This window comes from Squalius cephalus (assembly GCF_949319135.1).
Source record: "Squalius cephalus genome assembly, chromosome: 1".
In the NCBI taxonomy this organism is placed as follows: Eukaryota; Metazoa; Chordata; class Actinopteri; order Cypriniformes; family Leuciscidae; genus Squalius; species Squalius cephalus.
This window is the reverse complement of record NC_137122.1, coordinates 41,072,401-41,216,579: the sequence shown is the minus strand read 5'-3', so window position 1 is coordinate 41,216,579 and position 144,179 is coordinate 41,072,401. Positions and strand designations below refer to the sequence as shown.

General features: G+C 38.3%; 5 protein-coding genes across 6 annotated transcripts; 4 read left to right on the top strand and 1 right to left on the bottom strand.

Annotated features, from left to right (window-relative positions):
- Positions 1–31,440: 31,440 nt before the first annotated feature.
- On the top strand, positions 31,441–41,740 carry grap2a (GRB2 related adaptor protein 2a). Its single transcript, XM_079889669.1, has 9 exons — positions 31,441–31,588; positions 35,965–36,043; positions 36,412–36,528; positions 37,996–38,087; positions 38,199–38,318; positions 38,950–39,133; positions 39,486–39,590; positions 39,840–39,938; positions 41,338–41,740. Exons 3-9 carry the CDS (start codon positions 36,451–36,453, stop codon positions 41,512–41,514), a joined length of 855 nt encoding a protein of 284 aa, XP_079745795.1. The 5' UTR covers positions 31,441–31,588; positions 35,965–36,043; positions 36,412–36,450; the 3' UTR covers positions 41,515–41,740.
- A 559-nt stretch (positions 41,741–42,299) lies between these two features.
- On the top strand, positions 42,300–53,297 carry fam83fa (family with sequence similarity 83 member Fa). The gene is made up of 5 exons (XM_079847411.1): positions 42,300–43,054; positions 46,517–46,684; positions 50,076–50,197; positions 50,288–51,150; positions 51,804–53,297. Exons 1-5 carry the CDS (start codon positions 42,593–42,595, stop codon positions 51,851–51,853), a joined length of 1,665 nt encoding a protein of 554 aa, XP_079703537.1. The 5' UTR covers positions 42,300–42,592; the 3' UTR covers positions 51,854–53,297.
- Positions 53,298–54,661: 1,364 nt separating this feature from the next.
- cyth4a (cytohesin 4a) lies at positions 54,662–63,375 on the bottom strand. Of its 2 annotated transcripts, none has more exons than XM_079847669.1 (14): positions 63,296–63,375; positions 62,170–62,230; positions 61,481–61,554; positions 61,219–61,283; positions 60,362–60,428; positions 59,510–59,628; positions 59,345–59,425; positions 59,128–59,240; positions 58,640–58,788; positions 57,373–57,484; positions 57,047–57,123; positions 56,844–56,915; positions 56,377–56,531; positions 54,662–54,762 (listed from the first exon to the last, which is right to left on the bottom strand). In XM_079847669.1, exons 2-14 carry the CDS (start codon positions 62,207–62,209, stop codon positions 54,678–54,680), a joined length of 1,209 nt encoding a protein of 402 aa, XP_079703795.1. In that variant the 5' UTR covers positions 62,210–62,230; positions 63,296–63,375; the 3' UTR covers positions 54,662–54,677. The 2 variants fall into 2 exon arrangements, with proteins under 2 accessions (XP_079703795.1, XP_079703794.1); XM_079847668.1 differs by lacking the exon at positions 63,296–63,375 and adding an exon at positions 62,662–62,855.
- A 199-nt stretch (positions 63,376–63,574) lies between these two features.
- Positions 63,575–81,957, top strand: rac2 (Rac family small GTPase 2). The gene is made up of 7 exons (XM_079847874.1): positions 63,575–63,697; positions 70,226–70,297; positions 70,407–70,524; positions 71,311–71,373; positions 78,072–78,231; positions 81,101–81,240; positions 81,512–81,957. Exons 1-6 carry the CDS (start codon positions 63,663–63,665, stop codon positions 81,229–81,231), a joined length of 579 nt encoding a protein of 192 aa, XP_079704000.1. The 5' UTR covers positions 63,575–63,662; the 3' UTR covers positions 81,232–81,240; positions 81,512–81,957.
- Positions 81,958–102,562: 20,605 nt separating this feature from the next.
- LOC307144876 (somatostatin receptor 3) lies at positions 102,563–122,071 on the top strand. Its single transcript, XM_079847547.1, has 2 exons — positions 102,563–102,742; positions 119,997–122,071. The coding sequence occupies exon 2, from the start codon at positions 120,040–120,042 to the stop codon at positions 121,483–121,485; it is 1,446 nt and encodes a 481-aa protein (XP_079703673.1). The 5' UTR covers positions 102,563–102,742; positions 119,997–120,039; the 3' UTR covers positions 121,486–122,071.
- The last annotated feature ends 22,108 nt before the right edge of the window (positions 122,072–144,179 follow it).

Genomic DNA, 144,179 nt, shown 5'->3' with positions numbered 1-144,179 from the left:
GCTTGAAGCCTGGCGTTTACTTTGATTAGATATTTGTAAGGGTGAACTGATTCACTTTTTATACGCATATAGTATGTAGTTTCATACAAAAACGCATGTGTATATGCATGTGACCTTGTGGATTTCACACAGATCTAAAGAGGCAGAAACATGTGCACATGGTCTTAATGCTCTAATGCACCACAGGACTTTCCCAAGCAAATAGTAAGTAAATGTAAGTCAATTGCTTTGCACCTTTACATCAGTCGGCATCAGTACACAATGAAATGTCAAAGCAATGACTAGTGACGCTAGCAACACCAAAGTCAGAGTTCGACTCAGGACAGAAATACCGCTTAAGTTTATACCTCGAATGCACTTCAAGTCACTTTTGATAAAAGCATCTGCTAAATGAAAAAATGTAAATAAAAAATCTGCTTCGTCCACAGAAGTTGAAATTATCTAAACAAGGCTTCAAATGTCATCTCTATCATGTAATCATGTATTATACACATTTAGCATCCAGAATGAAGCTAAGGAGCAAATAAACAAACGCTAACTTGCATATTCTACCCATGTCATGTTTCGTATTTCTGCCTCGTTTTAACAGCTAATGATTGTTCCCTCAGGGCAAATGCTTCAAAGATTTCATGGAGCTTTTTGTAAATGTACACCATATAACCACACAGTTGAGGAACGCCGGGATGACAACAATGTTATTTTACATGCCATTTGAGATTTCATAACTGAATGTCTCTACATTTTTCAGTACGTGTGGTGATGGACAACATGCCAAGGTTGTACAAGAGAGATTGTCAATAAACAAACGATGGAAGTTTTGTACATCCAAAAGAAGACTATTTTTGAACCATCTTCTTGCTGATTCTTTAGCTGGAGATTTGCGGGTGTGTCATGCAGGTAATTGAATGTCTTTGTAATGGATACTGCCAGCTGCATTGGTGTGAAACAAGACTTTAAAAAGACATTTAGTTTGGGGAGAGAGACTGCAGGGTTGTGTAACTAGAGTTTTGATTCTGGCATTTTCCTGCTCCTTTCATTCCCCTTTCTTACCGTTATAGTTGTTTTCCATTTTATTTGTTCCCTGGCACACATCTTACGTGTAATATGTTTGTTTGAGCTGTAGCTCTGTTGTGGGTCTCTCACCAGGAAGAAATAAGTAATTTATAGTTTATTTTATTTTCAGTTTTTGTTCCTTTTGTTGTGGCTGGCCAGAAAAACTTTTCATTCAAAGGTTCATTCAAAGGTTCTCATCTGGTTTTGCTTCAAGTGGCGACCAAACAGAGTACTAAAATTGTGCAAAATGTCCAAAAGTCAAATGTTGATTTTTTTTTTTTTTTATGTTCAGAAATGTATTAGCATAAATATTTTTTTTTTTTTATAAATAAAAAATTTAGTAATATTTACATTAAAATATATTTGTTATTGTATTAACATGAACTAACAATGAAAATAGCCTACTTTATTAATCTTAGTTAATGTTAATTTCTACATTTACTAATACATTTTTTAAATAAAAAATTTGCATCTGTTGCATTACTGTAACAGGTGTGCAAGGATGAGGCCAGGGCGAATCCATATGCTCACACAGACTTAACCCTTGTATGTTGTTCGGGACTGTAGGGCCCGTTTTCATTTTTTATCAAAAGAAAAATGATACGATTAATTATTTTTTCAAACTCAGACTCATTGGCCTTGGCTCAATTTCTGTGAAGAATTATTCAGAACACATTTTCAATGAACTTACACTGTACACCCCCCCCTACACATTTATATTACACACAGGATGTTCGGGTGACATGGTTTATGAGGACGTGTCCTCATTAACCAAACGGCTTAAAAAAACATACTAAATGGTGTTTTTTGAAATTCCAAAAATGCCAAAAGTTTTCTGTGATTGGTAGGTTTAGGGGTAGGGTTAGTGTAACCCTAACATAGGGTTAGTGTAGGGGGATAAATTATACAGTTTGTACATTAGAAAAACCATTACGCCCATGGAGAGTCCCCGTAAACCACATATCCGAGTGAGAGTGTGTGAGTGTGTGTGTGCACGTGCGTGTGATATTTTGTGTAAGTGTGAGAGAGTGTGAGTGCAAGAGTGAGTTTTGTGTTTCTACCCCTGCCGTTCCTGCACAAGGTTGCAATTCTTAAATGTGATCTAACAAAAGTAAAGAGAAAATTAACCATATAAGCTGTTTATATTGCTTGTAATTGGGATGAAGTAAACATCTGTTGAGTATTTTAACATAAAATTGTTTGATTGTGTTGAATTAAAAAACCCAAAATGCGGGCGGGTCCACCAGACCCACTAACACTGGCTGAATAACAAAAATATGAACACCACACAAGGGTTAATAATAAAAGGCAAAACATAAACAATCCAGACCAGAGATCAAGGCAATAATCCAATTAACACAGAAGGGAAACCAGGAACATAAAAAAAAACCCAGGTAAACCACACACTACATCAACAACAACTTATAAAACGGAAAAGCATGAGCTTAAATACACAAAGCAATGAGTGGATAATTAACAACAGCTGGAACTAATGAAGGTGACCATGGTGACTAATATGACAACACAGAAGAATGGAAATCAAACCCAGGAAAGGAACACAGACACAATGGAAACTCAGAATACATTTCAACATAAAAGTCCTTTAACAAGACAAAACAAAAGACCCCAATCATGACAGTTGCAACAGTTAATGCAATTAAAGGAGAACTCCGGTCAATTTTAACATTGAGCTCATTTTTTTGTAAATTTGGAGTGCTGTCAGTACAGAGAACAACGACAAAAATCGGTGTTGCCTACACCGTGTTATCCTCTTTTTAAAATTTGCACCCTGTTGACTTCAATGGGGCAAGTTTTAAACCTGCTTTTAGCCTCTTAACATCATTGATGTGTCATTACAAGTGGCCAGCCATGTGAGTGATTCCTTCAGAGTGAACAACGGTGAATCTGACTGCAGTAGATGTGAAAGATATGAATAAAAGTGATGTTAATTCAGCCAGCGCACATACCTGTATTTATTTACTGTTTTCGGTCGAAGTCCACAGTAATCGATTGTCGAGTTCACGCGCATTGGTTTAGTTACCTATGATCACGAGCGTGAACTCGACAATCGACTACTGTGGACTTCGACCGAAAACAGGAAGTAAATACAGGTATGTGCGCTGGCTGAATTAACATCATAACTGACATGAACCAGCAATGGAAAATTCTATTTTTACTAACTAACATTAACAAGGTTATTACATTCTATATTAACAAATGAGACCTTATTGTAAAGTGTTACCTAATATTTTAACATCAATTTTAATAATGTTACAGAACTTTATAGGTCCAACAATATGTAAAATTAATAACAGGAGATTTGACAATTTTGTAAATGCACAAACAACAGCAGATGTATGCTTGATCAGCCTAACACATCAAGTAAGCACTAGACCAGATATTGTATTAGCATTATCTGTATTTCCGAGTCACAAGTGAATTTGCACCAAAATGTTTTGATGCATCCTTTGATGGCAACAGTTAATAAGCGTATTCATTTTTCTATCCTCACCATACATGGGTGCATGGTTAGTTGGAGTTTATTAATTGCTTTTGCTGAGAATCCCTGCTTTACTTTGATTCAAATATTCTTCACTTAAAGTGGTAAGAAAGATAAAAAAAAATGTTTTGCATTCTGATCCTGACTGAATGGAAATATGCATAATTCTGAAGGGCAAAATCCTTTCTTCACGCATCCAAACACAATATGATGTCAGTGTTGTCTGGGCTGCAGGTGTGTGTTTCCTGTGCAATGTCACAGTGTTAAATTCATGAGCCCTGATCCGTGTGAAGTCTTTGAGTCAGTGCCGCAGTGCTCCATTTTGCCCCAAACAGCAACATCTGATCCCTCTTGATTGGAATGGTGCACATACCTGCTGCCAAATCATCAGTCTGTCAGTGTGCATAAGATCCTTTCCAGCTGAACTTTATTCTTTTTTATTTAAATTTGAGATCTGCACTTGTATGCTTGATTGTGCACCATTAGTTTTCTCCCCAGCCTTCATCATCTGCTTCACTCTGGCTTCCACGATGCTCTGCCCCCCCAAGGTGTTGTGTGTTGACTGGAGGATCTCCAGTTAATTGAAATGTGATTGGTGTTGTGAAGTAAGATGAGAACGACCTGCTGCCTAGTGCAAATGGGTGTCATTACAGCTGTATGCTTAGAGACAAGCACACATGCACACATTCTCTATGCTCTATGTTCAGATGTCCAACTATATTCCTTCATATTTCCGTCTGACTCCACAGGACATAATCCTTCTGTATCGGTTTATCTCACTCTAGCTTACTCTTTACCAGCACCACATTCGGCCAGATCCCGCTGAGAAACCAGGAAAGACATGAAGAATTACAGACTGGATACTTGAAAATGAGAGAAGAAGCCTTGTAACTGCTCTGCTGCCTGCCGATAGGCCCGGAGAGCAGGTCTACATGTCAGGGATTAGGATTACATACTGCATAGCCTGTCCAAGGAAAGTATTTTCATCTAAAATACCAAGTCTTGTATAAATTAAAATTATAATAATTAAATGTAGATGATATAGAGAGACAAATACAATACTTGCATATGGTAAGACACAGTGGGCCCTAAAGTCCGATAGTGAAGATGCTTCTGTTTTGCATTTCGTTTTGCTTTCTAATTTAATACAAATTTGATTATTTACAAACTATATTGTCTGCATATATCTGAGTAAAATGTAGAATTGAATAATTTGCAAGAATCACAAAATGTCTTAAAGGGGTCATATGATTTCTTGTTTTCCTTTTTCTTTATTATGTTGTGTAGCTGTTAGTGCAAGTTCCAGAACCTGGGAGAGTAGCTACTAGCTACTGTGCACAAAGACTGATTCTAAAGAGTGGAGAAATTCCATCCTTGCATGTTCATTCCGGTGCTTTTGACTCTGAGTTTTTGTATTTTAAGAACTTGCTACTGACTATTCAAACGCGAGTTTTGAGCAGTATAGGGTAGCGCTTGCTTGTCGTTTCTATGATCACAAATGCAGACATAGTTTTATGTTTACATAGTGTTCTCACACCTGTAGCGCAACACGTAAAAAGACAGTGTAATTCATTATAATCAGTAATTATGTCCCCAATGAAATAAAAACTTACCAATCTGATACGTTCTAGTCCAGTCCCGCTGGTCATCTGCATTTCCCAGATCAGATTCGGGCTCGAATTGATAAGGTAGTATCGACATTATCACCTGTCATTAATGCTTTGGGAGCAGATGTTCCAAATATGGTAAAGGCGTGACCTTTCCATCACACGCTTAAAGTTTTTTGGCCAATCACAATGCACTTGATCGCTGGCCAATCAGAGCACACAGCTCTTTTCAGAATGTTGAGCTTTGTAAAAATCTGAGTGTTTCAGAAAGGCGGGGCAAAGAGGAGCAACAATAATGTACAGTATGTGTAAAATAATGACTTTTTTTAACCTAAAACCACATAAACACATTGTGTTAAACCAAATACACAGAATAATGTTCTTTTTAGAACCATCATATGACCCCTTTAATTTTAGGTGTGTCCATGTTTTCCTATTTCAATTTAGTGTGCTTCATTTCCTCAACAGAAACCGCAAATTTGTATTGCTCAAGCAGTGCAAAATAAATGTAAATAATTGTGCATAAAATATGGCTTGCTATGAGAAAAAGGCCCAGATTCCCCTTATTTGATAAGTGACTATGTAACTTTTGGCCCTCTAGCGGTTAAAAAACAATAACAAAACTGCATGCATTTTGTGGAAGAACATTGTTTGTGCTTTGGCTCTGCAAGACTCTGTGGATGAATATGGTTATCCTGCTCATAAAACATTCACTACTAGGCTTAAGAGATTTAACCAGTTTAGATGGAAATGATTTCAATTGACTAGCTGAAGACATTACTGTAGCTATTACCATGATTAATAGACACAGTACTTCCTTAAATTCCAGCAAAGCTACAACAACCATAATGAAATTACTCTTCATAATAGATAATGCTTTACAATGAATTCTGTTAGAGAACTACATATAGCAATTATTGTTCAATAAAACACCTTGGGGGCCATTCACATATGTGACCCTGGATCACAAAACCAGTCACAAGTCGCACGGGTATATTTGTGGCAATAGCCAACAATACATTGTATGGGTCAAAATTATCGATTTTTCTTTTATGCCAAAAATCATTAGGATATTAAGTAAAGATCATGTTCCATGAAGATATTTAGTAGATTTTCATACTGTAAATATATGTAATGTTATATCCTAACAAACCATATATCAATGGAATGTTGATTTATTCAGCTTTTATATGATGTATAAATCTCAGTATTAAAAATTGACCCATGTGACTGGTTTTGTGATCCAGGGTCACATATCGCATCTAAAAACGAGTGGAAAGCACGGCCGCGTCGCTTTCTCCTCCTTTCCACAAGCGCTTGCGCTCCCATGGCGTCTGTCGTTGCAATGCAACCATGAACTGTGCTCTCCATGATGATGAGGAAGTATCAGTAAAGGATTAATTGATTTCAAGCCCTTGCATTAGCTTTACTACTAGATATTTTTATGGAGACGAGAAATAAAAACCTGCCCTGTACAGCTAGGATCAGCTGTTCGGCCGAGCTTTCGATGTTGTTACGGAAACTGCTCCATGTCAACCTTTCAACTCGTTGTGACAACTAACCTATGCCGCTCCCACACCATACATGCGTCAAAGTAGCTGGAGCAACTTTTCTCTATTTATGGACATGACGAGACACGCACGGTCGAGTGACGTATGTACACAATTTCCCACGAAAACCATCCCAACCAGTCTAAAATATAGACACTTATAATAGGCAAGTTATTTAGTGTACCTTTAAATATATCCTATTTATTTTCAGGTTTAAACAGAAAAAAAAATCCCAGGATTACAATGTGGTCGCTTGAACCCCACTGTATGAGGTAACCAGAAGGTTGCTGGTTCAACCCTCTATAAAGAGCGAGACATGAGCCATCACCATCTTGCCCTTGAGCATGACACTTAACCCCAGTCTTTTTTTTTAAGGGACTGTCTCTGCAATAAAAATGAATGTCGCTCTGTAGTGATTTTATGTGAAAGTCCAGCAGATTCTCTTCCATATAGAAATAAAAAGAGCTTGAATGATGAGAATATAGTGGAACTGAGTGAGTTTTAACAGAGAATAGAGGAGAACCTGGTGGAATCGGCAGGGCCCATTAGTCTTCCTGGCATCTCAATTACCAAATCTCCTCAAAGGTCATGGTGATGCCTCCTGCCCTCATGACAGTTAATGCGCTTGACCCTAGGTCAGATCTCAGAGACTTGTGATGGACTGCACACCTCACTTGCTTTCATTCATTACCTTCCTCCCTCTTCTGTTCCCTTTTTTCTATCCCTTTGTTTCCCTCCCCAGAAGGTTCATGTTAGTTTGGAGTTTGATTGAGAGGCTGGTCACATATTGATTCAAATGTGAATACGTCTTGCATACTTAAGACAATGAAACTATCATTTTACCCTTATGTCTTGTTGAGATTGAATTTGCTCTTTTTATGTTTGGGTTCTAAAAGACCACAATATGAAAATATTTTTTTTATAAATTATAAAATTATCATATTTATTTGTTAGGATCATGCATTTTTCGGAAATGTGACAGGAATCTCTTCTCGCGATGCTGTATCTGTTTGGAGTCGATTTAAGCAAAGCATACATTTTTTTTAATTATAAGACATAAGTGTATCTCTAGAGTAGAGTGTGTACGCATGTTTGAGATTATCAGCATTCAAAAATTCATTGCATTATTTCATATTATGGAACCATGGTTACAGTCATAACCTGAGACATTCCCTTTCGAACGGGAACTCAACACTGCATCTGGTTCGACGCTATGGGGAACAAATACTCACTCCGCCATGCTGAAGGAATGCCTGCCTCATTAGCTGTGCCTATGCACAACCACAATGGGCATAGCATTATTGACTCTATGGACTTGTTAAGCCGGAGTCAGAAGGGTCAGTAATACACAGCACATCCTAAGACTCATAGACCGTCCAGTGGTAATATTCACTCGACCATTACCTGGGACCATTGCCCTGTGTTAAGGAAAAGTCCCGGCCTTTTTCAAACTTCCTCCCTTCATTGTGGGCCCAGTCTTAGCCACCTACAGCACAGGAAAAGAGCTCTAAGGTTTAGCTATGTCAACCTCTTTAGCTTGACACAGCAATTGGGGAATACTGGCCCAGGGAGAGCATTTTAATACGCTACTCTGGCCTACAACTACCACTAGAGGGAGCAAACACTGGGGTTTTCATTTAATTAATTTATTAATTATTAATTATTACATGTATATAGCGCTTTTCTCGGCACTCAAAGCGCTTTACATAGAAGGGGGGAATCTCCTCAACCACCACCAATGTGCAGCATCCACCTGCATGATGTGACGGCAGCCATATTTCGCCAGAACGCCCACCATACACCAGCTTATTAGTAGAGAGGAGACAGAGTGATGACGCCAATCATTATATTGGGATGATTAGGAGGCCATTTTGATGGATAGAGGCCAGTGGCCTTAAACTCAAATGTAAGTACTCCTGTTAGTACTTTGTTTGTATATATGATGTTAGGTAATGTTTATATAAATGAGATGGGTCAATTTGTTAATGGTGTCACTAAGTTTATTTGTTTGTTTGATGCAGAGGGTTCAACGTGCAGGCATATGGAGGCAGCTCAGCTATAGCTAGGACCTCAAGCAAAAAGGGATTAATTGTCTTCGTTTTGCCAACAACAACTTTGTCATCTATTGTTCATTTCACAAGCTACAGTTCGTTTACATTACCGACAGCCACTTGGAAACTTGGCTTCAGGCAGATGTGGCCTCATCAACATTGCACTTAAGTATTGTTTCATCTTGCTCCTACTACTCTTAAGACTGAGCTCTTGGTAGCGAAAGACGCCACTATAAAAGTCTGAACTATTCGATGTTTCCCTTGCAACTGAATGACTATGCACGTTGTATGTTTACTGACTGTATGGTGACTTGTGGTGTAATACACATGGCTCATTGAAAAGTGAAAGTCTCTGTTCCCTTAATTCTATATGTAGCATCAAAAGCGTTTTTAAAAGCAGGTGTTACAATGTTACTTCTCTGCGATTCGGTCTTGTTTTCAAATCGCTTCCTTCAATTACTTCCTCCTAGCATCCCGCCTCCTCTGCACTCTACTCCTTGCCGGAGGAGGAGCACAAGTAGCCACCCTCAGCCTCTGGCACTGCCTCCAGGCCTAAGACTGTGACAGACCAGGTCCCCCAGAGGTATCTTCAGCCTGGATCCGCCTTATACGCTTGCAACACCGTCATCATTTGCAAGAAACCACTGGCCTGATCTGCTGAAACAAAGGCAGTGTGGTGGTGGACTGATGGGAATTCCTCATCAAAAGTGCCATGAGCAACTTTCTGTCTCTCACGCCCCCAAACCAGATCTAGTCTAGTCGTGGTGCATGCCATTACCTCCAGCAACTCCCTGTAAGCGGAGCTGGCAGGCTGAGAGGGCTCACTAGAAGCAGTATGCTCACCCTCATCAACCACATTCGCCTCATCTAGGACCAGCAACAGTTGCTATTTGCTTGTGAACAGCAGAGGGGATGGGTTTATTAAATGGGTTGTCCACCTCAATTCTCTCTGCATCTAATCTCTAAGAATTAGACATTCCATATTAATATGTTTCTTTTCTTCTCTCTTTTTTTAAGATTATAAACTGACATACAAGCATTAGAGCTAGCAGCAGGAGTTCTCATCAGACTCCTCCTACGCATTGCCTACAATCCCCGTGATCAATCCCTCCTTGCTGCTACGGCGGACACGGGACCCGAACCGCTGGGTGTAAGTGCTCATCTCTCATCCCTCAAGAGAGAGTCAAGCATAGGTGGAGCTTCTCACCATGATTGCATCACAAAAGCATGCATTCAACTCCCTCAAGAGCCGAACGCACTCCCTTCAAAGTAAGATTATTATCACTCAATCGGGAATGAAGGATGAACAGCCACCACAAATGCATCCCTCGAGAGCCGAACACACTCGTGCAAACGCTGACTACTATCCCTCGGGTGAGAATCAAGGAAGAACAAAGCTTCTTTCAGTCAGTCTCGTGAATGCATAATAATGAGTCAAATGCTCTCCACTCATAGTGCTTGTTTTATATGTGCATACAAACAAGCATCTCCTGAAAACAAAAAAAAAGTTGATGTCTATGCCTCTTTTATACTCACAAGTACTCTGGTAGAGACACCATGGACTGACGTTGGGCCAAAGAAATTGTTGTGTGTATTGTGACAGAACGGCTGCCTCCCCCCTATTATCAGCACCACCCCGTCCCTTAAATCACCTCCCTTTGCCAGGTTCCCGACTGGAGTGGGTGTGAGAGAGAGGAGGTGCGCTGTAGCAATGAGGACTGGCGGCATGTGATGAGGCACACCTGAAGATAATGAAGCCTTGTCACCGCCACTGTTAAATGCTGAGCCCGCCTCTCCTCGAGAGACTGGTCTCTGTACTCATGCTTGCACGCTGGTGTCCTCGTGGGTCCAGGAAGGGAGCGTGGAGGGACTCCAATGTCGCCAGAGACGTGAGTCGTCAGACATGCTGTCCAGAATGGAGATGCATATGTGACACCACTGACAGGCAAGGATGCCGGGCCACTATTCCCCTCAGTTGCCATGGCCTTGAGAGGATGAGCCGCTGTACTAAAGCCGCCGCCCCTCGCGCCCTGGACCAGACAGAGAGAGAAGCGCATACAAACGCCGGACCCTACCCCTTACCTGCACCCATTCAAACTGATCACTGTCCCTCCTTCACGATTCCCTTGCACGATGAGGACACCAGATCCCCTATTTATTTGGACACTATATTTCCCTTTTTTGACATTTTGTTTTATTTCTGTTAAATAAACGCCTCTCTGTCGTTTGCTCCTCCCGCCACAGTATACACATACTTCAGACACCAGTCACACTGATGTAGTTCCCGATAGCGTTGATCTAGATGCATTGTTGAGGTCCACTTCGAAAGGGAACTACAGGTCATGCTTCTACATTTTTGTATCCACGGTCACATACAGTTGGATTGGGCCCAATGCATTATGGGTGTTTACGTTTTCTTATATCGTTTGACAAAAGGGAGCGGGACAGCCCACACCGGCACAGTTTTCTTTAGTCATGTAGCACCGATTGAAAATAATTGCCTTTCTACAGCATAGACACCCAAGTGTATTTCAGACCCAAACAGAACATAATACTTTTAATCTAGCTGTTACATGTTACTTATGCTTTATTATAATTGGTTTTTAAAAAGGATTCCCGAAATAAAGATATAATTTCAAAAAATGTAAGATAAAGTTGCCTTTACCTTCTTAAGGGTGCTTTTACATAAGCACTTTTGTTGCACACCCAGGTTTGTTTGAGTTGTTCGGATGATGTGAACACTATTTTCCGAACTCGGATGCAAAGGGTGGTCTGGGTTACAGTTCATGTGAAGTCAGTTACGGTTTGCTGCTAATATGAATGCAGTCAAACTAAATCACATAAGTGAACCTCTATTGATGACATATGATTCAATAAAACTTGTGCGTTTGTGTGTGTTCTCACTTACTTTTCTGACAAACGTGACTGTTGCACTGCAAGCAGAGAATGTATATCCCGTTTCTGCTGGACACCTGCGTTCTTTAAGAACATTTGCAGTACGTCCACGGCAGATAGACGCCGCTATGTGCTGATGCTTTGAAAACAAAACCAAAGGTTCAAAAACCAAAATATAAAAGTGAGGTGAGCAATGCTATGCATTTTGCCGCCTTCTCCTGCGACATCATTACAATGAAGCGGGTAAACAGCTGCTGCTTTGATGACACAAGTGTACCACACTTCAGACCCAAATAATAGGCTATAATGTAAACACAATCCAGCGGGGGCAGGGGAAGGAGGGAGCAGTTGAACTCGGTTCAGATCAGGCATTTGAACCAAGTTTGGAAGCACCCTCAGTTTCATCTTTTCTTTTTGAACTAGTTCAAGTTTTAAAATTAAATTTTAAATTTGAGTTGAGGAAACAGACAAGCTGTTATGGGCAGTGTTGTCTTTGAGCAGGGATTGCCTATCAATATCTGTATTGCATACTATCTATGCTCTTTACATTTTGGAGCTTCCTTTTTGACAGCAAGTGATGTGATGTATAGACCTCTTCAATGTTTGTAAACATCAAAAGCCTAGGTTGGGTAGGCGCGCAGCATGATGTCAGAAAAATAGCACGGCTAATAGACCAGCATACTGTGTCAAGGTATGCACTGTCTTTGCCACCACAGGAACGGGAACAATACCATAATAAACTTGTTTTAGCTAATGGCGATTGTCTGCCTGATACCGAGCTCCTAACAGAATGGGTAGGAAACGTTAGCAACTATTAACCTATAGCTTAACATTTTAGTCTAGTGTACAGAAAACTGTTCATAGTTTTTTTTTAAAGGGACACTTCACCCATTTGCATTAAGCTTTGCATTGTTAGAAACCCAGTCATACTATTGAATGGTCATGCAACATTTTTTCATTTTCCCCCGAGACGAGAGAAATCTGTATTTACCTCTTTACACAGGAAGTGTAAGAGGGGGGGATTTCTGTTAAGACTACAAGCACTAGATCCACCCTTTCAAACCCGCCCATAGGGGGTTGGACCTAATGCGCTAACAGACCTATCACAGATCAGTGCGAGTGCGTTTGATTTCAACGGCAGAAACCTGCAGAAAACAGGGACGAAGAAAGCTGAGTAGTAGGGGTTACCATACTCTATTTCCCGGACATGTCCGGCCGTCGAGATCGACAAAAATGTCCGGGATTCAGCTTTTGCTTTCTGCGGTCGCCATCCATTGTTTACATGCTCACCTTTTGTTTCAATCTAACTGAATTCACCCCGATTGGTGAATCTGAATGTAATGTTTACATGAATGCTAAACAAGTGATCGGTTGATTTGCGTTTTAACATTGCTAAGAAAATACCCGCACCTCCGTGAGAGATAGCCCATGAGACCGGTGCATCTCACAGGCGCGCTCATCAGTAATCACAGTAATACAGGGAGCAGGACGAGGCTAGCGCCGCGGGAGAAAGACGCGAGGCCGGTGGCGTGATCGGTTGAAAGACGCGAGGCCGGTGGCGTGATCGGTTGATGTGTGAAAATACCTGCTCCTCCGTGCGAGATACGAGAACAGTGCCTCACAGGTGTCGGTCGTCAGTAATCACGCCACCGGCCTCGCGCCGTTCTCCCGCGCCCCTCAGCCTCGTCCTGCTCGCCACAGTAAACATGATGAATGGCGACTGTAGAACGCAAAAGCCGAATCCCGGACATTATGGGCAAACTCGTCACAGAGACTCACTCGTAGCCTAGCCTTGCCTTGATGTTTTTGTTTTCAACTGCGCTGTTTTTCCGGTAGGCGTGGCTTGGGAGTGGCCTTGTAGGGCAGCGAAGCAAGTGCATTCTGGGAGTTGTTGTCTTTCATCCACATAAGCCAAAAATACATTTTCTGGCTTTTCTCAGTCTAGAAAGCTCCAAATTCAAAAATAATTTCACATTTCTTCTACATAAATGACCCACTTTCAATACACATTCATGTCTCCACGGGTGAAATGACCCTTTAAATAAAGGGGCAGACTGGGACAATGCTATTGTCAAAGAGGCTCGTGTTTGTAGTGCTCACTTCATATCAGGTAAAGTCATCCTTTGTCATCCCTTTCTGTTAGATTAAACTCGAAAGCCTGGATTGCATGAACAGTTTTCTGTACACTAGCCTATAACGTTAAGCTATGCAGGTTAATAGTTTAGTAAATGTCATGGACCTGTGTCATGCTACAGACGTAGCCAGCTGCTAGTAGTTAGCCGCAGGCTAGGGCCAACATTGTGACAACAACGGTAGAGTTAAGCCATGGTAAGTAAACAAATGTTTACTTACCATGGTTGTGACCTTAATTGTGACCTGTGTCATGCTACAGACTTAGCAGTATCTATCTGAAAAGATGTCGTCAATTTTTTTTTCAAACGGATGAGATCCTGCAGGAATCCTGAAAAACTTGACTCCACAACTGGTGCGATTTTCACAGTCCACAACGCAACAAGTAGGCATTTTTTTCTTGATGAGAAATTCTCTGGTTAACACCCAATTCAATGGGATGGAATGAACTTTCTGACCCCGACCTGCGCACTGTGAACTGCGAATTTTCCTTTGACGTCAATCGTGAAGGGGTCTGTTAAGAGTCTACCTTTTTTTTTGTTTTTTTGTTTTTTATTAAATGCCAGTCACATTACAAATAATAAACATGACAAGTCCAACATATAGTAGACAAATATTGAACAAATATAGACTACAACAAAAATCAAACAAAGATTAACAATAAATGCCACATTTGGTGGTAATCTTTGTCTATTAAAATAAAAAAAAATACATCTTTTTCAGAAAAGTAAACTTTCATGCCTACAAAGATTTTTACAAAGAAAACATTTACAAAGAAAACATTCCAAATCTACCCAAAACATTTAGCTATAAAGGCAATTACAAAATTAAGAATTTACCTGTGCAGACTGACCTTTAACCCTAAAATGACGAGGTCAAAGATCAGCATGAGTCTGTGAGGCTGTCATATACCAAGCAGTTAGAAGGACAGTGACACATTCACACTGCATTCTACCATAATTTATCATAAGAATATTTCCAATTTGTTAACAATGCCTACAACTTTGTCAAATTCTGTTGCAGAGTAAATGTGCTTTGTCAACAGCTGAATGTGGCATTTTCAAAATAATCAGCTCTTATTTATTTATATTTTTGCTTCCATCTCTCTCTCTCTCTCTCTCTCTCTCTCTCTCTCTCTCTCTCTCTCTCTCTCTCTTTCTGTTGCTGTTTCTGTGCTGTCTGTCACAATTAGAATTAATGGCTGAGTTTTAGATGTTGATTCAGTTTCAGAATATTAGACTCAGAGCCACTCTCACCTCCTCCCTGTCACCTCCTGCGCCAAATCCACTGCTCTGATGAGCAACTTATTTACATTATTACAGCTGCACAGGCTTTATTTCTCTCTCTCTCTCTCTCTCTCTCACACACACACACACACACACATACACACACACGCACACACATCCTTGCACATTATTTCCACGTGTCTGACAGTAACCTATTGTGTGTGACCTTGCAGACCTGAGACAGCGGCTGGAAGCACAATCAGCACACATACACACCACCACACAACAGAAGGCTACGACCTCAACTCACAATCCACCATCTTTCTATTACACCCCTCTCGCTGTTATCCATCCCTCCCCTCCACTGCTCTTTTTGTCCAGAACAATCTTGCACTCCATTATGACACCAATGCTCTGTTTTTCTTTCACAGTTTTAGTTTCGATTTCAATTTAGTGTTATTATGTGTTACACAGCACGTTTGAGCTTCCGCATGAACCAATAAGGTTAATTCTCGTGTTACGCAGCACGTTTGAGCTTCAGCAAGAACCAATGAGGTTCATTCTCGTGTTACGCAGCACGTTTGAGCTTCCGCATGAACCAATAAGGTTAATTCTCGTGTTATGCAGCACGTTTGAGCTTCCGCATGAACCAATAAGGTTCATCCTCATGTTACGCAGCACGTTTGATCTTCAGCAAGAACCAATGAGGTTCATCCTCGTGTTACGCAGCACGTTTGATCTTCAGCAAGAACCAATGAGGTTCATCCTCATGTTACGCAGCACGTTTGAGCTTCAGCAAGAACCAATGAGGTTCATTCTCATGTTGCGCAGCACGTTTGAGCTTCCGCATGAACCAATAAGGTTAATTCTCGTGTTACGCAGCACGTTTGAGCTTCAGCAAGAACCAATGAGGTTCATTCACGTGTTACGCAGCACGTTTGAGCTTCCGCATGAACCAATAAGGTTAATTCTCGTGTTATGCAGCACGTTTGAGCTTCCGCATGAACCAATAAGGTTCATCCTCATGTTACGCAGCACGTTTGATCTTCAGCAAGAACCAATGAGGTTCATCCTCGTGTTACGCAGCACGTTTGATCTTCAGCAAGAACCAATGAGGTTCATCCTCATGTTACGCAGCACGTTTGAGCTTCAGCAAGAACCAATGAGGTTCATTCTCATGTTGCGCAGCACGTTTGAGCTTCCGCATGAACCAATAAGGTTAATTCTCGTGTTACGCAGCACGTTTGAGCTTCAGCAAGAACCAATGAGGTTCATTCTCGTGTTACGCAGCACGTTTGAGCTTCCGCATGAACCAATAAGGTTAATTCTCGTGTTATGCAGCACGTTTGAGCTTCCGCATGAACCAATAAGGTTCATCCTCATGTTACGCAGCACGTTTGAGGCTCAGCGAGAACCAATGATGTTAATTCTCATGTTACGCAGCACATTTGAGCTTCAGCAAGAACCAATGAGGTTCATTCTCATGTGTTACACAGCACGTTTGAGGCTCAGCAAGAACCAATGAAGTTCATTCTCGTGTTACGCAGCACGTTTGAGCTTCCGCATGAACCAATGAGGCTCGTATTTATAAAGAAAATTGCATAGAAAATGTAAAATTGGAGTGGTGGAGGGATGCTGGAAGGGCAGTTGCAGTTATTGCTTATCTTATACTCTTTTATTCCATTAATTAATTGGAAAGCTAAAGATGAAAAATAGGGCTAGATGTGTCAGTAATAAACATAAACCTCTCTCTGGTGTGGATGGAGACTGTCTTGTTCTCAGCTTGTCGCCTTCAGGCGTGTCGCAGTCTGGTAACTGTAGAAAGGACTTCATCAGGTGTGTGGACACAAAAGGAAAAACATTGCCTGTTTCAGTTCAGGAAACAATGCTGCATTGCCATAAGCATTAGCTCTATCTAAGCTTCTGTGCTCCAGAGCATCATGCTGTTTTCCGCTGTACAGTCATTTTCAGCCTCTCTGCGGATATTGTTAGACGAAACAATAACATGCCAGAATGTGTTATACATCACATGCTGGTCTTTGGGCTTCATTGTACAACAGGAGCCAGTGGTGTATTTTTCCTCTAAAGAAGACTCATGAAAATGAAATACCATAAAGAGGAATACAGAGAAGCTTTAAAAATGTGCATTTTAGCCCTGGCAAGGCTATTGCTATCTATCTATTGTCATGTAGGATAGGTTATTGAGGCTCTTTCCACCTGTTTCCACAGAGATCCAGATATCAAAGTTAGTGTTAGTAAAGCAGGTGTATGTGTGTTTTCTGGTGTAAGAGACACACAAGTGCAGAAACATCGACACAGAGTGAAAGATCTTATCCTCTCCACCCAGGGGGTCTTGTTAGAGGCTAGTCGCGGTGACACAGCAGACTGTGTTACTGTAAAAGTCATCAGTCATAGCACTGTGTGGGTGCAGTAAAAATCTGTCGCTCCATGCAGAAAGCTTGTGCAAAAATACCATGAATCTCCCCCAGTCATTTTCTACATTATCATTTGCGCCTCTCCTCCTATTTCCTGCTGCTAATATTTCCCCTTGCCGTTCTTCGCCGTTGCTTCTCTGCTTTTTATCCTCTCCTACATCTGACTTGGATTTGTGTGATTGTGTGTGAATGTGTGTGTGTTTGTGTGTGTGTGTTGCATGTGGCGAGCAGCCTGCAATCATCATTATGATGATCAAAATAATTAGCATGTTCAGTAATGCATGTGTTGTGCGTGTGCAATGAGTCAGATGATAAACCGTCTGTTTGCCCCGAGCTGGAGGCAATTTAAGCACATATTCCTGAGAAACTCTTAAGCTCTGAAATTGGACAGCATTGCACTTTTGACCAGCCATGGATATTCATTACCCAAAAGTGAAAACAAATAAACATAAACCTTAAATGCATATACAGATATTTCTTTACATGGCATGACTCCATGACGTACTGTAGTTAACCACTACGGGTCAGTCCTCAAATCTGATTATACCAAGTATGGTCCTGAATGATTGGTACCACTTTCTTTTCCTTTTTTTTTTTTTTTTTTTTTTTTTTTTGGGAGTGAACTGGTCGCCTTTACTCATTATCTGTCAGCCATGGTAATGAAGATTAAGTAAAACAACAGCCCCATAAGTTCTGCAAAGCCTACATTTTGACCATTTTGTTGCCTATTTGGTAAGGAATAACATTTTTTTTGTTTGTTTGTTTGTTTTTACCTTAAAGGGTTCTGTCAGGTGCTTGTGTGACTGTGCTATATGTATGCAAACCTCTTAACTAATTTGATAGATATTAAAACCTCAACATGGGAGGAACAGAATCTGATGGCAAACAATTAAGCCCCACAATGGTGAGAGATGTTGATAGTGGCTTAAAAGATGCTGATTCTGTCCCGTATGAGCATGGATTTAACCAGTATATTTGTACACTAAGAGAAAGGAGAAATCAAGTCCAATTTTCATTTTCAGTTTGTTAAACTAAATGAAATAATAAGCCACCTTTTCCTTTCTTGTTATTCCTTTCCAGATAGGAAATTATTTGTTTAAAACATATATTGACCCAGAACCTCTGTGAATCCATATGATCAATATTAAGTACTGAGGAAGTAACTATGTGTCTCACCTGACCTGGCAACATGTTTGTTTATTACTTTTCCATCCATCCATCCATCCATCCGGTTAATAACTAAATAGTAAACATTAAACATTTCTTTAATGTTGAAGAAATGTATCTATTTATTGGAGTGTTGTTATTTATTATGTTATTGTTCTTTTTGATATGGTTGACATTAATTTTCTAGCTGTGATACTCTTTGAATTGTGGTGAAGACCCAAAAGAAGGATTCAAGAAGGATGTAGTTCAGTGCTGGTTTCTGAAAGCGTGGGTTATATCAGACAGTCTTTTAAAACAGATGTGACTTATGAAATGTTAGCATTGCATAGAAAAGTCATTCTAAAGCATGATCAAACATAGTGCCTTGTCACAGTACATCATGGCCTGTCTTCTAAAGGTCACTAAACAATAAAGGGACAAAAATGAGAGTCACCCTCAAATCCTTTGTTTTGTTTGTGTGTAAGCGCAACGGTGCTTTGAGAGTTTTTCTTTTTCTTTTTATGCAGTGGTTATTACAATGTAGATTATAGGAGGTCAGGTTTGATGCGTTGCCATGGAGAGGGAAGTGAGTAATTTCACGTCTCCTCTGGTTTAGTTCACCTGCTTGCCTCCGCTCTGCTGAAGTCAGATTGATTGTGAATCACATTACCAGTGATTTAACCAGAAATGCAGAGCGGTGAGCACTCACTGTCTGGACTGCATCCATATCTCCATCCACTTCCAGAGAGAGAGAGAGCGAGCAAGAGAGAGGCAAGAACCAAGAATGCAAGCACAGCACAAAGCAGTGTAATCCTTAAAGGGAATTCAAATGAAAGATACTGGATGGAGTAACAACAAATATGAATAAATGTAGAACAAGATGAGATGTCAGCGTGAGGGACACACACCCCTACGGATGGGCCATCTGCTCTATGAGAGAGAAATAGAAATGGATGGAGTTTTGGTTACAGCTGATTGTGGCCATTTTAAAATAAAAGGAAATGATCTCTTTCAGTATTTAACACCACTAACCGGGTCTCTTCCCTCATAGCTCAAGCTGTGTCACTGTTTTCTGGTGGGCATCTCTCTCATATGTTTATAAAAATAAATAAATAATGGCCTTTTACTGCCCAATTCTCTTTTTTCTCAAGATTTTAAAGTACACACACATAGAAACAAAGACAGGGCAAAATAAGTCAGGTTTTTGTTGTTTCTGATGTTGGGGGGTTTTTTGTCATTGAGATTTTGATAAAAGCTAAACACTGCCCCCTGTTGATGATTTAGAGTTGTTATAACATGCTGCCAACAGGCTTGCAATATTTACATTTCAAAATAGAAATGACTTAAGAAAAGGTTCTAAACCTTAAAGGGCGCTACCTTTTAAATACCTTTTCCCATTTTATCAATTTGGTTGTAATTCATTTTGTTGAATTTTGTCATTTTGTAAAATTTAATGAATCAAACGGCTTGCCACCATATTTTGTCACTAGAACAATTTAAATAACCCATTAAACATGAAAATGTTATGCAATCATTTAAGACATTTCTTCATCTATAGAACCTTTAAAATTTGGTTCTATATTTAACCTCATTGAGCCTTTTTATATATATAAGAGTGCAGCGTATTCTATAACCTTGCTGTTGTTATTATCATAATCCACCAGTTCAGCAACGAACAAAGATAGTGACTGAAATAGTCTATGTTTGAATTTGGACTAGCATACTACCATATGGCAGAAATAGTAAACTGTATGCTAATTCTAATTAAGCCTAGCTGCTTTATAATGCCAATGAGTTAACATATTAAGCCCAAAAAAGAAGTCAGCGTGAGTGGGGAAAGGAAACATCTTTCTTGCATTTATCAGACTCTACAAATATAAATAGAACCTTATAAATAGTGCAAAGCTTGGTGTCACCACAAATGTGAGGTATTGTTGGGTCTAAACTAACAACATAAAGACAGTTTCTATTTTTGCACGGTGTCGATCTGTTAATCAATTCTTTCAGAGAGAGAGACAGAAAATTCCAGCAGGAGCTCTCACCTCTCCATGGAGACAGACGTGTGCTCATGGGGTCAGAGAGGAGGACGGAGATGAGCCAGGTCTTCTCAGTGTCACATGACATCCGTGGTCCGTCGGAAATGTCCCCAGCTACACCTTACATTAAAGCATGGGGAACAGATTTATATTTGCCACAGTACAAAAAAGGAGATGGCCTCTTATTCAGTTCCTGTACATTCACATACATTTACGCTATGCATTTGGCAGACATTTTTATTTAATGCAACTTAGGTTGGTTTCAAGGGTAACCGGGTTAACTGTCACACACGTCTCACACACACACACACACACACACACACACCCACACCCACACAAACAAACACACACACACTTAACACACACACAGACTCAACACACATTATTTAACACTTTTTACAGGAAAAAATATCCTGATTCTATTATTGGGGCATGTTGTTTTCGGCTAACTAAGATTGTAATTAATAATATTATAAAAGGACAACTTTTAAAAGCAAGCATAATTAATTTTTTTAGTTTATTAATTTAACTGGTTATTTATTTTACCCATTTTTATCTTTTTTAATTATTATTGTATTATATACTGTTTAAATGTTTGTGGTCAGAATGATTAAAAAAAAAAAAAAAAAATCTTACCAACCCTAAACTTTTGAATGTTATAAACTCTTGTCTGAATGTAGCCAGAGGAATATTGTGTTCCCTTGTTTACCCAAGAGCTTATAGCAAAAATGTGAAGATACTAAATTAAACTTTAGCTTGGAGGACAGCAGAATAATATAATATGTAAAATAATGAAGCAATTGCATAGAATTCCATTACATTTTTCCTGCATTCCATCTTGCATTCCTTTAGTGGTTCCTCAAGTGAGGATAAAAGGGAGAAAGACCCAGGCCTATTATTTATCTCTCCTGCTCTCTCTCTCTCTCTCTCTCTCTCTCTCTCTCTCTCTCTCTCTCTCTCTCTCTCTCTCTCTCTCTCTCTCTCTCTCTCTCTCTCTCTGTGTGTGTGTGTGTGTGTGTGTGTGCGTGCGTGCGTGCGTGCGTGCGTGTGTGTGTGTGTGTGTGTGTGTGTTTTGCCTAGCTGGACCAGTGCCAGCCATATAAAGCAGGAAAGCCCCAGGGAGCTTCCTTAAACCCTTAAACACAGTCTGACTCTGTATACATTGACCCAGTGGCTGGTGGCTTTTAATTACAACTCAAGTGATGAGTTCTGCCTGAGCATGCTCTGTGCCAGCCTGAGTCCGAGCTGGTGAGGTCGCCACAAAGACACAGAACTCATTACATGCGATATGAGGTGGCATTCTGCCAGCATAGCTATAAGCTTTCTCTCCATCTCGCTCATCCTTCTATTGCACCCTCTATGATAGAGATGCTGCAATAGGTGTCATGCAACTTAACCAACTGCATTTCCTTTCAGAAAGGATGTAACATATTCAGTTGTTTTTTTACTTTTCTTAAACTAGCCTACTCGTTAATAACATTTCAACATGCTTCAACCATCTTCCATGAATAATGTTTAAAAAATATATATATTTTACTTAAAAGACTACTATGGATCTTTGGCCTCTCTATTGCCATCTGTGGTGAAAACATGAAATCGAAAGTTTCCTGGGGAGTTTTTCATTTTAAGGTCATTTACGTCACTTCGATTCTATATGGATGAATCTGATGGTTTAATGATCACCATATCAGAGCCGATCTCTCATTTTACACCATGACCAACTGACAGTAAGAAGAAAGTGCTATAAGGTATATTTCTGGGGAAAAAACGTGTTGTCTGAGAAAGTAAGTAGCTTTTCAGCAGCTCAAACTGTAGAGGTGAGAACATACGTAGGTGATATTTACATAAAATGTAAATATTTGGCGCCTTAGGGCGGTTCACAACAGAACATGAGGGTTAAGAATCAACCTCTGAAAACCAATACTAGTCGACTGCTAATCAGAATACTGGGGAGAATGTATCCTCTTCAGTGGTCTAATGTTCGTTTATGTCAGTCAGATAACATTACAGTAGCCTACTCTACATAGAGCTTTTAGTTTAAGTAACGCTTTCTCCTTGAAGATGATAAACACTGTCTCTCATTCATTCATGGCATCAGCAAATCCATTATAATTGTTCTCTCTGTTACTATCCAGTATTTTGGCCTCTTTAGCAGTTTCCTCTTCCTGACCATCTGCTGCATGCGGGCTACTCACCTCATCTCCTCAGTGGCAAAGGGAGCGGGTCCGAGCAGTTGCCATGGAAACAAAACACCACTGTCAGCAATAAAGTTATCCCAGAACAGCACACACACACACACACACACACACACACACACAGAGAGAGAGAGAGAGAGAGAGAGATAATGTGAGTTATCGTATCACAGTAAGAGAGGAAAGCCTCAGCTGGATTTCACACAGTTTCATGGAGTGTGACTCCAGAGAATATGCTCTTCCTTGCTGAGAGGAAAAAGAGGAAATGACACTAGACAGAGACTCAAGAACAAAAAATGCCAAAAGGAGACGTGATCTGAAGGAGAGAAAAATGCTTAAGCTTAAGTTCTGTTTAAGTTTATGGTGAGCAAAATAATTTACATTTGTATAAGTTTGGGGTCATTAAGATAGGCTATGTTTATGTTTTTGAAAGAAGTCTCTTGTGCTCACCATGGCTTTATATTATGATGTAATATTGTGTAATATTATTACAGTTTAAAATAACTGTTTTCTATTTTAGTATATTAAAAAATTTGGTTCATGTGATGGCAAAGCTGATCCTTCAGAAATCATTCTAATATACTGATTTTGTGCTCAAGAAACATTTCTTATTATCAATGTTAAAAACCATTGTTCTGCTTATATTTTTTTAATTATTTAAAGGAGAACTCCGGTCAATTTTAACATTGAGCTCATTTTTTTGTACATTTGGAGTGCTGTCAATACAGAGAACAATGACAAAAATCGGTGTTGCCTACACCGTGTTATCTTCTTTTTAAAATTTGCACCCTGTTGACTTCAATGGGGCAAGTTTTAAACCTGCTTTTAGCCTCTTAACATCCTTGATGTGTCATTACAAGTGCACAGCCATTGTGAGTGATTCTTTCAGAGTGAACAACGGTGATTCTGACTGCAGTAGATGTGAAAGATATGAATAAAAATGATAATAATTCAGCCAGCGCTCATACCTGTATTTATTTCCTGTTTTCGGTCGAAGTCCACAGTAATCGATTGTCGAGTTCACGTGCGTGATCATAGGTAACTAACTAACTGCGTGAACTCGACAATCGACTACTGTGGACTTCGACCGAAAACAGGATGTAAATACAGGTATTTGCGCTGGCTGAATTATTATCTTTTTTATTCATATCTTTCACATCTACTGCAGTCAGATTCACCGTGTTCACTCTGAAGGAATCACTCACATTGGCTGGGCACTTGTAATGACACATCAAGGATGTTAAGAGGCTAAAAGCAGGTTTAAAACTTGCCCCATTGAAGTCAACAGGGTGCAAATTTTAAAAAGAGGATAACACGGTGTAGGCAACACCGATCGTTGTTCTCTGTACTGACAGCACTCCAAATTTACCAAAAAATGAGCTCAATGTTAAAATTGACCAGAGTTCTCCTTTAATGAATAGAAAGCTCAAAAGAACAGCATGTGTTTAAAATATACTGACCCCAAACATTTGAACAGTAGTGTGTGTGTGTGTGTATATATATATATATATATATATATATATATACGCTTAATGTACATAGTGGACAACAAGGAAATCTTGTCTTATTAATCCAATCCAATGTGTATCTTGTCAGGTCAGTCACTTGGAAACCATTTGGATGTACATAAGTAATATGTTATAACGTTGCCTGTCTCTGAACAGCACTGCAAATACATTACATAAACATTAAATGTTTTAAATAATTTGGATTTATTTAGGATAAAATAGTATGAAGCGATTCTAGAAGGACAGTCATAAAAAGTAGTCTGGTACATGCTGTACAGTTTTAGACACCTAGTCTACAAATCCATATTATCACCTTTTCTAATGAAAGGTAAACAGTTTGAGATGGCTCTCTTGTATTACTTGCTTGTCAGGCCTTTTAGAAAAACTGAGAGTTCTGAAATGACATTAAACTATTAACATACTAGAAACACTGTTTGTGGCCAAAACTTAAACTTAGTGTGTGGTGCTTGTAAACCCCATGACAAAGATGGCAATATTCGATTATCCAGTTATAAGCTTTTTTTCCGGTCCCCGTGGAAATTAGCTTATAAATCAAAAGTGATGTTTTTTGAAAATGTAAAACTGCAGAAAGTTTTCTATGGGTAGTGTTTAAGGGGTAGAGTTAGAGGATAGAATATACCGTTTGTACAGTATATATATATATTTAAAAAAAAACATTATGTCTATGGAAAGTCCCCATAAGACATGGAAACACAACGTGTGTGTGTGTGTGTGTGTGTGTGTGTGTGTGTGTGTGTGTGTGTGTGTGTGTGTGTGTGTGTGTGTGTGTGTGTGTGTGTGTGTGTGTCATTTTCTCTATGTCCCATGCATAAAATGTTACCCCTAAACCAATGTTACTGATACAGATTTGTATTAATGTTTGCTCTGTCTCTTTCAGGTGTGAGCTGGTGTCTCAGGGTTCCCACTGAAGAAAGGAAACAGGTTGCCATTGAGAAGTAGTTTTGATACCTGATTGAGATGTTATCTAATTCACAGCTCTGCCGAATCTATCTGCCTGCATCTGAGGCAGATAGATTCGGCAGAGCTGTGAATTAGATAACATCTCAATCAGGTATCAAATCTACTTCTCACATAATCAGGACCGGAATTATGCATAGGCATTCTAGGCACATGCCTATGCTCGCACGTTCATAGTTTTGTAAAATTATTATTATTATTTCACTCTAATGGTAAAACAATGTAAAACAATTCGGTAACACTTTATAATAACGTTCAGTTGTAAGTCATTTATAAGTGGTTAGTTAATGATGAACTAATCATTTACAAAACATTCATAAATGATTAGCAAGTGATATACTAACATTTTATGTATGTTTTGTAAATTCAGTTACAAGTAATTTACAAGAGATTAGTAAATGATTAACTAATTATTTACGAAACATGACTATGCGTTCATAAATGTTTAAAAAATTGTTAAATTTTTTTGTATGTTTTGCTCACATCAGGTGCACTGTGGTTAGACTCCATGTGTTTCAGAGAAGACAGCTGTCTATACCCTCACCAGTCAGCACTTACACTGCAGTACACACTACACTACACACTACACTACACTACACACCACACTACAGAAGACAGCTGTCTATACCCTCACCAGTCAGCACTTACACTGCAGTACACACTACACTACACACTACACTACACTACACTACACTACACTACACGCCACACTACAGAAGACAGCTGTCTATACCCTCACCAGTCAGCACTTACACTGCAGTACACACTACACACTACACTACACTACACACCACACTACAGAAGACAGCTGTCTACACCCTCACCAGTCAGCACTTACACTGCAGTATACACTACACTACACTACACTACACTACACTACACGCCACACTACAGAAGACAGCTGTCTATACCCTCACCAGTCAGCACTTACACTGCAGTACACACTACACTACACTACACACTACACTACACTACACTACACGCCACACTACAGAAGACAGCTGTCTATACCCTCACCAGTCAGCACTTACACTGCAGTACACACTACACTACACGCCACACTACAGAAGACAGCTGTCTATACCCTCACCAGTCAGCACTTACACTGCAGTACACACTACACTACACTACACTACACGCCACACTACAGAAGACAGCTGTCTATACCCTCACCAGTCAGCACTTACACTGCAGTACACACTACACTACACTACACACCACACTACAGAAGACAGCTGTCTATACCCTCACCAGTCAGCACTTACACTGCAGTACACACTACACTACACTACACTACACACCACACTACAGAAGACAGCTGTCTATACCCTCACCAGTCAGCACTTACACTGCAGTACACACTACACTACACTACACTACACACCACACTACAGAAGACAGCTGTCTATACCCTCACCAGTCAGCACTTACACTGCAGTACACACTACACACTACACTACACTACACACCACACTACAGAAGACAGCTGTCTACACCCTCACCAGTCAGCACTTACACTGCAGTATACACTACACTACACTACACTACACTACACTACACGCCACACTACAGAAGACAGCTGTCTATACCCTCACCAGTCAGCACTTACACTGCAGTACACACTACACTACACTACACTACACGCCACACTACAGAAGACAGCTGTCTATACCCTCACCAGTCAGCACTTACACTGCAGTACACACTACACTACACTACACACTACACTACACTACACTACACGCCACACTACAGAAGACAGCGGTCTATACCCTCACCAGTCAGCACTTACACTGCAGTACACACTACACTACACGCCACACTACAGAAGACAGCTGTCTATACCCTCACCAGTCAGCACTTACACTGCAGTACACACTACACTACACTACACTACACGCCACACTACAGAAGACAGCTGTCTATACCCTCACCAGTCAGCACTTACACTGCAGTACACACTACACTACACTACACACCACACTACAGAAGACAGCTGTCTATACCCTCACCAGTCAGCACTTACACTGCAGTACACACTACACTACACACTACACTACACTACACTACACTACACTACACACCACACTACAGAAGACAGCTGTCTATACCCTCACCAGTCAGCACTTACACTGCAGTACACACTACACTACACTACACTACACACCACACTACAGAAGACAGCTGTCTATACCCTCACCAGTCAGCACTTACACTGCAGTACACACTACACTACACACTACACTACACTACACTACACTACACTACACACCACACTACAGAAGACAGCTGTCTATACCCTCACCAGTCAGCACTTACACTGCACTACACACTACAGTGTTCAACACCTGTTATAGATGTGTAAACGCATGAATAAATCATTTACAACACTTTCTGCGTCCCCTAATCTAAAGTGTAAACTATTCATCACTTGTAAATGTGTTACACATCATTCGTAGAACGATTCGTTGATCTTATGCCCTATTGATTCTTGAAGTGGTGATCTACGAATGATGTGTTTACACATCATTGTGTTGAACACTGTTACTGACCTGTTACAAATGATCTGTACGTGGCATTTACAAGGCATTTACAACACTTTCTGCACCCTCTAATTGCTACATACATTACAAAAAAAATAACATAATTTATTAAACATTTATGAAATGCATTTTCATGTTCTGTACATGATTAGTTAATCATTAACTAATCAATTGTAAATGACCGCATAGTCATGTTTCGTAAATAATTAGTTAATCATTTACTAATCACTTGTAAATGACTTGTAACGGAATTTACAAAACATACATAAAATGTTAGTATATCACTTGCTAATCATTTATGAATGTTTTGTAAATGATTAGTTCATCATTAACTAACCACTTATACATGACTTACAACTGAACGTTATTATAAAGTGTTACCCCTGTGGGTTGATTTTTAAAGAAAACAATGCGATGCACTTAAGTGCATCCATTTTAATGGCAGACCAAACACGTGTGTCCAACATTCACTGGTTAAAAACTCCATTTGAGCTTGATTTTGGTGGAATGTTAAAGGGATAGTTCACCCAAAGATTAAATTTACCCCATGATTTACTAACCCTCAAGTCACTCACCCTCAAGTCATCCTATATGACATTCTTCTTTCAGACGAGCACAATCGGAGTTATATGAAAAAATCTCCTGGCTCTTCCAAGCTTTATAATGGCAGTGAATGGCCGTTTATGTTTTGAAGTCCATCAAAGTGCATCTATCCATCATAAAAGTAATCAACACGGCTCTTGCAGGGGTTAATAAAGGCCTTCTGAAGTGAATCGATGTGTTTGTGTAAGAAAAATATCCATATTTAAAACTTTATCGACTAAAATAACTAGCTTCTGTCAGACGGCTGCATGCATAATACGCAATTCGACTTAGGCCACAAGAGTAACCAGTGACGCATGTATGACGTAGGATGTAGGAGTAGCGTAAGTTGAGACGCCTCTCGCGCTTGAACCAAACAGGGCTGGGCAACAAATTCAAGCTCCTCCGACATTTCTCTTTAAAAATTGTCGTTTTAGACTTCAGTTTATGAAAACAGGTTGCTGCTGGAAGAGGTGTTAGTGAGGCCAGCAGGGGGCGCTCACCCTGTGGTCTGTGTGGGTCCTAACGCCCCAGTGTAGTGACGGGGACACTATACTGCCAAAAGAGCACCGTCCTTCGGATGAGACGTTAAACCGAGGTCCTGACTCTCTGTGGTCATTAAAAATCCCAGGATGTCCTTCGAAAAAGAGTAGGGGTGTAACCCCGGCATCCTGGCCAAATTTGCCCATTGGCCCCTGTCCATCATAGCCTCCTAATCATCCCCATATACTGATTGGCTTCATCACTCTGTCTCCTCTCCACCAGTAAGCTGGTGTGTGGTGGGCGTTCTGGCGCAATATGGCTGCCGTCGCATCATCCAAGTGGATGCTGCACATTGGAGGTGGTTGAGGAGATTCCCCCATCTATGTAAAGCGCTTTGAGGTCTCAGAAAAAGTGCTATATAAATGTAACGAATTATTATTATTATTATTATTAATTCAATTAGAGAACACAGTATACAGGGCTGTTACCAATCAATTGAAATCATTATCAACAAAATCCATCTTTGCAGTGCAGAGGTGACACAGAAGCAGCATCAGAAGTGGCATTAATATATTTACAATTGCATAAATAATGCTACAAGATTGTTTTTGAATTCAATATTTAAATATGAAATGATTTCTAATTTTAACTTATTAATGAAAAGGTATTTTAAATATAAATCTAAAACCGCCAAAAATTTGTGGCAAGTCACTGTCTTAATGAGTTCATTCAACTGATTTGTTCAAACGGCTGAGTTATTCAGGAACAAAGTAATTGACCGTCTTTATTGAATGGGTCATTGAATCATTATTTAAACTGATTCGTTCAAAATGCAGATTCATTCAAAAATGAATTATTAATTTTGCCTATGTATGTCACAATATGAGTTAAGTCCGGCACTACACACACTGCTAATTGTAGGCTACTGTAAAACATTCATTTCAGGATGAAATGGAAATAATCACCTTTCTCTGACAAAACAAGGTCTGTTATGTGTTGTTAAAAATGCTTTCAATCCTGCTGTTGATATTATGGTTATAAATGACAAATCTATGACTCAATTTCCTTAACAACCCCCCCCCCCCCCCCCCCCAAAAAAAAAAACAACAACAAAAAAAAAAAACCAACAAAAAAAAGAAGAACATGTTAATAGTTCCCAACCATCTTGTTCTCATTTAGTGCAAAAAAAAAAAAAATTGTTTCTGACTAGTGTTATCAAAGAGCAATCTTAGAATCAAGAAGCGCATCTTGTGCTGATAGAGGTGATAAACTGCACACTCAAACCTATAAACTCCATTTTAAAGGAGTGTATAGGCTACTGTACGTGTCTTTAGTATTTTATGTATTCAATTTTCCTTCACATCAAGCCAAGCATGACTGAGATAGGTCTGCTTGAGTGACCAACATAGACAGTAGTTATATAACAGTTGGTCAGGAAACAGCTGCGGAATCCCATTCACTTTTGCATTCTGACCTGTCTGAGGTCATGTTCTGTGTTCTGTCAGGAAGCTTAACTTAATTATTGACAGACAGGGAAGGATATTTGTCAGAAAGGAGAATTAGAAAAGGAGTTAACCCAGAGTTACCACAGCTCAGATCCACCTAAAACAGCCATTTCAGAGAGTTCTTGGAAACGAGGGGTCACATTTTACATTACTGTTTCCATGTTACAATTGTAAGTTGCTATAATGATAACTGTGCGTAACAACATAACAACGTTGCTCAAAACGTGCAAAAACATGATGAAAAGTCAAACCGTATGTGGCTTGAGGTGTTGGCCTGATTCCTGCAGGTGCATAAAAGGGTTGCACAGGGGGACCCCCAACCAACTACCAAACACACATTTTGTCCAGACCTCTGGTCTATACCAAAGCTTGAAGATCCATGAACTTGAGCCAGAATCAGCTTAATCAGAATGTAGAATGTGTATAACTTTGTCTGGGTGTTGTAAAATGCATAAAAAGACACAAGGTTTCTTACATGGTGTGTTAGGGAGAGAAAGAGAGAGAAACCACACACTTCCAGTGAGTTGTTCTCAAGCTGTGTTTCCTGTCGCATGCTTTGCCACTCTAGCAGAACTGCAGAAGTTGTGTGTTCCTTCTCTGCAAACGTTACTCACAGATAAGCAGACTCAAGTGCATATAGTTTATTTTAACACTACCAGAAACAAACGACATTGTATATTAGGCTACCAACACATCAACCAAATGTTTAAAGATGTTACACAGGCTATATCAAACTATAGCTTTGGGGATTTTGTATTCCTTTTATATACAACTAGGCTATGTAGGCGACATATTTCAACAAGGTTTTCAAAGTGTCTATTGTTAATCACAAAAGTTAGGCTACATCAGGCTACAAGACCGATATAGACGCTCGATCGCGAACAGAAGTTTCAATCATGGCAACAGTTCCTTGAATCGACCCCATTGAAAGTCAATTGAACACTTCTCACACGGATATATAGTGCGCTATGTGGGGCGGAGTCAAAGGTTCCGCTCGCTTATGTGGGTGCTGTACAGTGCAGTGCTTTGAGACGCAGCCCCGCGCGTACGCGCATGCAAGACAGGTAGCGGCTGAGTACAGGGTGATTTGTGAGACGCTAAGGTGACAGTTCTTCTGCGGGAGGTTTATCTTTTCTTCGTTGCCGGACAGTAAAACAGCGAGACAACGGTAAACTAATTTGGTTTGTCTCTAGTTTCATACAAAATACTGAAAGTTGCCACTACCAGAAATAGAAGCGTGAATTCACGCATGTGAATTCGTCAAACAACTTGTTTGACACTTACAACACTGCGTGCGCGCTGACACACTGAGATGCTCGTTTGAACTGTTCGCTTCTGCATTTATATTTGTCATGTTAAAAACTGTTGATTTAAAGACGTGCTTAAATGCGTGAAATTTGTTTTAGACAAATGTTCCGTAAAATTAACATTAAATATAATGTTGGTCTGGATAGTGAAGGAAAACCATGAAAGTGGTTGAGAGAAATCCAGAGTATGCAATCTAGCTAAAATATAACCTAGAAAGCGTTGCTACTTTGAAGAAGCTAAAATATGTAACTATAATAGGCTATGGCTATATATAATAATTTCATTTCTTTTGGTCGCCTTTTCCACTTCAGTTTCCAATTTCCCCTTTTCTAGCAATTAAAAGTGATCTTAATATCAACTGTAAAATTACAAACAATGCAAATTGTTTCGCTTTGTTTTACTTGTAGCCTACATACAGTAGGCTACGTAGTGTGAAGTAGTAAGTTTATGCTCTGAGCCTCTGCAAAAGAGCACATACAGTTACACAAAGAGATCATCTATCGAGGGAATGAGACTTAAGCTAAGTGTTTATTCATGAAACAACTTCCCCGTAACAGCAGTCAAATCAGCTTTCAGTCTTTATATGCCTTTTTTGTTATTCTCTCTCTTTATTTTAGAGTCTGTATTGATCTGGTGATGTTTGCATGAACTCTGAGGCCTGTATATCAAGGTTAAGAGATAAATGGGAGATAGAAATATGATTTAAAAAATGCCAAACGCAGTTTTCATTTGAATCCACATTTATTCATATTTTCACATTGTTTTAGCCTGTTATCTTGATATTCCAGACTGACAGATGTGAAATAGTGCAGATCTGTAAAGGAAGTGTGACAAGTTCAACAGCAGTTCTGACAGTGTACAGAATTATTTAATCAATTTAATAACAAATTATATTATCAGCAAAAACTGAATGTCACAATTGAGTAAAATTTGAATTTCACAATTTCATTGAACATCTTCATATTTGGTTCATCCCTCTTTTGCTTTAATGACAGCAGAATAAACTAAATAAACGTACGATCATGCATCTCCTGCATGATTTGATATGATCCAAAGAGCATCTTTTTTCGGAGAACATCTGACAAATGATCGATGTCACAAATCTACTTATTTAAATAATGACCTAGGAATAATGAAGAATATTGAATTTGTTTTAGTGTGGAATTTTAAACCCTGTATGAGAAAGTTTTGGTTTGAATTTTTGATAAACTTTGAAATATTAACCCACCTTAAAGTATCTTTATGCAAAGAATGGATATAATTGGCGTATTCTATCTCTCGGTCTCATCTCTCTGAATTCTCATTCATAGCCAGATTAAGAGAGATTAATCCACAAAACCAAAACAGACCATTTATCCTCCTCACAAGCTTCCTAATTGTGTATCATTGAACAGAGAACAGAAACAGAACAGTGTTTGTAACATTTGCAGTCAGGTTTCTAATCATCATGGATGGCACACTTTGCACTCCATTTAATGTGAAATTGTTGCTTTTTGAACACGTGTCGTCATTTGGCCCCCTCTGTCTCTGTCTGCGTTGCGGCAGGAGCTCAGACTCAGTTTAGGCAAAGATAACTGAGCACCGTGGAACTGACAAAGCACATTAACATGACTGACAGATCAGCTCTTGCATCTAATCGCTGCTCATCTGAGAAATGGTTTTTCACAAGGGCAGAGGGGAGAATGAGGGACAGACGACTCCAAATCCATGTGGCTCAGTGTAATCAGGAGGTGACAAATTGAAATAGATGACATCGAAAACTATGCCAGAGTAGGACTCTGCAAACCAGTACAGTAAAAATAGCATGTACAGTATAAGAACAAAAAGATCACATGAGATTTAATTGCTATCGTTATTATTGGGACAAAATATGGACAGAAGTTTGTTTTTTCTCTTTTTAGATCATCGATAGTCTAATCCAAGAGGCATGATTAGATGCACATGCATTTCTTTGAACGAATGCACAGTATTTTATGAAGAGAATATACATCAGCCCTAATATTACTGGTGCGATTGCAGGGATAAAACGTCATTTCAACTATGAGACAATATCACATCTGTTGCAGCTGCAGCATTGTTCATTAACAGCTCTGTTAGAAAATAACCTGTTACATATTACGAGGAATCAAAATGTCCTTTAAAAGAGAAGAGCCTGATGCACTAAGAAAATAATATTTAGCAAAAATGACTTCTACGGCATTGTGACGCCAGAGAGATTAACAGATCAACACATGCCTGTCCTTATTTACTCTTCTATGACACCTGTTGGGTTGTTGATTATGCTCGTGAAATGGGTGTTTCTTAAAAGTGCAGAAGTAAAAGGTAGAAGGTCCATGTAGGTCCATGTAGGAGGAGTGTTTTTTGCAAGGCGGTAAACCATTCTTGAACATTGAGGCTGGGACCAAAGTTTTTTTTTTTTTTTTTTTTTTTTTTTGTGGGGGTGTAATATGGTCTTTAAATTGAAAGGAATTAAATAATTAAAGTATTAAAAGGGATTTAAGGAAAAAAGGAAGAAAAAGAATGGTATAATTGTATAATTGTAGTTGTGAAGTAATCAATTAAAACTATTTACAAATAATATTTTAATATAAAATATGCACACATTCACATACACAGACAAGTATATGGTGACATATTTTGGCCATCTCATTGACATTGACGAGCGCTGTTAGACCACTGAGGAGGACCGGCCTAAAAATGTAACTTTAAAAACTTTTTGTCATAACATCAAAAAGAGCGGTGTGTTGTAAATACGTTGTATATCGCTGTCTATAGGCCTGTTCACACCAAGGACGAAAACTATAACGATAACAAAGATAGAATTCTTCTAAAAATATAAGAATAGACACATTATAGAGTCCACACCACAACTATAATGATAAAGGCACCAAGAAACGATATCGTTGGAATCACTTTCAGAACTACTTTTTTTTCAGCTGATAGACGATAAAAACATTGACAGCCCATCAGAATCCACATGACTTTGAAGAGCTTGAGCTTTTAAAGCGGCAGACGACAAAACTGCAGCGTACACTTTTAAGCACACACAGTTATATAGTTAGCATTCTTGGTGTGAACGAGCCTTATATTTATATATACAGTATATGAAGAGTTCAGATGCAAAAGCCTCTAAGTGCCATTTGAAATTTTCTTCTAGAATGATCATTTTTATCAAGCTCGTATATTTAAGTTCAGTAATTTCACTTAAATGACCATTCATAGGTAATTTTCATTGCCATTTAAGTGAAATTACTGAACTTAAATATACGAGCTTGATAAAAATGATCATTCTAGAAGAAAATTTCAAATGGCACTTAGAGGCTTTTGCATCTGAACTCTTCATATACTGTATATATATATATATATATATATATATATATATATATATATATATATATATATATATATATATATATACATACATATAAGCCACTTTTATTTCCCTCTCACGTGTTTTCTCATGTACCGTCACCATCTCAAATGGTGGATGGGGAAGGACATGCATCATAATACTGTGATTAAATATAATTTAATCTGCATTTCCTCCTCAGCTGTTTGTGAATCTCTCCTTTCTACTGATGCAAATGATCCTGATAACCAGCATCCCTTTCTTTTCTATACACTCTTTCTCTTTCTATTCGGAGGAGAACAGAGAAGACCTTTAAACTTCTCAACCAATCTGGTTAAAAAGAAGATCAACCAACTTCGTTAAAATAAAAACAATCTCTTAAAGATAAACTCCCATGCACCCACTGCAAATATGAAGGATTTTCATAAAAATTGTATTTACAGTGTCCTTGTTACACGCTGCATGTAGTTACTATAGTAATAACTATAAATTATGCATAATTACATGCAACTAACCATAAACCAAATACTATACTATACTATACTAATCTTGTAGTAAGTACATGCAGCTAATTATTATTACTCAGTACGTAAATGTATTATTACGCCGTAACACGGACACCTTAAAATAAAGGGTAACCAAGTTTTTGATGTGTTTATAATGGACTGGCTTAAAGGGTTAGTTCACCAAAAAGAAGCTTTAAAAGCTTCAAAACATTATAAGTAATAATGACTTAAATGTTTGTTTCCTACTTTAAAGTTATCTTACAAGTTTAGACAACCTGGATTATACAGTAGCACACGTGTGAATGGACTACGTGTATGTTTTGTGATGCCACAATTAATTTTACTTCATTAATTTAACACCGGCATCTTTCTGTTCTTTAGGTGGAGTTGTGATGGCCTCCTGATGCCAGTTAAACAAGTGTATACTCAGACACCCTCAGATCACAGATAGTGTATTATAGTAAGTCTTGACCTCTTCATTCATAATTATGGGTTAATACAATAATTGACCTGCTTCATTCATTTCTTTACCTTTTCCCCCCATTAAAACCTTTAGGACGGTCAAATCTTAAGCTATGATAAGCATTGAGTAGCCTTTTTCTCACCAACTTGCTCCCCTTTAATAAAGATGCACTTTTGCATTGCATACAATTGTGACTAGCCAGCTAACCACAGCTGCACGCTTTTGCTTAGCAAGAACATCAGCAGGAGTTTGACCTCTCTGGTCTCTCACAAGCCGGTGGTTAACACATTTACTCTTCATTTTCTGGTGCTTTCATCAGCCTGGCTTGTCTAACCTGTAACCTTTCTCTATCTCTTTAATGGCAGCTTATAGACCCTCTCCTCTGTTCAACTCAGTATTTTATCATGGAGGCCAGGGGAAAGTATGACTTCAATGGCACAGCAGAAGATGAGCTCAGCTTCCGGAAAGGAGACATTCTGAAGGTGAGTGATAGAGGACCCAAGCACACAAACTAAAAGCTCTTACTTGGTTTCAGAGTTGTGAGGCCCTTGAGTCAGGGCTTTAAAACACCGCTCACTGCAAGCGCCATTCTATGCATTGACCGCCACATGAAAAGCATTACAGATGCTAGTAAAAAAAACGGAATGTGAAAAGTGTAGACAGAGAAAACAAGTATAAGACAAATCCAGCTATTGTTTTGATACATTGCAGAAAGAAAAAAATGGGCTCGCTGAACATGGGCTCATAAAACTCTGGATGCTTCATGACTGCACAGAAAATGGTTGAGGTTTTAAACACAAATGGCGGTGTGAATCTGGACCTACACACTAGGACCTTCACGAGCACACTCTACCACTCCTGCAGTTACTCTATAGCTAGTGCCAATGCATTGGGCAAAGTTAATGTGAGTCATATGATGACTGTCCACTGTTAGTTTTTATTTTTTAAATAAAGACAATTATGCATAGCATAAAATATAATAATATTTTTAAAAAAATACAAATTAAAAAACTGTAATCATGATGATTTTCAAAAATCAGAATTATGACATTAAAGGAACACTCCACCGTTTTTTCATATTAAACTGTTATTCCCTTAACTAAGACGAGTTGATGCATATCTCTCTCGTCTCAGTGCGTGCACTCAATCGCTCTGACACGCGGCGACACTTTGATAGCACTTAGCTTAGCCCAGTTCATTCATTAGGATCCAAACAGAGAGGAAGTTAGAAGCTACCAAACACCTCCACGTACAAATACAAGTTACACGAGTAGTTATATGACCACGTATGGTGACACAAAATAAAACGTGGCGCTTTTCTAAGCGGGTAAAAAGGATAACTATAATGTAACCCACTTAGAAAAGCGCCACGTTTTATTTTGTGTCACCATACTTGGTCGTGTAACTACTCATGTAACTGTATTTAAATAGTGAAAACGTGGAGGTGTTTGGTCGCTTCTAACTTCATCTCTGTTTGGATCCTAATGAATGAACTGGGCTAAGCTAAGTGCTATCAAAGTGTCGCCGCGTGTCAGAGCGATTGAGTGCACGCACTGAGACGAGAGAGATATGCATCAACTCGTCTTAGTTAAGGGAATAACATAGTTTAATATGAAAAAAACGGTGGAGTGTTCCTTTAATGTCATAATTATGACATTAAAGGTTGATTTACTTTTTGTATCATATTTCAGCTTTTTAAGTCATAAATTACTTTTTATCTCATAATTTCAACTCATGTCGTAAATATGTCCTTGCATTTCATAAATTTAGCTTTTTATGTCATAATTATGTTTTTATCTCAAATTATCTCATAATTTTTAATTTTTTAACTCATAGTTATGACTTATAATGTCATATAAATAAAAATATCTATCTCATAACTAATATTTACCAAAGCATGATTGTTTTATGTGACAGAAATTCATTTTGACAAATACTACTCTAAACAGATCCTAGGATCTCAAGACGACTGGTTCAAGGCAGAGCTACACGGTCACGAGGGCTTCGTACCAAAAAACTATGTTGAAAGGCAAATGCCAAGGTGAGCTCATGTGATATTTATCTTTGCAACCACATGCAAATAACCTGTGAGCATGTAGTAGTTAATAGTGAGACCTGAATAAGCACATGTGTATTTGGATTACCTCTCCAGCTGGTTCAAAGAGAGCGCCACTCGTGGTTCGGCTGAGGACATGCTTAAATCCCAAGACGTGGGTGCTTTTCTGATCCGTGGCAGCCAGAGTTCCCCTGGAGACTTCTCCATCTCAGTCAGGTAAAACATTTAGTGGAATTAGTGGATTAATATTAGGATGTCAGATTTAATTTTTTGCATCAGCACATATCCGTTTTGTTTTGCTTGTGTGTTTCCTTAAGTTCACTGTAATCAGCGTAAAATTACACGAAAAGAAAATAATGTTGAAAATGTTGTCCTAGTACTAATATTTCAGCTGGCCAATGAAGGTCACCCTTAAAGTGCTGTGAATCTGTTATCCCACAAATTGTAATGTCAGTGCTTAAGCCATGAGGCTGAAAGATCCTCATTGACTAGAGGCTCACACCTGAGCCATTTCAGGCCCACACACACTGAATCTGGCCTATGGAAACACTCCATCAATAATGCATCTATAACATCCATCTTATTACAGCGGTCAGACAGTCCATTTGTTTCAGCCATCCTCTCATAAATCACCCATACAGTAGGTCCTAACTGAATGCACTGTGCAAGACTGAGAGAGAGAGAGAATGAGCAAGGGTTCCCTCTAGTGCAGAGAGTGGGTTGTGCAGCTTTTGTTAACCGTAGTTTAAAAAAAAAAGTCTGTCATATGACCAAACGAGACACTGAAATAAGTGTGAACATTTCGGATTTAACTATATCTCACTTTGTTTTTTCCACTGCTCTACAGACACGAGTATGATGTACAGCATTTTAAAGTTATGAAGGATAAATCGGGCCAGTACTACCTGTGGACGGATAAGTTTACATCTCTGAACAAGCTTGTGGAGTTTTACAAGATCACCTCCATATCCAAGCAGAGGGAGATATTCCTAAGGGACGGAAGTGGAGATGAGCCAAGAGCACCTCCGTCTGTAAATAAACTCTAGATTTAAATCAATAAATACAGTAGGTTTGCTGTTAATCTTCTAGGTCTCTGTTTATAATGAATCTCGTAACAGAACTCCAGTCAAACTTAATCATTAAACTCTCGTTTTACCTTCTTTGAACTAATCCATTTGCTGATTTCACTCTTGCTTCTCAAGAGATATCTGATGTAAGACCATCAAAAAGTGAAGCTTTGTGGGGCAGATTTTAATTTCTAAGTTTAGATATTATCAATGCACTATATGAGCAGATTCTGTCAAACGTGGCTTAAATGTGAATGAATCTGAGAGTCTGTGTACAGGAGATAAATAATGATCAATAATTGGTCCTTATTTTCAGTTAAAGAGTCAACCAGAAGCTCGGCCTCCCCCAGGCGGTGGTTATGGCGGTCCACAAACCTCATCACAACACCGCAACACAACAGATCAAACTCACAACCAGAAGGTACAAGCATGTCAACGGTCAAACCCCAGCTGTGCATGCATTTAAAACTGAAAAACCTTGCTGAATTATTAAAAAGCTTCCATTCAAAATGGAAGTATACCTGCTCCAACTAACCAACTGTAACCTACAGGAAAACAGATAATTAAAAGCTTAAATATTAAATATTGTATAAATAAAATATGTATTACATTTTAATTGTATTATATATATATAACAATTTAATAAATAAAGCTATGCTCTTTTTTTTAGAGTAAGAGAGGAAGTGTTGAGGAGAAAGCTAACACTGTGGGTCACCAAGGGAGGAACAGTCCAGCCCCTCGGCGAACCTCTGAAACTTTGCCTTCTCCGGTATGATACCAGAAATCTCACTTGCTCTCAAGGCTTAAACACTGTCTTGTGTGAACAACTTCTTTTTTTCTTTTGTTTTTGTTTTTAAAGTGATTTGTTTCATATTTTGTTAAAATACTTTCCTGTCCCAGCTTAAAGGGATAGTTCACTTTGAAATTAAATTTTGGTATGTTTTAGCTTACCTCAAGGGCATCCAAGATGTAGGTGTCTTTGTTTCCGCAGTAGTTTCAATTTTGATATTTTTAGGTCAAATCGTTCTTGTCTGTCAGTCATATAATGCAAAGAGTCAGTCAAACTGTCTCAAAGAGCATGCACAGAGAAGTCCAAATTAAACAATTCCCCATCGTAAGTACACATTGATGGCCTAAGACACGAAACGAGCGGTTTGTGTGAGAAAACGAACAGTATTTATATCGTTTTTACCTCTACACAACCACGTCCAAGTGATCTGAGGGTGCGCGCGCTTCCTGGTGTGTGACATGTTCGCGCGTTCTGGCTTAGTCTGTGCAAGCGCCGGAAAGTGTACAAGAGGTAAAAACGATATAAATACTGTTCGTTTTCTCACACAAACCGCTCGTTTCGTGTCTTAGGCCATCAATGTGTAGGCTACTTACGATGGGGAATTGTTTAATTTGGACTTCTCTGTGCATGCTCTTTGAGACAGTGACCATAGACCTGCATTATAGGACTGACAGACAAGAACGGTTTGACTTAAAAATATCAAAATTGAAACTACTGCGGAAACAAAGACACCTACATCTTGGATGCCCTTGAGGTAAGCTAAAACATACCAAAATTTAATTTCAAAGTGAACTATCCCTTTAATATGCTGAGACAACCAGCCAATGGTGTGCGTTTGGGAGTTAGGACTATCTTTTTGTCCAGCCAATAGAAAGTAGGGGGTGTTTGAGAAACTTGTTTGTGTTACATTGTCAGTCTGTTTTGATTTCTGTCTTTGTCTGTGTTTTGTCTATTAGTTCAGTTTAGTCTTCCTCTGCCCCTGCCTGTTTGTTTCCATAGTTACTTATTGATTCATTTGTTCAGTTCAGGTGTGTCTTGTTAATTTGCCTCTTTAGTTCTGTCTATTTATACCCTGTGTTCTGTCTTGTTCTTTGTCAGTTATTTTACGTTGCGTGTAGGTTTTTTGTTCTGAGTTTATTTTTAGCTTGAGATTGTTTATTAAATATTACTGCTGCACTTAGATCCTGCTTCTGCCTCTGCTTCAACCAAAATTGTAACAATTTTGGCAATTATTTTTTCGTGATGCTAGTGGCACAGAAACGACACACTTCACCTTTAAATGCTACCGGTAGTTATATAAATATACAGAAAGATATTAGTACATTTTATGGTACTACTGACACTTTATTGTGTGTGTGTGTGTGTGTGTGTGTGTCAGAGGTCAACCATACAGGTGAGAGCTGTATATGACTTCACTGCAGAGGAAGATGACGAGTTGGGCTTCAATGCTGGTGACACCATTGAAGTACTGGACCGTTCTGATGCATCGTGGTGGAAAGGTCGATTGCGCGGCAGGACTGGACTATTCCCTGTCAATTACACAGAACAGATCTGATATCTTCGACTGCCTGGAGGTGTGGAATCACCATACTAAATCCATCGTACTCTCGCCAAATGCCTGCCTATAATGTATGGACTGGTTGATTATTTTTAAATTACTTTTATAAAGCTGGCTGCAGAACATTTGAAGAGAAGTGAGAAAAAGACATTACTCATGAAGGTCTTTCTTGCTTCTCTTTTTTTTTTAATACATAACTATACGTTTTTTTTTTTGTTTTTTTTGTACAAATAAGGTACGAAGGAAGGACTATATCATTTCCCTTATGTCAAATTCTCCTAATGACTAGACGGTTTCCCTTATACAGTATGAATTACTGAATTATACAGTACATTCTGTAGCCCATCCAATGACCGTTTTATCGCTATCATGTCCAGTTCATGTTTTTATTTTAAGATTTTCAGTAGAACACACTAACGCAAGAGAAGGTGTTACAGTAACAAGCAAAGCTTTCATGTTACTGTACCAATTTTTGTACTAAAAATCTGTCGTTTGTCAAGATAGGCCTATGGCACAGGCAGAATAGCTATGATTATTGTTTTACTATGCAGTATGGAAAATACAGATGGCAAATATGATGATACCAGCGGTAGTATGATGGATTTGAATAAACTTTACCTTTCTGTTTTCAGATATAAGTTGTGTTATTTTTTTTAAAGGATAGTTCAATCCAAAAAAATAAAATCTGTCATCAAACCTGTATGACTTTCTTTCAATAAGTAAAGTTTTACAGGTAGCCTAAATGATAATAACAAATAACTTTTGGGGGGGGGGGGGGGGGGTTAAAAAATAAATAAAGAGAAAAGTGCCGCGTCAGTCAGGGAAACTACCGTGACAGTTTCATCCGTCTTTTATATTTGAAGTTAAACAAGTGTCGTCATGTCAGTTCCCAATAACCTTCTTACAGTTCGGCGATGCTCCGCCCACAACTTTACAGAAACCCCGCCCACCCATTCTCTTTAATCTTGCTCTGAAATCACCTCAACCAACCACTCAAACAGGTAAAGGTGGGCTGAGCGTAGCCTACTGCCTGGAGCCACACAGGTGAACCGTTGTTTCCGGGAGCACAGCTGCCATGGCTGAGTCTCAGCTAGTATGCATGGACGACGATCATGTTAACGTGAAGATACCGGAGTCCAAACCAGAGTTTTATTACAGCGAGGAGCAGCGGGCCGCGCTCGAGCAGCTCCTGAAGAACGGGGATGGCGCGTTTAAGATGCGTCTCAAAGAGGATAACGTTAAAGACTTTCTCTCCGCCAGGGAAATCAAATGGATGCGGGACACGTTCCAGGAATATGACAGTGACTCGGACACCTGCTGCTCACGGTCGCCCCATGATACCAGTGAAGACTCAGGTGTTCACTCTACCTACTGGCCGACCATGTCTGATACGGAGATCCCTCCGCTGGACATCGGTTGGCCTAGCAACGGCCATTACAAAGGGGTAACTCGGGTGTCGGTTTACACCCACCCACCCAAAACTAACAGTCCGCACATTAAAGAGGTGGTCCGCAGACTCATTCAAGAATCTACAAAGGTAGGCGACTAAGGCCGTTTACTACTTGTTCCTAAAGACTAAACTTTTTAATAAATCTATTTTTGTTACTACTAGTAGGCTAAGTTACTTTTAAAAAAAATATTAGTATGTGTTCCGATACACTGTAAAAAGAAAGTTGCTGCATTACATTTTTAAGTACAATCAACTTGGATGTTTAAGTCATTTCAACTTAAATTAGCTACATTAAACTGACTTCTGTTGAAATTAGTTGAATCTTGTATAACTTATAAAAAAAGCTGAAAATTGCTTTTCTTTTGAAAATGTTGTCATAACTTATTGATCATATCATTTTTTACAGTGTAGTAACTAGAATGTAGTTAATTTTCACAATTCAGTAGTAATCTGTTAAATTAGTCAAATCAAGTCACGGATGTTTATATAGCGCTTTATACAATACAGATTGTTTCAAAGCAGTTGCACAGTGATAACAGGAAAATTATTCAATGATTCAAACAGGGTTCATTTCGGCTGTACAGCAGCTCTAAAAGTAAACGGTGTCATTGCTGAAGTCAGTTCAGTGTTGATTCAGTTCTGTTGTAAATCTCAATTATTAAATTAGTTCATTTAATCTATAAAGCAGTTCTTCAGAAAACAGTGATGCCATCGTCCAGCTCAGTTCAGCTCTCATCCAATAGTGTCAGTAATGTACAGTCAGATCAATAATATTGTTGAATATTAGTATTCAATGGCCTACTTATGCATTAGAAAATGGTACTTATTCCTTAAATAATATTCACTATACTAAAATCACAACAAGTAATGATTCCATTGTTACTACTATTGGCAATTATTTGCCATTAAATTCTATGGTAATCTGTGGTTCACAGGTCAACTGTGTTTTACTAGTAACTCATATTACTAGTACCTACTAGTTCAGCTCCAGGAGATCATGTCTAGTTTTCCTAGTGCCAACTGAATAGTCACTATTACATTTTTAATTAGACCTCTGTTGTGAATTCCCGTTGTTCGTAAAACTTACTGGTAGGATTATTTTTTAAACTATGAAGTAGCCATTCCAACCAGTTAAATGGGATAAAAAGCAATTAGTGATATAACTAGTGACATACTAAATAACAACTGGGATAAATACTAATCTGTCTGTCTCAAATAAGATGTTTGAACCACAGATCCTCACACTAAAATCTAATGAATAATCAACTTGTGAAAAACATAGGCCTACTAGTAACTATTGGATTACTTTATTTAAAATAAAGTACTAACAAATAAAGTAGTGGCATTATAAGGAAAGAAGTGATTGTTAATTAGTGTCTTGACTAAGCCTGTTGTTTAAATAATATAGTCATATTTAAGATGTTATAGATTTATTGGTTTCTATATCATGCACATGATGATGATGAAGCATGTGGCCTCGACCAGCTTTACTGTAAGTTTATATATGGGGCTGTCTTTATGACATGATTCTAAGTTAACTGTCAGTCATGTGGTTTATACTTACGACTCAGCATGAATGACGTCATCTTTTAAAATAATTAACATTTAACTCTCACCTAACTGTTTTAAAACATGCCATAAAGTTTTGAGGAAACTGAATAAATAATAATGGAATAAAGTTAAGTACAAATATTAAGAATTAAGTTCAGCAGATTTCGTCTGAAGTGAAGAAGTCAGATTTCTCGGAAATTGATGAGATCTCTCTCGTGTAGCCTTGGGTTTTGTCTGTAACTGCCTTGTCAATCACACTGCCCGAGGCCTCAAGTCTTACTTATTTGCTACCGGGTTTACACACACACACACACACACACACACACACACACACACACACACACACACACACACACACACACACACACACACACACACACGATGCGACTTCCTTAACAGTGAGTTATATTGACACACTTCGGGAACAAAGCATTTCAGCGGCATCAGTCCACCCCCAAGTACTGTACACTAACCCTCAATTAATACAAAAAGCTGAAATAAAGGTTCATGGAAAATGTAAGCTCAAAAACTGGAGTTCTACTACATTTCATTTAATTCATGTAATTTATAATTTAGCTATATACCTTTCCTCTCACAAATGCCTTGTAAATCTGTCATACATTCCAAATGGCATGAGATGATACTTAACAGATCATTAAAATCTTTGTAATTTCTATTTGTAACAGTAAAATTAATACAGTGTGAAATGTATAGCTGGTTAGTTGAGTTTTTGGGGTGTAGGCCTAGCTATTGTGTATATATAGCCTAAACATTTTATCTTGTGTCTGTTCTAGTTTACAATCGTGTACTTATGGTGCAAAGAGCTGTGACAAGTAAGACTTATTTGCGGTGAAACTTATTCAAATACACTTGTCAAAATGAAGTTAATGTCATTCTGGCAGGTGCTGTAGTTTTGTAGTTATACGGCAGCTGAGATTTCTTTGTCACTAAATTGTGAATTTATGTTTTTACTATTAGTCTTCAAGCGCTGCTTTTGTAATAAAGACGTACCTTAATTTCAGAGCCGACTAGCTTTTCAGGAAATGTGTCAATGTTAGCATTAGACTATGTCTACAGGACATGCCATTTACATATTATTCAGGTTGATCGTGATGCTCACACATATCTTCATCTGTTATCTGAATGTCTTTGATGTTCATCTGAAGCATGTGGCACCTCCTCTCGAAGAACTGATAAGAAACATGCGTCTTAAAAATAACGTTTCCTTGAACTTTAACTTGTGAAGAATGCTTAAAAAGGTTATTAGTTCCTTGTCTGAAAGGGATAGCTTACTCACAATATAATAGGCCTGACTTTACAGCATTTCTAAAAAAAGAATTCCATATGCATTTTTAATTTTTAGCAGAAGAAGATAATCTGTGTTATCAAAAGTAAAAAGACACGCCTGTGTTTGTTTTCTCTTTAATGCAGATTGCTCCATTCTTATTTACATAGAGCTTTGACGTGCGAGTCAGTGATGATGAAGAAGAGTTTGAGGCCTAACCTTAATAACCTTAGAGCTTTAAACTAGCTTTAAAATTATCCAATAAATTCAAACTTGTTTTTCCACGACATTGAGTTTTATGCTGACCTAGTTTACATTTTATTTGTTTAAATGCTGAAGTTTGTGGTTTATACATAACACATGCATGCCCTTTGACCCAGATTGGCTGCTTTGTTTTATGGATAGCTTGTGGCAGACTCATGTTGAGTTTGGACTTTTGGTCTAAACCCTTTGAGTATCACCTCGCCTCTAATGCGTCTGCCGGAGTGTGTGTAGCTGCTCCCTGTTCTCCCTTCACCTGTATGAGACTTCACGTGTTACCTCAAGCTGAGACAAGCTACAGTGGTAGCACTGTAAAAAGAAGACTAGAGTTATCAAAAAAAAAAAAAAAAAAAAGGCCAGTGTGGCTTCATACACACCTCAAAGCAGATGCTATGATAAGCTCAGTTAATAAGTTAAGCTCTTACCACTGTTTGGTTTCGCTTGGTTTTCAGTTAGTTGCAGTGGTCATGGACCTGTTGACAGACCTGCAGATCCTGCAGGATCTCTTAGATGCTGCGAGTAAGAGAGGGGTGGCTGTGTACTTGTTGCTGGAGGAGAACGGCTTGCCGCACTTCCTGGACATGAGCAGCAGGTTGCAGATTTCTACACAGCATCTGAGGGTGAGTGAAAATGATTGACTGATTCACAAACGTTACCCCATAAATCAAAACAAGGAAAATAATAAATTGTATTTTACATAAAGCAAAAATGAAACCAATTTTAGGTAATTTTTTTTTGACAAGTAAGCACATTTCCCCCAAATGTTCATTACAGTAATGCAAAAAAAAGATTCTCTTTCTTCTATTCTCATTACCATAATGTGAAAAAATGCGGTGTACTGGCTTTAATTCATGATTTTAATTAAAAAATATATATATATATTTTATGAAGGTATTGTTTTTAAAATGACTGTAATGAGAATAGTAAAAGTGAAATACCAGGATGCATTATACTAAAGCAAATATAAAATATTTTGGTCCTTTACAGGCTTCGTTTTTGCTAATTTTATATTATTTATATTTATTATTATCATTTTATTTTAGATTATTTTATATAATTCACCATTTTAACTGCACTATTGTGACCATGGAGTTTAAATAAATGAATATACTGAACAATTATACTGAACAATTCTTAGTAAACTACCAGCTCAGGATTAATCAGTGTCTGTTCTTCAGCCCCATTCAAGTTTTGTTTCTTTTAAAGGGTTAGTTCACCTAAAAATTTAAAATGCTGCCATTAATTAATTAATTACTCACCCTCATGTCATTCCAAACCCGTAAGTCTTTTTTATGTGCGTTCACGAGAGCATCATGACGCATGCATGTTGTTCAGGGCTGGACTGGGACAAAAAATCGGCCCGGGCATTTTGGCCCAGACTGGCCCACTACAAATGATCATAAACACCACCCATCTTTGCACGCCCTTGAATATGTATACCAACTCCTATTCCTTAAAACCACTAATGCCATGTAATGAGTGAGTAGGAACGAGTGAGAGTTAACAGATGAAATAACCAAAAAAATTGTCATTTATTAAACAATTGAACTATACTCAACTAACTCCGTGATCTACGTGTTTCATGGGCCGGTCTGTCAAAAAAAAAAAAAAAATGAACGCTGACTTTGTCAATGAACGTTATTTGAAAGTTTTAAGGGCCGTTAAGACAAAGACGATAAAAAATAGAAAAAGAAAATATGAGATGTATCGGCCCAAAAAGCACGTCTGCCCACCGGGAAAGTGCCCGGTCTGCCAGATGGCCAGTCCACCCCTGGTGTTGTTGACGCAAGAACAGACGTTGTTGCGTGAATGGACGTTGGAGATTAAAATTTTGTAAAAAAAACAAAATGGTAATTATGTTGTTTTTTTGCACAAAGCACTCGTCACTTCTTAAAATTGAGGTTAAACCACTGGAGTCACATGCATTACTTTAATGATGTCTTTACTACCTTTCTGGCACTTGAAAGTGGTAGTAAAGCTCTCAGATTTAATCAAAAATATCTTCATTTGTGTTCCAAAGATGAACGAAAGTCTTATGGGTTTGGTATGACATGAGGGTGAGTAATTAATGACAGAGTTTTCGTTTTTGGGTGAACTAACCCTTTAATACAAACTATTAGTAAACCAACATGATCCCTTGCCATTTTATTCTTAACTAAAAGAGAAGACTCGTGTTATTAAAACAACAATGTTTATATGTTAACAATAGGCAGACTTGCCTTATCAGGCTTTCCTGGAAAAGAAGTCAAACATGAACACATGACTTGCAATACCACACATAAATGCACATGTTAACAGATTGTCAGTTGAACTTTAAGGGATCTGTGTGAACTTGAAACTCTGGATGGTTTTGCAGCCGTTGCCACAGGGTTCAACTGACTTCCTGGTCTGATGTGCACATGCATAACAGCGCTGTAGAATGTATCCCAGGACTTTCCGCAAGACTGCCCCAAATATCACCGATCTCCTTGAGATACACTGCCAACAAGCCTTATCTATGTGGATTGTTTTATGTAGGACACTGGGGCTTTTTACATTGAGCAATAGAGTTGGATAATTCAGCATTGTTATTTCCTGAAAGAGGATCTGCAGATTTCAACAGAGCTAAGAAAAAAGGGCAACTTGATCTCATTTAGGAGAGTTGTGGAGCACCCTCATCTCTCACGCTTCTGCTTTTTCCCTGTCCATGCCAGCCTTGTACTCGAGTCCTTTTGTAGCTACAGTATTCCTTTCTTTTGAGTCCTCAGTGTGCAAATGAAAGCACCACACCTCTGTATGCAGTATACCTCACACTAGCGATATATCTGCCCATGTCAGGTGTGTTGATCTGACACATCTTTTGTGAAAGCCAGATTTCACACTTTATACCAGGAGTAAAGGCCCATTTACACCAAGAACGATAACTATAACGATAACTATATTGGCGTCCACACCAACTGGCGATTACGTTCTGTTTTGTCAGGACCGAATACAGGCCTTCTTCTGGCTACGCCTCCGCCCTATCAGGCCTGAAAAGAAAACAGAAGTAAAAGTTGTTTTAGTAAAAATGAAAATAGGGCTACGCGGTTAATTGAAATAAAACCACAATCACCATATGGCTTTGTGCGGTTATCAAGTTCTAAATGCTGCTATTTAATTGAATATTTGGGCTGCGTGTTTTGTCGTCTGCTGCTTTAAATGCTCAAGCTCTTAAAAGTCGGTGGATTCTGATTGGCTGTTTTTATTGTTTTTATTTTATTATTCTATCAGCTAGAAAAATCATTCTGAAAGTAATTTCAACAATATTGTTCCTCTGTGTCATTTTTATAGCTGTGGTGTGGACTTCCCTATTCTCATAGAATTAGAATAATTATTAAAACTTTATAGTTTTAGGAGGGTGTCATCTTTGATGTTTGTACATTTATATTTTTGTATGAAGCCAGGTTTTTTTTATGAAGTCACAATGTGACACCAAAAGTTAAAGCGTACTCTGTGTCTCGTACACATCTTAGCTAAGACTTTGGTCACAATTTTAACCAGTCCATGTCTGTTTTGACATCCTCTTTTACACACGTAATTGAAATGATACCGGCTAGCTCTTGAGCTAAAGTTGACTATATTTTTCTATTAACAAAAACAAACTTGTGAGTCTAGAGTCAGTTGTGACTGGTTACTGGACAAAAGAGGCATTTCTTAATTCTTCAGACTGAACCTGTGGTAATTTTGACCCTAACTTGACTGGAATGCTAAATAAAAAAGATATTTTTAGTTAAACGTTTCTATCACATGCACCAATGTCACCCGTCGCTGTGCTCATTTTGGTTTTTCATTATTATTTCACTGAATGAACCCCAAATTTAAAATTATGGTTAGGTTTTTCTGAAGCATAAGATTGTTCTCGTCGTTTTTCCATTGTGACAAAAGAAATGATTTACAGTCCCAGAATTGTGTCTTGGATGGCAAAATCGGGGCAAACTGATGCAGTGTTCGCTGTTCACCCTGCTTTAATTATTTTCTCCTTTGCTCTTTCAGAACCTGCGGGTGCGAACCGTGCGGGGCTCTGGCATGCCGCTGTCCTTTGGTCGTCTGCCAGGATCACATTGCTCAAAATATATGTTGGTAGATGGAGAGAAAGTAATGTTTGGATCCTATAGGTTAGTATGTAGACCAAACAGTACAAATTGCTGTTATGTCCACCACTGTGTTTCATCATTACATGTGCTTTACTCTTCCTATCTTCATAGCTTTACATGGAGTTCCTCTAGGATGAACCGGAACACAATCACTGTGATGTCAGGACAAGTTGTTGACTTCTTCGACAATGACTTCAGAGAGCTGTATGCAGTGTCTGATAAAGTGGACCTATACTGTGAGTTTCACATCAGCAAGCCGGCCCTGCCAGTTCCTGTGCTGAAAACGCCAGCAGAACCCAGCAAACTCACAGTTCCCGTATCCACGTCACGCTTCCAGATCTCTGTAGAGGACAACAAACAGGCGAACCTAAAGGTGCCTGCACATAAATACCACAACCCTAAGTACTCTTTAGTCGTTGGCAACAGTCTAGGTGTAACAGGCTCTCTGCAGGATCTTTCTAAGCTGAGGGACTATGTTGACCAGGCCTCTGTGAGTAACATGGAAAAAATAATCTACCCCAATGGGGACAGTGTATGTTCACAGTCCCCTACATCCCCGGATGGGACAGAGGACGGTAAGGGCGATGGGAAGAAGCCCTCTCTGTTTGGTTCCAAAAAGCAGCGCTCTTCCTTCCGGCATTTCTTGAAAGGCAGAGCAAACAACCAGAGTCCAGATACTGTCTCTAAAACAACCCATCAAAACACAGATACAAAACAGATCAATCATAAAGACACCAAGCTTACCAACAGTTCCAAGGAAGCATCTCGGTTGGCCAATCATATTAAGGAGCAAGAAGATGCATCCAAAAACATTTCTCCCGTTTCTCGCAAGATCTCAGAGACTGAAAGCACTGATGAAATTGAGGATACATTTGAGATCATAAATCCACCACAAGTGAAGTTTAAGCTCAAAAAGAGCAAAATGGGTCCAAGGAGTGTTTCTCTTCAGACTATTGCCACAGATGGCGAGGATGGTATGTATCCTGTCTTGTACAGTATTTTCAAATGGTGCAATATCTCATGAAGGGCTGCATGATTTGGGGAAAAATCTAATTGTGAATTTTCTGATTAAAATTGTTTAAAATGCAGTTTAAAAAATTCCAGGTTTGTAGGGCTGCACAATTTGGCCACAACTTTTTGATTTATATAGCAGTATGACAATAAAAATAATACTAATATTACAAATAATAAATTACTAAATTACTATTGAAATATTTCACTGTAAAATTATAAAATGCATATTTAAGAAAAATAATAATAATTATTATTATTATTAATAATTTTATTCTTCAAGCGTTAAACCATTTGATCATATTTTGACGGAAAACTGCGCGGAGCCCTTAAAGCTTTTCTTTTGAAGATTTTTGAGTATGCATGTTAAAGCAACCCAAACTCAGACAGATGCTGAGATGGAGTTTGTGTGGAGCAACATTTACTGTGAACTAATGAGCGGCTCATTTGTAAGAACAAAGTGCTGCCCTTCACTCTGAAACACGCAGCGCAAATATTTAATTAAACAGGAGCCTTTACAACTCGATAACCGCACAAAGCCATATGGCGATTACGGTTTTATTTCAATTAACGCGCAGCCCTATTTTCATTTTTACATCTTCTGTTTTCTTTTCAGGCCTGAGGGGGCGGAGACGTAGCCAAAAGAAGGCCTGTATTCAGTCCTGAGGTATCCCTGTGAGAGAAATCAACAAAAACGTGTGCTTACAGATCAGAACCTTGATTACTGCTGTACATGCTGTAAAAAAGAGGACATTTTCTTCATTATGAGGATTTTGGACAAGATGTGGATAGTGATTATCCCTACAATTATATTGATTCAGATGTTAGCTTAAGTATTGGTGCTGTATTTTTAGAGGGTTGAGAAGTTGTTTGAACAGCTTCCAAAATGCTGCTTACACTGTGGAAAAAAATGACTGAAATATATGTGCAGCCTGGGATCATGTGATCTCCTGCCAGTTACAGAGCTCATAGTTGGACTGCAGAGAGCTTTGAATTTAAGTGTCTAAAAATGTAGAATGTTACAATTTTTCTGTTTGGCAGATCTCTGCCCTACATATTATCTCTGTCCCAATCCGTTCTACTTGCCCAATCCTTTAGCCTGTGGCTCCCTCAGAGTCATAGAGGAAGGAGAGAAAAGGTCAGTAGCGAAGTTGACAGATGCCCAATGAAAACATGCCTGATCAGTTACCATTAAAGGTGTGGTGACATTTACTGTTGCTCAGAGAACTTTCGCAGGCAAAATCCAGTCATTTAAATAGGAATCTGTATGTTTGGGAGTTTTGCATGAGGGAGAAAAACTAATGACCGCGTTCTCTTTCAAGTATGCCGCTTGGACAGAATAGATGTGACACAACTGATTTTTCCATCATGAGTGCCAATAAATGGCCTTAAATAAATTGATTCTTTGTATTTCTTTTTCATTTAACTTCGTAACTGTGGGAAAACTCCCTGGAAGAAAACACAATAAGCTTTATTTTCCAATTGTGGGAGTTTAATCAGATTTAATTGAGAAGTGGCTAACAATTACTTTAAGAAAATTATGAGTTCTATTATTATTGATGTGAATAGTCCAACCACATTACAGGTCTATAAATGTAGAAAATGACACCTATTGAAAAACCAGTATTATCATTCATCATCCTTTGATAAATGGAGCAACTATTTGGCCACCAGACAGTGAATTATATAAAAACTAACTGCTTGATAATGTGTTGAATATATGGGTTGTGTTGCTTTTTTTCCCTTCATTTATTTGCAAAGTCTTTTGTTTGATATAGATAGTGAATTATGGTAAATTGGTCATCTTTTTGACAGTTATGTGTCAAAAAGTGACCCAAGTCACCTAAATTCAAACCTGCTGATATTGACGGACAATACAGTTTTGAGTTGAATTGCTTTATAAGACAATATAAAACAGCAAAAACAGAAGTTGTCAGTGTGCGTATGGTGACATCCACATTACTTGAGCTGACATTGTCAGAGATACGTCAACAGATCGGTTAGACTAACATGGGTGTGACATTTGCCTTAGCTTGTTTGTTAAGAGTGTTTTGATGTGCGCTGCTAAAATGTTTAATGGATAACAACTATAAAAACTGACATGCCTTTTTGTTTTTTTGTTTTTTGAAGACTTCAGTCTACAAAGGTTATCAAATAGTAGTGCTCAACTGCTGAGTTGGCACTTTTTGTAAACTATAACAAGTTATGAGTAAATTGCTAATCTTGCAAGGGAAAGAGAGGGCTGAAAAGATGGTGAGCGAATGACAGAGATGAAGGAAATGATACACAGGAAGAGGGGAGTGTTCGCTTGTAGACCACAAGTGCAATATAAATGTTGCAAAGGAAGTAACTGTGTTAACCAATATAGTTCAGTATCTTTCTTCAGTAGACTAGATTTCAAATGTTTTAGAAACGGTCTCTCATGTTCTATGTAAATATACACATGTATATTTATGAGTACTGTATTTATAGTTTGTATATACACAGTTCAATACACGTTTATTTGTATAGCCTTTTCACAATAAATAAAGTTTCAAATCAGCTTTACAGAAAAAGTAGAGTCAAGGGGGGAAACAGCTTGGGATTGAATATGTATGCACAGTAAATGTATATACATGAGTATGTATTGTAAAAATCGCTCGCCATTTTTTCATAAAAGCACACACACACACGCACACACTTTCTACATTGATCAACAGTGCCCTCTTCTGGACGAACGAGGCTTGTTCGGCAAATACCTTTAATTAGATCAGCCTAGTGCAGTCATTATATTTTAATAACATGGTTGTAATGTATTCACTAGTTTATGTATTAGTTATCTGTAATTACATAAGCTTATAATCAAACAATGATATGTGCATTAAATAAATCATTAATTATGTACAGAATATGAACAATTTCAATCTAATAAACATTAATGCTAACTGGCAATGCAATACTTACAAGATGGACATGTTGATGATATTTTTTTTAAAACCTATAATTATATAATTCTAAATGTGTTTTAGTCAAATGGAAAATACACAGGAAAAAAATTAAATTAAAGCCTATTAAATGTAGCTTAATTTAAATGTTTTCATTGAAAATAAAATTTAAACATGACTAGAAAAAATCCTACAGTTACCAGGTGACACTACAACTTTTTCAAGTTCAGAGTTATGGCTTTTTTTTTTACAATATTTTACAAATAAAAGAAACCGCGATCTTTCCAAGATTTCACGTAAGCTTTAAATAAATAGGAAAATATTTGTTGACGTAACTCCTGAGCACAACACTGCTGTGTGAGTGAACCCTGAGGCTGCACATGTAGCAGCGGTGACCTCTGTGTGGTGAGAGGGAGGCCTGACAATCAGCACCCTGAGAACCTCATTCATCTTTTCCGTCAGTCCAGTGTACCCATGAACGTCCCACTGGCTACTGTTGGTACTTCAGTCTGTGTGCAACTGTTTAGAAAGATCAGATCTCCTTAGTTCATTAATCTGTCAGCTGTTTAATCGTGTTGTTCGGTGTGGCTGATGATCTTCTTCTTGCGTGCAGATACCAGGTCATAGAAAGGGTCTTTTGTGATACAAGCTCTAAGAACAAGAGAGGAAACGGTTAGACTCAGATACACTTTTCTTTCTCAGTTCCTCTGTCAAAGCTAATCTAAATGCGTTTTCAATTATTTTATTGTTACTGTATGTCTAAGTGTGTGAAAATTTCTAAACATACTTAACTTCCTCTTTCCCATGACTTACAACAACTCATTGCTGCACTCATAAAAAGACGTTTGTTCACACAAATGTTTTACAAGGACTGACAGCTGATAAAATGTGATCCACTTGTTTAGAGTGTTGTAAATATCTTCTGTCTACATCATATTCGTCTCTCATATTCCTTCCTCCTATCTTCATTTTTTACTATTATTATTTTATATAAAGGACTTGAATTACCACTGTGTATGAAATGTGCTATATACAGCGGGGGAAATAAGTATTGAACACGTCATCATTTTTCTCAGTAAATATATTTCCAAAGGTGCTATTGACATGAAATTTTCACCAGATGTTGGTAACAACCCAAGTAAGCCATACATACAAAGAAACAAAATTAAGTTATGTGTAATAATGTGAAATGACACAGGGAAAAAGTATTGAACACATGAAGAAAGGGAGGCGCAAAAAGGCATGGAAAGCCAAGACAACAGCTTAAAACTATTAGTAATTAAAAAGCAATCCAGCCCCCTGTCCGTGCAAATTAATAACAGCTGGTCCCAACGGATGGCCTACAAAAAGGTCTCATTGCCAAGGTGTCACACAAGACACATCTCATGATGGGTAAAAGCGAAGAGCTGTCTCAAGACCTTCGCAACCTAATTGTTCCAACACATAATGATGGCATTGGTTATAGGCACCATTCTAAGCTTCTGAATGGTCCAGTGAGCACTGTTGGCCATAATACAGAAGTGGAAAGACAATCATTTCACCATAAATTTGCCTCGACCAGGTGCTCCTCGCAAGATTTCTGATAGAGGAGTGAAAAGAATAATCAGAAGAGTTGTCCAAGAGCCAACACCAAGGTGTATGGTGTTTTTAGGGTAATGTGCACTGACATTTCTCCTCCAAATATGGTGTGTATTATGGCATCCAAACAGTTCAATTTTGCTCTCATGTGACCACACTATATTTTCCCAGTATTTTCTGAACTTATTTTTGTTTGTTTCTTTGTATGTATGGCTTACTTGGGTTGTTACCAACATCTGGTGAAAATTTCATGTCAATAGCACCTTTGGAAATATATTTACTGAGAAAAATGATGATGTGTTCAATACTTATTTCCCCCGCTGTAAATACACTTGCGTTAGTTACATCGGTTGCTATAATAATGACGTAAGCATTAGTGCAGGCGAAAAACAGAACAGAAAACTGGAAATTTTGCCTCTGCTCTTTTCAAAGAGGTCTAAAACCATTGACTCGTTCACTCATTCAATATTCACTACTTAGTGAATGTCACATGGTGTGTTATACGAGGAAAGAGACACCACCTTAAGAAAGTATTGCATTTTGTTTGATGTTACATGAGTACTGTCCTAAATGATGAGAAAATCCTTGGAATACTACTTAAAAATGTAACTGTGCAAACTAGGGTTGGGTGCCATTCAGAAATTGTTCATGTTTATAGTATCTGCATATTACTGTGCTGTCTGGTACCTGATGGCCTGGATCCAGTCTGCACGTTCTTCTTCAGAAGCAGCACTGAGTCTGTAGGAGTGATGTTTGCCCATCACAACTCTCCCATCTGTCTCGGTTTTACATGCCTTTATCGTCTCTCCTTTGCGGTGAGGGCTAAACAACTCCAAACAGAACTGAACGCACACATTTTAAAAGAGAAAATGCATATGCCGTCATTTTCAAAAGGTTACATTCCATGGTTACAAGAGGATGTTACATCACAAACATTTAAATGCCGCTTGGTATTACGAGATGCTGACTCAGAAAGAAAAACAGAAACCAGGATCTGGGCAGAGTTTGATTGATAAAGCAAATCTAGACTGTGCTCGCAGAGAGACAGTTATCACTCAGTGACTAAAAGAACCATCAAGCAATAATAGAGGCCTATAGAGAAACACACTATCTACTGGATCAGTGATAATAGATGAGTTGGAATGGAAAAGTACCTGTTTGTGTCCGGACTCCACCTCGTTCACACTTAAGTTCTCTAGGGGAATGATGCCTTTTGGTTCTTGGTCCTAGGGAGGGAAAAAATGGCCTTTTAATTATATAATTATGAATATTCTTATTCAGCTTGGGAAAAAAAAAAACGAATTTAATGTGTTTTATATCAGCGAACTTGACATTTTTGTAAAGGTAGAGTACTTACAGTGGTGTATTGGAAATAGTAGAGGCAGCCATCAGTCAAAATGAACCACCTCCTCTTCCAGGTCTTTATTCTGCCACCTATGGATTAACCAGAATTGTTACTAACATTCAGAAATATCAAGATGATCAGAAAGAACAGTCCTCTAATCTGATTGGGCTGTTTCACAGCTTGTAATGCTGCTTAATCAAACAAATGATAGGAATGGAACTAATGATGTAAAATGCTCAATTGCAATGCAAACAGAGGTCTATTATAATAGGAATGAAGCTGCCATGTCATAATTTTATTAACTATATTATATAAGTATTAGCTATAGAGTAACAAACCTTCTTTTAGAAGCCAGCCCTCTCGATCAGGATTGAAGAAGGTGTGCGTGAGATCATTGCCGTCATCTTCTGGGATCTTAAAGGGTTCATTCTTAATGCTCTCATAAAGTTTCTACAGAATGTTTCCATAAAGAGAAATGATCAATTCTTGATTATTACAAATTCATGACATCAACAGTGGATTATTAAAAAAGAAATACAAAACTAATTTTCCTTTGAAATAAATTAAATTCCTTAAAAATTACATTTCTAACTACATTTACATTTATGCATTTAGCAGATGCTTTTATTCACATTCAATTCACATTTATTTGTATGGCGCTTTTCACAATACACATCGTTTCAAAGCAGCTTTACAGAAAATGTATTTCAGAAATGTACATATACAAAACCTACAAAAGAACAGTATTATTGTTCAAAAGTTTGGGGTCGATATGATTTTTTATGCTTTTGTCAGAAGTGTCTTCATCAAATCTGCATTTATTAAAAATGATTAAAAAAAATTATTTAGCATCTGCTAACAAAATGTAATTTATTCCTGTCTTGAGTGTCACATGATCCTTCAGAAATCATTATAATATTATGATTTGCTGCTCAAAAAACATTTCTTATTATTATTAATTTCCAAAACAGCTAAAAAAAAAAAAAAAAAAAAAAAACTGGATTTGAAATAGAAATATTTTGTAACATTATAAATGTGACCCTGGATCACAAAAACCAGTCACAAGTCGCACGGGTATATTTGTGGCAATAGCCAACAATACATTGTATGGGTCAAAATTATCGATTATTCTTTTATGCCAAAAATCATTAGGGTATTAAGTAAAGATCATGTTCCATGAAGATATTTTGCAAATTTCCTACCGTAAATATAAAACATTTATTTTTGTGAGTGAATGCAGCACATAAATGGACAACTTTAAAGGCAATTTTTTTGCACCCTCAGATTCCACATATCCAAATAATTGTATCTCGACCAAATATTGTCAATTTATCAATGGAATAGAAATGGAATCAATCAATGGAAAGCTTATTTATTCAGCTTTTAGGTGATGTATAACTCTCAATTTCAAAAAATGTACCCATGTGACTGGTTTTGTGGTCCAGGGTCACAAATGTCTTTACTGTCTCTTGTTTTGATTTTTTAATGCATCCTTGCTGAATAAATGGTAGTGTATCTGAATGAATTATAAAATACAGTAGATGTGAGTGTTTGGTCTGGTAAAGCTGTGATTTGAGGGAAAATTGACCCTGTGACCTCTCTCACCTCGAGTAGTTCATAGGGAAGATCTCCTCCATTGTTGATTCCTCTGTTCATGCTGATGAAACGTTCTAGTGTGGTCTTGTCTTTCACACTGGGATTGTGCAAACTTGTGTTGAGCATGATGATAGCGAAGGAAAGGATGTAACAGGTGTCTGCAACACACACACACACACTTCAGAACTTTTTACAGGATGAATTTTGAGTGTTTAAGCATTCGAATGAAACCTAATTTTTGATGATTACAAAAATATGTTATAGGAAAAAATAAAGAAAAGCAAGTGTGTAGAGGGACACTACCAGTTAACAGGCTATAGTCAAACGCTGACATGTATTAATATTACCATGAACTCCATAGGCCCAGCAATATGCTGAATCATTAACAATAAGGAAAAAAGCACATTTTGGTTTCTAAATGTCTCTTGAATTTAGATTTTTTCATAATCTTGGCAGTGAAACATGAAACCTATCCTCTAAACGCAGAGGCAAACTACCTGTGGACTGAAAAACCCCAGCGTTACAGGTGCAGTAGCGCAGAGCGAAGGCCTCCATCATGCGGTCGATCTTCTGAGCCTCACCAGGTAGACGGAAACTCCACAAGAACTGCCTATGTCCACAATCACAGATTCCCCCCAAATTGACAAAATCAGTATTTGTAAATGTTACAACGATACAAAGAAATTAAACAGCAAGTTGATGATCTCCTCTCACCTCAAAGCCTGAACTAGATTAAGGTTTGAGAACTCATGAAGGTGAACAAAAGCCTGCAAGATCTGAAGGTGGATCTCCTCCCTGTGGATACAAGAAGGAAATATCTTTTTCTCTATATCAGAGCCACAAGCAGTATTCGCCACAAAAATATAACCACCATCATACCTTTCTCCTAAGAAATCACCAATAGCTGTTTTATTGAGGCCTTCCTCTTTGTAAAGGAACTCAGCCACAGCCTCTGGTATCCACTCCAACAGGCCATTATCCACCAGGTACTGGATACCCTGAAAACGGCACAGTTAAGATCAATGAAATAATGCAGATTTTATACCTCAGACCACTGGCACCACTGTTATCAATCATTCATTAAGAAACAGGATATAAGATACAGATCTTGACGTATGATTGGCTATGGCAAGACCTTATTCACAGTAAAGCCATCTTTGATTTTTAACGAGAATGAAAGCGAGACTGTGAGGGATAAACATGCATCTCTTCAGTGGGTTGTACTTTTATTTAATGTGTTTTTGGATTGTTCTGCTGACGAAACACAGCAAAAAATATCTCTCCAATAAATTTAGTAGACTAATAACTCCAGACACCATGAGCTGTGGAAAATTCGAAGTGATCTAGGAGCTTTTTACAGCGGATGAAAACTGCTCTGAATAAGGTCTATAGGTATATCAATTGCATCACTCAACCTTTTATTGGTGAGATCTTTTACATGTAGGTTTCATATGATTGGGGGGAAATTGGTTTGGTGAAAAGATCAAAACTGGTCGTCGTTTTTTAACATACTGACCATACATACCGAGCTGCTCGGAAAATGCAGTGTGGCTTCAGCTCACTTGTTCTACAGAAAACACAGGATGTGGTTCTATCTTTCTTTCTCTGTCTCTCTCCACCCCCTCTTCCTCTAACCTAGTTTAGCTAAATCTGCTTGTAGTTTTGAAGCTGTTACCCTACATGTATCACGCTGTTTCACTGCATGCAGCTCAAATGATTCATTCTTCATACCTTCTTTGGGTCCATGTTAAACTTCTTTTTTCCACACTGGATTCTCTTGTTCTTCATAACATTTTTACTAGAGGAGAATTAAAAAAAAAAAAGGCATTATTGTAACAAAAATCATTCTCTTTTCCACAAAATGTTTCAAGCCTGTTTATGACAATAGAGTGTTGATTCAGCTAAATCATGATGAAAGTGTGTAATGGTTGTTGCATATAACCTGTCTAACATTTTCTGTGGCTTAGCTTAGCATGTCCAGATACAAAGTTAGCAATGCCTAGAGCCAAAGCACTTCTCGTAAAATTGATACCAAGAAACAGGAAACAAGTACCCACGCTCATCTATGGTGTTTCGTGATGTGCGAAAGACTAAACCTGCAAATGTTAACATTCATGGTAGAATTCAATTCTGCAGCTTCTAGTGCACATGCAAAGTGTCTTGCGTGTATTCTCAAACTTAAAGACTCAAAGCACCTTTTCCTGACTGTGGAATGGCCATTGCAAGGTTAAGTTTGAGGCCCGAATTGCTAGTATGAGTTACATGCTTGGCTCTAGGAGTTTACATAGGAGAAATTTTGATGCACATGTATTCATACTGCTATGAGGAAAGATGTGACTTTATTTTATTAGACATTATAACTTTAATCTAAACAACAATACCATAAACCCAAGTGATATATGTGAACACTATAAAAGTGGATGTGAAAATGACCACAATGATTCAATGCTGTCATGAAGAACGGTGCAATACAGAAAGAAACTACACAGCGAAAAAATGATGTAGCAAGCGTCCAAATACATTGGATCGATTTTTTTGTTGTAGTTGCTATGGTACCTCAGAGCTGAGTGATAGCGGTGAATACTCACTTCTCATCATCGGCCTCCATCGTTTGAATTTCTGTCATCATGCTTTCAATCTCCAGCCTGAGTTTCTGCAAGAGTGAAGACATTTGATCAGCCAAAGCTTTGTCAACACAAATACCTAACTCCCATCATTTTCTTCACAAAGTTTTGCATGACATTTTTCTTCAGCACATACGCTACTTGTATTTGTGTGCTTAAAAGCCTTTGTTATATATGACACTCTTAATAATCATGATATGCAGAAAGACACTATAAAGCCAAATACCTGAATATCATCTAGAATCACATGCTTATGGACGTCAGATTGCTTCTTGTCATTTGTATTGAAAGCTAAAGGTGCTGAAGATGACATGGGAACACAAATAGATCAACAGTTAGCAACAGTCTCACATCAGATCCTGGATCTCACACTCATGGAGAAGAGGAATAGTACAGAAAGAAAACCCTGAAGTGCAAACACAGCCCAAATGCATCAGCTAAATATAACACTGCTACTTCTGTTTTGGAGAACTGCCCCAAATAGGATGTATTTTGGTCTGTAACTGGTTGCATTTACACAACACTGAAAATTCTGTGGATGATATCACACAATATGTATAATACATAGCCTACTTACTGACTGTGCCATTTGGGGACAGTATACTATTGAATCATTAAGTCATTTTTTAAGCTCTCTTCAAGTAACACACACACAGGTTGCTACTGAGACTCCTTAGATCCTTCAGTGTTATATCCTTCATTTTAACACTAAAAACACTGCTGGTACTTTAATATCACACACATACTGTAGGCCTTTACAAAATGTTCAGTGATCAAGTTTAGATGAAGGGGATATCACAGGTATCCCACTACAGGTGCACTGGAACATATTGCCTGAAAATCCCCTAATTCACAGAACTTGTACAGCAGTCTCAGAAAACATCAGTCTTAAGAAAATGATTAAAGAAGAACTACCTTTCCCCCAGAGGAAGCTGTCCTTTCTTTGGGTTCCCATGCTGGCTGTGCTGCAGGGGGACTGCAGTAAAACAGGAAGATCAGTCTCCGAGTCAGTGCACAGACACATTGCATATCACAAGAAATGTCAAATCTCGAAGTGCTGCTCTTATTATATTAGATAACAGACTGTATTAAAATAACGAGAAGTATTATGGTAATGTCTTGATGATGTCAGTTCTTCATTATACACATTTATAAAATAATAATCAGTTGATAATATAACAATAATATTCATCCCAGCAACAACCTAACTACCAAAAAAAAAAAAAAAATCAATGTGAAAACACATAAATAACATTTAGCAAAGATAGTAAAATATGTGAGCTAAGTAGATGTAAAACTTCTTTCTTACACTATAGCTAAGGAAATCAATTACAAAGTAGGCTATACGATTAAATGGATGTAAAACAAAGTTTTGTCAAAAGCTAAAAAAGTAGTGAAAACGCATACCTTCATATGTGCAACTCAGTGTGCAAGTAATCGCTGTCGTACAGTACGAATGTAAACGTGAAATGCGCTTTAATTGATGAACAAAGCGCTGAGTTCCTGCGAGAGGAGGGTGACGTCTCACGACCATGAATGACAGCTGAGTTCTGAGAACTTATTTCCTCGGCATGTCATAATTTTTCTTTCTTCAAAAATGTGAATAGGATTTTAGAATTCACTGACAGACACGTGTGACTTCGCAATTGCTACAACCATTTTCAAAATCCTTCCTCTCAAAGTTTTTTTGAAAACCCTACAAAAGAGGTGAACATTTTAAATGATAAATACTACCTAAATTATAATAAATATTAATTAGCCTATAATTAATAATAATTATAATAAATAGTCAAATAGTTTTTTTTTTATTCTGTAGGCTATACAAAATTTCATACTACCTATTTATCTAGCCTATATAAATGAATGTTCTAAAACGATTCGGTCGGTTGTCCGGCTCCGTGTAAAATGTATGGCCTACATATTTTGTCACAGGTTAGGCTACGGATATGACTGGAAATTGCATCACGTGTGCACATTATTTAATAATAGGCTATACTTTGACCTAGGGCTAAAACTTTTTTTTTTTATAAGTGTAACCTACCTTTAAAGGCACGTTTCAATGATGATTCGACATTGCCCTCGTGTGGACTGTAATGCGTATCACGTCGCACTGATTTACAGCGCGTTCATGTCTTTCACTTTAAAGTTAAATACTTCCTCGTATAGTTCGACACTCTACAGACACGTCCAAAACTGTCACAACCACATGAGCGAGAGCGCAGATTAGAGAGAGAGAGAGAGAGAGAGAGAGAGAGAGGCAGAGAGAGAGAGAGAGAGAGAGGGAGAGAGAGAGAGAGAGAGCGAACTGACACACTGAAGAAGCAAATCAGTTTCCTGTATTACAACTTAGTTCCTTAACAGTTGTTTTACAGCGGCAGCCGCCAAAATTTTCTCAAAAGTATCGGAAAATGCAAGCTATAAAGTGTGTGGTGGTCGGAGATGGGTGAGTGAAGAAAGCTCTTACATGGATTTATTAGCCAAATCTGATTTTCACCGTTTACATTGAAAAGTTGTTTGTAAACATTAAAATGGTTTATAATTTCTTATTTATTGATGTTTATTAATATGAAAATGGCTTGATAGCGTTTATGACCGTTGGCTGTTGATGTCTTATAAAGCACTTATTTCATCTGCTTCGTCTGTTGGTTAGATTTAATTTCCTCATTTGTCACGTGAGACACTTTGTATTTTAGTTTATATAGCCTCAGGCTTAGGTTAGTTGCTGAACCTATGGTTCATGCTTGAATACACAATTCATATTTCTCAAATGTATTCCCAAATAAGGATATAAAATAACCTACTGCACTTACAGGTTTCATGAGTTATGTAGGCTGCTACAGTTGTGTTTGGCTAAAAGATATAAGCACTGAGATGAGCAATATTGGGCTGACAGTCAGATTGGGGGTAGCAGAGATATTTAAATCTTTGAACATTCACTGCAAAGTTAATACAATGTGGTGCAGGAAGTTATGTCACACATAATACCTGATAAAAAAAGGAAAACAGCATTTGCACTTGAGTCACGTTCCTCTGGAGGTTTTTATACTTTATTATGTGAGTGACAAGATCATGATGACAAGAATGTTATGAAATCATATGGTCTAACCCAGTGGTTAAGAGATACTTAAGAAGGGTCCAGGGTAAGATTTAGATTTTGCTTTAATAGATTAAAATCAATTTGGGAGGGCATTAATAAAATAAATAATGATAATTAACATTGGAGTTAAAAATGAACCAATTTCTTGGTCTAATGTTGCTGAAGCCATATTTGAACCTTAATGATGGGCCTGTTGTGGTACAGAAGCCAAAAAACATTGGGAAACGTTTGCTTACACAATTGGGCACTTCATCAGGCTGTAAATATTTGGGCTGTTTCTAGTGGACCAAGCATGTTTTCCATGAAGCATGCATCATAACAGTGCAAGGAACACAAGTATCTGTTCTGAGTGCGGTCATACAAAGTAGTGCAGTTAAACTGGCATCTTTTAGTCTGTTTTCAAGATGACTGACAATGACAGATAAGGACATTCTCCTTTATTCCTTTAGACCTAAACATGTCAAGCTTGTTGTTTGCTTTCTGTTAAACACCGACTAATATGTTAGGTAGAACATGCTGACCTACAGACAGCCATGATTCAAGATGGAGGATGAGATGGCTCTGATTTCGAACCATGTGAGACTGAAGCTGCTTTTCAAAAGGAGGAGGAGAAATTTGCATAGGAACATATAGAGGCCTTTATGAGGTTTTGATCTGCCACATCACTTTATCTCATCTGCTGTATATAATGCAGTGAGACAGATCAATACAGATCTGGAAGCAGAGCAGAAAGCTGCTGATGCAACAGTTATTAGGGATGTATGATGGAGGTTTGAAGTGTTGAAATGTTGTAATTCATGAATGACAGTAGCAAAAGGAACTGTTAGTGCATTGCTTTCTGGCCAGGTTCAGTGGAACATCTAACATGGCAAATGGCAGCGGGGAGAGGTGCTTTCGCTTTGAGGATATCCTGTTTAAACTCTGTGCACGGTTCTCCATTTTGAAGCTGTTAACTTCCTCTTGCATTTGATGCTGTGACCCAGCTGTTTAAGTTCCTCGTATTGCTTAAAGATGAACTGGCTGAGCATTCCTCATTTTACAGCTTAAGGGAGGAAATATTGTCTAAAAATGTGAATTGTCACTTTTTACTCAATACATTTTTTAAAGAATCTTCATTTACAGTAGATCTTTTTCATACAATGACAGCTTGAAGTTACCACAGGCTGTTCAGCTGCAACAAGGACGAAAAAAGCACCATTTAAAACCATAGATAAGTCCAAAGTAATGTGGACTAATTTGTGGTGTTAAATGGTGCTTTTTTTTTTTTTTTACTTTGGACTGTGCTACATTTGCCCACATTACATTTGGTTGTGAGACTGCAGAACCAATGACACACAATGTTATATTTGATTTGAGAGCTGCAGCAGAGGTGAATATTATCAGAGATTACTTCAATCAAAGGATTTATTTATTTATTCATAATAAGACGTGACCATGTCACATTGTGATCTCTTAGCTGAATTAAAAGAACACAAACGTTAAAGCTGCAAATTGTAGCATTGCCGTAATGGTGAGTAGATTTAATATTTTGTCATGCATTTACAATTATTTGGTATATGTGGAATGCATGTTTTTAAAAAAGCAGAGTGTGACGCTATATTACTGCATTTGAAGTGTCCATAAAAGTTTTGCATGCTTAAAGTGCAGTCTGTGGAATCAGTCTGATTATGTAAAAAAAAAGTTCAGATAAACAGAGACCAATCACGGTATGTCAGGGAAATAATTCAACAATTTATTTTCTAATTAAATGAAACAGAATGTGACCCCCATTTTTTGTTGTTCATATTGTGGATTCACTTAACTCGTGCATGTGTGAACACAAATCCTGTCGCACTTGATTTTTTCCCCCCTTTTTTTTTTAACTCTGATGCTATCACATGCTGTCTGCTCCGTGCTTTTAACTGTCATGACATCCGGGTGGACATTTTCTGCTTTTTCTGACAACCTACCTACCGTTACCCTAAACCTACCCGTCCATGCCTACACCTTCCCTTAAAACAATGCAAATATATTGTAGCACAATCTGATAGGTAGCATGTTTCATCAGTACACCGGCTCTGCTAAAGCACGAGGCCCTGCACTCAAAATATATAGCACACAAGCAGGCCTACATGTACACACTAATAGTGATCACGTTGTTGTACAGTTGTAGGAAATCCAGAAAATGCTTGTGTTTTACAATCAAGGGGAGAAAAACAGAATAAACAAGTTAAAGCGACTAGGGGGACATTTGTGAAGACACACTTCAAAAAGAGGCTCGCTGTCTCTCTTCCTGGATGACACCGCCCAACTTCCTGTCATCCTGTCACGACAATGCCAGGCCCCATACTGAGTTTGCTCTCGCTCTCTTTCTCTCTGTATCTATCTAGCCTATATCTGATTCACAACTTCAAAGAGCCTCAGAATGTTTTCTGTTTTCAGCGCGCTGTCTCCAGTGTTCACTGGAATTTGTGTAGATTAAAATTTATTCGAGTATGCTCACTGATGTAAGGCATGTTTGATTTCCCCAGTGCCTGCACTCACAGACTCAGTTCTGTTAATATTACATTATTTCGTCATGATTTTTTCCGTTTATGATGTTGAATCATGCCTTACAGTGCATACACAATACACCAGAGCCTAGCCCTTCAGTCAAGTGCACACAAGTCTGGATAACTCAAATGGTGTATGGTTGTTGCCACATGTTTGTACGTATGTGTTTTTCCATGTGCTTTTTTTAAATATCTACAGTGCTGGTCAGAATTATGTGCCCCCTTGTATTGGTAAATATGATCAAAAATGGCTGTAAAAAAAATTAATCTGCATTGTTAATTGTTAAAAAATTAGCAAAAATCTAACCTTTCATTGAAGTAAAAGAATTGAAAGTGGGGGTAAAATCACATTAAGAAATAAATGTTTTTCTTCAAAACACGTTGGGAACAATTATTTTCCCCCTTTTATTAAATACTTTTTGCAACCTCCTTTTTCCAAGATAACAGCTCTGAGTCTTCTCCTATAATGCCTGATGAGTTTGGAGAACACCTGACAAGAGATCAGAGACCATTCCTCCATACAGAATCTCTCCAGATCCTTCAGATTCCCAGATCCATGTTGGCACTTCTTCTCTTCAGTTCAGCCCACTCATTTTCTATAGGGTTCAGGTCTGGGGACTGGGATGGCCATTGCAGTTGCTTGGTTTTGTGCTCAGTCACCCATTTTTGTTTTGATTTTGGATCACTGTCCTGTTGGAAGATCCAAACATATGGCCTATTATAAGATTTCTAGCAGAGGTTGTCAGGTTTAGATTTTTTATCTGTTGGTATTTGACTGAATACGTGATGCCATGTATCTGAACAAGATGTCCAGGACCTCCAGGAAAAAATAGGCCCACAACATTAACGATGCAGTGGTATAATTAACCAACAGAAACAGAAGCATTTATTTCATAATGTGATTTTCCCCCCACTTTTCAATTATTTTACTTCAATGAAAGGTTAGATTTTTGCAAATTTTTTAACAATTAACAATGCAGATATATTTTTACAGCCATCTTTGATCATATTTACCAAGGGGGCAAATAATTCTGACCAGCACTGCATACTCTATTAGAGAGAGCAAGAGATAGAAATCAAGCAAGTGTGTGTAATAAAGATAGCAAATAGTTGTGATGTGACTGAACATGTTTAGCCTGAGGCGTGTGATTTTGGCCTTGCCCTTGAGTAGCTCCAGTGATTCTTGATGCGAAGGAGATGTAGCCACAAGCTCCTGAATCCCAGCATTCCTCACTTTCACTGCCTGCATGCAGCAACATGCGCTCCACTGGAATTTGTGTCTCGTACACTCTTATTTCAGCCCCTGTATGTATTTTGCAGCTTCAGGTGACCAGTTTTCATACCGAATGTCATCATCTAACTTTTTTATGTAAGCATCCACAATTGTTTGGAGGTATTTTGCTCTGCGGTCTGCTGTCACAGCTCTGCATGTGGCATAACTATCCCCTGATCTGACTGTGAAAGCAGTTTCTTTTCTAGGTGTATGAAAGGATTTCTGAGTATACAAATTATTTTGAAGGCAATCTTCTGTTGTTGGTAATATAATAACACATACACACAAAAAAACTTTTGCACTTCACAGGAGTGAAATACATTGGTAAAGGGCTATTTAAAAAATGAAGAAAGGCAAAAAAATAAAAAAAGTGCAGCACAGAACGCTCAGGCTTTTATTAAATAGGCCTAGCTAATGCATGCCATAGGCCTACACTACAGACTACACCACTTTGAAAGTCATCGTATTGCAGTTCTTTTCACACTACACAACTGTTTGTCGTTGCCGATGTCAGTTCCAGTCAAAACATTTCACACTACATGACTTGGATTGCAGATAGGTCTGGATATTTACGTCACATCAGTGACTATCGCTCATGTTTGAATTATCAATGAGGAGAGAGCCGATGTGTCGCTGATGACAGAGAGTTATTTAGCAGGTATCTAGACCTGTTTTCGGTTCAAGTAGTGTGAAATACCATTAAAGGGGTGGTGTAATGCCCTTTTCACAAGATGTAAAATAAATCTATGATGTCCCCAGAGTGTGTATGTGAAGTTTTAGCTCAAAATTCCCCACAGATATTTTTATATAGCATGTTAAAGTTGTCACTTTTTGAGGGTGAGCAAACGCACCGTTTTTTTTTTTTTTGTGTCTGTCCCTTTAAATTCAAATGAGCTGCTGCTCCTGGCACAGAGGGCTTCAAAAGCTTGTGTGTTGGCAGCTCCGATTATCTCACACACAAACACACACACACAGAAAATTTTAAAACTTTTAGCCTTTTATGTTCAAACCGGAGTCAGACAAAGATGGAGAGACTCAAGAAGAAGTGACAACATGTAGACAACATTTCTGAATGGTTAGTTGATGAAGTTATGTAACTTATAAGTCATTATCTTCTAGTCAATGATTAGCATATTCTGTCTTGATAATCTATAAATTGTGTTCTGGGGGCGGGTTTATGTAAATTTTATGGGTTAGTGATAACCCGGGAGGTATGTCGTGTAATCCCTACCAGCCGTTTGTTGTAGTCCTTAAAATGCAATTTCTTTAAAATAAAATATCTCTCTTTGCTTTGAACTTTGAGCGTTTTAACTTTGCAGATGTTGTTTACACTGCTAAATTTGACATAAACTGTAAACTTGTCCCTCAAATCTGACTGGTTGAATCGAAATTTGTTCCAGGTCAAACATGTTGATCCAGGAACATGTACTTGGTTAAATCACGTTCACCATTATTTTGATTAAAAGATCAAGGGCACATGAATTTTGTGCATATTATTTATAATAATACTGCAATATTCCATAAAAAACAAGATTTGTCAACTTTGATTTCATGGTGACTTTAAAAGTTGAAGTTCTTTAATAACACTTGCTTCATGAGGGAGACTCTGAACTAGCGGCCACTGCATAGTGGTAAAACACGTCTGCACGTGTTTACATAGAAAAACAATTAAAAAGCAGTGCATGCAATAAAAACTTGTTCTGTGTGAACCAGTCATGAGATAGTTTAGCTTTGAGCAATGAAAAGCAATAGTACAGATAAAGTGGATACAGAATCTCTCCTTTCATGTATGGCATTGCTGTATGCGGTTGGGATTTAAACATTCAATGCCTAGTTCTTGAAAAAGGACCGCATACAATGTTCTTTGTATTTGAAAACAAATGTGTGAATTCACTATGGATGTAGTACACCTGTCCCTCTTATTAAATGATGGTTACATCAGATATCTAGTGTACTTTGAAGTAATTTTAGCAGCATGTGTTTTACTGAAAGTACTAAAAGTGCATTATATTGTTTGTTTTCCAGCAATCTGACAGATTTCTTTTTTGCGTTGTTGTTTGTGTTCTTCAGAGCTGTGGGAAAGACCTGTCTTCTCATCAGCTACACTACCAATGCTTTCCCTGGGGAGTACATTCCCACAGTGTGAGTACCACAACAATAGTGGAGGATTGAATTGTTTATATTTTTATGTTGAACTTGACAGTCATGGTGAAATATTGAGAGATTCTGTGGGTTGGCTATTTTCACTCAGGTTTGATAACTACTCAGCAAATGTAATGGTGGATAGCAAACCAGTCAACCTGGGCCTCTGGGATACAGCTGGACAGGAAGACTACGACAGACTGCGGCCACTGTCCTACCCTCAGACGGTACACATCACCATAAACATTTAGTGGAACACGTTCCCTTTAATACCCATAATTGTGATCAATCAGTGTTTTTTTCGTGATAGATTTTAAATATATATATATATATATATATATATATATATATATATATATATATATATATATATATATATATATATATATATATATATATATATATATATATATATATATATATATTTTTTTTTTTTTTTTTTTTAAGTCTCTTCTGCTCAACAAGGCTTCATTTATTTAATCAAAAAACAGTAAAACAGCAATATTGTAAAATATTAATACAATTTAAAATAACTGTTGTCAATTAGAATACATTTTAAAATGTAATTTATTCCTGTGATGCAAAGCTGAATTTTCAGCATCATTACTCCAGTCTTCAGTGTCACATGATCCTTCAGAAATCATTCTAATATGATGATTCGCTGATCAAGGAATATTTCTTATTATTATCATTGTTGAAAACACTTAATCGTATTTGCTTAATATTATTTTTTTGTTTAGTTTTTAATTAAATAGAAATAGTCAGAATTCTTTGATGAAAAGAATTGAAAAGAACAGCATTATAGCATTATAATAGAATATTGAATAGAAAAGAATTAGAAATCTGATCAATTAATCAATTAAATGTGTCTTTGCTGAATTAAATTATCACTTTCTAGTCTAAAAAAAAAAAAAAAGAAAGAAAAAAAACAATCCAACTGACCCCAAACTTGTGACCGGGAGCATTTGTTCAGTTTATTCATCAAAAAATGTCCTCTGATGATATTTTTGCAGGATGTGTTTCTCATCTGTTTCTCTCTGGTGAGCCCAGCATCGTTTGAAAACGTCAGAGCCAAGGTAAGTCCTTACGAGTGGTTTAGTCTGGATATTTGTCACACCAGCATGAGCCTATAGACACAATCCCGCTGTAACTCACAATAACCCGCTGCCATTCTGTGCATTCTTGCCACATTCCCACATACACACACTGTACCCTCATGCTTGCCCTTATACACTTGCTCGATACTGCACTGGACACTAGATGCCACTGTGCATTAATCCAATATGCATTTTCTGACCTTAATCACAAACTTATAAAGTGGACATGATGTCAACATCAGCTGCTGTAAAAATGTGAGTGGCCTTGTGAGTATTCAGACATTCACAAATTAAAGGCATTCAGCTGTTTTGAAAGAGAAAGTGTTTTGTTCTCAGGAAGCACAGGGTGTCTACAGATATTAACAAGTTAAATTTAAGACCTTTTTAATACCAATGGAAATACACATTTTATATACAATATATATATTATAATGTGTATTAGGGCTTTCAATAGATAAAAAAATGTAATTGCAATTAATCGCACACTTATTGTGAAATTAAAGGAGTAGTTCACTTTTAAATGAAAATTCTGTCATCATATTTATTTATTTATTTATTTATTTATGTACATTTATTAGAGGATCAACCCCATGAGATGAAACATCTCGTTTTCATGGGGGTCCTCAGGATCATGTCCAAACAACAAAAAACAGCAAAACAACAGAGTAGATACAATCAAATAAGACAAAAAAGTCATAACAATAATAAAATAATAATACAACAATACAAAAAAAAAAAAAAAAAAAACTCACCCTCATGTTGTTTCAAACCTGTATGAATTTTTTTGTTCTGCTGAACAGAAAGGGAGATATTTAGAAGAATATCAGTAACCAGACAGTTTCTGGGTCCCATTGACTTCCATAGTTGGAAAAAAATATACTATGGAAGTCAATGGGACCCAGAAACTGTCTGATTACTGATATTCTTCTAAATATCTTCCTTTCTGTTCAGCAGAAGAAAGAAATTCATACAGGTTTGAAACAACATGAGGGTGAGTATATGATGACAGAATTTTCATTTTAAAGTGAACTACTCCTTTAATCTTACACCATTTGTCTTGTTTAGCATGGTCATTTTGTTCTAATTTCCTATATAAAGCTTCATATTGAAGGGTGATTATCACAAAACTTTATGTTCTGCAAGCTTTTTTCAAGGTAAATCCAAAAAAAAGTACACGTGGAGGATCCAAAAGGACACCAAATAACCAAATGATAAAAAAAAACTTTTCAGAATTCAGTGTATAATGTGTGTAAAGTGCAGCAGTAAAGAGCTTGTTTACATTTTAGACAAGTCAAGTTGTGATACTGAACAGGACCACATGGAGATGCCCCTAAACCAGCCCCCTTGACCTGACTGCATATACCTACTACAGTAAATGGATCCATTCAGAATTACTAAACACAGCAACATACACGCCAGATAAATACTCTACCCTGTATGTGTGTGGAAAAAATGTGAATGTACTGAAGTGTGTAAATGTGCATAAGTACAATGTGCGATCAGTGCGTCGAAAGCACTGTTTGTTTGTGCATCAATATAACAGACTCATGCGTGCTTACTTTACAATTCCTGTAGGTCACCGCAATCGTCTTTACCTTGATTGCAATCCTCATCCATCAGAACTTTACTAGCGAGACGCTGGTTTGCTTTATCCTGGCGAGAAACGTATTGCGCATCACAGTGGTGAGATACGTTCAGTCTGTACCTCAGTTCTCTCTTATGACGCAGTAACTACCACGGGAAAATAAACTTCTTCCGTCTGTCCAATGATAGACTGGAGACATTTTTGTGGTAATGTAATGAAAATATTTAAGACTCATCAAATCTGAATTTAAGACAAGGCCTTTTATTATGAAAACTTTAAGACATTTTAAGAGTTTTTAAGGAGCTGTGGCCACACACATCATCTTTACCTGTATGTTTTCCAGCCAGTCAAAAGGTTCATTCAATACTGACTCTATTTAATAACTTATTTATCTACCTCACACTCACAAAACCCCCTAAGGGAGTATAAAAACAGTGCCAGCAGCGCAGCTGACCTTGACGTGTTCTCCATCAATGCAACTGTAGATGCCTGACAGATACACACCGCTTAGTGTCCTGCTAAAGGTACCGTGTTTAAATTGCTTCTGTTTCACCCTGACAGAGTGATCCCAAAAGAGAATGCTGTTTTATAAGTCAAAATGGCGGTTCTCTGCTGAGTGTCTAGTGCAATCAGAAAATAATCTAGAGTCCTAGGGGCAAAAAGAGATGGTGTCGTACTGCCTGCTAGCGTTCAGGCGATGTAGAACGGATCAGGTAGGCTTGATAGGTTACCTTTGACTCTGGTTTGTGATTCTACACAGATCTTACCTGGCCAACAATGGGCAACCAGCATATACTTAAGCATAAACAGAATATACGTTTTTTATTTTGTCAGGGATATGTTTAGAAATGTTTTTTACATCATGTTCTCTCCGCTCAATAGATCATTGTTTGAAAAGATTATTGATTGCAGGATCTGTTTTCACAACAAAGTGCAGTTTAATTGGAGAAAATCTGAAGCTTTAAAGGGATAGTTTACATTGAATTGGCTCTATCACTCTCTCTCCTCTCTCCACCTATAGCTGGTGTGTGGTGTGCGCACTGGCGCCGTTGTTCTGTGGCTGCCGTCGCATCATCCAAGTGGATGCTGCACACTGGTGGTGGTTGAGGAGAGACCCCTGATATGATTGTAAAGCGCTTTGGGTGTACAGTAGTACATATGAAAGCGCTATATAAATGCCTCATTCTATTCTATTCTATTCTATTCATAGTTCACCCAAAAATGTTTAGAATGTTTAGAATATCTTTTGTGTTCCACAGGAAAAAGAAAGTCGTACAGATTTGGAGCCGTGAAACAATACAATAATGTTCAATTTCTTAAAGGGTTAGTTCACCCAAAAAGGAAATTTATGTCAGTAATTACTCACCATCATGTCGTTCCAAACTGTAAGACCTTCGTTCATCTTCAGAACACAAATTAAGATATTTTTGATGAAATCTGAGAGCTTTCTGACTCCTTGAAAGTGGTAATAACGTTGCTGTTTATGGAGGGGTTAGAGAGCTATCAGATTTCTTTAAAAATACCTTCATTTGTGTTCTGAAGATGAACGAAGGTCTTACAGGTTTGGAACGACATGAGGGTGAGTAATTAATGACAGAAATGTCATTTTTGGGTGAACTAAACATTAGTTAACGCATTATCATGAACTAACAAACCGTTTTTACTGTATTTTTTAAGTTTGATTCATGTTTGGTTCATGTTCAATTTAAATCATGTTTCTTTATAACAAACAATAGATTATGGCTATGTTCAGACTGCAGGCAAATTAGATTTTTTCTCAAATCAGATCTTTTCAGGCAGACTGTCTGCACTATTAATTGCAAGTGATCAAATAATATTTGTGTCCAGACACACATAACTCCTCCGTCACACAGCAAAATGCTGAAATCTTTGGACACTTTCCTGCATCCGGTTTGGAAGCCTCGTCACATACGTCACATACTTTTAAAATTCTGTAAAAGTTAATTGGCATTGTTGCTATTTCATCAACTCATTTTAACAGCCCTATTGTAAAGTGTTAACTATGCAGTGCCAAATTGGCGACCAGATTATCTTTATTGTTATTTTAGTTTGCCATCAGCTATCAGATTAACTGTGACTATGATAGCAAAACTTTGTATTGCAAATATATGACCCTGGATCACAAAACCAGTCACAAGTCGCACGGGTATATTTGTGGCAATAGCCAACAATACATTGTATGGGTCAAAATGATCGATTTTTCTTTTATGCCAAAAATCATTAGGATATTAAGTAAAGATCATGTTCCATGAAGATATTTTGTAAATTTCCTACCGTAAATATATAAAAGATTTATTTTTGTGAGTGAATGCAGCACAATCACAAACATAAACGGAAAACTTTAAAGGCGATTTTTTTTTCAATATTTCGATTTTTTTGCATCCTCAGATTCCAGATTTTCAAATAGTTGTATCTCAGCCAAATATTGTCCTATCATAATTATTTATTCAGCTTTCAGATGGTGTATAAATCTCAATTTCAAAAAAATTACCCATGTGACTGGTTTTGTCGTCCAGTCTCACATATTAGCCAAAATGAGCATGGTAATATAAAGCTGCATTTGTGAGACAGCAACTGATGGTGTAGACATACAAAGAGAGAGAGAAAAAAAAGAGATTAACATTAACAAAAGGAATCGTGATAATAAAACTCAAACAGAAAGATAGCTTTATAATATTCTACCGTCCTAGACTTCTTTCAATAATGCAGACAAAAATGAGAAAGCAAAGAGGAAGCAAGTTCCTTTTCTGCTGAGTTGTTGTTGTTGTTATTATGCCAGACCTTATCACGACCCCCGCAGCACATTTAAGGTGCCTGAGATGGAACGGAAAGCAAATTGTTTGTGATATCAATAATTCTAGAACCACTCGAGGCTTAATCCGGTCCAATTTACATTGCTTAAAATCAGCGCTTGCATAAACAAGTCCGCAAACAGTCCTTTGAATTGTTATTAAGTTCAAACAATAGCAATCTCATCTCGCCGGTTCCTTAATGCTTTATGCTTTCACTCCCAATCAAATACCTTCAGAAGCTTCTTTCACTCTTTGCTTTTTCTACCCTCCCAGTCTTTCCCTTTATTATTTCAACAGTATATTCCTGAGTAGTAACCATGGTAACACTAACCAAATGCAAATGTAGTCTTGATAGATTGTGCAAGGTTGAGGAGACAAATTAAAATCTATTTAAAGGGGAGAGGAAAGCACATAGATACACATTGCAAGACGTCACGTGACCCGTGCTTACGCACCCATTCGGCAGCAATCATGGACAAGTTAAGTGCGAAGAGATCATTTCTCATCACTGACGGGGGCTGATAGTATGTGAAAACGTGGCGCTGCAATAAGGGTTCGCTTTGACTTAGTCAGAAAGCGATGCTCAGAGAGCACACCACCCTCCCGCCAATCATGTATGCTCACAGATACCACTGGAGACATGCTGATCCCTAGCGAGGCCCACCATTTTGTGTCTCTAAACCCTTTTGAAGTCTATTAATATGTTTGAAGAGAGGAAACAAATAAACCTTTAGTTGCATAGAAAAGCTCTAAGTGTTGAGCTTCTCCAGATCAAATGTAGGACTGAAAGGGAACAAATGAACGCATCAAGGAGAGGTTTGTTTATTGCTCTTTTTAAAGTCATCTTTATGTGCACTTAAGTTCAAAGTCATTTCACTCGGCGACCATCTTAGAAATGCTTCTCAGGCATGCAAGTGCATTTCCCATCTCTTTGAATGGGGAAACATCAAATTATCCATAGCTATTCACCAAGCTTACGATTACATGACCAATCAAATCTAACAACAATTGTCTCATAAATGTGGCTTCTTATGTTAAAATATTGTTTGTAATTTTCACGCTGGACCAGCCAATGCGCATGTGCAGCTGTAAGCGTGCATGTCAGAACATTGACTGTTTCTAAAGCATCCGGAGCTTCTGCAGTGACGTGGTGACTTTACCAATCAGCGATCAACTGTTTTATTTAGAAGGCAGGACTTATTTCGCCTTCCCATTCATAGTAAGATGAGTGCACCATCTTTCTATATATAAAGTCTTTGCTTTAGTTTGCAGTACAGTGTCTGTTCTGCATTTATAAAAGTACGAAATTGCTTCAGATTGTTTACTTCAGAGTTCGAAACAGCAGTAACGTCTTCTACAGTATTAGCTTATAAATGGATGACTGCTTTGCCATTGTAAATGGTGTTTTGCCATATAAAACTTGAGTCTGGGGTGGCAAGGACACCGTGGGCTTACTGTAGCAATGCTCTTGTGCCCATTGATTGTTCAAGGTCTGCTCAACGTGACTGCATGGGTTGCTTTGTGAATGGAAACAATGGTGTTTATGAGTGTCAGATTAAAGACAACATTCAGAGGCCAGACCTTGAAAAGTGCAGCAGTCCTTGTGTGCTATAGGTTTTCAAAAATCTTTTTCCTCCGCTCTGCAGTGACCAGTTTAGAAACTGTTTTTGCTGCATTTTTCACATACTCTGCACACTTTCTGAGATACTACTGACATTGTTTGAGCATTCTGAGCTTTAACAAAGTATTCAGTTGGTGCTTTTCTGAGGAAAATCTTTTCAGTGAAAAGGCCTTGGCACATCTCAACTTGACAGGAATAAACTGCATGTTAGCCTGTATTTTCACTTCATTTTGAATTGGAACTGAACGACTTGCACAGGGGTTGTGGCGTTGGTAGCAGATGGAGCAAGCAGTGGAAGCATCAAAAAGTAGAAAAAATCTCAACTCTTTGCAAATGAATAGCTTCATAGTCCATGTATTTGACAACAGACAGGCAAAGAGAAATACCATAGAGCAGGGATGGGCAACTTCGGTCCTGGAGGGCCACTGTCCTACAGAGTTTAGCTCCAACCCTGAAAAAATCACCTGCCTGTAATTTTCTAGTAATCCTGAGGACCTTGATTAGCTTGTTCAGGTGTGTTTGATTAGGGTTGAAGCTAAACTCTGTAGGACAGTGGCCCTCCAGGACCGAAGTTGCCCATCCCTGCCATAGAGCATAGAGATGGACTGATAATCAGGAGTGAATTAATTGTTCTGATCTGCTCCTCTGCTCCCTCTAGTGGTATCCGGAGGTGAGGCACCACTGCCCTTCCACTCCAATTATTCTGGTTGGCACCAAGCTCGATTTGAGAGACGAGAAGGAGACCATCGAGAAGCTGAAAGAGAAAAAACTTGCACCAATCACTTACCCACAGGGTCTTGCATTGGCCAAAGAAATAGGTGAGGCGGCAGTGTCTGATTTGTTCTTTTATATCACTGGATAACAGTACACCACTGTTCAAAAGTTGGGGTCAGTAAGATAAAAAAAAGAAATAAAAAAAGAAATGTATACTTTTGTTCAGCAAGGACGCATTTAAGTGACAGAAATACATTTATAATGTTACAAAAAATTCCATTTCAAATAAAAGCTGTTTTTTTTTTACTTCCTGTTCATCAAATAATCCTAAAAAATGCATCACAGTTTCCACAAAAATATTAAGCAGTTATATAAAAAAGCAACTGTTTTCAACACAGATGATGATAAGAAATCAGCAAATTAGATTGAGCAGCAAATCAGCATATTTGAATTATTTCTGAAGGATCACGTGACACTGAATACTGGAATAATGATGCTGAAAATTCAGCTTTGACATCACAGGAATAAATTGCATTTTAAAATATATTCAAATAGAAAACATTTATTTTAAAATGTAATAATATTTCACAATATTACTGCTTCCACTGTAGTTTTTGATCAAATAAATGCAGCCTTGGTGAGCAGAAGATACTTTTTTTCAAAAACATTAAGAAATTGGTTACATGTACAGTTAACTTACAGTGTAAATATACATTTAAGTACTGAGTAATATCAAGTAAACAACATGTACTTTCTATAGGGCCAGAATTAGGAATGGGGTTTGGTTTAGGGTTAGTTGCATGTAATTATACATAATTAACAGTTATTAAAACAGTAGGTACATGTAACATATGTAACAACGACACTGTAAAATTTGCTGACCCCAAACTTTTTAACGGGAGATTATTTGAGTTATATACTTCTGACAATAAGGCATACACAACCTTTTTTCCCCTCCACTATTTGATCTCCAGACTTAAATAGTTTATAGTTGAAACAATTGTACTGAAAATCTGTTCGTAGGAAAAAATAAAAAATAAGGCTTAAGATACAAGACAAATGCAAACACTGTTTATTGTCTGGTTTCTTTGTAACATATAATTACCACATAGTCTCTAAATGCAAAAAAATTTTACAAAGCACTACATATCAGGCTACAGATTTAGATGCTAAATGCAATTTGTTCTCAGTGTAATTTAAACTAGCATTTGGGAGAACACATGGGCTAGTCCTCCTACACGTTCAAGATATGACAGATTTGTGCACACCTAATACACCCAGGCATCTGCTGCTAAGTTTCCCACTCAGAACGAATCAGAGATGATTCAGTACTATGCTTAAAATATATAGAGTGAGAATAATAATAATAATAATAATAATAATAATAATAATAATAATAATGCATTTTATTTAAGGCGCCTTTAAAACTACTCAAGGTCACCATACAACAAGTAGCAGCAATACCAATATTAAAACAGAAAATAACAGTAAATAACAATGGCAATCAAAAATAGCAATAAAAAAGTACTAGACTTGAGTGCACAAAGTAATCATGGAAGATAAGCAATTCTGAATAGATGGGTTTTAAGTTTGACTTTAAATTGAGCTAACGAGTCGGAATTACGGATGTTGACTGGGAGAGAATTCCAAAGACGAGGAGAAGCACGGCTAAAGGCCCTATGGCCCATGGTGGTTAGGCAAGCAGAATGTGTATGGAGGAGACCCAATGAAGAGGAACGGAAAGTTTGAGAAGGGGTGTAGGGCTGTAAGAGGTCTGAAAGGTAAGGTGGAGCGAGGTTATGAAGAGATGTGTAAGTGAGGAGGAGAATTTTAAATTCAATCCAGAATTTGATAGGAAGCCAATGTAGCTTTTGGAGTGATGGGGTGATATGTTGAATAGATGGAGTCTGGGCTATGATACGGGCTGCAGAATTCTGAATCAGCTGGAGTTTATGAAGAGAGATTTGTGTGGTAAACCAAATAAAAGAGAATTACAGTAATCAATGCGGGAGGATGCACAAGCTAATGAACAAGAATAGCGGAACTATGCGGAGTGAGAAATGGATGGAGGAAAACAATATTGCGGAGATGAAAATAACAAGACCTGGCTATGTTATTAATGTGAGCTTCAAATGAAAGGGTGTTGTAGAAGATGACCCCCAAGTTCCTAACCTGGCGGGAAGGAGAAACAGAGAACCGTCAATGGATAAAGTAAAACTGCAGGACCTAGAGAGAGTAGAATTAGTGCCAATAAAGAGTACTTCAGTCTTACTGCCATTAAGTTTGAGGAAGTTGGCAGAAAACCAGACATTTATTTTGTGAAGGCAGTTGGTAAGACAGGCAGGGGGGAGAATGGAATCAGGGTTTGTAGATACATAAAGCTGTGTATCATCAGAGTAACTGGAATTTAATACAGAATTTGGAAAAGATATTACCGAGTGGGAGAAGGTAGATTAGGAACAATAGGGGACCTAGGACAGAACCTTGGGGTTCAGCTGTGGTTAGCTGTGGTCCAGAACCACAGCTGACAGAAGAAGGTTGGGAATTCAGTTTTTTTAGTTGTACAAACTGTGTACAGTTTGAAAGGTATGAAGTGAACCAGGCATAAGGAATACCAGTGATACCAATATCGGATAAACGGTTTAAGAGAATATTGTGTGAAATTGTTTCAAAAGCTGTTTCAAAAGCTGCACTCAAGTCAAGTAAAACAAGAATAGAAAAGAACCCGCCATCAGTAGCCATTAACACATCATTAGTTATTCTCACAATGCTATGCTTAGAACGAAACCCTGACTGAAAACACTCATACAAGTTATTATTACTAAGGTGAGCATGAACCTGTGCTGCCACTGCTTTTTCAAGAATTTTTGAAATAAATGGAAGATTTGAGATGGGACGGAAATGATCTAGATTGTTAGAAAGGCGGTGCTAGTAACAAACCTGATATGTGTGCATGTGTTTGTGTGCGAACAGATGCAGTAAAATACCTGGAGTGTTCTGCTCTCACTCAGAGAGGTCTAAAAACGGTGTTTGATGAGGCCATCCGTGCTGTGCTCTGCCCACAGCCCACCAAGGTCAAGAAGAAGGGCTGTGTGCTGCTCTAAGGATGCACGGTATGTTGTCATGTGTGTTATTGTTCTGTTGAGACAGAAGATGTCAGAGAGGGAGAAGGGCATGCATAAAATTTCAGATGTGACCTCAATTATAGCGAACAGCTTTTGTTCTATTACTGCTTTACAGTTGTCCCGACTTACAAACGCGCTTCCTGGTGTAAGTTAAAGACAGTAATTCTGCTTTATGTCAAAGGCTATTCTTTAAAAAAGAGGATGTGAGGAGATGCAAAAAGTAGAACATGCACTGACCTTTTCTTCTTTCTGCCTCCAGATTCGTCACTGTAAAACAGGTACCAGAGAAATCCACTGGTTTTCTCCCACAAACCAACAAGGGATGCAATTGCATTATGAAAGCCTTTCTTCTCTTTTTAGCTGAATATAACTCCTGAATATACCACATTGATGCCAATGAAATAATATTGTTATTGACAAAATATTTAATCATATTTTAACTGATGTATTGTGTTATATTGTGTATGAATCGTTTTTGTTTGGTACACAGTTGTGTACTGTTTTCTCAAGACAATATAAAACAGGTGATCATCATTTCTTTACCAAAAAAAGCACAAGTACTTGTTACACAAAGCTGAACTCAGAGGGACTTTTTAGACATATGAATCACTTCCACATAATACTTGTATAGTTATTTGTGGCAAAAATAAACTGGAGAACTCTGTTTCCAATGGCAAAAATAAACTGTACAATTCTGTTTCCAAACAGCTGTCTTTTTTCTCCATTCTACCTCTCTAAAGAGCTCACTAACAGGTATATAATTAGTACACGTCGTTTTCAGTGAATGTATTTGGAATTATTTGATTCAGGTGCTCTTAGGTGACAATTATAGTGCCTAATTCCGAGAATGTGATACAGATCAGCATGATTTCCCCATTGAGAGCAGAACTTGAGCTTCTCATTGCTTCTTTCATTGCTGAAATTGTAACAGCAAAAATGTGAACTTGCAGTATCTATATGATATGATGGCACTCTCTCACTTTATCAGCCCTTCCTCTTCTATTAGCCATGTGGACTTTGTGACATGACAACACGCCAACATTGACTTCAATGCGACTGTCGTGAGCTCACATCAAAATGTTGCCATTTACAGCAAGTCTAGATGCGGTACATTCTTCATCTCGTAGCTTTAGCAGTAAAATGTAAAACAGTTTTTTGTGTTGAGCCTATTTTTGCCATGTGCAGCATGTTAAATTCAGCACAAAATTGGGAGGAATTGCACAGTAAACCTCTTTAACAACATTATTTAACAATATTTTGAAATTTAGGCTTTTATGAAGCAAAAAAGAATAAAAAATTGAGTGAAATATATACCTACTGTTTGAAAAAAGAAACAAATTTCTTGATACAAGTCCCGATGAAAGCCTGTTGTCTCCTCAGAGTGAAAATAAATAAATAAAAAGCAAATTGAAACTGAATGTGCGAGATTTTGGATTCATTATCTGCTATAGGTAATAGACTAGAGGAATAACAAAGTGCAATAATCTGTAAAACTATTTGTGCTACAATCAGTGTTTATGATTATGATTATAAATTAAAGTTATATGATAACAAATAAGTTTGAGCATAACAGATAATGTTTTTGTACAGCTAAAATAACTGGAAGCTAAACATGACCACGGCCACTTCTACATTAAAAACAAGGTGGATATTTTGACTTTGTTTCTCATAATTGCGACTTTATATCTGACAATGTGACATCTTGTGGTGTGACATTCTAATTATCATTCTGACTTCTGAAATTGCAACTACATTTTTTCTGTATTGTGCCTGATTTTATATCTCACAGTGTGATTTAGTTCTTATTTTATTTGATCTCACAATCAGCTTTTTAATGTTTTTTTTTACTCTGAGGTGGAAACAGGCTTTCGAATGTTCCACACGCAGTGACAGACACACAAAACAGCACTTTCCATTCAGTAAACCTGACTGAATCCAGATTAAGTCATTTATAGCTACATTATGGAGTTTCATGTGGATTAATTGCCATTTAAATGTAAGTGTGGTCCCCTTTCTCATGTAAATTAGATTTAACCATGCTGAGGTTTGTAATAGTTATCAAAGGCCCACTCCTTATAGCCATTTTATAATGTATGGCTAGTTATAAAAAGAAATACTCAATGTAGCAATCCAGAAATAACTTTCTCTTCTGTACAGAGTCACAGCTCTGAGAAGAAACACCATCAGTGTGAAAGCACAAAACACGCTGTCAATGCATGTGGTGTGAAACCGGCCTTAAGGTGTTTTCAAACTGTTAACGCCCCAGTTTCATGATAAACCAGCTGATAGTTAAGCAGTAACTCAGGATCGCTCAACATGACAGAAGGTTGCAGTACCTTGTAATTAGATTAATTAACCAGGACGCCATGAAATGAAAAATATTACTTAGATATGTTTCTGTTTTTCCCATGAGGCAAGGTATTTATTTCAATGATTCACCAAAAAACTCGGTATGACTCACATATCACAGTGACTTATAAATAAAGCACTCTAAGAGGCAGCCATGGGGTCAGTGCAATGAGCAAGGAATGGAATCAGATAAAAAAATAGGAGAGAGAGAGAGAGAGAGAGAGAGAGAGAGAGAGAGAGAGAGAGGAACACAAACACAATCAAGTGGAGTCAAGAGAGATCAGCTTCCCTTCAGCCATCTAAGGGGTTATAAATTATGTGCCGACGTGTGTGGATGTAAACAGGCTTCAGAGGCCGAGCTGCGCTCTGAGATCTTGTGAGGTATCATCTGATCTTCAGAAACCTCACAGTCATTTGCGATGTGATGAGACGAGAGAGCAATCCCACAGAAACGCCACCGGAATACCAATCTGATTGATTGTCTTCAACAGAAAGGAACAAAAGAGAAAGCTTCTGTGCAGAAAGCTAGACGGATACATAAGCTGCATAATTCGCCGGAGTCTGATGACGTCTCTGTTTTCTTGCTCCCACTCTCATTTGTCACTGCAGTGAATGAAACAATCGGTTTTAATACAATGGCAATCCATCAGTATTAAATTGTATGTCAGTGCTTGACTGATGTAGAATTAATTAATAATGTAAAAGTAGAATGTTTTTATATAGGTCTATCTATCAAAGCATCCAAACATCTGCTGCCATCTCCACGGATTTTCTGATCACAAAAATGTTCAATATTTAGTGTGCTGAAAAAGTGTTGAAAGTCAGAACTTTCAACACTTTTTCCAGTTGAACTGGTTTTAAGTCAGTTATTTATATCTTTTGCTGTAGTGTGTCAGTAGGAAATATCAGTTTACATTTAGGAGTCTGACAACAGCCGGTATGATCTGATCTCACCATCATCGAGTCCGTCTGTGATTACATGAAGAAACAGAAGAAACTGAGACAGACTAAATCCAGAAGAACTGCGGGAACGTCTCCGAGATGCTTGAAGAAAGCTTCCTGCAAAGCTACAGTACTGTGAAAAGTACTGGCACTTGTGTTAAAATGATGTAAAGTGAGAATGCTTTCAAAAATAAAACATACCTAAGACTTTTGCACAGTACTGTATATATATTTTTTATCAACATGAACACAGGTCCACACCAGCACATCCTATCCAGTACAATGAACAAAGGTACAAACTGTGTTTTCAGTCTTCATCAGCTCATCTGCACTGTACTGATTTATGACATAACACAACAAATGAGTGGTGTAAGGATTGAATAGATGATCATTTTTAACATTATTTGAACTATTCATGTCACATACTGTTCAAAAGTTTTAAAAAAAAAAGAAAGAAAAAAAAGGTCAGTAAGACTTAGTAAGACTAAATTACTATGTTTATTCAGCAAGGATGCATTAAATTAATCAAAAGTGACAGTAAAGACATTTATGTTACAAAAGATTTCTATTTCAAATAAATGCTGTTAAATATGTTATATTCATCAAATAATCCTGAGAAAAAAATATCAACACTGATAATAATAATAAATTTTTCTAGAGCAGCAAATCATCATATTAGAATGATTTCTGAAGGATCATGTGACACTGAAGACTGGAGTAATGATGCTGAAAATTCAGCTTTACCATCACAGGAATAAATTACATTTGAAAATATATTACAATAGAAAAGAGTTATTTTAAATTGATTTAATATTTCACAATATTACTGTATTTTGATCCAATTAAAGCAGCCTTGGTGACCATAAGATACGTCTTTCAAAAACATTTAAAAAAAATTATTGACCCTAAACTTTTAAAAGGTAATGCCATTTTATCCCTTTTAAATACTATTATTAAACAGTGATCAAACCTTGTGAATCCAGATTGCTACATACAGTACATACATTTCATATTTTAATCAAACTTTACAATTGAACACTGAAGTTTGAGATTTTTCTGTTTTGTTTTTTGGCTTGTGGTTCATGTGTGTGCGCTACTCCTAAAGGACCTTTTAGCAAGTAGTATTTAAAATGTCCTTTCTTTTTTGGGGAGAAAAACAAATATTGATGAGTAACGCTGAGTAACTACACAATCAAATGCTCTCTAAAATGAGAAAGTCACTTCACCTGCAGCCAACTAGGAAGTTTCTAATGACACATAAAGTGTATAGTTGCGTTACGTCCAGAGATGTATTATTATTTTTATTGTCATGGTCCATCAGAAGAGTTGTGTTCTTTATTGTGTTTTTTCTGTTTTTCTGTGTTTCTCCCTCTGTTTCCCCTTTTTTAAATAATAATAATTATTATTATTATTATTATATTATTATTATTATTATTATTATTATTAAAGAACTTTATGATAATTTGTTTGCTTGTGGTGCTCTGGTAGGACTCAGATCAACGCTCTTAAAATATTAATATTTTGTTGCGTTAGCGTTTACCCCTAGACTCATGCGGGACATAACATTGCGTCACAAATTATGCACTTATACACAATGTATCTCACAAAAGTGAGTACACCCCTCACATTTCAGCAAACATTTTAGTATATCTTCTCAAGGGAAAATACTATAGAAATGAAACTTGGATATATTTTAGAGTAGTCAATGTGCTGCTTGTATAGCAGTATATATTTACTGTCCTCTGAAAATAACTCAACATACAGCCATTATTGTCAAAATAGCTGGCAACAAAAGTGAGTACACCCTAAGTGTCAATATTTTGTGTGAGCACCATTGTTATCTAGCAATGCCTTAATCCTCCTGGGCATGGAGTTCACCAGAGATGCACATGTTGTTGCTGGGATCCTCTTCCACTCCTCCATAATGACATCACGGAGCTGATGGGTGTTAGACACATGGTGCTTCTCCACCTTCCGCTTGAGGACGCCCCACAGGTGCTCAATAGGGTTCAGGTCTGGAGACATACTTGGCCACTCCATCACCTTCAGCTTCCTCAGCAGGGCAGTTGTCATCTTGGCGGTGTGTTTGGGGTCGTTATCATGTCGTTCGGCCCAGTTTCTGAAGGGAGGGCATCATGTTCTGCTTCAGAATGTCACAGTACATGTTGGATTCCATGTTTCCCTCAATGAAGCGCAGCTCCCCAGTACCAGGAGCACTCATGCAGCCCCAGACCATGATGCTACCACCACCATACTCGACTGTAGGCAAGGCACAATTCTCTTGGTTCTCCAAACCAGGGCATCGCCACACATGCTGGACACCATCTGAGCCAAACAACTTTATCTGTCTCATCAGACCACAGGACATGGTTCCAGTAAGTCATGCTTCAGAAGAGGCTTCCTTCTGGGACGACGGCCATGCAAACTGACTTGTTGCAGTGTGTGGCGTATGGTCTGAGCACTGACAAGCTGACCTTCCGCTTCTGCAACCTCTAAAGCAATGCTGGCAGCACTCATGCGTCTGTTTTTTTAAGCCAGCTTCTGAACCTGACACACAGCACGAGGACTCGACTTCTTTGATTGAGATACAACAATTTGTATGGTCCTGTCAAGCAGATAAAAACATGAACATGACGAATAGGACATGTGGCTTTGCATGGTTAAACGACGTACAGCTATTATCACTTAGGGTGTACTCACTTTTGTTGCCAGCTATTTTGACAATAATGGCTGTATGTTGAGTTATTTTCAGAGGACAGTAAATATATACTGCTATACAAGCAGCACATTGACTACTCTAAAATATATCCAAGTTTCATTTCTATAGTATTGTCCCTTGAGTAGATATACTAAAATGTTTACTAAAATGTGAGGGGTGTACTCACTTTTGTGAGATACTGTACTAATACACTATGTCAGGCAAGGCAAGTTTATTTATATAGCACATTTCATACTCTATGGCAATTCAAAGTGCTTTACATAGAAAGGAATAAAAATAATCACAAAATAAAAGCAAGGAAAATTAAAACAGTTATTCATAATGCTTTACATAGAAAGGAATTAAAATACCACACTATGGCAATTCAAAGTTCTTTGCATAGAAAATAAGCACAAAATAAAAGCAAGGGAAATTAAAACAGTTCTAAAAGGGATTAAAAGAGATAAATTATACAGTTATAAAATGATTTAGAGTAAAATTAATTAAAGTAGTAAAAACATGATACATAGAATAAACTTCTCATCTTGCAAAACACCAGTGTATCTTATTTTGCTCTTACCCAATTCTCAGTGCCATTTGAGTTCAGTTTAGAATCAAAAGGAAGAATACAGTGCATTCAGTCGGACGTACAGTGGATACAGTTATAAAAAGAATTAAAAGAAATAAACTGGCAAAACACTGGTGTATCATATTTTGTACAGCTGCTTGTTATACTGTGAGATTATCCCATGTGGATTGTACTGTGTCTGTCCGCATCAGTCCGCACCCCAAAAAACCCATTTGTTTGGAAGTTTAGGAATGGAGTCGATCCAGTCAGCACTCCACAGAACCTTGAGTTTAATTGACACATCAAACTCACTACTCCACCACAGACCCAGGTCATCAGCATGGTTTCATCTCTCAGTTTCTCCAATTAAGTAATTTATGTTTGTCTCTTATCCAATTTTCAGTGCCATTTGAGTTTAAAATGAAAAGAAGGATGCAGAAATAAAATACAGTGTAATTGATGTTTTGCCTATATCACTATATAACCGAATTTCGTTTATTATCTTTGAGTGCTGTCTCTGTGCTGTGATCTGATCAGAAACCAGATTGAAATCTGTCAAAGTATCCATTTGTTCAGCTGATTGAAGAAAGCATTTTCAATGATCTTGCCTATTAAAGGAAGATTTGAGACTCTTTTTCAGGAAGGGCTTGACAACTGCAGTTTTAAGGGACTTTGGAAAAGTCCCATAGAGAAGTGAGGCATTTACCACTTCTAGGAGATCTGCTTCTAAGCAGTTTAACACACTTTTGAAAAAGGAAGTGGAGATTGTGTCAAGGGCGCAGGTTGATGTTTTAAGGTGCTGTACTGTTTCTTCCAAAATTTTACCACTAATTTCTTCAAAATCAGACATAGTAACTTTCTGCGGATGTGGTCTGATCTGTCTGACCTCAGTTCCACACGAGGATATGCTGATCGCCTTTCTGATATTATTGATTTTCTCAGAGAAGGAGGAAGCAAACTCACTGCATTTGCTGTCTGAGAGCATTTCACTGGGAATCTGGCTTGGGGGGTTTGTTAGAGACTCTACAGTAGCAAAAATATTGAATGTGTTGTTTATGTTTCTGTTTATAATATTGGAGGCTGTCTTTATAGATGTTATAATGGACTACAAGTTTTGTCTTCCGCCACATGCGCTCAGCTTTTCTGCATTGTCTTTTCACATTTTGCTCTGCTGTTGAGTTTCTCCAAGGTGCTTTTTGTCTGCCACTCTTCTTCCTGACTTTCACAGGAGCAATATAATTTATTATACTCTGTACTTTTGAGTTAAAGGACTCAAGGAGAGAATCAACAGAGTCAGCAGATATGCTTGGTGTTAAAGATATGGCCTTTATAAATAGTACACTAGTGTTCTCATTTAAGCATCTCTTTTTGACAGACACAGATCTAGCTTCAGTGGCAGGAGAGATCAATATATCAAAGAAAATACAGAAATGATCAGACAGTGCTAAATCCTTAATAACAATCAATGAAATGTTTAGACCCTTACTGATAAGTTAATATAGACTGTGCCCACGATTGTGTGTGGGTCTGTGTACATGTTGAGTCAGATCAAAAGTATTTAAAACAGTTTCTGCATTATCTATGTGAATATTAAAATCCCCAGCAATAGCAAAACAGTCAAACTCTGAGGAAATTGTTGATAACAGCTCTGTAAAGTCCTCAGCAAAGGCTGGAGAGTTTTTTGGAGGCCTGTAAATAATGATAAGTAAAATGTGTGGAGCACATTTTAACACAATACACAGATAGTCGAAAGACGGGTAATTCCCATGTGATACTTGCTTACATTGATAGATTATCTTTAAATAGCGCAGCTACACCCCCACCTCTCCTACCCGCTCTGCATACACTCATAAAAGTAAAGATAGGAGGGGCTGTTTCATTGAGGACTGTTGCACTGCAGCTGTCTTCTAGCCAATGTACTTATGTTCTATGTACTCAACAATGTAGTGTATGAATATTACAAGGTTATTTATATTTATTTAGGATATTTAATTTAGAAATAAAATATTTATTTCTCCCTCTGCTACGTAGTTAAATCTGCGACAAGTACAAGCTGTGCATAAGTACACAAATTGGGATGCACCTTATATTTTATTAAGTATTTTATACTTCCTGTCACATGACAAGGGGACTTAATGTCATGTGTCATTTTTACAACCAAACTACAAATGGAGGAGGTTTAAGGAATAGGAGGACTAGGAAGTTTACATACTGGGTGAGAATGTCTCCAAAACATTCCATCTGAAGCATTCAGCAATATCCTCATGAGTTGGGAATCACTTCGAACAACGATCATTGTGTCTGGACCGCTTCCCACGTACCGACAAGGGCATGAAAAGTTCAGTAGATTATTCACGCTAAATGAATGGTTAATGTCATGGTGCAATGAGCAGAAACTGCTCTTTGTAAATAACTGGAATCTGTTTTGGGAGCGTCCTAGGCTTTTCCGCGCTGATGGCTTACACCCAAGTAGAATCGGAGCGGATCTTCTGTCGGATAACATCTCCAAGATGTTAAATACCGTTTGACTAGTAACCAAAAGTCCAAATTACAGTCTCTGCTGCACCAACTTAATTGATATAAATACTAGTGTAGAACATTGCATAGAAACTGTGTCTATTCCTCGTTTAGTGAGATCAAATAATAAATCTACTGCAGGATCTAGGAAAAATCTAATTGTCTAATCTAACAGAAAATCTTGCTATTAGTGAACAAAAACAATTTCTAAAGCTAGGTCTTCTAAACATTAGATCACTCACACCTAAGGCGGTTATTGTAAATTAAATGGTCACAGATAATAGTTTCGATGTACTTTGCCTTACTGAAACCTGGCTTAAACCAAATGATTATTTCGGTCTTAATGAGTCTACTCCACCAGGATACTGTTATAAGCATGAGCCCTGTCTGATTGGTCGTGGCAGCAGTGTTGCAACAATCTATAGAGATAGTCTTAATGTTACCCAGAAAACAGGTGACAAGTTTAATTCGTATGATCGATAATACGTATTATCTATAGCTTTGGCTACCGTATATAGACCGCCAGGGCCTTACGCTGATTTCCTAAAAGAGTTTGCAGATTTTCTCTCAGATCTATTGGTCAACGTCGATAAAGCATTAATTGTTGGAGATTTTAACATACACGTAGATAATTAAAATGATGCGTTAGGGGCTGCGTTTACAGATTTATTAAACTCCTTTGGGGTCAAGCAAAACGTCACTGGTCCCACACATCGTCTTAATCATACACTAGATTTAATTATATCATATGGAACCGATCCAACCGATATAGATATCATTCCACAAAGTGATGATGTTACTGACCATTACATGGTAACTTGCATATTACGTACTGCTGTAATATGTCATGCTGTGCCGCGTTATCGACCAGGCAGAACAATCCTTCCATCCACCATAGATAATTTCTCAAATTGCTTATCTGATCTGTCTCAGCTGCTGCCTGAACCCAAACAAACAGATGAACTAGAAGAATTAACTAGCACTATGAGCACCATTCTCTCTAGAACATTGGATATTGTTGCACCCATTAAATTAAAAAAGGTCAGAGAGAAAATTAAAGCACCATGGTATAACAATACTACGCATGTTCTAAAGAGAAAAACGCGTAATTTAGAGCGTAAATGGAAACAAACTAATTTAGAGGTCTTTAGAATCGCGTGGAAAGACAGTATGCCACGTTATAAAAAGGCCCTAAAAGCGGCCAGGGCTGAGCACCTCCGCAAACTAATAGAAAACAACCAAAACAATCCAAGGTTTTTATTTAACACCGTGGCTAGACTAACAAATAAACAAGCGTCACCTGAACAAAATATCCCGTTACAGTTTAGTAGTACAATTGTACCACAATTGTAAACGTTCAATCTACAATCGCGCCTTATAATTCAGCCTCAATTATCACCCCGCTAGAACAATTACAGTGCTTTACAACTATAGAACAAAAAGAGTTAAATAAACGTATCACTTAATCTAAAACAACAACATGTTTATTAGATCCTATACCAACTAAACTACTGAAAGAAGTGTTACCTATAGTGGAAGAGCCTCTCCTCAATATTATTAACTCATCTTTATCTTTAGGTCATGTTCCAAGAACATTTAAATTGGCAGTTATAAAACCACTCATTAAGAAACCACAATTTGACCCACATAATCTAGCAAATTATAGACCCATTTCAAATCTTCCATTTATGTCTAAAATATTGGAAAAAGTTGTGTCCGCTCAACTGGGCTCTTTCTTGCAAGAAAATGACATCTATGAAAAGTTTCAGTCTGGATTCAGGCCGCACCATAACACTGAAACTGCGCTCGTTAAAATCACAAATGATTTACTTTTAGCTTCTGACCAAGGCTGTATCTCAATACTAGTTTTACTTGATCTTAGTGCTGCGTTCGATACTATAGATCACACAATACTCTTAGATCGACTACAAAATTATACTGGTGTTCAAGGACAAGCATTAAGCTGGTTCAGATCATACTTATCTGACCGCTACCATTTTGTCTATTTAAATGGAGAAAAATCGATCATAACTTCAGTAAACTATGGAGTGCCGCAGGGATCTGTGTTAGGCCCTCTATTATTCTCAATATATATGCTGCCACTTGGAAATATTATAAGGAAACATGGAATTAGTTTCCATTGTTATGCTGATGACAAAAGTGTGTTAAAGCTACACTGTGTAACTTTTTTAGTTGATTCTCAGCAAAAAACACTTAGTTCTTTCAAAAATATATGTGCTCATTAATGTATATTTACTTCTTTCAAGTAATAAAGTATTCTCTTAAGTTTATAATCTGCCATTGAAAGTACATACGGGTGAGGGGTTCGAATGCCGGTCGCCATGTTGCCCCTCCATCTTGAAACTACATTCGCCAAAGAGGGACATGCCTGTAAATTCAAGCTTCGCCTTTTGCGTTTTTCACTCAGTGACACCGTGACGAATGCGAGGGGGAGATTACTCGCGAGCGCCGGCAGATTTGAAAGATAGTGGGTGTTTCTCAATATGCGTTCTTCAGCGATCTTGCGTCCTTGTGTTCTCGTTTTACGTCATCATAACCGTCGAAGTTCAGACCCAATTCTCAAGAACGCAAGTACAGAGGACGCATGAAAGAACCCGGATGTGTTCTTGATACCGAGGATGCATCGAATGCAGACTTGAGCTAGTACTCGCCTGGTGTCCCAGAAGTCATTGCGGCCGGTTCCGAGTTCGTTCTTCCAAGGAAGCTTGGCAAGACCGGTCTCCACGAGAACACAAGTCCGTTCTCTGCGTTCTTGGAATTGAGAAACAGCCAGTGTGTTGTGTGTTGTGTGTGTGTGTGTGTGTGTGTGTGTGTGCGTGTGCGCGCGTGCGTACTCACATTTGAAAGAGAGAATTAAAACATCAACGCGACAGACAAATAAGCAAGACCATAGTCAATATTGGAGTAACTTTTCCCAGATGGAAAGAGCTCATGAGGAGAAAAGATTTTAAAACGGACGCCGAGGTTGCCTGCTTTCTTCTCGACAGGTAATTCAGCCTGTTGTAATTCATTTTGTGTAAATTCGAAGTTTTATAGTTGCTTGTCTAACCATAGCATGGTTGTGCATAACGCCAGAACGACCTCTAGTATAACTTCATCCTCGCGTCAATGGTGAAAAAGTATTGTTTACCTTGTAACATAAATCTGTGCTGCGACGGATCACAGGTGATGAATAGTTTTAAAGGCGCAATTTTTTAAGCTATATATAAAAAAGGACACTGTAAATTTTAGTTATTTTTAATTGCTTTTACTTTGTACACATTGTAACGTTAGCCTAATCTGATTATGCTGGGATAGCCATATTCCAAGGGTGACGTTTACCTCCTGACATCTGTCCTGTAGTTTTATTCATTTTAGACGTATTGTTTATTATTGTCATGGACGAAGTCCATAACTGGAAGCCATGTTAATCTTGGAATAATACGGCCACCGTAGGAGTTAAAACTCCCTCGGAATTGAGAGGAACAGAAAATAATATTCACTGGGTAGTCATATACAATTTCACCGCTAGATGGGGGTAAAAATCACACAGTGTAGCTTTAAAGATATAAAAGATTGGATGACGCATAATTTTCTTTTATTAAATCCAGACAAGACAGAGGTACTACTTATCGGTTCAAAAAACCGCCCACAAAACCTCTCACAATACAACTTTAACATAGTAGGATGTCCTGTTACTTCATCCTCTACAGTAAAAGACCTGGGTGTTATACTAGATTGCAACCTGTCTTTTGAAAATCATATTTCATATGTTACAAAAACAGCCTTTTTCCACCTTAGAAAAATTGCTAAGCTACGTAATATGCTATCAGTTTCTGATGCAGAAAAGTTAGTTCATGCATTCATGACCTCGAGACTAGATTACTGTAATGATTTATTAGCTGGTTGTCCTGCATCCTCAATAAACAAGCTACAGTTAGTCCAAAATGCAGCCGCTAGAGTTCTTACTAGATCAAGAAAATATGATCATATAACACCAATTTTATCATCACTACATTGGTTACCTATAAAGTCCCGTATTAATTACAAGGTATTGCTACTGACTTATAAAGCCCTAAACGGCTTAGCTCCAGTCTATTTAACGGATCTTCTATCGCCCTATAATCCATCGCGCTCTTTAAGATCACTAAATTCGAGGCTTTTGGTCATACCTAGGATATCCAGATCCACCAAAGGGAGAGCATTTTCACATTTAGCTCCAAAACTCTGGAATAGCCTTCCTGATACTGTTCGTTGCTCAGACTCGCTCTCCCAGTTTAAAACTAGATTAAAGACGCATCTCTTCAGCCTGGCATTCATATAATATTTTTAATCTTACAGTTAAATCCGGTCTCTAGTTCATAAACGCCAGAGGAGAACTGGCCCCCGACTGAGCCTGGGTTCTCCCAAGGTTTTTTTTTTCCTCCATTAGGTCACCTGATGGAGTTTTTCGGTTCCTTGCCACTGTTGCCTTATTTAGGGGATATTTTGGGGATATTTAATTTAATTTTATCAATCAATAAATTCAAATAGAAACAAACCTTGTTGTATTATTTCTAATTTAATACTGTGAAGCTGCTTTGATACAATCTGTATTGTGAAAAGCGCTATACAAATATACTTGACTTGACTTCTCCATTTGGATCACATTTAACCAAGTACAACATCTTTGTTGGTCCTGGAACAACATTCGATCCAAATCAATCAGATTACAGTTTATGTCAAGTTTAGGCATACAAGGCAAGGGTTATGTGCTCCTACATCAGTGTTATTCATAATTTCCCTCTGATTTTAGGGATAAGTAGTAGGTAGGGTTAGGTTTAGGGGTAGTGTAGGCAGGGTAGATTACTTACAAATTGTAGTCAGTTACTGATTCCAAATTACATGACAAAAATTGTAATGTAAGAAAGATTGCTCATTTTAGGTAATGTAATCTGACAATTTTTTTCAACTATTATTTAGTTACTTTTGAGCTAACACGTTTATCACATGGATTTGAATGTTTTTTTTTTCAATTGGTAAAAAAGTGTTCACGTCCTCGTAGAACTCATAATAACAGCTTGTAAACTGGAAATTTTCTGAGAGCTTGTACCAGCTAACCGCTGCATATTAATTTGGCTGGTGATAGTGTTGCCATAGAAATCCATAGTTCTTAGTCCGATGACAGCATTGAGTAGAACGTGATGTGTTGACATCTCGAAATTACGGTAATTGCGACATATGTATGTCGTACGAACCCAGATAACAATTGTGAAAATTTAGGTAGAGTGATGGGCTTGTGCAGGAAGGGTTGTATATATTGTATGTGTTTGAGGTAGCAATGTTTTGTTGTTTACACTTGTCTGCAGTCAGACTATAACTGTTTCCAGCTTTTGATATCACTTTAATACACATCTTGAGCAGCATATGAACTCCTTACTCTCAGAACAAAACCCTTTCTATTTTAAAAATAAACAAGCTCTTTGATAAGCTCTTCAACAATAAATGCATCCACACAGGACAGAAACCTGCATTTGTCAAATTATTTAAATCTTTTTTTTTTGGTCAAGACTAAACCTTTACAATTTTCACTTTACAGTAGACTGTCAATGAAATGACATTTGAGAAACAGCGTCCTATAATTGTTCTTCTTGTTAATGTCTCCTTTTAGTTGGTGCCACTTATTACAGCAATGTGTAAAATTACCAGCATGTATTACATGGACATTTTAATGTTTCATTTTAATGTTTAATGTGTTACCAAAAAAAGCCAACAGCTATGTGCTATGTTGTTTCTTTTGATCAGCTATAATATTGACATGAAATTGACTGTTTTTCATATTTGCATGAAGCTGCAGGGATAGAGTACATAAAAAAAGTTAATGATGCACATTTTTTCCCCTCTAGTTAAAACATATGCAATGACTGCGAGCATGTGCGTGCAATATGTGTTAGCCTATATGGAGGCATAGACGCTGATTTATGTTTCTGCCGGTGGGTGCCTAAATTTCATCACCCAACCAACGCAATTTTTCCATTTTTTTTTATTGGAAATTTTCTAGTGCAAATACTTTACCAACTAAATATCTTTATTTACCTCTGCTTCCATGAGTAAATGATAACTGGGCTATAGGCAAGCTGACAAATGCCCCTTAAAACATTTTAACATGCACATTACTCAACAATTGAGATCATTACTTGATCTTAGTTTTTCAAGAGTCATTTTATTTTTCTCTGTGCGATGGTGTGCTTCAGCATTCATCATGAATTGATGAATCTCAATACATTTTTTGATTGGTTAAAATGGAGAATATCTTGTGTTTTTCCATGGGTGCTCTGCCATTTCTGTGGATCTGTGCCTGTATGGAGGCATTTTCTCACTCTCTTTTTTCAGTGAATTACGTTATATCGGCCAACCAAACCTACAAAACCTTTATCATCTTCTCTTTTCTCGTTTACGGGTTCATGACCACACTTTTGTGTTTGTTGTGTGTGTGTGTGTGTGTGTGTGTGTGTGTGTGTGTGTGTGTGTGTGTGTGTGTGTGTGTGTGTGTGTGTGTGTGTGTGTGTGTGTGTGTGAATAGACACTGCTTGTTACCAAAGACATGTATAACATGAAATTATAATGTTTTATGTGAGATTATGACTTGATTGAATTCAATTTTAAATATGAGCATATACGCAAATATAAGCAATTATAATATAAGCAAAAGAAAGAGTAATGTAGATTGGAAGTAAATCCCATCCCTATGTACACTACCAGTGGACTACACAAACATTCAGAAACTCAGAATTAGAAACATATCTGTTTTCTTTATAAATCAATATTTTAAACCAATGTAAGTTAGGGCAGTATGTAAAACTGTGAAAACAAGTATTTATTAGGCTACTTAATCAAAAGAGTAAACAAAACTACAAGCCACGTATACTTAGAATACTTAATTACACTTTTAAGTATATCTTGATCAAAAGATTGAGTACAAGTATAGGCCAAATATACTTACACTTTTCTTTCAGTAGGCCCTATAAGTCAAACATTCTTAAGTGTAATTTTAAGTATATTACTGAGAAGTACATAAAAAATATACTGAAAGTATACTTTCTTATTTTTTAGTTTAAAAGAAGTATACTAATAGCACACTTGAGTTAATATTCAACAATAATATTGATCTGCCTGCATTGACACTACTATACAAGAACTGAACTGAGCTGGACTGTGATGCTAATTTCTTCTGGAAACAATTTTTTTGCATTATTTTCCTGTTATCTCTGTAAAGCTGCTTTGAAATAATCTGAATTGTAAAAAGTGCTATATAAATAAATGTGACTTGACTTGACTTTACTTGAGTAAACTACTTTTTCATAAGGGTAGCCTCTCTGAAATGGCCTATCCAGAGATAGGAGACATTCAGCTGTCATATCTGCTGGAATCGTATCAGAAATCATAACATAGCCTCATGGCATGCTGCTGGATCTGATATAACGGAGGTGTAAGTGGGTACCTACCTACAGTAAAGTGGCTTTCTGTTTTTTGATCTCCTTGACATGTCAATTAATCTAATATGCAGCCAGTTACACTAATTAACAGTCAGTCCTAGTTAAACTGGAAATCTACCAATCTTCTGTATTTGCAGGCCCACTCAGTGAAGAAAGTAGGAGAGGTTTGACAGAAATGATGATGCTATGAAGCATAGCAGAGCGCTTGGGGGTTTATACTTGTTGACATTTACAAGCCTCATGCTGGCTTAATGATGCAGGAACAGAAGCAACCAGCGCACCTTAGCAATGACCTTTAGCACACTGTGGGAGTGGACCCACAAACCTCGCCAGTCAGATACACCAGACTGTCAGACTCCTCTGAACTAACACTTGGGCGAGGCACTAATGGAGCTCATTTTTTTATGCCAGACAGGACCTGGTTAAATTTGGATGGCTGGTTTAAGGTCTGAGTGGTTGTTTATGGTGGCCCAGGGTTTGATGGATTTTAGAGAACATTGCTGTTAAGGCTTCAACAGTTTTGAAATGCCATGGATGCCATGAATATACAAGGCAGGGATTTCTGAGTCAAGTGCAAGTAATGAGCTATTGATTTCCTGCATCCTATGACATAATCTTGACAGCACATCATCAGATTCGGACCAGGTTTCGCTCACATATGAAGGAAAAGGAGCAATCTTCTCATGCATTCACTAAAGTTACCATACAAAACATCTAAATCTTTAAACAAGCAGCCATTATTTATTTTTTGATTGTTAAATGTTTGAAATTGCTAGAATTATTATATGGTAGAATTAAAGGTGAAATTGGTAGAATTATTTAGTTCAAGACCTTTTAACTCTAGCAACCTCTCAGTTCTTAAAGGAGAACTCCGGTCAATTTTAACTATTGAGCTCATTTTTTTGTAAATTTGGAGTGCTGTCAGTACAGAGAACAACGACAAAAATCGGTGTTGCCTACATCGTGTTATCCTCTTTTTAAAAATTGCACCCCATGTTGACTTCAATGGGGCAAGTTTTAAACCTGTTCTCTGTACTGACAGCACTCCAAATTTACAAAAAAATGAGCTCAATGTTAAAATTGACCGGAGTTCTCCTTTAAGTGATAACCTGCTTTAACCAGCTATGCACTCAGTGAAAGTCTTTTCTTTTGCATGCGTTATATTGTATGACTCTTCATTGAAAATCCTGTTATCATTAACCTCTTAGGCTGGCCACACACTTGAAGATTTTGAACCCAATTTGCACCCCCCAACGATCTGGGGTGTGTGGCCCGATTTAAGGCTTGTCGCAACTGACTTTTTGTCCAAAAAATCCCCAAATGTGTGGTGTCATCATGATTATTTTACTGCTCCCGATCACGTCAGAGCCTTCTACTATACCGAATCTCTTGATCGGGCTGCCTCTGACGTGATACCCGCAATGACCAATGAGAGCGAGCAAGCTTCACCTACCGGATATTGCGTGCTTCTATTGGCTAACTGAAACTTGGCAGCCACAAACATGCCATGAAGGAGAGTATTGAGATTGAGGAAGAAGACCACCCATATTATTTTCTACTTTGTTTTTCACTGTGAAACAGAACGCGCAGCAGGAGAGCCAGCTGACAACGTCGATTGTCCTCCATTTGTTTTTCTTCTCAAGTCACATTGATCTTGCGAGTCTCTGTGGGATTTCATCTCACTGTCAAATCATTCCTATAATCAATAAGTGTGTGGTCTTGCAGTCCGGCTGAATCATTTAGTCTGTGCGTTCAGAGGATTATAATGCTAAATCGTTTGGAACTCATTATGTCTGTGGTCTCCCACAGTTTTAAAATCGGTTAAGATTTGAAAATCGTCTAGTGTGTTCCAGGCTTTAGCGGATGGCCGTCTTTCATACGGCTGACAGTATCACAGATTCATCCTTTTTAAAAAAATTTATCCCAGATATCTCATGAATGACCTATATCAGACATCACTGCTGTACTACTGTGCCTGGTTTCTTGAAGAAATTCAAGGTTACAGGGAATTTTATACAGTTATAAGCCATATTATGCAAGAATATTTGCATGTCTCAGTTGTTGTTGTTTTTTCTTCAATAAAATACCCTCAAACGTCTTAGACAAGTAGACCGAAGTGAAAACTGCATGTCTTTCTTCAGTAAAAGTAGCCATAACCCAAGCCTTGATCTTTATCGAGCACAGCGTCAGTTCAGACAGGCCACGTAGGCATAGGCTGCGATCAGCTGACGCGGTCAGCTGTCAAATCACTCCAATCACTACCATTCTCCTATTAGACCGGAAGGATATATACGCGGCACTTCCGCCCGGGAAATATGCTTAAACTGCTCGCACAAAGTAGCACAAATACTAGAAGATCAGAAGAGGAAATTACATGTCAGATTTGCAGATTTTACATGTGAGACTTGTCTCAAATATGCAACTGAAGCATGTTTTATAATCAAAATTTAAGTTTAAACCAATCTGTTCCCTGAGGATATTCATGATAGTCGAGACAACATGATAACAAAATCCGATGCTTTATTCAACAGTTGAATGCGAACATACAGGTAAGTAGATTTCTGATGCAGACACAAATCCAAATTTAGCTCAAATGTAACAGTCTTACTCTTTGCAGATGAATCCAGACTGAGGATTCCTAGGCACAGGGAAGGATGAAGGGAGATGAGGATGAGGTGTAACTTAGGTGAGAGGGTGGAGTTGTATGGTCTGGTGCTGATAATTAAACAATTTAATAATCAATTAAAAAGGAATTTATTCCTGTATGATATTACACTGGACCAGAGGTTTGGAAAATGGATGGATGATTCAGTTATGAGGTGGGGTGGAGTTACGCTATGCAAATTCCGCAGACCCATGGCATTTCCTTGCCATTGGCTCATTTTGTAATACTCGAAGGTGAGAGGCTTTCTAAGCGAAACCCCATTCGTCGTCACGACGTAACGTCTCCATTCCCTACACAAGGAACGAGGCGTAACCGAGACGTTTCTTATGTCTCATTCGAACAACAGAAACACGTCCCAATCTGGCAAACTTGCATAGTGCAGTTATAGCAGATATAGGGCCGCAAAGTGAATGCAGAAGTGCCTTTCACCCTGTTACGACTTGAAGAACCACTGAAACGATTTTGGAAACATTATTTTAAGGTAAAAAAAAGTTTTTTAGTGTTGCTTTAAGGGGAAAAAGAAATAGAGGTTAAGGAGTCACCAAACAACACCAGCATTTGAATGCATCTGTCAGATAGAAATATTTGTGTTAAATGCCAACACCAGGTAGCCTGGGTTTCCCCGTGTTGCCTTGTGCGCAGCGCGATTTTATTCATGCTGCTTGGCAGCCTGGACACCATGGACCAGATTTTCCACTCAAAAAGGGAACCAATCACAGAACGGGGAGGGAGCAGCAAGACGATGACGACGTCTATGCGACACACCGAAGCAGTTTGTTTATATCTATGGATCCAACATGGCATCAGATGCGAAGTTGCCTTTCGATGCAGCCTTAGATAGTGTTCTAAGTAGTTTAGAACGCAAGTTTATTTCGTCTTCTTCCTCGTCGAATTTCTGTCGCTCTACATACGTCATCTGGTATAATTGAAACGATTGGATATGATCTACGTGCAGGCGCATTTGATAGACATTCGTAGCGCCCAATAAACGGATCTAGGCATTCGTAAACCACGCATTCGTAACGTCTGACGTTAGCCAGGCTAAACACCAGGCTGAAAAGAATACAAAATAAACAAGGAAACTGAATTTTTTAAATAATTTGTTGATGGAAATAAAATATGAACTTCTACATGATGTTTGTGATATAACTGACCAATATTAGAGAAATGTTAAAAACTTAACTTTAACTTAACTTAACTCAAACTAAACTAACAGAATGAGAGTTTAACACAATGATATCACAACATGGCGAGTTTACAGTATGAGCACACAGTAGTGCGCTGTGACCTCACATTGTGACCACATCATGAGTATCCTGGAAGCTCATGGTGAGATCAAATTGTTGACTGGTTAGGGAATGATTTCAGACACAGCCTGCGATGCATTAATGGGTGAGTATTTATCAGAGTCCTTAATGAGTGTGGCCAGGTGCAGGCGATTAGAATTTGGGTGAGAGTGAAGGAGTGGGTGGAGTTGTCGGGTCTGGAGCTGATGGAGTGGCTGAATCCGTGACACTCAAAATTAAGTTAAAATAAGATAAATTGAGAATAAGATGTTAATGTCCCAAAAAATTATACAAAAAAGGCACATGGCCGTTTTTGCTTTATCTGAAATGGCAATCTGTTTAAATGGGTTTATTTTTGACAGATTTTGTGTAATGTACATGTGAACCGTATTCAAAACATGGAAAATTATTTGCATGTAAACGTGCTCATTAGTAGGCTACTCAAAAGTTTACTTAATGATGTCATATTGGTCTATCAAACTAAATATCAACAGCCAATGTGCCCTTCCCTGAAGCGAACAAATGACGCTTATTCTCATCTGGGATCATTATTCGGAAATAATCTGTCCAGCAGTATTGTACGCTAAGGTTTTTTTTTTTTTTTCGTGCGAATACGCCGCGCATTGTAGTTTAAAACCAACAACGAACAAACCTCGCACACACACACACACACACACAAGCTGACGGGTACCGGAGTGATTTATATCAACGCCTACCTTTTGCGTGTGCTTGCGGAAGAGCCGTTACCTGGTTACAGAGGAGTGATGGAGCATTGAGTATTGTTCAGGACTCCACATATGAGTTGCTCGCTCGCTGAGTCAAGCCACCACGCGCTTTTCCTGCGGCATCTCCGGAGTGCGCAACCAACAGCTTGTCCAGGAAAAACGATTTAACCTGTGAATTAAGTTGAAAAATATCTCCACGAAGAGTCTTCAGTTTGTCATATAACCAATTGTAAGGACCAAGTTGGCCGACAAATCTTGTTTTAAGGTAGGAAACTTTGCAAAGAGCAATTTTGGGGATTCATAATGTTCATAATTTTTGGTCGGTATATAAAGAGTTAGGCTATGGGTTTTCATCCCATTTAAAATGATTTAAAATAATACTTTGTAATACATATTAGGCTAATGTAGATAAGTGCTGTGTGATAGATTCTAGGCTACTTCAGGGCTCATTCGTGCTGCAGTAAACACCGTTGTTTGCCCAGTCAGTGTGAAAGGGATATTAGAAAGACAGGTGAAGCGCAGGTGCTATTTACAGTAATTACTTCGTGTTATTAGAGCGTTAATGTTACTTGGTAACATCTTAGTAAAGTCTTCGATTCATATTGTAGCAACTGCCTTGTGGGCAATGATGATTATGGGCTATGCAAATACTTTGTAAATATTCATACTGTTTTTTAATGTGCAAGGGATTTCAGTGACATGATCATTGCTCCTTCATGGTGTGAAAAACATGCTAATTCTTTATTTTGCTTATTCAGATGTTTTCATGACCTATAAATTCGGTATGCAATTAGTAGTCTATTTAGAAACACATTAAATTATTTGTACCATTTTCACATCTCTCTCTCTCTCTCTCTCTCTCTCTCTCTCTCTCTCTCTCTCTCTCTCTCTCTCTCTCTCTATATATATATATATATATATATATATATATATATATATATATATATATACTACGTTTTCTCAATAAATGATTAGTACAATCTGTTTACTATGTTCTATTCACTTTCTATGGAGTTATCAATATGTCTACAGTTTTAAACCCTTATTTTTGTGATTTTTGACATTCTTGCAAAAGCATTAAATGAACAGCAAAATTAGAATAAAAAATAAAAAGAATAACAAGGTTGCAAATTTTGTGTAAATAAGCTTTCACTTAGTATCTGATTTAGCAACATTTGGTTTGTAGTAGCCTAATTGATAAACTTGTATTTGCTAATTGCTAAAAAAAATTGTTTCATCTTTTTTCCCCCCCACTACAGTAATATGGTTTAGCTTGATGAGTGCAGACAATACAACAATTTGTGAAAAAATTAAGAAAAATGTCATTTCATTTTCTCTTTACACTTCATGCTGTAGAAAAACAACAACAACAAAAAAAAAAACATTGTCTTTGTGCCTTTAATGCTTAAAAAGTAATGTGACAACCATATTCGTGGAACCATATCCTTAAATTCCTATACATTTGGTCCCCCAATCCTGAATATTAGAATACATATGAGGTTGAGTCTTGCATTGAGCTGCATTACTAATACTAATAGAGTAACAGAAGCCCGGACTCAAAAACCCACTGAGTGTAAGCCAAGTAAATCGCACCTTTTGCTCTAGGAGAAAATGCAACTCATGTCTATGTTCACAGAAGAAGCCTTCTAAGAAAAGCAGGCATACTAGCCAGTGAGCCAAGAGACCCAGTCTGTTCGATTCTCATTCAAGATGTGTCAGTTTTAACAGCCTACATAATGTAACTGGTGAACTAGCTGGCTCTGCTTACATGAAGCCATTTGAGAACATCTTGACCATGATCTTTCACAGACTGATAATTCCAAGTCTTAGCATTGCAAATGTTTATTGCTACTTAAATGAATGTGTAATTTTTATAGTCTTCTGTCCTGTTAATTAGTTATTTGTGGATAAAGATGTCATTTTGTGGTTTTGCCTGGCTGCCAAGCGGGTATATATCCGTAGTCTGTCTTCTACATGAATAAAACAGAGGGAGATTGATTGAAAAAAAAAAAATAATAATAATAATGGGGGGAGAGAGACGGAGTGAGAGTGGAAGGGCGGGAGTGATAAATATGTGCCCCCGTCCACTACCTAATTATATATAACAGCCCCTTGTCCTGTTCCCCTTTAGCTGACAGCCTGTCTCTTTAAATCAAATGATCTCCGGGGATACCTGTTCATTCCACAAGTCTGTGGAGCATACGTTTTTGACATGTTTCTATAATACCAGGAGATTTGCACATTCTTGCACTGTTGTGTGTTGCATGGTCTGATGTAATCCATTGTGATCCGCTGACTCTCACAAACATGTCTGGGTGCATCGAGTGTGTTAGTGTGTTATGTTTTATTTTTACCCACAGAACATGTCAGCGCCTCTGTCAGTAGCTTTTCAACTTTTCTCAGTGAGAGTGTTACTGTGTGAGTAACAGTAGGGCTGCATTGTCTCATCACATGCTTCTCTCCATCCTAACACTGCTCCAACTGTTCCACCCACATGCAGCACACACTACCATCTATCATATAGAAAGTTAATACAGCACACTAAACATCTACCACTTATTTTTCAGCTGGCAGATTTTTTTTAAAGATGTGCTTCCAAAGTGTGAAAAGCAGGGCTTTCAATTTGACATGTTAATTTAGCTATTAATCAGTTATACTTTAAAAACTGCATAGAAACATTAATGATACTCCCTGACTCATAATGAGGGATTTTCTACCATCATAGCAATCTAAACTTACTATAGGCCAGGGACAGGCTTATGTTCATTGATATGGAAATAAAACAAATAATATATTGACCTGTAAAGCTACTTTTTGTAATGCCTATTCAATGCTTTAATCTGGCAAAACAATGTAAAGTTTTATCTTACATATAAATATATATTATAAATTAAATTAACTCAGTTAAAGATTTTAATTGATTGGCAGCCCTAGCAAAGAGTAACATAAAGTACATTCAGATCAGTGCTGTAGTGATGCATGGATCAAATGGCTGCTGTCATATATGATGAATTTCTCTTTCTTTTTGTCTCTCTGTCTCTTTTTCGTTCTCTAGCGTACTGGTATGCAACCTTAATCTCCTATTTTCTGACAGTGGGCAAAGTTCATCATTCATTTTGAATTGTGAGAGGCTGATTAAATGCAGGGCTGATATTCAAAGATTTGCTTATACTTCGATGAGGTAAAAATAACGCAAGGACATCAGCTCTTGACGTTAAAAGAGAACACAACTGTGCCCAGGTGATTGAATGTCTTTCTATGTCTTCAAGGCTGAGATTGTTTCAGATAGGTTCAAGATATCTGATGCTATCAAGGGTGGAACTAATCAGATCAGCTTAGGGTGCCAAAGTAAGCAGGTGGATTTGATCTGGTGATATGGAGTAATTTTTGTTTGAGGAGATCTGTGTGACTTTTGCAGTCTTTAGTGTTTTAAGTCTGTAGCATTTCAGGGGAGATAAGTGTGTTGTTTGTTGGTGCTACTGAGCTCTGTGTGGAGATTGCAAATCTTTGAGAGACAAGTTTAGAAACAGTCTGGCAGGCGTGAACAGTGAATGTGTGGCCCATAAGATCTAACTGAACCAGCCTACAGGGAGTGAAATAATCTCTCTTAGGACTGCTAACAATCAGTTACCACAGCTTTGGGGTAGGAATTAAAAAAATATCTAGTTCAGTCATGAAACTCTAGAGGGCACAGGCTGATAGGTCCTTTAAATTCAATCTGCAAGCAATCACATCATTACTACATGGCACAAGCTGATTGGCCTCTTCTGATCTTGCAGCCAATGAGATTGCTTGCTCAACATTTAAATAGTCTTTGAGCAACGTAAACACAAATTAATAATGAAATTAAAAGAACCATCTGATCATCCTCCATAACGTGGTTGCTATTGACATCTCATAGTGTCTGTAAACTCTTGCGTTACCAAGTCAACGAATTACACATTTGAATTACATTCCAAAGAGATTCGTAATCGGCCCCAAAGTGGAAAATGAAAGCATATGCGTACCGGAAGGGCCAGATTAGCACGGTATGGAATGGCTAAGCCAACAGAATTGTTTGGCCCTATGGTGGAAAAGCTGCTATAGTTCCTCAGAAACCCCCCAGCTAGATCTGCTAAGGGATTTATGTATGTCTATTTATGCAGCAGCAACAGCATATCTTACTTGCTCGCAACAGCATGTCTGTGTATATATTAGCAGTAGCAAGTCCATACTTGCTCTGCAGCAGCAGCAATCATCAACTGCAGCAGCAGCGTAGTAGATCTAGTCCACCAAAACCAAATACATTAACATCACAATATTCGGTAACACCTTACAATAAGGTTCATTAGTTAACGTATTAACTAAAATGAACGAACAATGAACAAAACTTTTGTTACAGTATTTATTAATCTTTGTTAATGAAAAAGGCGACAAAGACGAAAAAGGCGACAGTGGCAAGGAATCAAAACTCCGTCAGGTGGCAGAATGGAGAAAAAAACCTTGGGAGAAACCAGGCTCACTCGGGGGCCAGTTCTCCTCTGGCTAACGAACCAACAGTGTATGATTAAGATTCAGGCAGCATTATAGGTCAGAAGGCAGATTGGATTGGAACAATCAGATTATCACTATTATTATGATATGAAATTTTCATACCGTCCCATCCCTAGAGCTGAGTATCGTCAGCATAACAGTGAAAACTAATCTCATGCTTCCTAATGATATCTCCCAAGGGTAGCATGTACAGGGTGAACAGCAATGGCCCTAGTACTGAGCCTTGTGGTACTCCATATTGAACTTATGATAAACAAGACATCTCTTCATTTACTGCTACAAACTGATAACGGTCAGATACGTATGATTTAAACCATGCTAATGCAATTCCACTAATACCAACATCATTTTCGAGTCTATTTAAAAGAATGTTGTGGTCAATGGTATCAAATGCAGCACTAAGATCGAGTAACACTAACAGAGATACAACCACGATCAGAAGATAAGAGCATATCATTTGTTATTCTAATGAGAGCAGTCTCAGTACTATGGTACGGTCTAAATCCTGACTGGAAATCCTCGCAGATTCCATTTCTTTCTAAAAAGGAACATAGTTGTGAGGATGCTGCTTTTTCTAGTATCTTTGACAAAAAGGGTAGATTTGAGATCGGCCTGTAATTGACTAATTCTCTAGAATCAAGTTTTTTTAACAAGAGGTTTAATAATAGCCAGCTTAAAAGTTTTCGGTACATATCCTAGTGACAAAGATGAATAAATAATATTAAGAAGATGATCTATGACCTCTGGAAGCATTTCTTCCAGTATCTTAGTCTTTATAGGGTCTAAAATACATGTTGTTGATTAAGATGATTTAACGAGTTTAGACAATTCTTCCTCTGCTATTGCAATGAATGAATGGAACTTTTCCTCAGGGACACTACAATGCACTGCCTGATGCGATACTGTAGTAGACGGTTGCATAGTTATAATTTTCTCTCTAATATTATCAATCTCGTAAGTAAAGAAGTTCAAAGTCATTACTGCTATGGTCTTTGGAAGCTTTAGAAGTACAAGCTTTTTCTTATTAATTTAGCTACTGTATCAAATAAATACCTAGGGTTGTGTTTGTTTTCTTCTAAGAGAGTCGAAAAATAAGCAGATCTAGCAGTTTTTAAGGCCTTTCTCTATGCAATTGTGCTCTCTCTCCACAAAAACAGTAGTCGATTGTCGAGTTCACGCGCATAGGTTTAGTACCTATGATCACGCGCGTGAACTTGACAATCGATTACTGTGGACTTCGACCGAAAACAGGATGTAAATACAGGTATGTGCGCTGGCTGAATTAACATCACTTTTATTCATATCTTTCACATCTACTGCAGTCAGATTCACTGTGTTCACTCTGAAGGAATCACTCACAATGGCTGGGCACTTGTAATGACACATCAAGGATGTTAAGAGGCTAAAAGCAGGTTTAAAACTTGCCCCATTGAAGTCAACAGGGTGCAAATTTTAAAAAGAGGATAACACGGTGTAGGCAACACCGATTTTTGTCGTTGTTCTATGTACTGACAGCACTCCAAATGTACAAAAAAAATGAGCTCAATGTTAAAATTGACCGGAGTTCTCCTTTAAGGGCCCGAGTGTGCTCATTGTACTATAGGCGTTGGATTATTTTCTTTAATCTTCTTTAAGCGCAAAGGAGGAACTGTGTCTAAAGTGCTGGAAAAGAGAGAGTCAAAAGTTTCTGTCGCAATATCGAGTTCTTCTAAGCTATCTGGGATGCTGAGGAGATGAAACTGATCAGGAATATTATTAATAAAGCAATCTTTAGTGGCAGAAGTGATAGGTCTAACATATTTGTAACATGGAGTCGGCTTTGCAACCTTGGCTAAATGGAGTATACACAAGGCTAAAAAATGATCTGAGATGTCATCGCTCTGTTGCAGAATTTCAACGACATTAACATTGATTCCATGTGAACCCCTCTTTTCAAATGCTTGTTAAGGGAGGGGGTAAGCAACATAAAAGGATATGCGAGACAAAAAAGGCAGTTTAAACTCCAAACACCAAATACAAATAACACACAAGGCTCAGGCTGTAACACATGTGACAATATTAGATCTAAAGTATGATTATGACAATTTGTGGGTCCTGACACGTGTTGTCTAACTCCAATAGAGTTCAGAATGTCTCTAAATGCCAATCCGTTTTCTACAAGTATATTAAAATCACCAACAATTAGGACTTTATCTGCAGCCAGTACTAACTCCGATACAAAATCAACAAATGTTTTGATAAAGTCTGTATGGTGCCCTGGTGGCCTGTATACAGTAGCTAGCACAAATGTTAAGCGCGATTTATCATTTACACTAGATAGTGTTCCATTAAGCACCAACACTTCAAAAGATTTATATTTGAAACTAGACTTCTCAGTAATTCTGAAGATATTACTATAGATTACAGCAACACCACCCCCTTTTCCTTTCAGACGAATCTCGTTTTATAACAGTAATCTTGGGGGGTGGACTCATTTAAAGTAACGTAATCGTCTGGTTTTAGCCAGGTTTTAGCCAGGTTTCCAGGTTTCAGGTTTCCAGGTTTTAGACACAACACATCTAGGTTATAATCTGTAATCATATCATTAACAATAAGTGCTTTTGAAGTAAGGGATCGAATATTTAGCAACCCAAGCTTTATCATTTGTTCATCTGTATTATATCTATTTTCTATTTGTTGAACATCAAATACATTTTAACCCTTAAATGGGTTTGGGAGTTTTTTGTATTTTCTTAATTCGGGGAACAGACACAGTCTCTATATGATGATATCTAGGTGAAAGAGTCTCTATGTAATGGGATTTATCTGAGCTTGGTGACATCTAGCAGACGGTCGGTTTAGCCAGTCTGTCTGCTTCCTGACCTGAGCCCCAATTCATGTTTGAGCTCTAAGACTATGTGCCATAATTACTAGAGAGAAGAGCGGCACCATCCCAGGAGGGATGAATACCATCTCTTTTCATCAGGTCAGGTCTGCCCCAAAAACTTTTCCAATTGTCTATGAACCCTATCTTATTTTGCGGACACCACTTAGACAGCCAGCCATTGAGTGAGGACAGTCTACTAAGTATCTCCTCACCTCGGCGAACAGGAAGGGGGCCAGAGCAACGCTTAGATAAAAGCTAGCGATGTCAGATTAATGTGATAGGCAATATTAGTCAATATCTAATATATGTTGATGAGTAGGTTATATTTAGCAATATAAACAACAAGGAATGATAGTAAATAGAGATTCAAAACAGAAAGCTATATGGAGCTTACAGACGCAAACCAGCAGCAAGGCAGACAGTCTCTAGTTGAGTAAAGTCGAGTCTAGTCTAGTAAGGTGAGTAAATGATGACAGAATTAGAATTTTTGGGTAAACTTTTCTTTTAAGGACATACTGGATCATGAATTTATTAACAATTCAAGGCCTCCTGGCTAGATAGTTCCCAGATGGAAGGCTCCTGCTGCTCATCAGCACAAACACAGACTTTAGCTGTAAATGTGCTGCAACCCTTCAACAAGTGTTATGTGATCTACTTTAATATGAATAAAATCATGCCTGTGGTGATGACACACACATTGTAGATTTGCATGCATCTGTGCAATAACAATGCCAGAACCCAGTTACACTGAGTATTTTAACATATCATGTCATCAGCAGTCTAAATAGTATTAGAATGGTCTCTTTGAGTGTGCAATTGTTTTTAATTAGTAATGCACACAAGACGGAATGAAAACGAAAAAAAAACAGAGTGCATGGTCTGACATTTAACACAAGTAAAATCATCTTCATCTTCTTGCAGTTCTAGGGCTCAAACATCTTAAAGGAGAACTCCGGTCAATTTTAACATTGAGCTCATTTTTTTGTACGTTTGGAGTGCTGTCAATACAGAGAACAACGACAAAAATCGGTGTTGCCTACACCGAGTTATTCTATTTTTAAAATTTGCACCCTGTTGACTTCAATAGGGCAAGTAGTAAGCCTGCTTTTTAGCCTCTTAACATCCTTTAAGTGTCATTACAAGTGCACAGAAAATGTGAGTGATTCCTTCCGAGTAAACACGGGTGGATCTGACTGCAGTAGATGTTAGAGATATTAATAAAAACGAAGTTAATTCAGCCAGCGCTCATACCTTTGTTTACATCCTGTTTTCGGTGGAAGGCCATAGTAATCGATTGTCGAGTTCACGCGCATAGGTTTAGTTACCAATGATCACGCGCGTGAACTCGACAATCGATTACTATGGCGTTCCACCGAAAACAGGATGTAAACAAAGGTATGAGCGCTGGCTGAATTAACTTCATTTTTATTAATATCTCTAACATCTACTGCAGTCAGATCCACCCGTGTTCACTCGGAAGGAATCACTCACATTTTCTGTGCACTTGTAATGACACTTAAAGGATGTTAAGAGGCTAAAAAGCAGGTTTACTACTTGCCCTATTGAAGTCAACAGGGTGCAAATTTTAAAAATAGAATAACTCGGTGTAGGCAACACCGATTTTTGTCGTTGTTCTCTGTATTGACAGCACTCCAAATGTACAAAAAAATGAGCTCAATGTTAAAATTGACCGGAGTTCTCCTTTAACATGTTTCAACTATGAGACTAATGTGTACAACTAAATACTCTTATGTGATTGAATCTGGGAAACTTCACCAGAGAGCAGATTTATGGCTGATATGCGCAGCAAGGGCCAGTGATCTGATTAGCTGATGGGAACACTATGGAGATTGAGAAGAATATTTCAAACAGAACGTATTGCACAGGGACACAAAGGTGACACCACATAGCAGATGTTTATAAAACATTCATAGGCGATCTTTAGTAATATTTATCAGACTTTTTTCAGCAGTCCTGTTTTTCACTGTAGAGAGAAACACTGTAACATGGACACCTTAAAATAAAGTGTAACCATTATTTTTAATCTCAAGAAGACAGCATGAAGTAAGAGGGTTTTTAAATTAACGTTTTAGACATTACATTAGCTTATTTCTTCAATTGGTGTTGCATGCATAAGACATAGCCTAGTCTCCAACAATTAAATAAATAATTCAATTTTGTTCATATAAAATGACAGGTGTTTCCACTTTATTTTGCAACATGGAAGCTATTTTTTGTGAATGTGTGAGACTTCCGATTCATTAGCTGCTAATTGTAAATAAATAAGAATAACAAAGTGCAGTAAACCATTTTTGCTACTGTAAGACTTGAGAAGTTAGAAAATGCCGGGCAGTCTGGTTGAGGAACAACCACTCCCTGAGAAGACTTTAACACTTGAACTCTCTCTTGTGAAATTAGCATCACCATTCGAGACGCAAGTCTCACCTAAGCATCATCCTAATCTACATCTCTTTCCCTTGACCCCCCCATTCCACCGTTCCTTCTCTCTCTCTCATGCTGAGATCACCTGAAATTCACCCAAAAATCTATATGGTTTAATGTGAAAAATTATCATACAACACTATACATGTTTGGTATCATTTGGAATGTCTCAGTGCGACTGGTACAAAGAACCAAGAAGTTTCTGTCTCGGTCTGAGTATTTAAAGAAATGCAACAACATGGCTCAGGGCGATTTGTAATGAGATCGGCCCATAAATCATTATGTATTTCTTGAGTCAGGTACATCTTTTACTCTTTATCTCTGAGCATTTGTTATTGTATTGATTATCTTTGAACAGATTATGAAGTTGGCATGATACATTTACCTGACATAATAAATTGTTACATTTGATTTTATTCTGATTTGCTCTGAAATTATTAACTACAGTAGATTACGTTGTATCCAATGTTACTGCAAATATGCGTCAGATTAGTAACAGACTAACATCCAGTTTTGAGTGGAGCATAGGGCACACCAACTGCGATTTTAGAGTTCCGGCTAATATTTGGCACTAATTCTAGTGTACTTGGTTTTGTAAAGACTAAAAGGGAATTTCCGTTTAGGACAGCAAACTGCTCGTTGACCAACCTATATAGGGTGACTCTTACCTCTGTTTAATGTAATGTTACTTTAGTCAAGTGTACGTGGGAAACCATGGCATGACCAAACCAAAGCTACTATCAGAGAAGTATATTGGTCGGCTTATATCTGTAGTAGTGGTCATGACCTCTGTCTAAAGAAAACGTTACTTTAATTCAAGTGTATACAAACCAAGGGAGGCTATACAAAAATATCTTAGATTAAGTAACATGAATGTGACCATCTAAGGTATTAGCCAATTACCTCTGTTTAGTGACCCGAAGCTGGAGAGTTTGTGATCGTGGGCCTGCATAATATATTGCCGGCCGGTGCAAGGACCCTGTGCGACTGAATGAATGATTAATTAGAGTAAAGAGTTAAATTGAACAATCAAATGTATTGCTAAACTATTATATAAATGACCAATAACAAATTGGCATTCCAACCTACATTCGAGTTCATGATAAAATGGAGTCAGATAAAAGCTTAATTAGAATCAAATTACTTTACCACGCGGAAAAGACAGTAACACACAGAGACCTTCACCTGCTATAACGGAAACTGTCGTTGGACCGATTGGGCAGGCCTTACACTATAAACAAGTGGTATGCATGTTAAAAGTAATTATAAAAATTACATTTAAAAAGAAAGTGGATAGAAAAAACCCAGTGTGCTGTAATTTTGCATATTCCAGTGTTGATCAATGCAATATTGTTGTAAAGTTTATGCATAACGTGACAAAACGACATCAAAATAACTATCAAACCTATTTCAAACTTAATAGAAGATCATTTTGTATCCTACAATATGAGAGTTAGTCTCTCACTGTCTGTATAATGCATGTGCATCTGTTTGGGAATTGGAAATGTTCTTTATTAATGAGGCAGTATCCAGCAGAGATTTCACTTCTAGGAAAAATGCAAATGGAAATATTTGTAAATATTTTAATTGTCACATTGTGCATGTATGCAAACCTAGGAAACAAATGTTAACTGATCATGTTTACATGGATGCAGCAAGTTTCCATGCCAAAGTTTCTGTTATCAGATCAGTAGTTTCTGTATTTATTTATTTTTTCTGTCTGACTAAACAATATCACTTCTTTACAACAACATAATGGCCCTATCTCAAATGCATCCCTTGTAGTCCTCCTCTGAGAGACACTTTGTTGAGCTAATGCCGGAGAGTCTGGAGTCCATAACAGGGCAGGGTCAGCAAAAGTACAGCTTGCTTATGAATCATAACCTGACAAATGGTACACCCTGGTGTTGTGAACTTCACAGACCACCATAACATGCAACATACAAAGGCCACATCAAGTTATTTACATGATAAAGATCTAGTTGACGTGAGTCTCTAGTTGAATTGTACTTCGAGGCAGTAATGATTGTCATAATCTCCATATCATATCACATTCACTATACAGACATTTATGTCCTAAACAATAAACAAAATAATAAAGGACATCATTTGACAGGGACACACAGATAATTTTGTGGTTGATTTAATATGTCCATGCAGTTATTTTGTTGTTGATGTTAATTAGGCTGTTATGGTCGTAAAACATTAGTTCTGCTTTTCAGCTGATAAATTCCTGCTAAGTAATTCATTTGAAATCAATTCAGACCCGCATAAATGAGTCATATCTGTTGTTCTCTGTCTAGGTTAATTTATATCCATTTTATTTGGGCAATCAAATCCTCACAAATGTCAGCAATGAACTATAAAAATTATAATTCCCAAAACAGAGGTTATGTAATTCTACACCATTCTTTTTTGCTGAGTTTCGTTGACTGCAGTTGTAATCTTGCGTATGCTTGCGTTAAGTTGCTTAGATAGAGCATATTTAATCGTTAAAGTGATTGTCTGAACTGAATGACAGAAAAGTTCACAACAAATTGGTTTCGCTTTCTGTTGCACATTGTAATGTGTCGTGTGAGAGAGAGAGAGAGAGAGAGAGAGAGAGAGATACTTTCTGTGCAAATACTGGCAAAACTGACATCAAAGATGGCCAACTCATACCTTCCATAAAATCAGAGGGCAAAAAAACGAATAGACAGTGATTGGATTTTCTCACGTGGAGCATGTTGTTATCAAATACAATAGAGCATACGGTGTCCATTTGAAGTCTGATAAACGCTGAAAAAGACATTCAGGTTATGGAATTAATATTCTTCCCCTTGTAATTGCAAATGTTAATTTCAATATTTGCCATTAAATATTTATTGTAGGTGGTAATGGCATTTTTTTTACGATTCTATCCCATTATAATCAGTAAAGCTGCAAGTTTCATGTGACCGTTTGAGACCACAGTACATGCACCACGTTCTGCAGTCTTAGGAACACTTGCAGTTTCATTGGGTATTACATAATCAGCTACCAATGCTTTTCACTTCGTTTGAATGCCGTTGTTAGACCCGCTGTCTTTCATCTCAACCCCCCTTAAAATCTGCAATTAACTCAGCTGTCAGCACTCTTGAAATCTGTGATTAGATGATCTCTCTACACCTTTGCTAAAAACAGCAGCTGCAGTAAAACTGTCTAGGTTATTTCACTCTGAATCAATGCCTTAAAGGTCATTAGAATCATTTTTAAATTCGTTACATTATGTATTCTCCTGCTCTAATCAGTGGAATAATCATTTCTGGGCTCCTCATGTCAGCTGATGTTCAGCTCTAAATTTATGGAAAGTAAAACTTTAATCATGCATCTATGGATCAGACTGCTTAAAACACACTTATTATAATCAGTTTCGATTAATTGGCTATCAAATTCATACATACAACGCAGATGTCTGTGATTGGTAGTAAACACGCTGTAAATAAAACATTTTGGAATAATGGGAGTAGATGTAAATGGAATGCTGTAATTGACAATGCAATTAGTTAATTGTGAAATTTATATTAACAGCCCTATAGTGCATTGAGTCAAGCATCTCTCGAAACAAATTAAACAAAAAGACAAGATAAGATTGTATCTTTCACTAATTGGAGGGTTTTTTTCTGCTGGTGGTGGGGGAGGGGGTAGTATACGAATGTCATTGTTCTTAGCAATTGTCCCAGGAGAAAATGCCAAATGATCAGATGAATGCCATATGACCACATGAATGGCTCCTATGAGGCAATGGGTGCGAGAAGACAGATTAAAAGTGAGCATTTGTTTAAACAATACTGACCTCTCTGAGCAGAGCAGGTCTCTGTCTACAAAGCAATGAGATGGAAGGAGAGGAGAAAAGGACAGGGAGATGGGCAGTGTTGAATGATGAATTATGCATTGCTCTCACCATTGTCCATAACCTTTCAGAAAAGTATCCTCCCTAAGTAAAAAAAAAAAAAAAAGTATATATATTTAGCTCTTGTTAAAGGTGGGGTAAGTGATATTTAAAAAACGCTGTTGAACATTGTTGATATTTGAAATGAACCCAAACAAACACACCCCTCTTCATTGCTCCACCTCCAAAACTCACCATCCAATCCTAACCGCGTAGGTTCAATCTCGAACCCCGATCGGCAGCATGCGAGGCGTGTGCACTAACAATGACGCTAAAAAACACAGCATTCCCTAGCACTCATCAGCATGACTCTCACTAGCTGGCCTCCGTTACGCACGCAATCCAAGAGCAACAAGCGCAACAAAATAATGCTTCTCGAAAAATAAAGTGCAGATGATGAACGAATGACGAGGAACCACAAAAAAAATGTACGTACAGTACACAATAGTAATTACAAACAAGAGTTTGTTTGCCAACAGCACAGCAGCTCCAGACAAACAATGACACTCAAACCCAGTGTTACTCACGTGTGGAGCGAAATCAAAGCAACATCCGTGTCTGTTTTCAGGCCTTCCCGCTTAGCTCTCTCAGCGCTGGAAAGCTTTTAAAATATTTACACAGGTCCTAAAGCTCTTGCCCAGTCATAACCCTTCATTTTCCGGTGATTTCTTCTGAGCTTTTCTCTTTTGTATTGTGTCTCATCTCTATTTCTGCAGTCTTTCTTCAAATCTCCCTCTTGCTCGTTCTCTCTCCTCCACCGTCATACGCCCCCTAATGCTGATTGGCTACACACGTTTGTTGTTGTTTGTAACGTGTGTCGGTCCGACTAACTTCCAAACAGCTTTTTCCAAATAACGCTTACCCCACCTTTAAGTAATATTAAAAAGAACTCTGACTTCTGAGTCTGATGGGTTGTCACACTCCATTTCAACAATATAGTTAAGACAATAAATGGTGGACATCTAAGCTTAAACAAAATGTTTCTTTGCCTTGCTTCAAAATCAGCCTGTGGTGCAATGTCATTATAAATTGTATAAAGGTTTTTTTTTTTTTCTGCCTTCATGTCTAATTCATCCATGTAACTTTAAAAGACTCAATTAACTTTAAAATACTGCAAAAAGCGCTGCTTGCACACTTCGTCTTAATGAAATCAATCATTTGATCATCTGAGAAATGTTTTAAACAAAACTGGAGCAAGAAAATGTTTTTGATGGTTTGGGTAGCTATTTAATCATGAAGGTTACGCGCGTGGAGCCGTGTGAATGTCAGGGACTTAAAAGATCACAGCCTTTCTTCTCTTGCTTTTATCTCTTTTCACTTATTATTCTCTTTTGACTTGCGCTTTTATTCTTTTCTACATTCATTTTCAACGTGGCACTGAATACTACTTTTATCTGTTTTGGGGGACAAATCTTTGTAACTCTTTATAAATATTTTCATAATGAATTAGCTTTCATTATAATGTAACGTCATTAGAAGACTTTATTCTGAAATGTTTCAAAATACTATCTTCTGTTTTCAATAGCAGGGAGATTCAAAGAATGAAGCACAGTAATTGTCAATGCATATTTTTAGACATTTCTAAATTCTAAAAACAAAAATTAGCTTAATAATTTAATAATTTAAAAAATGTTGTCTGATACAGTGAGTTCTTGCTGGTATGTGTCTCCCATTTTATGTATAAACTTAACTTATGGCAGCCTATATTACTTTATACCTCAGTATAGAGCATGATGATGGCAGTTCTTCTCGGCATGTTTTCCCCTGTCTCTCTGTATGAGTGCTGCAGTGGCCCAGAGTCAATTTATCTTCCATATATTCTCTGCTTCTAGTTGTAATTGGGAAGGTGAGAGAGAGATTAAATAGAAATGGAGAGAGGCAGGAGTGAATATCTAACATAACTGGCTTTTCTGTTTCAAACAAAGAGGCGTGGAACTGCATCACCTGATCCAACTTAATCTTATCTCTTACTGTTAAAGACTATACAGTATGATATGGGCAAATAAAAAAAATAAAAAATCATCCTGTTCCAAACCTGTATGCATTTCTTTCTTGAGTGAATGATAAGAGATTTTTCATTTTTGATGAAACTAGCCTTTAAAGAAAACCAAGGACAGTATAAATCATATGAATAAGCATGCACCACTTGCATTGACCAACTGTGAATGGGCTTCTAATCATCTGCTCAGTCAATTCTGAGTCCCAGTGGGCATGATTGTTAATAAAATGTCAATTATTAGCCGTACGCCACATGTGGGAGTGCAGTGTTTGAATTGTCTGAAGAGTGAATGTACACCAAGACAAGACAAACACAAATATCCCTGCAGAGTCAGTCTCATTGCCATCACTGCAACTGTTTTCTGTCTGGCATGAAGTGCATATTTCACCCTTTATTCATTCATTCTATTTTAATAATGTTGTTTCAAATTACAACGTTGTTTCAAATTTCACTGTGCTTGTTTGTTTTTCCAAATTTCAAGTCTATGCAGTGCTAATGTTTTGTGATGCTTCCATTTTAACGGTTCAGCAAGGTACTGCTGAGGCAGACTTTTCTTTACTGAGCATCACACATACACTGGATAATTGGCATGCCTGATTGCCTAAGGGACAAAAATAACAGCATCCAAAACCCTGTGAGCCATGTGAGTGTTTTTACGATGAAATGTCCTCTGCAATCCCTTGTCATGTATTTTGACCGGTGTTTAGTCCAGTAGTTCTCAACCAGGGCACCTCTGGAAAGTAACTTAAAAGGTATAGTCTAAAACCTGGAATTATATGGTAATATATAATTACATTTCCATGATCATTACATACAATAATATTTAATTATAGTAATAATAATAATAATAAAATATATTTTTATGTAATATATCTGATTTAATTCAAATAAAAAAAAAACTCTAAAATCAAGGTGTTCAACATATAAACTGAACATATTTCTTACTCCGATGAAAATGCACCACTTATTTTTTCACACCCTTTCTTTCTTTTTTTTTTCACACTGCAGCACAGAGGTCTGTGAAGAAACCTAAAAAGCTTTCTAAACTGCATACATTCACCTCTGACACATCGGGCACAAAGTACAGTCTGATTTAGATGAACTTAGATGATAAAAGAGACTCGCAAATGGTAGAAGACAAAGAATTTTGCATAATAAATAATTAACTTATTCAATTGTGTTCGACAATCAGTGTTTTCCCAATACTTATCCAGACCTGGAAATTACTCAAATAAATCAAATTCCATATTTTTCTGACTGCCCACTCTTGCGGAGCAGTACACATGTTCCCTGCTTACAATGAATTTAAACCTGTCTGGTCTTGCTTATTTTAGGTCTCCTTTTGCAGCAATCTTGCATTCCCCCCTAATATTTCACATTTTCTCATAAAATATAATTAAACATTAAATATAATGTCAAAAAAGAATAGTAACTCTTAATATATAGGCTACTTTTTTTTTTTTTTTTTTTTTTACAAACGCTTAAATCTCAAAACAGATTTCATGTTTAAATGAAATTTCAAAAGGCATCATTGTCGTGTTTGGCATCAAATAAATGTGGTCCTTTGAATATTGTCTTGGGTCTTGAGGTCAGAAATGTTGAGAACCACTGATCTAGTATTGTATTTTTTCACTTAGTAAGCTATATTCAGATTTGCAAAAACGGTGTGAAACAAACTTTCTAACAATGGTGCTTTTGTCTGTATGCATTTATTGAATGTGAGAGTGCATTGAGAGAGAAATGATAGTTTGTGGTTGTTCTCTGTGCAGGACAATGGCCCCCAGCTGAAGGCAGTGACGGCAAGAGGGTGAGATGGAGCTGACCTCAACAGACGCCTCTGCTGCGCTGGGCTTATGGGGCAACAGCTCCATTCCTGGTTTCCTCTTTAACGAGAGCGTTCTAAATGACACCTGTTTCTTCAATTCTTCAAACTGCACCAATGAGACAGATCCGGAGAACCGAGCAGGAACAAGCATGGCAGGAATCCTCATCCCTCTCATTTACATAATCGTCTGCGTCGTCGGCCTGGGAGGAAACTCTCTGGTCATTCACATCGTCCTGCACTACTCCAAGACGGAGTCGGTGACCAACATCTACATCCTGAATCTAGCTATAGCTGATGAGCTCTTCATGCTGGGCCTTCCATTCCTCGCCGTGCAGAATGCCATGCACTCGTGGCCCTTTGGCTCATTCACGTGCAGGTTGGTCATGACTGTCGACGGCATTAACCAGTTTACCAGCATTTTCTGCCTTACTGTAATGAGCATCGATCGCTACCTGGCCGTGGTTCATCCTATTCGGTCCTCTAAATGGAGGCGACCGCAGGTGGCCAAGGCTGTGAATGGAACAATCTGGGCTGTCTCCTTTTTGGTGGTCTTGCCTGTGGTGATTTTTGCAAACGTGCAACGGGAAGGAGGAATCTGCAATATCATATGGCCAGAGCCAGCCAACATCTGGGGAGCAGCATTTATCATTTACACCTCCACAGTAGGCTTTTTCTTTCCTTTGCTAGTCATCTGCATGTGCTATCTCCTCATTGTGTTCAAGATCCGCAGCTCGGGAAAGAAGGTTCACGCCACGTCGACCAAACGGCGCAAGTCGGAGCGAAAGGTCACACGAATGGTGGTGATAGTGGTGGCTGTGTTTGTTTTTTGCTGGATGCCGTTTTACGCCCTCAACATCATAAACCTGGTGGAATCGCTCCGTGACGAGCCGCAGGGACTGCATCTATTTGTAGTGGTACTTTCTTATGCTAACAGCTGCGCCAACCCTATAGTTTATGGCTTCCTTTCGGACAACTTCAAGCGGGGTTTCCGGAAGGCCCTATGCCGCTCATCTCGAAGGGTCGAGAACCACGAGCCCACCGAGCAGCAGCAGCAGCGTCGGGAGGAACGAAGGAGAGTGCTGATGCCCAGGGAAAGCCTAAGAAGAGCAGTGAGAGATGAAGAGGATGAGGAGGAAAAAGAGGACAGGGAGGAAGTGACGGAGATGACGGAAATTTGCAGGATTACTCAGAATGGAAACGGAAGCGGACACCCTGAAAGTACCCGAGCCCTATTCTTAGAGCGACCCTCAGGTACAGGGGTTTCTGAGACGTGTTCGCCAGACAGGAGAGGCACGGGTGGGGATGCTGTTGGTAAAGGACCGGGATTTGGGCTTGCTGCAACCTTGCTGAATGGGGCCAAAAATGGGAATGTGAAAACACTGCCAGAGGAACCGGTGGAAAAGAACGCCTCTCTGGAGATCAGCTACTTGTAAACTTGTGATTGGTGTCAGCTGGAAAAATTGTATTATTGTACCCGCCTCCCTGAGATCTGTTCAGTTTGTAGTTACTTTCTTTCCTGGAGTCTATCAATATGTCTTAATGTCTGAGTTTACTATGAAGTTTCCTTCTAGTAATTAGACTTAATGATATGGAAGTGTACAACTTTGAAACAGAACATAAAAAAATCACAATGGATTTTTACAATGGGTTTTCACAGCATCCCATGGTATCAGAACCTATATGAGACCAGCACCACAATATGTGAAACATCTATGTGCCTTTTTCTAAATTTATTTAAGAGATTTGATCAATGCAATGAATCCATGGCTACGACTGGGCACTAGATCAGTAAGTACATTTACATGGACTTTTGCTTGATTATAACTGTGCATGTAAGTGTACTTAGTGAGACTTGTAGCATATTAATATGTGATAAAATAATGGAGATGATTTTGTACATGTAAACAGGTCAGTAATTATATACCATACAAATTCCTATATAATTTCTGTAAATATATTTTAAATTTTTTTTTTCTGTTTTTTTTATTTTTTTGTCTTACTTGTAAAAGTAGTGTACACTAACTGAAATCTGCTGCAGACAGGTTCTCAAATTCAATTGAATTGCATTGTTATATTATACAGTTTTGTGCTGTCTGTCAGTTGCGTTCTTGTTTTAAATATTACACAAATATTCAACATCATCTGCCCTAAAACCGAATGTTCATTATCCAGATTATCATTTTATTATACTGTTAATGCACCACTGTTGGACTATTTAACCAATGATAAATTCCCTCCCAACCACCCAAAAGACAAACATACACACATGTACTGAGCATAAAGGGTTAATCCCCCCCCCCATTCTGTCATCATTCACTCACCCTATTTTTTCTTCCGTACTATGGAAGTCAAAGTGGCCCATCAACTGTTTGGTTACCCACATTCTTCAAAATATCTTCTTTTGCATTCAGCAGAAGAGAGAAATTCATACAGGTTTGGAACAACTTGAGGGTGAGTAAATGATGACACAATTTTCATTTTTGGGTGAACTAAAGGGATAGTTCAACTAAAATGAAAAGTTCATTATTTACTCACCCTCAAGTTATTCCAAACTTATATGCCTTTCCAAAGTTATATGTCCACAAGGTAAAAAAAAAAAAAAACAACAAAAAAAAAACACTAAACATAGAGTAGTCCATATGTCTATTTTATGAATCAATACGACAAGTATGTCTGGGGGACAGACCAAAATTTAAGTTGTTGTTCAATGATTGCTGCTTTTTACACAGTTTTTATACAACTTTCCAAAGACTTGGAACATAGAGTACGCCATATAGACTACTTTTATGATACTTTTTAATGTATTTTGTTATTTTTGGAGTTTGAAAGACACTATGACCTTCAGTTGCTTGGAAAAGAGCTGTGTGGCGATTCTTCTAATAGTCTCTTTTTGTGTTCTAATGAAAAAATAACGACATGCAAATTTAGAACAGCACGAGGGTGAACAAATAATGAAAGAAAAAGAGTTTATTCAACATAGTTAAACAACACCAGGTATTTGAGCCTGACCTTAGGACCACTGGTTTTATCCAACACAAGCTAAAGAGGTTTAAGTGCCTCTTTATAATATCATTTATGCTCTAATTACACACACAGACAGCATATGCTAAACATACATTCAAATTCTGAAGTGTCAGTTCCCAGTGCCGTAATATGCTTATGTGACATTCAGATACCCTTTTCTGAGTGTTATAAATAAACGTTAACTATTGAGATCATAGCAAGCACTAACATATCAACTACACTCCCCATCGCCCTACGCCACCTCCTCCTACGCTCGGGCTTACACTCAGATGGGTTTGGAGGCGTATAGAAAGCCATTGCAGACACATTATGGAGAGAGAGAGAGAGAACTACCACCATTTCCATAATGACTCTGTGGATTTCACAGCTTTCGTTCAGAACTGATTGTTTCAATATAAAAAAAGAATGTGTAAAAAGCTGTGCGACAATGTTATTCTGCTGGTTATTTTAAATTGTTGTGCTATGTGACATTTATTGCACACTGTGTTTACTATCGACCCGCTCAGAGAAGCTGCCGTTTGTGGCTGTGGGAAGAGAGGCGCCCATCCTGTGACCTTATGATTGGACAGCTCTCCGTATCTAAATGAATCTCTGTGATTCACTGGACGCTTGACACCCACCGGGGCCCACCCACACATGATATGGATGCACAAAGAGGCAAATAATGCTGAAGACTGCTTGTGAACGCTGTGATATTATTCATTTCTTGGCGCAGACTTATATGGGCCTCTTGTGCAAACAAAGCCATTTGCTCAAGGATAAAAATACATAGTTGCCCATGTGTCCTTAGTCAGTGCTTTATCATTTTCATGTGCAAATTAAGTGTTTTTTCGTTTTGTTTTTTGGTAACACCAAATGTATAATCTTCTGTTAGTTTCAGCTCTTTAAAGTATATAAAACATTGTCCTTTACTGAAGGGTTATTCATTTTAAATTGTTTAAATGTTTGAACCATGTAAGTACATGAATGCAGACAAATCTTGCTAGGAAAGCTCGATTTCACACAAGTAAGCTACACGTTGCATTCTCAGCGTTGCCGCATGTGGTACTATAGTGGTTAGGGATGACATATTTTTGTTGGGCAAAAGCATAGAGGGCAAAACCTGGAAACAAGTTAGCATTTTAGTACTTCCAGTTCCATCGTCCTGAAGTTGGGTTCAGGGTTTTTTGCATGGGTTTTTGGTTAAACGCCTGAAATAAGGTCTGTGGTTAACACAAGCTGAAGATATTTTTACGTTGTGTTCTACAACATCAGAAACATCTGTAGTACCCACTTGTAGGGCTGTGCGATATGACGATATACGATATATATATATATGGACGATATGAACAGTATATTGTTTCATATTATCATAGACAGTAAAAGAAATGGACACAGCGACCCCATTGGATTCAATGGAGAAAAGTGAAGTCAATTAGAAGCACTCACTTCCTGATGGCTGAGCGTACTGCGCAGACTCAAACTGAGCTTGACGACGTAGATGTGACGTGAGCAACCCGTCTGTCTTCTAGTAGCTGTGCCAAGAGAAATCTGAATCATTCCCTTCCGAAACTTGCAGAGATTGAGAGCGTGAGTAGGAGGTGTCCATGAGCTAGGAGCAACTTTTGCTATGTATTCTGATTAATTATTTTGTCATTTTGCCTCCACGTCCCCCCGATTGCCCGCAAACTTTTCCTCCTCACTTTACGGTAATTTCTCTACTGTGCGACAGAGAGTCGCGTGGTTATGACGCAGTCGTTAGCCTATTTTCACAAAAACTGCTTCTACGGGGCCATAACGTAAGATACAAGGTAATGGAGCATTTTATACATTTTCGTGTTTCTTTAGAAATAAATAATGGACAAATGGAGTCTTTAAACGCCTCAGATGTAAAGTTATTCGCTGTCAAAGTGACACCAAAATGAATGGGAGTCAATGGAATGCTAACAGCAGGTGATGGTCTGCTAGCCAATGGTGGCGCCCGGGGAAGCTTCAGTTTCTGGCAGATGGATTACCCCCTTGCATATTATGCTCTATCGTTTATATCGTGGTGTTGCAAAAAACATTGTTTACGACAAAACTTTTTCATCATTTGGATGACTGCAATCTTACACGCAACCACGGGGACGCAGGCAGAAACGTGAATAATGGCGAGTGAAGGGGAGACAGAACCGGGTGGCTCCGAGCAGGAGAAGTATCAGCCAAGACAAACAGAGGAGCTCGTTCCTAAACGAAGGGCTACCTCTGTAGCATGGACATGGTTTGGTTAACTTTCTATATGTTTGATTGACTATTTTGTTTTGATAATGAACATATGCTGCGATGTCATGTTAGCAATGCTAGAACGTGTGCGCATTTTTGTCCTTCTGATGGACCTGTTACTCCGTATGGTCATACGGATAGAAGCAACAAAAAAAAATGATTCAAAACTGTATAGTTTTTGTAAAATACAGAAAACAAGCACAATGCCGTTTTCTGCCATCTCGGTTTCCTTTACGTGAACTTTGGATCCCGTCACATGAACCGAGGCCAGCAAAAAATTTCCTTTCGTTTTGTTAATCTGTAATTATTTAGCCTAAGTGAAATGGCCTATATTTTGCGAATAGGCCTATATATTAGTTTTATATATTTAGTTTTATTCTGTTTCCTCCGTTCACAGATTCAGAAGCGCGTGATGTGACATTGTGTGAATCAATGTTCTACACTATCCTGCAATTTTCGCTGGTTTCAAAAACAAAAAGTTGCATATTACATGCTATTCATTTTCACTGTGTAGGCCTAATGTAGGCCTAATTGTTTGACATTTGGTGACATATACAGTAGCATACATCCTGGGGAAAACTAACGCCGCATTGCCTACCTGCTATGACTTGACAGCTGAGCGCGGGCATTTCACTCACGTTGATATTGGCTTTGCCTCAATATCACATTTGCACAGTAGCCTAGCCTACTATTTGAATTCGTGATTGGTTGACTACCAAATTAAAATATTTAACAGAATAATAAAATAACGTTAATAACCGGTTAATGGCCTTTTCAGATAAGTGTGTCTGTTCAGAACGATTAAATTAGATTTTGTTTCCTTTTCTGGTTATGTTCCTGTCAAAATTTCGTTCGTTTGTTTTCATTCATTGAACAGATTCGGAGCCCTGATTGCTGCTACATTTTAAACTTGAAAGTACAATGTTTACATTTGGCATTTTATATATCAATATTTTATGTTGGGCCTGCAATCATTTGTTTTTGAAAACTGTTTTATATTTCATTCATATTTTAAATTTCTACATTCTTAATCAAACATTTGCCCAGAAGTTCTAAATAAAGGGAGAAAAACAATCACAATGAGTACATTTTTGAGTACTTAATATATACTCTCTCTCTATATATATATATATATGTATATATATATATATACATATATATATATATATATATATATATATATATATATATATATATATCAACTTCTTTTAGTTTATATATATTAAAAGAAAATATTTTCCATGTGGTAAATATATATATAAACTATTAATTGATTGAATTTACAGAAAAGGTACTATATCGTGATATATATCGTTATCGGGATATGAGATGACTTATATCGTGATATGAGATTTTGGTCATATCGCCCTGCCCTACTCCCTTGTGATTTGTTTTTGTTTTAAAGCTTTTACTTATTGCCAACCTACAGAGCATGTCGGGGACATAAAACATCATCATGCAGAACAGGTGAGCTCATCTACTTACTAGATCGCTTTCGTAACCTCATTGTGTTTGCAAACTATTCTAATTGAAACATTAAGGCAAAAGGTTTTTTAAATAAAGACTAAAAAAGTTGTCAGAAGTTTAGTGATATTGATGACTTAGTGAGTCAAGCGACTGTGGTTTAGATCATGGGTGTCCAGTCCTGCTCCTTGGAGGGCCACTGTCCTGAAGAGTTCAGCTCCAACCTCAATTAAACACATGAACCAGCTAATCAAGGTCTTACTAGGCATAGAAACTTCCAGGCATGTTTGTTAAAGGTAAGTTTGAGCTAAACTCTGCAGATCCAGGATCGAGTTTGGACACCCCTGATTTATAGCCTATGTTAAGCTTACGATTGTATTTAGGCTTCAAAATTAATTAAAGCCCAAGTGCGCTTGTTAAGATTATCATGTCGAACAATACATATAAGAATCATAAAATTTTGTTGGTCACAAAAGAGCTTGTTTTCTGCAATAATCCAAAAGCCAATGGAAAAATTCTATTAAAGTTAGTATGTTTATACCACTTACCAGAATAATAACCAACACATACATTTTAATGTCAGCCACACCTGGAGGTAACTCTATCGCCCCCCTTGAGGTTTGTTAAGGTGCACATTAGAGAAATTTTGCGGCAAAAAAAGTCCATTGTCTATTGTCAGTTGCTTAATGTATGAATCAAAGCTCACACAGAAGTCACTTTTTTTTGTGACTAGCTTGAACCCATCACAAAAATCTTTCGCCCTCACGCAAAATTCCTCATCACATGGATTCCTACTGAAATAACTGGATTTTGCCTTCGAAAAGTTGACAGTCAAATTTGTCTGTGTTCACGTACTTGGGTACTAGCTAAAATTTTCTCTTTAAACAGTTTTGCTAACACTGAAGGGTGCAAGTGTTAGCAAAACTGTGTAAGATTGTGTAAGATTAAATGAGTCCTTTCATATAATATCACTGTGTGTAGTCTGAAATGTACCAAATTCTAGATTTATATATATAAATAAATATTTTGTCTCTGTGACTGTGCTTTGTATGCTTTGTTCATATTGATATTTGTTTTTATTTCTTCAAATTAGAATTATTGTTGGCCTAGAGGCCCAGACATACTATTTCAAAGGAAAAATCAATTTATTTATTTTTTAATCATAGCTGCTGGATTTTTTATTGTTGTTTGCATTTGATCGTATAGCTAAAATAAATCATAATTATGACATTGATCAGAAAAGAAGAGAACTTTAACAAATAAATTCCTCAAAAATCTGCTTTCTAAGAACAACACTGCAGGCATTGAAAACAGGCACAATTGAACCTGTTTTTTTATTATTTAACAAATGACCTGCTACTAAATTTAGCTTGACATAATAGAAACCATATACTGAGTACCATGAGTGGAACATTACATAGCCATGGACTTGTTTGTGTGTATTTTTTTCTTTTGAGGGAGATGTTTAACTATAGCCAGTGATCGCCCAACGCCAGCCAAGGACTGTTTTGAAGAAAATTCAGGCCTTTTAAACCTGAAGTAATGATGGAAATGAAGAGGAAAGTGAGATCAATACTGCCCTACAAAACAAAAAGGCAGTAACAGCATTTTTGGTCAAAAATGAGTTATTATCATTTTCATGACATTCAAGGCATCCTTTGTTATGTGACAAAACATCTTATCTCAAATGTGTGTCGTTTTGGAGAAAAATGGTAATAGTTTTTGGAGAATCTGTAGTTACTGCCTTTTTCCTTGGTATGGTGCCACGTTTTTGGTAAGTAATACAAAGCAAATTTACAAAGCATGAATAACTGCAAAATAGGGGTAAAATATCAAATTAAATATGAGGATTGATATGTACAAAGAATAAGCTAATATAACGTAACAAAACAGCCACATGTCCAATAATCTACCTACAACTACTTAGGCTGGATGACAGGATAACTTTAAAGTCATTTTTCTCAGTTCTGCACTCTGCGTAGTTACAGCCTTTTTGCTTTGTAGGGCAGAATAGTCCTTCACATCATAGACTTAAGGCAATAAAAGCAGTCAATCAATGTCAATGTCTTGCTGTTTCTTTTTTTAAACCCAATAATAAATGTGTAATAAGAGTTGCAGCACCCCAAGCCAATCTGTAGGTCTGGTCGATGTTAAGTCTTGACATCTTGACAAGTTTTTATATGAAGGTGGACACGGCCAAGCTGCTTTTAGCAATGCCTTCCTTACCTGATCCACCCATTTAAGGACATTAGTGCTCTAAATGAACTGATTAGTTGAATTAAGTGTCAGACCAATAAATAAATAAATAGCATCCACAGTATTATCTTTAAAAACATACAATAATCCCTGTCCTGGAGAGACAAGCAAGTATTTTGAAATAATTTATGTTGTCGTTACTCATTTAGTGTGGTTGTTCAGATCACATTGTTCCTAATAACACATTTCCTAATTAATCTATCCAGCCATTTTTCAGTGGAGTGACTCACTGGCCAATTATGGCGAGGATATCACTGAAATTGTGGGCTGCTTCATCAGCCAGCAATAAAGGTCTAGTAATTTCTCTTTCAATTAAATGCGTACAAACTCCCTGAACCCCTTTCTTCTTTTGTGTAATTTCATTACTCCAGTGTTGGGGAATAGATGAAAAAAAGAAGCGCTTTGCAGGATTCTTGGAAACCAAGTATACACACACTTTCTGAAGCTGTATCATGACATGAAAGATGGACAAAGACACAAAGCGGAGGAGTGAAGATTCAAGAAACAGAAAAATAGCAGAGCTGGAGGTCAAGCTCTTGTACTGTAAGTCCTGAAGTGTATTATGTGGAGTTTAATGGGTTTAAACACAAGCATGACGGTTGACATCTAGCTGCCTATTTCTCTGCAGGGTAAGAAATAGCACCGAAATGTGACAAAAACGGCCCACTCTTAACACGTGGCCCCAATATTTTTGGTAACACTTTATTTTAATAGTCCACTTTAGTCTATATTGGCAGTTTTCCCCGTGGTATCAAAAATGGTATCGAATTTGATGTTTTTCAAGGTATCGTAGTGAAGTTGAACACTAGTTCAAACTATAAAATAAACTGACCTGATTTGAGTCAGATAGGGAAAAAAGAAGCAATTTTTGCTTCCTGTATAAACAGTGCATCAGTCATTGGTCTGGGTGCCATAATGTGTCACGCTTCCTCACTTCTCAAAAATATTGCACAAAAATTAATGGCATTTAGTGCTACAGATAGTCCTGTTGATGGGTATGACTGCAGCAAAACACACAAGAAAGAACAGGTGTGCTTCAGGAAGAAAAGCTTCATGGAGGCCTTTAATACACAGCAGCTGTTGATCATTTCAATCCTTGAACACTGGAGAGCAGCCAACAACTCAATTATTCTTTCCACTCAAGTATAAATTCTTACATTCTTGCTAAAGCAGGTGTAATACGTGCAGGATGTCGAGCCCGCAGAGGATGTTACCTCAACCTGAGCTGCATGCTAATTTTTTCTTCACAGTTATCTCGAAGGTTATTTGGATTTTCCTCCTAGGCAGATCGTCAAAAACACTTTGAAAATTGAGGCTGCATTAATATTAATTTATCTTCTATCTTTGCAGGTGTAGCCTAGATATTTTTCTTTGTGAGACAAATTACATCAATTATGCCATTATGCTACATTTCTGCACAAATATATATTTATATTTGTTTTGTTAAGGACTCTTTTGGTGAAACAGGTGCAGAAACAGACATGTTTCCAAACGCAGAAATATGTTTACCTCTCACTCTAAACATTATTCTCATTACATAGTGATACATTTTTAATAAATCCTCACCATGTCAGGGGTGGTAATAACAGGCTCTGAAGCTCCCTTGGCTTTTAGCGAGGTACAGCGCACTGCTGTGCGACCTGGAAATGAATGACAGACCAAGATGTAAAACAGCTCATCTACCCTAATTGCAATCCTTCATGAGTGTGGCGAGATGCTCCACCAAAAGAGCCTAATTAAATGTCACCACCTCTAATTTGCTGCCTCTCAGTAACACATACTGAGAGAGCACTCAAGGTATCTTGTCTCCCAGCAGCTTGAGTATTTGCAGACCACAGCAACCCTAGAGCTGCAAGGATTGATTGAATTGTCTTTCTTTAGAACAGCAGAGGCTTAGTGGTTCTATGGGAAGGTACATCAGAAGGGTGAGGGTCTCCACTGCCGTTCCAGAGATTCAGAAGACTCTTACTCCTCACATACTCCCACCCTCATTATGTTTGTTCATTTCAACTCATAAGTCATTAATTGTCTGCCGATGTTGTTCTGAAAAGCTTCATTTCAGTTTAACACCATGAATAAATAGAAACAAAAATAATTTACGTGTGCACCGAAATGGAAGTTAGAGAGAGATCCAAATCCAAATTCTAAATCACATACACTTTGCAACTAGACAACTTCACTCTAGTCTCAGCGGACGTGAGTCATGTTGCTTAGAGACCAAAAGGCTTCCAGCTAAAGACAAGGAGAAAGAAAGTTTCATGTGGCAATATATTAAGTGGGTGGTTGGAGAACCAAAGTAGTTGAGAAAGTGAAAGATGGAAAGAAGAAAGTGATGATATGCAGAGCCGGACTGGGACAAAATTTCATGCCGGGAAAGCTCAAGGTCATCTAGGCCATCCCATACACCCACGACAAATTTTGAAACCATACAAGCCTATTTTTTGCATGGCCATCACATAAAAAAACGTTTGAAGGCTGGGACTGTGCAAAACAATTAAAGATTACTTCTTTTAAACTAAATATTAGAAAGTATAATTTCAGTCTAATTTTTATGTTATCAGAAATGTACTTTAAATTACACTTAAGTATTCTTCACTTATACTGACAGAGAAGTCTTAGTATATTTGGCCTATAGGCCTACTTAAAAGTAAAATAAAGTATTTTATACTTAGTTGTCTTTACTCTTTTGATTGAGTAGCCTATTAAATAAATTTTCACATTGTTTTACACAGCCTATACTGTCTTATAAACTTACATTGTTTAAAAATATTGATTTATAGAGAAAACATATGTTCCTAATTCTGAGTATGTGAATTATTGTGTAGTTCACTGGTAGTGTACATAGGAATTTACTTCTAATAACATCAAATTCCAAAGCTGTTCTCCATGCTTATGATTAAATTTCATATTTGAAATCACCAATGAAATCTGAAAAAACTGTATCGTAAAGTTTGTTTCTAAACACTCAAATCATGACCAAAAAAAAATTTATAATAATAATTTTGTGTGACTGTTTCTATGGCAACCGGAGCTTCTAAAGGCAGCTGAAGTGACCAATAACTTTACCAATTATCGATTGGCTCTTTTACTTAGGAGGCGGGACTTATAGTGCATTGGACACTGCCCTGAGTTTAGCTCCAACCCTGATCAAGCTAATCAAGATCTTCAGGATCACTAGAAAATCACAGGTTTGATCAGAGTTTGAGCTAAACTCTGCAGGGCAGTGGCCTTCCAGGGCCGGATTTGAGGAACCCTGATTTATAAGCTGTTTACCTCATGGGGACCAAAAAAATGTCCCCACAATGTCAAACATTTCTGGTGTTACTATCCTTGTGGTGACATTTTGTAGGGAATACCTGAAACACACACCCAGAGGAGGAAACACTTTAATTCTGGTTTGTAAATGTTTGTGTGCCTGTGTTGACCTTTCCTCACTGGCTCTGCTCAAGACACTTCCATTACTCTTAATCAGTTGATGTCTGATTGGTTCTTTGCACCTATTATCCCCCTGCAGCCAACTGTGGACAGTGATGACTTCGTCGGTCAAATCTCTGATCTCACACCTCACCAGCCGCCAGCTTTGATTTATCTCTATAAAAACGGATAAAACGGATTCCATGTCAACAGTTTTTATTATGTTATAGTATGCTCTTAATATATGACATGTATGTCTAATGGAGATGGACTTCGTTTAAATACCTAGACAGGTCAAAAACGTCTCAGGTTACGACTGTAACCTATGTTCCCTGAGAACAGGGAACGAGACACTACGTCAGAATGACGCAATGGGGAACGCCTCAGGCGTGACAGGTGTCTGAAATCAATATCAAATCACGGCAATCACATTGACCGGCGACAGCCCGTGAATCATTAACGTGAATGATTAACATGCGACCTGCAAGTATAAAAGGGCGCCTTGCAAACATGACAAACATCCTATCGTCTGAAGGGACTGTTGCAGGCAGGCCCCGAGGCATGGCAGGAAGACGTAGTGTCTCGTTCCCTGTTCTCAGGGAACATAGGTTACAGTCGTAACCTGAGACGTTCCCTTTCGAAAGGGAACTCTACACTACGTCAGAATGACGCAATGGGGAACGATATACCAACACCACCATGCTAAGGGGAGTGCATGCCCAATGGCAGTGACAACTGTCAGAACCGGCAATTCAAATGAACGCTAGAACCACTCACCCCCAGGTCACACTGGGCTGTCAGTGACAGCACTCCCTACGGTCATAGCCCAAGCTATATGATACCACAGAAAACCTCCATAAACATAGTTTAGTGAAAGGTCTACCTGGGCCTGCTCAAGGGCCTAGGACCACAACTTCAACTTCTTAGAAGGGGTCCCTTCTAGGGAATGTGGCTAGGGAACCTGAGGGAACCCCAGCCAGTCACTATTCAGGGGAACGTGCCACCTGAAATGCCACCAGGCAGGCCTGACCTGGTGTCACCATATAAGACACTACAGTCTGGCCACTTCCTGTCTGTCCGAAGACAGAGCCTCTGGACACTTGCCTTTAGGAAGGCATCCAACCCGAGGGACTGCGAAGCAGGCAGTGAACCACTCGGACCGGATCTCAGAGACGGGATATCCTGAAGAGTATGACTCAGCATAGTGCTTTACAACCCTTGCCAGCGAGGGGAGTTTCTCTACTCGATCCACGGATCAACCCAGTGTTTGTGTTTCAAAACACTAAGGAGGCCTGTGAGGGCCTAAGGACTGATCTAACTGGGAGGCCTCATGAGAGGCCTACGACCGACTGATCAGACTCAGGAGACCACATACTCATACTGACCCTCAGTGAGGGGAGCATTAGATCTACCTGGTAGGCAACCAGGCTGTAGCAGGATAAAGAGGTTCCAGGAGGGAACCCGTAGCAGAGAATACAAACTTGAGTCGAGCCAGGGCGCAAGCTCACCTTCGGTAGCTGCCTGATAAGGTCTGCTAAACTGAAAGTAAGCGGCCACTAGCTTACAAAACCCAGCACCACAGTGAAACTACTCAGGGAGACCTGGAGAGGCCTACTACCTGACAACCACAGTATGTGGGAGCTCACCTTCAGAGAGGCCTGGTGAAGCCTACTATCTGATAACCACAAAACGTGGGAGCTCACTTTCAGAGAGGCCTGGAGAGGCCTACTACCTGACAACCACAGTATGTGGGAGCTCACCTTCAGAGAGGCCTGGTGAGGCCTACTATCTGATAACCACAAAACGTGGGAGCTCACTTTCAGAGAGGCCTGGAGAGGCCTACTACCTGAAAAACCATGCTCAGTGGAACACACAGTAAGTGGGAGCTAACCCTTCAAGGAGGCCTGGTGAGGCCTACTACATGACAACCACAGTATGTGGGAGCTCAACTTCAGGGAGGCCTAGCGAGGCCTACCACCTGAAACACCATGCTAAGTGGAAACACACAGTAAGTGGGAGCTAACCTTCCAAGGAGGCCTGGAGAGGCCTACTACATGATAACCACAGTATGTGGGAGCTCAACTTCAGGGAGGCCTAGTGAGGCCTACTACCTGATAACCACAGTGCATGGGAGTTCACTTACAGAGAGGCCTGGAGAGGCCTGCTACATGACAACCACAAAACGTGGGAGCTCAACTTAAGGGAGGCCTAGTGAAGCCTACCACAGTACATAGGAGTTCGCTTACAGAGAGGCCTAGAGAGGCCTACTACCCATTACCAGAAAAACCACATTAAGTGGAAACTCAAAGTATGTTGGAACCCAACTCCAGGGAGGCCTGGTGAGGCCTACTACCAGAGAACCATGACATGAAGGAGCTTACTTTCAGGGAGGCCTGGAGAGGCCTACTACCTGAAAACCACAGCTGACATTGGGCCAGACTGGCAGTCCAGTTGACTGTCTATGGGGCTTTGCCTTCAGGGAGGCCTTATGAGGCCTACTAACTGATAGTTCAACCTCAGGGCCACTTAGTACCCAGTATGAGGGATTTAGCCCTCAGGGAGGCCTAGTAAAGCCTACTACCTGACCCCCACAAAAAATGTGGGAGCCCATCTTCAGGGAGGCCTGAAGAGGCCTACTTCCTGAAACAGTCTAATCAGCTGGATGTGACTGCTGCTGGGGACTCGCCTAACAGGGAGGCCCGGTCGAGCCTACTAGCTGATAGCGAGTCTTTCTGCTACTTTAATGAACACTGCTGGAACCATACTAATAAAAACTTTTCCTATAGTTTTGTCCTAGTGTATGCTCCACAATGGTGTGACCCACCTCCGAGGAGGCCTGTTAAGACCTACTACTCGTTAGTGAGTCTTCTGCGCGAACTACCAGGGCCAACCACCGAAGGTGAGCTGGCCTAGGAGCCCTATCTTAGGGGCTACCCAGTCAAGGAGGCCTGCTGGGGCCTACCACCTAACTGTGCAGCCTTCAAGGCAGAAAAACTGTTACTACAGCGCTTACAGCATCCTGGTACCTAATCACATTGCCAAAGGCAGTGTACTCAGCAAAAAGCAATACCCTCATAGCAGGGGAGTACAACATACGCCACTCTGCCTAGTGGAGGCCCCATTTTAAGGGCCTACCTACTAAATGCATGGGCATCAGCTCATGGCAATGCCCTGGCTTCAAGGGAGCGGAGTTCAAATACCGGAATGAAATGTAGTTAGAACTCCCTGCTCAACCGGAGCCATCATGGTGTGAGGTAGATAATACAGAGCTGAGAATGGATTACTCAAAACTACCCTGCGTTAGCGGGGGAGTAACACCATATGCCCCTGAAATGTTAGACAGGGAGCGGTCCTGCAAGTGGCTCCAAAGGGTGACAGGGATTTGTCCTGTGCCCAGCCTGGGGGAGCGGAGCTTGCTTGCAAGCCAACCAACTTTCACCCATCGTTCGAGCGGTTCAGCTCAACGGGCTGAGTGGAGCCAGCTCTAGAGGCCTAAAAACAAGTAGCTCTGTTCGGCAGGGTCTGGCAAACTATCACATCGCAAACTATCACATCACATCACATCGCAAGACAGCCTGACCCGCCTGAAGGATCATACCTCAACTACCACCCTGCATTACTCTATCACCCCTGAATGCAGTGAAAGGGGCGGGCCTTGGCCAACAACTCCCATTTAAGGGAGGAGGCTGAAATCTAGGGGAGGAAGCCTACACATAATAAATGCGGCAGCTATACTTAGCAGAACGCCTCCAACATCCCAAACATAGCCTAGGCCAGCTACAGAGGCGGCCCGGGTTAGGGCCGACCCATAAGCATAGATCTACCTGAGGGCTCAGAGGAGCCAAAGCCAACTTGATTGAGAGGCTGTGAAACACTCAACCTACTGACACCTTACAGAGCTCAGGGGAGCGAAGTACTCAGGATATCAATGTCACAAACCGATAGGTAAGACATAAGATCTATCTGAAGCGCCAGCGTCAGTCTAAACCTAAAACAAAAAAGCTTCTTTTTTTTTTTTTTTTTTTAGGAAGACCAACTACTCTACCCCTGGGTGGCTAATAGCCCTGAGGCTAAACAGAAATGAGCGGCGGCCCACCACGCATAAAAAATGTTATGACCGGAAGGCCATCACACACTCAGCACGGAAGCCAAATCTTCTTTGCGCTTCTCCCTAATTCGTTCCAGCCACCAACTGAGGGGAGGCTTCAGGGCCCTGAAGTCCAAAACTTACTTTACCTTATTCCTCCTTGCCAGTATGACTCCCTAAGTCTATACAGGGAACGAGGTCTGTAGAGAAATAAATGTCAGTGTTATTTGTACACACAGATATTCTTAAAAGACCAATCAGCTCACCTGCGGCATGCGGAGTGAAGACTCCACCAGAGATTCACAAAAACCTGGGGTCCACCACTTTTACATGCCTAAAAGAGGCGCTCACACTAATCAAGCCAAGGCGGGCCAACAGAATATAGTTCTATCATGGGCCCAGCCCCAGGCCTGATGTAGCAAGAACGCCTGGGGAGTCAGGAAGAGAGAGAGGGCTGGTAGAAAAAGGCCCTCCAGGGAGATCAACCCTTACTCACGCTGTGTGCGCTTGCGCTGGATGACCTCCCTTAGATCCCTCTTCTTGCGGGAGGCTCGCCTTCTCTGTGTCCTACTCCTCCATGGAGGGGGTGCACGAGAGGCGACACTGGACCTCTGGTCCTGTCTACGGTCCTCGGACCGAGAGGGACCAGGGCCTCCCGTCTGCCTGGGCTTGGACCCGGATCTCAGCGGTATACATGTTTCAAAAGCAGCTGAGCGTGCCTTCGCCTCTCTAAACTTCCCAACCACCGCATCCACGGAGGTGCCAAAAAGTTTAGAAGGCAAAACTGGTGAATTGAGGAGAAAAGGATTTCTCTTTCTCCCCGATATCAGCCATGTTAAGTCACAGATGCCTCTCCGTGGCCACCATCGCTGCCATCGATCGGCCGATCGCGGCAGCAGGCCTGGAGAGACAAAACTGTGGTTCGACGCAGCTCAGCAACCGCCTCAGGGGACAGCCCCGCCCCCTGGTCGAGATCCCACAGCAGGTCAGCCTGGTAAGCTTGCAGCACCGCCATGGTATGGGGAGCAGCGCCGGCCTGACCTGCTGCCGTGTATGCTCTGCCATTCAAACGAGCTGATACTTTAAGCGGTTTGGATGGCAGGGTTGGAGCTTTAAGTGTCGACACCCGCCCAGACACGAGATATTTTGTGAACGTCTCGTCAATCGGCGGTATCGACACATACCCATGCTTCCCGATCCACTCAACATCAGCGAAATCACCCCGCTGATGTCAGTGAATACGAGCAGAGTATGGGTTCTTCCAAGCCCTCTCGATCTCAGTATGGAGATCAGGAAGGAAAGGAAGGCTCACCTGAGCTGGTGGCATATGTTCAGGGAGAAATCGATCGTCAAGCCTGCCGCGAGCGATCTCTCCCTGAGCGCGCCGCCATGGCAACTGAAGTTTGTCGGCGGCGCGCCCCATATCAACCACCAGCTCAGCATACACGGGGCAGGATGGCTGACGAGGCTCTGGATCTAATTCATCCTCATCAGCCATTTCTTGCCCGTCCTGAAGAGCACTCGCTGCAGTACCAGTAGGAGAAACGTCTCCGTCATCCACCTGCAACACGCTCTCGTCAGTCGATGACGCATCTGAGAGGGTTTTTTTTATTTCTTTTTTATTTGCACAGGACGCTCCCTCGAGAGCGTCCCGTGCGTGCTCTTCACTCAGACAGAAAATGCACATTTCATGTGTGTCACCCGGCAACAAAAACCTTGGGCACGGGTCAACACATATAATGAAATTCTTTACCTTAGGACTTAGTGATGTTACATATGACACTGAAGCTTCGATGCGCGTATCACATAAGCGACACAATTTGTAGTGAAGCCCCGTATCGAGACGTGTATTGGTTTACTAGAGTCACGTGATCGATGACAAATGAAGCCTCACTTTCTGTCCAGTCACGTGCGCGTTTCGCTTTGGGTGTCAGAAGGCTCGAACTTCAGATCGTATTTAACGAGTCATTGTTGCCTCAGTCTGGTTGATATTTACAATTATTGATATTGACATTTAATAACAGATGATCCTATCAGACTGTCCTTATTCATTGTTTGTTTGTGTGTGTGTGTGTGTGTGTGTGTGTGTGTGTGTGTGTAGAAAGAGAGAGAGAAAGAAAGTAGGCCTACATTAAATCGTATTGAATCATATAAGCTATTATATTTTATTGTCACAATTTAATGGGAAAATTAATTTATTTAATGAACAAATCAAACACAAACATGTAAGGCTTTTATTTGTACACATAACATTGAAACTATGGAGTGTGTTGTGGTTGCTTCATCTGCCAGAGCTTCTAACACAGGCTTCTGGCTGCTTTATTTTAAATAAGCACCAGATGGCGCTGTTCTCGGCGCTGTTCTCGACACTCTCGAAGCTTTGAATCTTTTCCCGGAACAGTCAGGGGAAAGCCTCAGTGACTACGTTTACATGCAGCCAATAACCCGTTCAAAACCGGGATATTAGCAATAACCCGGTCGCGCACGGCCATGTAAACACCAGCAAAAACCCGGATATGCTCATATCCCGGTTTTTAAAACCCCGGATATTATACCTGGGGTACCCCTTTTCTAACCCGAATATTTGGTCATGTAAACGCCTATCGGCATATCCCCATCAAAAGGAACATTGATTTGTGTTCTGCGCATGTTCAGTTCGCAAGGAATCTTGGTCTTTTGAGTAGAGACGGCGCATACAAAAACCCGCGTGCAGTATACCGGAAGTAAACAAGAAGTAGAGGCAAACATGGCGAGACACAGCACAGCACCACACTTTTGGAGCGAGGAGGAAAGCGAAAACAAACGCGATCGCTATCTGCCCCGAACTATTCATTATCCGCGTGCTGCTGCTGTTGTTGTTGTCTTTGGATACATGAAGAAGAATCGGAAATGACGCATATTGCGTCTTAAGGTTGTCCGTACGTCCAGACGCTAACCGTGCGTCGCCGTTTACATCGGGATATTACCAATTGATTACAAATTCCATGTATACAGGAGTAACTCTCTCTGCTCACGCATGTAAACGGGTTATTCCGAATGTTTCAGAAACCCAAATAGTGACCCTAACCCGACCATAACCTGGATATTGGCTGCATGTAAACGTAGTCTAAACGTAGTGATAACGTAGTGATAGTAAACGTAGTGATTCATGAGGCTTCATTTCCCCATCCCTATTAGGACTTGCCTTAAGTGTGCGCTTCATTTTCTAATTGCCGTTAATGCTTGACATTAAGACCAGACAAAACAGTCCCTGAAGACGAAAAGATGTTTGTCATGTTTGCAAGGCGCCCTTTTATACTTGCAGGTCGCATGTTAATCATTCACGTTAATGATTCACGGGCTGTCGCCGGTCAATGTGATTGCCGTGATTTGATATTGATTTCAGACACCTGTCACGCCTGAGGCGTTCCCCATTGCGTCATTCTGACGTAGTGTAGAGTTCCCTTTCGAAAGGGAACCTCCTAATTTATATAGTTACGATTAAACTATTTGATCTTGTGAACCAAGATTTGTCTTATTTTACAATGTCATGTCTGATTTATTGCAATATTATCCAGAAAAAGTTGTCAGTATTTAGTCACATTCAGTTGAAATTGTCTGGTGAGCAAGGTCTCTTATAATGGACAACTTGCACTGATCTTCGTGACGCACTTCCATTTGGAAATAGTACGTCTCACTTATGTCCGTGTTTACTTTCAGTGTACTGTGGTCAATGAGTTGAACAAATGCCACCTAAAATGAGTGTCCGCGATAAGATTTAAAAATTGGGCAATTGTTATTGACAGGAGAAGGGATATTCTTATGTTTAGCCTACTGTGTGCAGAATTTTCCAAACATATCGGAACATTAAGTTTTAATCCAACCCAAGCCGATCTGAGAAAGCAGCGTGTGTTACAAATACGCCATTATTTCACCACAGGGTGTAGGCTAAGTGTTCGTCTAAACTAGTGGCCTGACTGTGACACTGAAGTGTATGAGAACCCTTCTTATACTGTCTATGATGAGAACAGATGAATATCATCAGTACGAACCACGAACATGTATTTATTTGGATTAAATATTTGAACCATTCTGTGTCTTTTTTCAATGTCACTCTTATCACTACATGTTTATGCCTAAAATGCCATAATATTCAAAGTAGTTGACTGTCATTCTCCTCTACGCTGTGTAGGCTTGGCTACATTATTGATTAAATAGCCTATTTTAACATCGTTATAGGCACCTCGCGAGCATTATTCATTCATTCAGCTATTTTAAAAGACTGGAATAAACACCAGCGCACACAAGCAATCCTTTTATCAGTCAATTTCATTTAAAAATGTAAACCCAACACAGGTATGAAATGTCAGAAAGAGAGAAAAAAAACTGTTAATGAGAAGACGAGCATATGGGGAGCGCGGGCCGGGGCACAACCTAACGCGGGGTTAAATGTAACACGGACCTTTAGTCAGGGTCAAGCATGTTGTGTTTCCGTTTATTTTCTCTCGCTGCCAGAAGACGGCCGATTTGTGGAAAGATTTGATAAGATTTCGTGAAGATTCTGGACAAAGAGTGTTTTGAAACCATGCAAGTAAATTTTTTTCATACGTTTTTTTCGGTTTCTGAGTTGGGTGTAATCACCAAATCTAACTTTATATTACCTTAATCACTATGTTGACTGAAACATAGCACCATTTTGAAACATATCAGCAGCGTATAAGCCGCTAAGTTTACAACGATAATGAAATGAAAACAGGGAGCCACACAACTTTTCAGTTTTGAGTATTTATTTATATAGCCTATTTACTTTGCCATTTAACTTTGTTGGACTTTCACAAACAATGTTGGAATTTAAATGTCAAAGTATGATTTTTTTCCACATTTGTTTACTATGCATTGATCACTTGTTTATTTATTAAAAATATAGCCCTTTTTTTATTTTGAGCTCGCTTTTATTATTATTACTATTATTATATTATTAGCTGCCATACACAAATATAATTAAATTGCAATTATAATATTTGATGATTTTATTTATTGCAAAACTGTGCAGTCCTTTCCTATATCTCTATCCATGATATTGATCCATAAAAGAAGGATGATTGGATGAGGGATGGATGTATGGATATCTATCTATACAGATGCACAAACAATATCAAACTATACAGATAAAATAGTACTGAATTATGTGTGTTACACACAAGTGTTACAACCCCGCATATAGGGTAAGTTGTAACATTTGCACTTCTGTCACTTTCAGTGCAACTGTACGAAAATGGTAGGTCCTAGAAAAAACTTTGTGTTTATTTGTAGCAGAGATGTGTATGTTGCTTGTGTAAAAAAAAAAAAAAAAAAAAAAGATTAATCTAACTTAATAATTTTTTAATAATTGAGCCAAAACCAAAATGTGTTAGGTTGTGCCCCGCTCTCCCCCAGGACTGCTGCAGCTTAGTGGATAAATATATTTAGCTACTTATTATTCAGAATGCAGTTGGAAAGAAAATATTTTTATAGGAACATTTCAGCAGGCTCAAGATAATTAATACAGAGATCATTATTCATTGTTGTAATCAATTGGCAGCCATAAAACATAGTCATAATATGCATTTTCACGTATGTAGGTGCGCTGAACGCTCTAACCGGAAACATCCGATATGTACTAGAACGCTGAAGTAGTTGTGCAAGTAGTCCATTGACACTCTTAGAATGGTCACTATCTAAAAGGCGTTTGCTATCAAATCGTGGTTTCATCATGTACTCTTGCTCTTTCCAAAATCACATTCAAACATTTGTTCGTATTTGAAGGCCATACAGCAGACTTCACTTTATAATTTTACTGACAATGAAGTGAAAAAGAAGTCAGAGTACAAATTATACGGTTTTCACTGGTTTCTGTTTCGATTATAATGTTATAGAAATACAAATGTCAAAGGTTTCATCTTTTATACAACACTTAGTTTGAGAATTTATTGGCTGTTTTTTTTTCTCAAAGCTATACTGTTGCCATGCTCCTGACAAAATTGTCATTGCTAAATGAGTAACAAATCACAGCAAGTCACATTAAGATGCACTTGCTGTACAAAATCTATAGTGCTCAATTTCAAAGAGCTTCACATGTGTGGCATAAGCTAGCACATAAAAGAGAATATGAAAATATGAACATTGACATTCTTTCCCAGTTCCCACTCACTCAGTATTAAAGTAACACTCACAAATGTGTTGTTTTTGCTACAGGTTGTAATGGCTTTCCTCGTGTGACTACAGACCCTGATGTACAGTTATAAGGGAAAGAAAAATTAAGTTTCAGTTTCACATATCAATATCTAACAACTTAAATAAAGTGGTGCTCAGTCCAGAGAGCAATTCCTTTCATTAGCACTGCCTGCAACAGCTCCCTAAAACATCAAATGGACGCCCAATCCCTCCTAATGAGGCCAAGATTGTAATAAATATGCCTTATTTCTATCGAGCCACATAAAACAGAACAGATGTAAAAACACCAGTAGAGAGAACCACTAAAATAGTTTGATGATGTGAGAGACGGCACTCAGCAGGTGCTCTTTGAGATGTGTACAGGAAGCCGGGGGGGGACGGCATCAGGGAGCCCCAGAACACGTCACCGGTCGATCTGGGTTAATGAGGGAAGGAACTGAATTAGTGAGGTCCAAATCTAACTAAACCCAGTGGAAAAGCAGTACTTACAGGAAAGATAAACTGTTTCTGTGCCTATAGTGATGATCAAAAGGCTAATTCTCATAGTTTAATGAGTTGATCACATCAGTCTAAATCTGTAGTCTCATATCGTTCAGTAGAGTCCGTTTCCTCAATGGAATTAATACAGAATGTCTCAGCAAGTGTCCCTTCAAAGCTGTCAACTCACACAGTACCAATCTATAACTCTGACAAGTTCTGTACATGAATGCCTTCATTAGTTTTATGTTGAATGAACAGAGAGACAGCGCAATTTATATTGAAATGTCAGCATGTCCCATGGGATCTTTGTGTGCTTGTGTCAGACAGCCAGCAATCCTGATTCTGGCTCCATCCGCTGAATAGTGTACTCAACAGAGCTCTCAACACCGCTCTCATGCGTGTGTTTGCTTATTCTGGATCAGAGTATCTTCTCTATGAATAAATGCATGAATTTTTTCACACTACTAGAGCTCTTGGCACAGTCTGAGATGCAAACTCAGCCTGGTATTTAGCTTTTATATCACTGTGTTTATAGAGGGAAGGAAGTGTTTCTGATGCAATGGGCCTAGTAGTCAGGATGACAAATTTTACATAAAAAGCAGGATAAACTTTATAAAGTGAGAAAAGTGATTAAGTCTCTTAAAGTGAGAGAGCACAAAAAAGATAAACAATATAAGAGTGCAAACACACTGCAAATGAATATGTGGTGTAGATGTATTTTCAACAAAGACTTTTTTTTGCTTTTGCATGACACCTTCTTTTATATATATAATACAAAAATATTGCATTGCTTGTTGTATTGTACAACATTTCTGGAGAAAGGTATTGAATATATGTCACAGAAAATGTCAGTAGCCTCCCATTGATGGCTAAGCAGTGTATTTTGGTCCTGAATATATATACACTCACCTAAACGATTAAGGAACACCTGTTCAATTTCTCATTAATGCAATTATCTAATCAACCAAT

Bases quoted from the DNA above. Each gene is read 5' to 3' on its own strand.
- grap2a (XM_079889669.1), top strand. From the start codon at position 36,451: ATGGAGGCCAGGGGAAAGTATGACTTCAATGGCACAGCAGAAGATGAG. The intron at 38,088-38,198 runs GTGAGCTCATGT...TTACCTCTCCAG, and splicing joins GTTGAAAGGCAAATGCCAAG to CTGGTTCAAAGAGAGCGCCA. The intron at 39,134-39,485 runs GTAAATAAACTC...CCTTATTTTCAG, and splicing joins AGCCAAGAGCACCTCCGTCT to TTAAAGAGTCAACCAGAAGC.
- fam83fa (XM_079847411.1), top strand. From the start codon at position 42,593: ATGGCTGAGTCTCAGCTAGTATGCATGGACGACGATCATGTTAACGTG. The intron at 43,055-46,516 runs GTAGGCGACTAA...CTTGGTTTTCAG, and splicing joins TCATTCAAGAATCTACAAAG to TTAGTTGCAGTGGTCATGGA. The intron at 51,151-51,803 runs GTATGTATCCTG...TTTTCTTTTCAG, and splicing joins TGCCACAGATGGCGAGGATG to GCCTGAGGGGGCGGAGACGT.
- cyth4a (XM_079847668.1), bottom strand. The intron at 60,429-61,218 runs GTGAGTATTCAC...ATTCTCCTCTAG, and splicing joins ATGGAGGCCGATGATGAGAA to TAAAAATGTTATGAAGAACA. The intron at 59,629-60,361 runs GTATGAAGAATG...TGCCGTTTTCAG, and splicing joins TTAACATGGACCCAAAGAAG to GGTATCCAGTACCTGGTGGA.
- rac2 (XM_079847874.1), top strand. From the start codon at position 63,663: ATGCAAGCTATAAAGTGTGTGGTGGTCGGAGATGG. The intron at 63,698-70,225 runs GTGAGTGAAGAA...TGTGTTCTTCAG, and splicing joins TGTGTGGTGGTCGGAGATGG to AGCTGTGGGAAAGACCTGTC. The intron at 70,298-70,406 runs GTGAGTACCACA...ATTTTCACTCAG, and splicing joins GGGGAGTACATTCCCACAGT to GTTTGATAACTACTCAGCAA.
- LOC307144876 (XM_079847547.1), top strand. From the start codon at position 120,040: ATGGAGCTGACCTCAACAGACGCCTCTGCTGCGCTGGGCTTATGGGGC.